Genomic DNA, 109,507 nt, shown 5'->3' with positions numbered 1-109,507 from the left:
GAGGTAGTAACCTCGAAACCGGTCGAAGTGTAATTTAAAAAAATAAGTGGTTTATACAAATTTATAAACAAATAAGTGTTATATTATTAAGACTACAAAGACAGCAAAATAAAATATATAAGTTAGTATATGACCTCCCAACTAAATAAGTCATTGAACAAACTAGACAATTAAATATGATTTAACTGTTTCAACTAGAATCCTAAAAATTTATTCATAAATTAGCCACTGATGTAATTTATTGTAGACAAAGAACTAAAACTTGAAAATATTGTCGTAAACATAGACACTACATCGGAGAATATCAGAACAATATCGAATACAACATTCTAAAACGAGACAAGGACATTCAATACTAATAAACCAGGGACTGAAATTATACAATAAACAACCAGACAAAACTAAAAAAAAAAGACTCAGACAACCTTTCCAAAACATGTTTAAAATATTATCGTTTGCGATAGAATAAAAAAATAAATAGAAAAATTATTTTGTCAAATGAATGCTATCAGTAAGGGTTTATAAATAAATTCCCAAAAAAATAAAATAACATGAAATGAAAAAAAAAAAAAATTTAAATAATGTTTTACAGGACCTGTAAATGCCTAGACTTCCATACCTCATTCTCAAAACTGTTCTCCAACATGTTATAAATATCTATCAACCTAAAAGGTGTCTTGTTCAGAATTCTGTCCCACATAAAAGGTTAAAGTGGATTGCGAGAAAGAGTTTTCTACCAGTCACTTTTAAATCTCTCGAGTTCTTTATTCGTCAACATCAATCGATATAAGACGTTAACATAAACAGTTGTGAACAACCGTTGAATGGAAAAAACAGCAGTTTTTTAACTTTTAAAAATAAACAAACGCGATATTAAGTCAATTAAAATCAAGCTGGCCGTTTTTGATTAGTTTTTGGTGTATGGCGATAATTCTTAGAGTTTCATTTCTTGAAAACAGTTCAGAAAAAAACTACAGCAACTCATAATTAAATTAAGTTGAAACAATTACATAAGTGATGTTATTGAAGACGTAACGTTTACAATAAAATAAACATTCAACAAAATATTTTACGCGTGCATAAAATTGTATAAAATTATGCACACGATGTTTTTAATTTATGCCCAATCCCTGGTGTGATACTTAAAGTGTGATGAAATTTAGTGATTAACACCGTTATTTTTTTAATTTTGTCACATCGGTGGTTATAAATTTATTGAGTGTATAACTTATATTTAAAAAATACAGGATGTCAGGAACTACGTGCAAAGTTAATTTTGAGCCTGTCAAAAGTGTTACCAAGGTGACAAGAGTCAAGAGTAAAAAAAATGATAAGTCAAAACGTTTTCAAGATAAAGAATATGTAAGTAAATCTTTTTTATAATTGAATAAATTTTTATTTTACTGTTTATTTTAAAAATAAAAGCCTTTGGATTAATGTCTTCAACGTGATGGCAAATTTCCGGCAAAAACTCTAAAAATTAAATCGAGTAGTAAATGTACTAAATGCAATAAATAGCATAATAAATAATAAATAAATAAAACTAGCAGTTTTAAAATATTTTCCATATTTACACCGGTGAAATTCAAATATGTGATTGCGCAGCAGGATTATACGTCGCGAAACGTAAATATTTTGACGTTTAATATTAGGTGTTCACGGATGTTGCATTGTGATCGCGAATACGATAAACAACCATGGTGAGAAATAGTTTTCACGTCACTTATTAGCACGTCGATAGTTATTTATGATTCGGCTACTGGGCCGATCTGGGCGGACCGCTCGCCTCCGGCGTCTGCTCCGTTCTCCGCGCACGGATCTTCCGCCAGCGTCTAATCGGCAAATAAGGCTCGGTAGTAGACGGAATCCGCCACGGAATATGAAGTCTGGCTGCTCGATAATATGAAATATGTTTTATTGTCGTTTACGTACTCGTGTTTTTGTATTTTTTCTAACACAACAGTATACAGAGTGTTCTTTAAACCCTGTCGCATCAGAAACCACGATGATCAGTATGAGCAAGAAGACATATTGGCACATTAAAAAAAATTTTTAGAACGAATAAAATTTACAAAAATAAAATATTTAAAAAAACAAATGGTTGCTTACTTCTGCAAAGGAGAAGCGAGGCGAGGGGAGGGGGAGTCTAATACACCGTCAACCACGTGGCCACGCCCCCCTCGCTTCTCCCCTGCAGAAGTAAGCAACCATTTGTTTTTTTAAATATGCTAATATGTCTTCTTGCCCATACTCATCATCGTGTTTTCGGATGTGACAGGGTTTAAAGAACATTCTGTATTATGCTCATTTATTGCGTTATGTACTTGTATTTATTTCATTTTTATATCAATATTTTTAGTGTGTTCTGTGTTACTTTAATCATTTTTTTGTTTACTTTTATTTGCGTAGATTGTTTATAAATTTTATACATACTATAATATAGAATAACATAATGACAGAGGCACTGAGGGGATCCTGAGGGGTGGGGACGACTTCGTTTCTCCACATGATAACTTAGTATACTTTTAAAAGGTTTCTCTAAAATTTTGAAAAATGCACTTACTCTTGATATCGGCCTATAATTTTCTACCGTATTCTTATCTTCAGATTTATACATTGGGTGAGCTGACGACTGTTTAATGTGTGATGAGAAGATTCCGAGGCAAAACTAAGATTGAATATGTATGATAAAGGTTTGGCAATAAAGTGTTTTGATTGTTTAAATTGCTTCTTGCTAGCAGCAAAGAAGACCTGCAACTCTTGGTAACAAAAGTCTACGATGTATGCAAGAAAAGCGATTTGCTTATGAATGTTGCTAAATCAAAAGTGATGGTTTTTGAGAGGGATGAAAATATAACTAAATGTGAGATCAGTGTGAACGGAGATATTCTGAATCAGGTAGATGAATTTGTGTACCTGGGAAGTATGTTTACTAGGGACGGAAAGGCCGAGAAAGATATTGAAAGAAGGGTAAGTGCCGGGAACAGAGTGAACGGTGCACTGAATTCTACTTTGGCAAACAAATGTTTATCGCAGGAGGCTAAACTAGCAGTTCACAACGGAGTTCTAGTGCCAACTCTAATGTATGGGAGCGAAGTATGGAATTGGAAAAATGATGATGAAAATGGGTTTTTTTAGGAAATTTTTAGATTATTATTAGTAAACTATGTCGTTAAATGTTTTTGGTTTAAAAGTAATAATAAACAAAATTTTATTAGATGGTATTTAAAAAAAAAGGAAAATTTTGGTCGCGAAGAGAGCGTTTAATTTGAATTTACAAAAAAGTGCGACACTCTTACCCCAACTGACATTATGTAATAAAATACCTAAATGTTTTGTCGAAATGCGATCCCTCAGGCGAATGTGTTGTAAAACGATGTATGATAGGTGCACAAATGTCGAGATCCGTGAAGTGTGTAAGGCTGAGACATGCATTATCGACAGAATCAAGAAAGGGGTGCTGCGTCGGTTTGGACATGTAGAGCGAATGGACAGCGAAAGAACGGCTAAAAGGATCTACGATGCAAATGTTGATGGATGCAGAAAACGAGGAAGACCGAGAAAGACATGGCACGATCAAGTCCATCAAATACTTGAAGATGGACATGTCAAAAGTAGGAATAATCAGCGTGTGTGCAAGAGAAGATGTATGAATGTAGAGGAAGCGAGGTCTGTATGCCAAGATAGAGTGTTATGGCGTTCTGTCCTCTCTGCCTACCCCTACTAGAAAACGGCGTGATGGTTTGTTTGTTTTGTTTAAATATATTAGTATTAATAATTTCAGGGCCCTTTGAATATGTTTTTTTAGGCTGTCAATAGTTTTGACAACTTCGTCTTCTGACATTTCTTTTACTTAAAATATGGGCATTATATTAGTAAAAGCAATGGTTGCGTCTAACTTTCCCTCACTAATAAGATTTTGATAAAATGGCATTCGAATAATTAGAACCTATCGATGTGAAATAACCATAAACACAATGGGCAATTTTCATTTATTTTTTTAAAAATTTAGCTATGGTCGTTTGTAATTTCTGAATCAACTATGTGAATGGAAGTCAATTCTGTAAGATGAGTTAGTATTAGTACCTATATTCGGAATCAGCGCAACAAGATTAATTGGACGTATATATGCAGAAAAGATCCAACTCACTTTGGATCTTTTTTGAATTTATTATAAAAATCAATAGAGAATATCTCATTTATATTTAAACAAAAAAGATCCATCCGGTTAGACAAACACTTACGTAGTAATTCAATTTTAAAACACTGTCCATAATGCAATACTAGAATTTTACATTTTGCAAAAAGAGTACAATATTATTTGGTCTTAATGTAGTTGAAAAATGTTTTCGTATAAAAGATATGTAAAATAATTTTTTGCATCAGGAATAGCGCAAATGCAAATATTCCGTCTACTTCATATAATTACATAAAACTGATCATCTTACCTTTGTGTAACAAAAGTGAACAAGATTTGCTCATAATTCTAAATTATCTCTGGATACGCTAAGATAGGTGTACCAATGCAGTGCCCTATGCCCAATTAGGTGTGTAAATTGAATGATGATGATGTAAGATGATAAATTACAAATACATTTGTATGTCTGCATAGGCAGACAAATATTTTTTTTGTCTGGATATGGATCCATGGATTTGGATTTCATGGATATAATGACGTGTCTATTATTTAATTATTCATAATAAATCCAATTTCCTAATAAAAATAATGATAATCATGGTTTATTAACAAAAAAATACGATTTCTACATACATACTTAGGTAGTAGATTTTTTTGGATTTTGTCTAGTCGGCCTAACTGGGTACAACCTGTTTTAAGGCAGACATTTTTATGCAAAATAAACAATAACATGACGACCTACTAGTTAATTTACTATAGAGTTATACAATATTGATTTATACTATTTATTATTTTAGAGGGTTTTTGAGTAAATTTTCCAATTTTTCTCTATACAAACCCAGTAGCCAAATTTTACAAAATGTAGTTTGAACTTTTTTTGCATTTATAAATCTTAAAATCTGTTCAAGCAAAAATGATCCAGCTCCATGAATAGGCATATAACTCATAAATGAAATGTTAATTTTGAACAAATGTAACACCATTGGTGAGAAAAATACTATTTCTATCATTAACAATAATTTTTCAAATCAAGTAGTTATCTGTAATTTTATATTAGGGTAATCTTATATTTCCTCAAATATCTCAAAACTGTAATATTGTTGGATCTTTTCTGCATATTTACGTTAAATTTTGTATTTATATTATTTAACTTTTTTCTTTAGCATAACTAGCGTAAGTGCTGTATTTTTAATTACATGTATTATTAAAGCAATAAAATGTATTTGCGTTCCGCCGCGGAAGATCGGCGACGGAATTTCCGCTGAATGCAGCGCTAGCCTTAATCCGTCCCTACACAGACCATAACAGTGTACACAATGATAATAATGATGATACCTAGTATTGAACAGTGCAAAGCCATGTTTCGTCTGTTTTTTCCTTGAATTTTTCCAAGAACTATGTTATTTGTCAAATACTAATAAAAATTATTAAGCAGTAAAATATGTGTTATCCTTGATTTTTTAATGAATGGTTCAAAATTTTAATTTTATATCTATCAAAATCTAGAAGGCCATTGCACAATTAATTGTAATCAAGAAAATGTTATTTTTTAGGCAGAAATCGATTACTAATTAGTTATTTATCCTAATATCGCTGAATATATTATAATTTTTGCCTAAATAATATGTTCTTAATCAAATCTACGCTATTCATAATTTATTTATAATTTAAATTATGTGTTTAGATGACTCCACAATCGAAATGCGAAGTGTCGGAAGGAGAGGCTCTTATCACGCGAAAAAGGTAAAAACAATGATTTGTATATAATAATCGAATATTTATTTTTAAATGTACAAATATTTCAAATTAAACATTCGATTTCATCATACTTCTATTTGTCAGCAGATGTCTACCGGACACGGAGTGTTCATGGACTAGTTTGCATACATCGCACTATGTCCAAATGTCTGCCAAATGCCCCCCCCCCCCCCGAACAATATTGAACAAATATTGCATATTATAAAATGGAAAAGTTTGATCACAAAAAAATATGAACAGAATTGATCAATAAGCAATTTCTACATGATATATTTTAAGATACATGAATTTGAAAGATTATAAAAACATAAACAAAATATCAAATATTTTTTGCCTCCCAATCATTAAAGGATATATAAAAAAAAGTGATTAAGATCTCCAATGGCTTAACATTAGCAGGCATTGGAGTTTAAAATTTTAATTTTAAACATATTGGATGAAATGCAACAGTAGCCAGACCTGATACCGCAAAAAGTTACAATTCTAGACTTGTTAAGTTTACACGCTATTATACCAAGGTTCCGAGGGAATATCAGGTTGGATATTACTATTAAAATACCCCTTTGACAATTTAGAAGAATTTAACTCCATTTTCCAAGAATCAAAATTAAGTTCTCTAACATTCCCTATTATAATAATTAATTATTTATTTTTTAATTAAAAACTTTGTTCCAAAAACGGAAATAATTCTAATGTATGAAGCCCATGTAAAAACTAAAATATGTTATATGCAACAACGATGGGTCTCAGAAAATCAAAATGACATAATCAGACTACAGAGACAACAAAATAAAATATTAAAGTTAGTATACGATCTCCATCTAACAGCAACTAAAGAACTCTTTAAACGAACTTAACAATTAAATGTAACTGAACTGTTTCAACTACAGCCCTTAAAATTTATTTATAAATTAGCCACTGATGAAATTTATTGTAGACAAAGAACTAAAACTTGAAAATATTGTAATAAACATGGACACTATATCGGAGAATATCAGAACAATATCATATACTAAAACTTAAACAAATACAAACTAATACAAACTAATACCACTTTCGGAAAAAATGATTTTGAGTATTATTCAATTAAAATCTATAACCTACTTCCACTATCTATTAAAACTATTAGTAACGAGAAAATGTTTAAAAATGCTATAAAAAATGGATAGTGGAGCTAGGTAGAAGTAAAATGGACTGTCTCATTCGCCCATACCAATATTGAATCAACTGCTCCACAACTGTATAGCTTATGTTAGGTTTTTGTTATTTTCATTGTGTGTTTTGTAATATAAATTAATATAGATGTACATAAATACCTTGTTTTTAAAACTGTCTGAATATTTGCTAATTATGTTTGTTTTTTAAGTCTTCTTTGTTTATTCTCAAATGTTATTTCAAAAAAGTTTATTTTTAAATGTCCTCGGCACGGGAAACCCCAGTGAGGGAGCAAAATTGTAAATTAAACTAGGGGTCAACACTGTTCTGACATCGAGGCAACACTATTATGTTGGCAAGAAGGTGCATATTTTTTTGCCAGAATTGTGGAAAAGCGGGAGTGTTGTCAAATTAAAAAAAGTGTTGACCTCGCTTTTTCATGGCATCGGTCGTAGGGAATCAGAGAGGTTGATGCATGCCGCGGATTGGAGGTTCTTAATGCATGTTGAAAATATAATAGAAAAATAAAGAATAATGAAAAAAGTACAAAAGGCAATCATGAAGTTTCGCATATATTAATTCAATTTTTTTTTTTTTTTTGTATGTATGTATGTGTATGCGCATGGGTATATGTATGTGTATATGTGTATGTGTGTATCAATATGCGTACACTAGTAAGTTTATATTTTATTTCTTTTAACTTGTAAATTATTATTATGTATTAAAATGTAATTGCCTAGCTTAAAACGGGGTATGTACCCTTGTTAGCTGGGCAAAGTTTACAAAAAAGTAGTATATGTAATATGATAAAATGTATAAATATTTTTTTAAAAATAAAACTACCAGACAAAATTAATCAACAACATTTGCAAAAGATGTTAAAGATCATTAACAGTAGAATATGAATTTAAAAAAGAAAAAAAAAGTGGTTGTAATCCGCAAGGCTTTATAAAAAAATAAAAATAAATAAAATGTAATGAAATGAAATAAAACCTTCTCGTTTTTTCCATTTCGAACGGTTTAGGATTTAATTACTTACGTAGGTACCAGAATATCTGCAGATTACGTGATTTGTTGTCTGTGTTATCATTATCTCCAATCCGATAACGGACGTTCTGTGTTTTGTTAGTGGCATAAAAGATTATTTATACGAACACTATCATAATATCGTTTTTTATATTCGATCAGAATTTTATTTGCCATAATTTCACGAACAGTGCATTAGTGATAGTGTGTTTTGCGGATTTCTTGGAGAATATCAAACGATAAGTGATACATGTATAAGTTTCGAAAACAAATAGGTGAGACAAACTTATCCGATACTTTCTTCCTTTTCAATTTTGAAATATGAAAAAAAAACGAATTACGATTTAGCGCTAGGATATTTTTTCAACAATTCATTATTATATTTCCCATCTCGGCACCCGATGGTGCATAGGGCACACCATTGGTATATCGATCATCCGTTACATGAAGGTAATTTGATCAGCCTCACGTATCGGGTACCAGTCCAGAAACATTGAACAGTGCAGTGAAAGTACTTCTTTCACATCCCCGAAACCGTCCGAGTAAACAAAAACTTTTTATTTTACTGTTTTTATTATTTCATTATTACTGTAATATTTTATTTAATTTTTACGTGTGGAATGATGCGGAGTGGCTATTTCAATGTACGCTTTTTTTCTTCTTTTTTTGACATTGTATTTAGTAATGTATGGTAACTATAATTGGCCTACAGTTTTGGTTTATTTGTGAATATTTTTTTTTGTTGTAATGGCTGTTGTTTGTTCAATTCAAAGCAATTTTAAATTTCATATCTCGCGATTTTCATTTTATTTATTTATTTACGGACATTTCCTAATGATACAATTCATAGGAATAAGCATCACAAAGTAAGAATAGTTAAAAACATTAAAAAAGAATCATTGGCAAACATAAAGAACATCAAGACAAGATCTGGACTATTTATTTAGTGCTCGTTTAAATCGTTGTCAACGTAAACCAATAAGCCCAGATCTTGTCTTGAGCTAACAATACGAAAAAGACGGGTCGTGGAGAATAAAGGCCATAGTTTGTTGTATGCTGATCGATGAACAGTACTTCATTGTTTCTTAACCTACGAGTCGGAATATAGAATTTTACCTGTCCCAGTAATGATGGCACATCGATTATACCATTTACTATGCCGAACATATATATAGTGTTAATATTAGTTCTACGTTTTTTTAAACTAGAAATATTTATAACAATTTAATATTTTATAACAATGATATGAAGAGCCTTTGATAATATTGTCATTTATCCTCATGACCATATTGCGTACACTAATGGCAGCAAAACCATTGAGATATAATATATAGAGATGACACTCCATACAAATCCGAGCTAAAATGTCGTCCCTAAAGAAAGGGAATGACCAGCGGAGGGAGCAAGTGTCATCACGTCATATCCCGTTGACTTTAACAAGCAAAACACGAAGTATAGTAAAAAGCATGGACCTTTTACATCGGTCTACTGAAAGCAAAATTCCCGGCAGTTAATTCAGTGTGTTACCTAATTGTTTAATATTATTTTATCGGGGCAATTCTTTAAGCGGTTTATTTCTAAAATTTTAAATTTATTTCATTTTTGACCTTTGCTGCACGTTTGAAGGAATTTAACATTTGTATTTTTATCAAAAACATGATTTGACTCAATTAGGTGGTTTGCAAACGTGGAGTTTTCCTTGTTATTTCTCCAACTTTGGAAGTGTTCGTTAATCCTAGTTTTGAATGACCTTCCCGCTTGGCCCACGCACTCGGCTTAGCATGAACCGCAGCATCATAAACATGAGCCTGAGTTGGTATCCCTTTCCCTTTTATCTTTATTATTAATTAACAATTCACCCATATTTGAATTATTATAGAATGCAATAAAACATTCATCTCTGTTAGCTATTTTACTAATTAAATTACTACAATCTTCGAGATATTTTTGTGACTCTTTATTTCCATAATTACATAAAATCATGATTTACAACCCCTGCTTGCACTTGTATATAACACAGAAATTTGTTTAGTCTCCACCAGTCTGACGATGTCAGTCACGATGAAACCCGGTCACTGGTAAAAATGGAATAAAACTCTACACGTAAAGTTATATAAAAGCTTTATATTCCGGTTGAAAAAAAAACGTAACTCTTGTATCAAATGATATACTCTTGTTCTATAAGGTTGTGATAAAATATTTAAACCGCTCTCATGTAATGTTGAAGAAATCATGACGAAATATTGTAAAAAAAGTACAAGCTGGCGACTCACCATCGTCAACATCAGCAATGAACGTAGTTTACAGAAAGCAGCCAGTCCATAATTTTGAACGAAATAGATATTGGTGTTATCGGGTGCAGTAACATCAATTCTATGTTCTGTTTAAAACAGCTAGGCCACTTTCATATTCATACAAAAAAAACTGTTAAATTCGACTTCTGAAAATAGTGTTGTTCTCAAAAACAACAATTTTCAATTTACAGAATACACGCACAGCACTAGAAAAACCTTAAACGGTAAAGATGCTGATGAAAAGATCAATGGGGGCATTCTAGTTCTAGGGCAATCTAGTTCTCTTAAATAAAATTGCTAAATTCATAATTTAATTTATTTTAAAAATACACTAATTTAAAATACCTGTGCTAAAAAAACATGTTTTACTACAGTATGTCACCTCATACATTTAAAGTTTGAATGAGGCATTAATCAATATTAGATCTGGGCTGGTATTCCAAACGCTCTCGCTGCCGTAGACAAAGCTTTAATAGCGCGTATTTACATACTACTACTTTTTCGGCCTCGTGGAGTTGTGGTCAGCGTGTTTGTCTACTTAACAAGAGGTCTCGAGTTCGATTCTCGATATTGTTGAGATGAAATTTTTATTTAAAAAGGTGTTTTTACACTAGACTATTTTAAAGTCCCTGGACTGGCACCTTTATGTAACAAAAATGATCAAGATTGCTGCAATTGGTGTACCAATACAGTGCCCTCTGCACCATTCGGTGCGGAAAGGGAATGATGATGATGATTTACATACTTAATGCGCGCTATAAAAGTGTTTCCTACGGCCGCGAGGGTGTTCGGAATAGCAGCGTAAAATGCATACTTTAGGTTGTGTGGTCAGCCAAACTTTAAAAAATCACCAAAATTCTTTTAACACATAATTTTATTAAGTTATTATAACAAATTAACTAAGTGATTCTTCAAAATCAAGTACCTTAACATAAATATAAAACACGATGTCGGATGTCGCATGTTGGTTTAATTGGTGTTCTTACAAAGAGACGAGTACGTCTCGAAACCGGTACACATAGAAAAGTCAGTTAATAATTAATATTCAGAAAAACGTTTGGCCACAAAGTTAATGCTTTAAATATTAACAATTTAAAATAACATGTTCGATACATTATGACACAACATATATACATCATAGTTTTACTAGGGCTGGCTGTTTTCTGCAAAATGGACACCTCAGATTGTGTGGTCAGCCAGACTTTAAAAATCATTAAAATTGGTAAAATATATATTTAAATGTTTTTTGTATTTTCAAAAATTATTTATCAATTTTAGTTAAAGTAAAAACAATCCATTTGTTGCGTAGATTTGATTATTCACTCTTATCACAAAAATGCTTTTATCTCAGTTTCACTTTCCTATGGCTGACTGCTTTCTACATTACTACGTTCAAATGTTACATAACTTTTACATAAGTACCAGGGGTGCACTCGCAAAATGTGCAGTGGCGGAAGGTTCTTTTTTCTTTCGTAAAATATTTAGGTTAGGACGGCCAGAATGGATGCGTAATTTACTTATGCCTCTTTCATATTTTAAAATAATATTGTAAGTAATAATGGCTGGAAGTAAAGGTTTAGGAAAAAAGATATATTAATTAAATAGTTTAGCGCCACGAAAAGTTTGATTTAAAAAATATTTTCTTACATGCAGCGTAAAACCACATGCTTCATAAATGTTAATTTAACGTCGACCTTATCGGGAATAAAACCCGGGACCTCAGGCATGTTAGGTTAGCGCACTTAACAGTGGACTTATCTCGAATCGATTTTCTTTTTTATGGTTTTTATCTATGAGTAGCCATTGGGTTCTGATTCTATTCTACATACCTTTTTTTTTTGTCAATTTTTATTGTATTTCATATATATAAACTATGTTTTATTTGAGTAACTTGGTAGTTCAATTATATAATAAAATATCTAGGTAGGTGCATAGGTTCTGGGTACACATTATACATAACTATAATATATTTTATTTATTTATTTTACAGAAACAAAGAGTAGACAATGATATAATAACATACAAAAGATACGGTTTAAGTACAGACTAGCGAAGTTTCTAAATAAAAATCACACATATTAAATTGTGGTACAACAAAAGGGTGTTTTTAAGAGAGTAAATGTATAGGTGTGTTTGTGTATATGTGGGAATAAGTGTTCAAGTGTGTGTAAGTGTGAACATCATTAAATAGTAAGTTGGATCGTATCGCAGCCAGAAAGAATCAGTCTTAATTTATTTTTAAATAAATTAAGGGGCGTGTTAAATATATCAATAGATAAAAATAATCAGAGTGTTGTGCATAGTTAGTGCTACAGACTGGCAAATGGAATATATACTTATTTCTTGTCACGCGAACGGGGACATTAAAATTAATTTTGGAGAGTATGTTAAAAGAGTCTACTTTATTATTTATCATTTATATAAATAGCATAATTCAGATATAGTGCGTCTATTTTCAAGGGTAAAAAATCAATTTTGTTTAGCTGATTGGCTGGAAGTGCAAAGCGTTTTATTGTTTTTATAATCTAGGTATTTAAAAAAAATTCGTTGAACATTTTCAATCCTTTCTATGTTTGTTATGTATTGTGGGCTCCACACAACGCATGCAAACTCCAAGTTACTGCGTACAAAAGTCTTGTATAAAGTTTTATATGTGCTTGGTTTTAAAAGGGTTTTTGAAATTTTTAAAATGAAGCCCAGCATTTGGTTATTAACTAATTTACAAAATTCTTGCAACTCTAAATTTCCAAATGATTTAACTTTACTCAGATGCAATACAGCTGCATCTTTAAATCATTATTGATATGTTGGAAAAAAACTTAATTTTTTTAAACACTAGTTTTCACTCTATTAGAGAGGTAGAAACGTTATAATTAATTATGTATGTACCAACCATTTTGTAATAATAAAATTTTAAAAAATGGATATATAAATACGTGGATAAATAATTATATTAAATCATAAGTACCTATCCCTAATTAAATTAATAATACTAATAATCAGGTTAGAGTAAAATGGGGGAATGGCGGTCACTTCAGAGGAAATCGAAATAGTTATTTACCAAAATGGCCTTCGTATAAAAGTAACTAAATTTTCATAAAGTTCATTTAGATCACTTTATGTCAACAAGGTATACATTGCCAAGATTTTTAGAGTTTGCCATATTTTCACAAAAACTTTTAACCTTTCAATGACTTTCGCACCTTGCAGGAAATGGCGGTCACCAAAGGGGGCAATAACAATCGGTCGAAATCAAAATAAGCTTTGCTTCCAAAATAAACAAATCAATTGAACAATGTTTTGATAGTGTAATTATTATATAAAATAAAATAAATTACCTAAAGTCCGTACATAAACTAATTGAAATCAAGACGTGGTTGCGCGAGTGGTTGGTAGGATTGAGTGCTTTGTGGCTGGATGGACCGCCAGTGGATAAAAGTCCGCCTATCCTACCCATCTTGTGATCTCCCAACTTCCAATGTTAATTTATTATCCTCGTCGCTATGGCCATGGGTAGCTACGGTTGCTATAAGAACAATTTTACATATCCATGGCAACCATCATCAACAATAACTTTTTTCTCTCTTGATAATTTGTATTGTCAACAACCGCATGTTCATAATTTTATCTGCTCGTCCTTTAATCATCTGCCCGCATCTGCACACTTTTACATTTTCTGACCGCCGCGCCGCCACATTCATCTTTATATTTCCCGAATAACTATAATTAAAGTGTTGTGTTCACCGAAAAAGGAAAACACTACCCAGGAGCCAGGACTTGGAGATAGCATCCGGATTCCTGTCCCTGACCCCTTTTCCTAACTTCCCAAAGGTAGATTTTTTGTCTGCTGTAATTTGTTTGGCTGCATACTATTCTTTTCCGCATCTGCCATCAACGCGCAAACGCATCTTTTCTTTCCCCGCAAAAATTAACACAGGTCAACGATTTAGTCAAATAATACCCACGCAAGTTTTTAATCGCCACCCCATAACGCTTTAGCACGGTGAACTTCAAGTAGACTCAGATCATAAAATAATTTGGCTGGAAGTTTTATATTCTCAGCCATTATTTTTTCTTCTTTTGGTGAGAAAAAGAAATAAATGTCTTCCTAGACAAGGTCTGGTACTAGGAATATTCTATTTGATCCGTTCTTGTCAAGTACTACAGGGCATGTTAAATATCTTGGATACTTTGCGTATAGAATCTCCATCACGTACAGCTTGTGTGACGTTCTCCAAGTCTTATTTACTCAATTTTGCCTATGTTGTTGTTCAAAGCCTGTTCCGCGGCACCTTTGTAATAAAATAAAGATAATCATTGGCGACTATTTCAACAAAATTGTGTTATAAATTAAAAATTGACCCATATTTTTATGCAGGGTGATGCCGGTCGGTGACTGTTATTACCCGCTTCGAATGACTTGCATAACCCCAAAACTGCCAAAATGTTTTATTTGGTCTTCACTAAAAACCTAAGTAAGTTTCCGAAAATCAAATGTAAATGAAAAACTGATTTCATTCAGTTTTGCGATAGGGAAATATTTGAAGAAAGGATTGGAACATGGAATGGATACCCATCTTTATTATGATGTGAATGTTATTCAATTTCGGACACTGGATGACAAAATGCACCATAAAATGTAACAATGTTTTCAACGACGCGCGACGAATCCAAGCACTTTTTTTTGCAATTTTATGTGAAGTGAAAAATGTTGTTTTGTTTTTGTTCTAAATCCGAATCTTCTAATTTTGAATTTCTAGGTAGAATTTTGAATTTTTAGGTAGGTACCATAAGGATGGGTCAAGAGAAGGATAGGAAAGAAAGGTAATCGGCCAGGAATAGTATCGATGAATGCTGTTATTTACTTAACAATATCTGATAAACTGACAAATTTGTAATAACTGGTAATTAATCATATTTATACGGATAAATTTTTATAGGCTTATCTTTGATTGAAAATGCAATTTTTTTACAGCGACATAAAATAGTGGCACCTCGTAAATAAGTTATCTCGGATGTATACTAGAAAGCAGCACCTTTATTTGTATTTAAATTTTCCGGGAAGTAAGGTATCTGACACTGACCGGCATTCTCCACCTTACCCTTTTATTCCGTAAAACAAAAATTTACGCAAAAAATTCGTGTGACTAATTTCGATTTGTATCTCCATATTATCTCCTAATTTGTCTGTTTAATAATTTTGTATTTAGATAAAGGATAAGGTTGAAATACCAATGACGTTTACAATAAACAGATAATATAACACATTGGGTACTTGCAAATAAATTTACTATATCTTTTATTACAGATACTAATTTTACGTAATTGTAATGTAACATTTAATTAACATAGTTCACGGAATTTGACATTTGTGCACCTATCATACATCGTTTTATCACACATTTTTTATTTTTTATTTTATAAATTTATTGCATAAAATTAGTATACATATTTAATAACAGGGAATTTATATATAACTAATGAATAGAAAATAAAAACGGAGTGTTCTCTGGTTATGATAGTCTCCATCTTACATGGCTCAGCCTGTTTTAAGGCCTAAGGCCGAGACATGCCGAATTAAGAAAGGGGTGCTGCGCTGATTTGGACATGTAGAGCGAATGGACAGCGAAAGAACGGCTAAACGGATCTACTATGCTGTTGATGGATGCAGAAAAGAGAGAAAGACATAGCAAAATCAAGTCAAATACTTGAAGATGGACATGTCAAGAGCAGGAATAATCGGCGTGCGTGCATGGGATAATGTATGAATGTAGAGAAAACGAGGTTTGTATGCAAAGACAGAGTGATGAGGCGTTCTATCCCATCTGCCTATCCCTACGAGAAAACGTCGTGATGGTTTGTTTGTATTAAAGTGTATATATTATAAATGTAGCTTTAGAACAGGTGTTTTTGTATCTAGTGAAGCTGCTAGGAATATTTTACTAGAATTTTTACGTGTCAAAAACTTATTTTGTATCGCAAGTATGTCCTTCAATTTGTATGCCAATAAACGCCGTATTTCGGCACCGAACGACCGAACTGAACTAAACTAGACTATACTTATAGTTATATGAGGGGGTTACAAGCAAAACCGCCACTGTCCATGATCACTGTTTTTGAGAAGACCAATAACATCAGCAGCAGCATTAACTCAGGCTCTCTCGGGGCATGGATGCATGAGGGAATATCTGCATTGCTTTGGGCTGCGAGACGATAGTTGCTGTCCACGTGATGGCATCACTGAGCAGACTGTAGAACATCTTTTAATATACTATCCAATGTTTGATAGGCCGAGCTGGGAGCTTGAATGCAAAGTAAACACTCTGATTGCTGCGATTAATAACCTAGCTGAGCTTCTGAACTGTAATGATACACGAAGAGAGACTGTTCGATTCATTACAGGGACGATCAAGCAGGCTAAGTTATTTAATGGTGGTATCTAGCTCCTTTTGTTTTTTTTGTGTTCAACTTTTACGACTTTTTATTTTATTTTTTATTATTTGTTAATGTAATATTTCTAGAGTTATTTTGTTTATTCTGATTCTGCTTTTATTTTTATTATTTTTATCTGCGGTGAAAAATGTTAAAGTCAACTGAATATAACCTAAAGATAAATATATTCGATAAAACCTTCCATATAATAAAAGCAAGGTACAAATAATTTGCAACTAAAAAAAAAAAATTAAAAAAAATATCAGCAGCAAACAGATTATTTCGTTTATGTTCAATATTTTATCAATTAAGAACTCTTCGAATGTAACTAATGTAAAAAAAATAAAGTGCACGTATCCCTATTAAATATTTCTTCCTATCGTATATCACAGAAACAAGAGCTTTTTTGTCATATTCGTTTTTCTAAACACAAAATTTGACTCCAAGTGAAGGAAAAATAAAAATTGATAGCCATTGTAATTGACGGAGTAAACACGTAAAAAGAAGCGTGGTCATAGTATAGAAAATATTTAAGAATAGAGTCTTTTTTTTCTTTACATTATGATTTTAAATAAGCAAAAAAATACAAATAGTAACTGTATTATTTTTACCGTGTGATGTCGGGTTACTTTTCTACAATGATTTATAACACGCACTTATTGAGTTACCTGAAAACGAGACGTTTCGCGCCCTATGGTGCAAACTGCACGTATTACGTTACTGCGCCATACTTTAATCGCAATATTTGTTAGAAGCGCACTCGGTGCGCAAAAAAACAAATCATCAAATACAAAACATCAAATCCAAAAAAACTGATATGGGTCCAAATTAAACAGACTAAAACTTCTTGAAACAAACCTCCGTAAAAAAATTTCAATGCTTTTTTAAACAAAAAAAAAAGCTTTTTTAAACAAAATATATATGCATACATATACATACAGGTCAGTAGAGTTAAGTTATAACATCGTAAGTAAAAGCATATAAAAAATAGTTAATACTTACACTTACTAATACTAATAACTAATACTAATACTAATAACTAATACTAATAACTAATACTAACATTACTCTTAGACGAATGTGTGGAAAATCAATGTGTGACAGGGTTACAAATGATGAAATCAGGCGAGAGTGTAAATCTGAGTTAAGTATAATTGATAAGATTAAGAAAGAGTCTCTGAGGTGGTTTGGTCACGTAGAACGAATGGACGACGAAAGAATGGTAAAACAAATATATATGGCGAAAATGAACGGTAACGTGAGACGAGGACGACCAAGGAAGACGTGGCATGATCAGATAAACCAAAATCTTAAGTCTGGTCATGTCATAAGCAGACAGAACCGAAGGGCATGTATGACAAGATGTATGAATGTGGAAGAAGCTAGGAATAAAAAGGTAAACAGTATAAACAAAATCATGGCTTATTTTTTCGTTCACAATCTTAAAGCACCCTTTTAATTAACTTTAACTCCACCCTGATGCTGCAAAAAAAAATAAAAAAAATACAACCTTCGGTCAAAGAGGATTGGCCTACTATTCGGTTAAAGTGTACAATCTACTTCCATTATCTATAAGAACAATTAGTAAGTTCTCACAATATAAAATTGTTATTAAGAAATGGATAGTGGAGGTGGGTTGCGCACGTATCGATGAGTGGATCAAGCCAAATAGGTAAAATGTGTGTACTGTGTATGAAATTTGTTCTATTGGTCTGTATAAATGTTTTTTATGATTATTTTAGTTTTTTATTGTTTATTATGTTAATGATAATTAGGTTAATTGGATTAATTACGTTTTATTTATTGTTATAATTATGTTAACTTTGTGAAATAGCTAATCTTAGGCATGTTTCACATTTTGTAAAATGTTTCCCTCGGCACGGGACACCCCAGTGAGGGAACATTATTCTGTACAAAAAAAAGAATACAAACAATGTTAAAGAATAAATAAATAAATAAATTCCCACCTATTTATAAATCATAAATCCCAACCCTATTTACAAATTTATATACGGTTCATCTACTATTGAAATACACAGCAACAAAGTTTATTTACTTATATATAATTTTATTCATACAAAGATACATATAAAAAATAAATTATAATGTATCCCTAACTCTATGAGGCCAAGCGCCCTGTGCTGAGTTGGAAAATAACAAAATAGAAAGTGAAAGCAGCATGCATATTATTAAAGAATATTACAAATAAAAATTATTACATAAAAATAAATTTCAACAAACATCTGGACAACACGCTTAATAATACTGAATATATATATGCAATGTCTCGCAGCAGTCTCTTACAATGGTCTCTTCCCTTAGACAAAACCTAAAATTGTAAACTTCTCCTGAAAATGGCTTTCGCTTTGGAGAACTTAATATGTTCACTAAGGACATTGAACAATCTTGGGGCCACAAAAGAGAAATTTCTCTGAGCGAAAGTAAACAACGTTTGTAAAAACATATCCTATCTCCTCCCTTTATTATTTTTTTTCTATTAAAAACTAGTATCGGTAATAATTTATTGATGTACATTAGTCCATTTTTTTTTCATTTAAGTATTGACGCTAAAAAAAATAACACCTTTATTTAATTGGAACTACCGTTTGGAAACCCGCCGTGTGCAAATATAATTGTACCAAAAGATAAATAATAAATAAATAAAATTACGATCTGTAATTGAGCAAAAAAAAACAAATATTTGCGTAGTTTATGATCTACCCAACTATTTCATTTTAAGACCATTTTCTGAATGTCCTAAATAACAACAAAGAGCGGTACCACAACCCGGACAGCATACATATTTGTCGGATCTAACCTTATCTAGACCTTCAATAAACCGTCACAACGATAATGAATACTTCACCAAATACAAAGCCCGTCTTATCTATTATCGATTGCATGAGACATATTTCATTTAAGCATCATCAATTGATTAATTCAAGAGTCGTGTTTTGAAGTCTTTCTTTCAACCTGATAATAAATCATTTAAAGTAGGTATTTTGGAAAATACTCGAACGGGTGTCTTGCGCCTTTAATAGGCAAACAGCGCTGCGTTCCGCGAACATTCGTCATTAAAATAATATTTGTCAAGTATAATAATATGCATATTATTCAATTTAGTGCAAGTATCGACAAGTATTCAAAATGGAAGTATGTAGGTACCAACTTAATAAACCGAATGTTATGTATTTTCATTAAGTAGGTACCACCTACCCAGTACCTATATACGTACTTATTCTTATCGAAAAACATCACACGCTGATGTAAGTTCGTGATTCACAAAGTTATATAATATATTCCTATTGTGATAAAAAAAAGATGTATTTGTCATTTAGCGCGTGCTAGTTATGTAAAATTACAGTCATTTTATATTAATCCATTTTTTGTCTAAAATATCATTTTAATACCTCTGCTAATCATTCAACTTGCAAAAAAATGTTTTTTAATTTATCAAAATCATTGGGTATAGAACTCCAAGTATGACAATAATTCATACTTCTTCTTCTTCAGCCTTCTGTCCTTCACTGACGGATATAGGCCTCTTCCATATCCTTCCATTTCTTTCGGTCGGGTGCTGCTTGCAGCCAATTTTTACCCCCCACAGCGGCTATTTCGTCGGGCCATCTTTTTTTAGGTCTTCCGACGCCTCTCTTATTTTCCAAGGTCTCCATCTTAAACATTTAGGGGCCATCTTGTGGGGTCTTGTCTCGCAACATGTTCTGCCCATCGCCACTTCAGTCTTGCTAAGCGATCCATGATATCCGCTATTCTGGTTCTGTTCCCAATTTCCTCATTTCTTACTTAGCCTCTTAGGCTTATACCAAGCATGGAACTTTCCATGGATTGCTGTGAGCATTTGAGCTTTTCTACATTTCTTTTTGTAAGGGCCATGGTCTCTAATGCGTATGTAGTCACTAGCAAAAAAGAAAACATGAATTATGTGTACTGCCAGTGACTACAATAATTCGTACTTGGTAGTTTTTTTCATTTTCTTTTTCAAGTACCTGGGTGCATTTTTTTCAGAAATTAGTCTCAAAATTATCCAAGCACCTATCACATCTTTTTAAGAAGTTTTGAGAGAGCATTTATTTCCCTATTATTGAGATCTATCAAAACTTGATAATATTGGTCGGAAACATAAATTTAATTATCCTTATTCGAAGAATTTTTTGCGAATGAAGAATAGGTAAGTTTTTCCTCAATATTTCCTCAATGGGTTCTTATGATTTACGCAATTTACGAGTCCGCGACACTATCGCGGGATTACAAACCAACTTTTGCTTTTATTTCTGTGTTAATCGGGTATGTTTTATCATACACATAATATTTATATCTTTGTTATACTTGATGCATTATGTTTTTTGTTTTATTTTGTGCCTAGTACATACCTAACTACGTTTTATTGGTTGCAAAACACAAATAAAAAAGTCAGTTCGTTGATTTCGTTTAAAATAGCATTATTGCATTCGACTTTATAATATATAAGTATACGATATGATAATGATAATAAGCAGTATGTATAGTAATAATAATAAAAGTGGTTCAGTTTTTAAATGAATACTTACCAACTAATAATAAATAATTGTTATTTTATAGCTTGCGAAGAATGACAAGCATGATTTCTCACGAAGCGCGAAGGTACCTACATGCTAATATTGGAAAAAATTCGCGATACAAAAAATTGTTTATATAATAACAATGGCTTGAAAACCAATTTTTTCACTGGCTTTGGGTTTAAAAAACATAGATAATAAATTATTGGAAAGATTTATATCTTTACAAGCAGGGAAAAATCTTTCTGAGGTGGTAATATTTAGAAGATAATATGTATTTACAAGGCTTGTGACTTGTAATTTTCTACAAACTGTGCAATAGTTAACATTGATTCTGTCTTAACAATATTTAAGTTTGTCCAAATGTTCGTAGAAAAAAGACTGGATTTCACCCCCTCGGGAGTCATTAAGATTAACAAATTACAACAGGGATGGAGAATACCTTAAATAAAGGAGTATGGAAGTCTAGGCATTTACAGGGCCTATGACCTGTCATTGGCTGGTTTAAGTTGCCACTTTACACAGTGTGTAACATTCACCATTCTGCCCATGTTTAAACATCCACATTTCCTCAACTCTTCTATCTGTTGACTTTCGTGAAGAAAAGGAGCTAAAACCTTTATTATGTGGGTGAGATTTATCCGGCTGAACCAAATCACCTACTAGGCAACGCCTGAAAACCATTTTCCAATTTTTATACTTCTTATTTTACCAGGTAGTTAATTCAACAATGTTTGAGTATGTCCAAATTCTTGCATACTGGCTGGATTTCCTCCCTAGGGAGTTATTTATATTTTAATTTATTTCAACAGAGAGGGAAAATCGACCACCAGGGTTGCATTTGACGAGATTGCATGTACACAAAAAATGCAAAGATGTTGTTTTTTTGTGTCAAAAAAGTTTGTTCTTGAATGTTTCCAAACAACATTCGCTTTTTATGGATCTTAATCATATTCTTTCATTACATTCCTTATAATTTCATCCCATTTATTTCTTTTTACTGGATTTTTGGTAATTCTAAAATAATATTAACCGACATTTAATACATTTTTGAAAATCGCATTCATGAATAAAGTGTACCCCTGTTGGTGAGAAGAGCCGAGTTTGACATTTGCAAAAAGAATTCTATATTTTAAAATTAATTATTTTATGTTTTGGAATTAAACCATAAACAAGTACCTAAGTATCTGTTTATCAATGAAAAGTCTTTTTCGAAGGAAATTGCAGGCAAGCTAACGTCCGGGCAGGACGATTCTGTCGGGTCCGCTAGTCAAGTGTAAATTAAATAAGAAAAAAGTCTTGTTAAATGAATGTTATAATACGTAAAGGTTATAAATTAACATCATCATAATCATTCCCTTTCCGCACCTAATGGTGCATAGGGCACTGCATTGGTACACCAATCACAGCGTTTCTTAGTCATTTTTGTCACATGAAGGTAAGATGATCAGTCTTACGCTTCAGTTACCAGTCCAGGGACTATGAAATATTCTAGTGTGAAAATACCCTTTTTAAATTAATATTTTATTTCAATCATGTCGGGAATCGAACCCGAGACCTCTTGCATGGCAGGCTAACGCCCTGACCATCACACCACGAGGCCGACAAATAAGGGTTATAAATTAAATTCAAACAAAAAAAAGATATATTTATACTTATATACCTACTAGAACCATATATTTTACATTTGTTTTAACAAAATAACTTTATTCTAGTTATCTCGGAGAAGACCTCGTGAGGGGTGAAGATTCAACAAAAATGAATAAGTCATACAAAATTAATAATGGCGACATGGAAACTAAAAAAGATCACAACCCTCTTGACGCGTGAGTACAAAATTTACAATATTTATTAAAATGTTTATTTATTTATGCGCTTAGATAAGATTTAAAACGTACTTTTTTGTCGCAAAGTGTTTGTTATTGTTTTCAATATTCTTAATAATGTGTGATGCATATCGTCGGGTTTCGGGCACAAGTTGGTAACTATATTATTACTAACATCTCTACTACATGATGGTTAAAATGTGATACTTGGTGAAATTAGCACTTACCGGGGCTCTTGAACCCTTCTGGAGATGTGATCAGAATTCGTAAAAAGTTGCAGCTATAATAAAACACGCCCTCTTTAGATAAAATGATAAAAAGTCAGGGTTTCTTTTCAAAATAAAGAAAAATGGGGAAGAAATATTATAGGCATTGGAATATTTGAAAGCAATATTTTTCATGAATAGCTCTTGAGCTCAATAAACCAGTAATGGAAAAAATGTGGATTTTTGTCTTGACTAGTTGACAAAAACTGCAATGTCGATAATATCAAAATGTCAGATGTAAAACTTTTTCATTTAATAGGTCAGTAGTTTTCCCGCCTCTATGAGAGCTGCCTTTTGAGTTTTTACAAACTACCATTAGATGGTATTAATGAGATGTGACCGCTAGTTTTTTTTAGTTTTTTTTAAAATAATAATACTTTTGTAAATGCTTTTTTTCGTAGGACTTTTTCAGTGTACAATACAAAATTTAAAAACATAGATTACACAAACATCACTCTGTCAGATTTAAAATTTACACTAAAAATGCATTATGTAACTTAGTAGACATTATAATAATAAATATGTACATCTCCCTTCCCCTCCTTATCCTCTCTTCAAGCATTCTTGTCCTAATCCCGCCCAATTTAGAGTAACTTAATGTTCTTAAAATAAATATTTTAAAAAACCTTTGATTATTGAGTACATGAAAATAACATTTTTATTTGATATGTAATATATTTTCTTTACTAACTTTGTATACTATGTGGAAATCTGTTATTAGTTCAGAGTTTATACACTATATTTGTTTGTTTACTAAATATGTATGTTGATTTCCCAAATAAAATAATATTTAAAAAAATAAAATACTGCACGAAATATTGTAGAGTCCTCCTTACTAGGGAAACCTATTTTTTTTAAAGAAGGGGAATAACCCGCTAAGCCTCTATTTTAGATGCTTGTCAGCACGAAAGAAAAGATGTGGAAGGATTTTATGAAAAATACACCCCTACACCATTTTTCTTTTTTCAAGTTTTCTGGCAGAGTCCAAAAAATATTTGGAATGCAATTTTTTTTATTTGAACACAATATAAAAATACACTTTCAACAAAAAGTCCTGCTTTTAGTGTTTCCATCACAATGCGTAAATACAATGATAAATAGTAAGAGTTTATAAATTTTATATTTGAAGCACTAACTTTAAGGTTATTCATTATATTAAAATAAATAAAACATTTTTTTTTTCAACCACTAATTTTTTGTTTTCTTCCACCGACCGGTTTCAAAGCATACACGCTTCTTCGTCGAGGTTTACGTAACTAATAAGCTTGTTTACGAAGAAACTTGTTTGCTTTGTCGGTTGGATCGGTGAATAAAAAAAATAAATTTATCATTCCCTTTCCGCACCTAATGGTGTATAGGGCACTGAATTGGTACACCAATCGCAGCAATCTTGATCATTTTTTGTTACACGAAGGTAAGATTATCAGTTGTACGGTTCAGGTGCCGGTCCAGGGACTATGAAATATTCTAGTGTAAAAACACATTTTTAATAAATATTTTATCTCAACCATGTCTGGAATCGAACCCTAGATTTATTGTATGGTAGTCAAACGCGCTGGCCACCACACCACGAGGCTGACTAAAAGTATATAAAATTTATGGTTAAAAACAAAGTTGTTTTATTTATTTTATAGTAATAGTTTACAATTACAGTAAAAAAAAATCTAATTGGTCCTTGAAAAATAAATCATAGACTGTTAAATTCACAGGATGTCAAATGCATAATAATACAGTAAAATTCATAATAATGTGTGATTTGTGATTATTTCTTAAGAAAATTTTTAGTAAAATACTGAGTATACACCTATTTCTATTTTCAAAAATGATAACTATTTAAACATATCTAAGATTTGTATTGAAATGTCAATGTCTGAGAGGAGTTCATAAATAATTCCCCGATTTTCGTTTTCAGAACATTTTTACCTCCTACCAAAAATGACGCCGACGATGAAAGTGAAAAATCATCACAACCACCGCCAGAGGCGAATGACCCTCCTCCTCTTCCGTTTTATAAATTGGTAAGGCCATATCTGTAGGAATAAGTAGTCGAGGGTTGGTTGGAGTTCCTACCCCAGTTAGAGATTGACAGAGAAGACACGAGGTTGTTGTTTGATGCGTATTTATTACATGGCGAATAAATAATGAATTATGTCGGACGAGTGTTACGTCGATGATGAGTTGAAGTAACTGCTCTTGAACTACATGCTGGAACTGAGTGACGTCGTCGAGCTGGTCTGACGTGAACTGAACTTGTTGGGCTGACTAACTGAACGAGCTGAATGATGTTGGCTGCGTCCTATAGTCTCTTTATAGACGACGCTCCTTTGTAGTTCATTTCTTCGTGGTAAAGACGTTGTGAATGTACTGCAGAACGATGTCCTCCGATTTCATGTGCAATACTATTGAGTTGCATTTTACGAATGTATTGGATTCGATTGAAAATGATGACATTGCATCGTCGGTCATTAGTCTATTTTAGGTGAACTAATTTAATACGTTTGTGTAATCGACTATGGACTATGGACCATACATATCTATTATGGTGTATTAAAAAAAAAACAATAATGTAATGTACAATATATATAATGAGGAGCTAACAATTGAATTATAATAGACCAGAAACCGCGAACGCGTTTGATTATCAAAATGAAGCTGACTAAACTACTCACAAAATGAGTAGTTTTACGTTTTGGCCATTAGTTACTCTATAGGCGTTGCTTAGTCCGCAACTGATTTAAATTCAATTACGCCGTTTTGTATTATTTTAAAGCGTCAAAATACTGCTGGGATTAAATAGGAATAGGGCTGGATCACATTTCATGTGAAAAAAGAGAATTCACAAATAATATCATTTAAGAATTCGATTATTTTACCGTCTGTCAGATTGCGAAATAAAACAAGATGGACATTTTGTTAGTATTGCCAGGGTAGTAGAATTTTTTACACGGCTTTCTATCAACAATCATAGTATAATATTAAACGGTACTAATTTACGTAATTACTAAATTATTATTCAATGTTTTTTTTTATGTTTGCCTAAAAAAAGGACCAGTCAGTAAAATATTTTTGTGGTAAAAAATAACTTAACATAACACAAAATTATCTTATGTTTGTGTTATGATAATAAACTGTTCGCGATTTGGCAACATTACGCGGCCACTTCACGCATGCGCGCAGGCGTGATGCGTGATGTCATGTTTGGGAAACTTTTGGACACAGTGCGATGTATGCAAACTTAGTTTCACTCAGGTTTTCGAAAGGCGATTTAGAAAAGGTGATAAGATAGATAAAAATAGGAAAAAAAAATTGGCTTAGTTAAACAAATAAAAAAGAAATAAAAAAAACCACTAAACTTCCTCATTTTCTAAGGTTCTGAATCTATTTCATGCGCAGGTCGGTATTTTTCACCCGTCTTGAGACACCACAGTACTAATACAGCAGACATATTGTCAATGTTAGCAATAACTAAAAATCTAACGAATGAACTGGCAATCAAATAATGAAGAATAATTTATTTGTGATGTACGTTAATAAATTATAAAATAGTAATAATTAGATTCTAATATTTGTTTATCTTTTTCAGTTTAGATTCGCCACAACAAAAGACCGTGTTATGTTGGGATTTGCATTGATGAGTTCTCTAATAACTGGATGTGTGGCTCCACTCAACACCCTGGTGTTCTCAGAATTAGCAGAAGCAATGATATTTTACGAATTGTCACAGATACCAGGGTTTCCAATAGAAGGAATAAAGCCAATCGTTTTTTCGGAAGCAATCACAACATTTGCCCTGAGAAATGTTGGTCTCGGATGCACTCTGCTTATCTTTAGCTACTGCGCTACAATGCTAGCTAATTACACAGCTCACAACCAGGTATGTAATTCTTTTATATTATTAGGTTACAGAGCCCTACACAAACTTTCACAACATCGCAGCGCGAGTGGGATGTTTGCTGCCGCTAGACTTTTACGTTTCTGCGACGCATGTCACTGAGAAAGGCTAAGGAAAAACCCAAATGTCAACAATGTTTAGAGTTTGTCTAAATTTTTGTAGACGAGGACTTGATTCAACCCTCTAGAGAGCTTTGCTATAAACATATTACAACAGAGATGACGAACATTTTAGGGAAGGAAAAAACAGAAGCCTAGGCATCTACAAGGCTTATGACCTGCCATTGGCTGGTTTGAGTGACAACTTTGCACACTGTGTAACATTCAGCATTCTGCCTATACTTGAACATCTGTATTCCTTCAATTCTTCTATCTGTTGAATAATCCTATTTTATTAATAACATGTCTTTAATTTCTCTCAAAAATGAAATTTAGAAAATAAATCCAAGTTATAACATTTGTGTCGTACCGTGTGTAGGCGCAAATTAAGAATACACTATGAATCAGCTATATACGTAATGTACGACCGATATTCAAGTACAGGTAAACGTTGTTTTACGCCGGGGTTCTGTTCCGAGAGACACCGGCGTAAAAAAAATCGGCGTAAAATGAACACAAAAATAATGGAACATATAAGGATAGGTTCCGTGTCAAAACTCTAAGAACAATATAACATATTTATTTTATTTATATCCCATATATATTCAAAATAAATCATAAATGTAATCAATAAATACAGTTTAAATTCGTTTACAAAATGAATAATAATCTCATCATATAAATAATGAATTTTTAATAATTAATACTTACTCACCAGTTCGTCGGTACTAAATTAAGTTCTCACACTTTTTTGAAAAAAGTATCCAATTTCATTTGTTTTGATTGTTGCTTCCTTTCTTGTAGAATAAGGTCGAACGCCAGCTGTGACGCTTCTTTTAACATTTGCGTTTCGATTGAAATCCCCATCTATCTCACAGAGCTCATCTGTTAACCTTTCTATAGAGTTAGATCGACCGTTTTTAAGTTTTTCCCATCATTTTCTTTCTCTTCCTCCACTTCTTCTTCTTCGAGATTTTCTGATTGAGGGCGATCTAATACCTCCATCTACTCTTCTAATTCTTAATTTGAGAGTAGTTGGTTATCCACGTCTAACAGTTCGGTCACATCTTCGGGTGTTACGTCTTCGAATCCACATTCGCATGTAAGCCTGATAATGTCTTCGTTTATGCTAATGTTATCTATTTCTTCTACACTTGCACCTTGTATAAATCCAGGCAGAAGTTTACGCCAAACGCCTTTAAATAATTGGTTGTCACTTCGTCCTAAGCAGACTTCAGATTTTTGATTCCTTTATGTCGTATGACCGCCAATAATCTTAAACGGTCTGATTGGAATTAGTATATATCGCCTTCATCATTGCTTTTAATGTTATGCTCGCGTACAAGGCAATATAATAAAACAACGTGTAAAAGTGTGTATGCTATTAAAATCTCGGCGCCTACTGTCGTCTGGTGTCGGCCGAACCGTGGAATACCACGCCGCCGCGCCGCCGGCACCAACCGGCGTAATTGTAAATCGGCGTAAATGGAACCGGCGCAAAAAGATGTTTACCTGTGTATATTTATTTTTAGTAAAAGTTATATTTACATATGAATAATATTAAAAGTAAATATTAAAATATTAACTTTTACTTAAAAATTAAATTCTCTTTTTTAAATTTATTTATAATATAATATTACATTAAAAAAAACATTTTTTATTACAGGATTCACCAAGCTAATTTATATGGCTTATCGGTGCAAGATCCTTTACATGAAAACATTGTATAATAATTACTACTAACTTAAATATAAGGAGCGAAAAATAAAATATTAAAAAAAATATTTAGAAAAATGTAAAAGAATCAAAACAATTCTTATAATGTTTAAAACCTGTGTATATTAGATTTTTCAATTTCATCACGATTTCATTCCCCGATTCAAAAGTTCAGTATGAATAATTGAAATATATAAATTAAATATGCTTTTATTTATTTAGATATTTACCATACGAAAAAGGTTCATGCAAGCAGCTCTAAATAAAGATGTGGAATACTACGATCTCAATGATTCCGGTGATTTTGCTTCCAGAATGTCAACGTAAGCATATTTTTTTTTATATACCAAATAAATCAATGATTTTACTGCTATGTTAAATAAATAACCTGCACAAAAATCATATTTAGGTATGGCATGAATTTGAAATTCAAGCGTGCAAAAAAGACAATCATACTCATTTTCTTTTGCATTAACAAAAACTTTCATTTTATTTTATTTATTTATTTTTCGTTCATTTGTTATTTACTTTTTATCCTATTAGTTATTTATTTGACATTTATTTATTAATTATTCATTTATCAAAACGTCAATAATTATAACAATAATTAAAATACTAGGCTCTTTGGCGGGCACGTTGCTAAAAACAAAAAGCTAAAAATATTTTCACAAAAATATAACATGGGTTTTGCATGTTCGTTTAATTGGTGTCCTGGCGAAGAGACGGCACATATCGAAACCGGTAGACGTCGGTAAGTGGTTATTTACAAATATTTAATAACATTTATTTTTTAGCTAAAAATATCTTCCAGCCAAGCAAAAAACAGACAGGTCAAAACACACATTGCATGCAGGTAATGAGTTTGGAAGGAGACAGGACGAGGATCCAGCGAATTTAAAAATGGAGGGAAGTTGGGGTTCTAAGGAAAAAAAAATAATGTTTCAGGGATTTCTTAGGAGTTAGGCACCAATTAAATTTATTCTGAAGAGTGGGCACTAGAAATCTCTTTATTATTTTTCAGGGATCTGGTAAAGTTGGAAGATGGCGTCGGCGAGAAAGTAACAACTTGCTTACATTACTGGGTCTCCTGCGCTGGCTGTATTATTCTAGCTTTTACCCGAGGCTGGAAACTTGCACTAGTGTGTTTGGCATCTTTTCCAGTAACACTCATATCTGTCGGTACCGTGGGAGTTGTAAGTGGCTTTGTAACAATCAAGATTCTTTGAATCAAATGTGTATTGTAAATTGGCATAAAAATTCCATTTATGAGGTTTTATCGAACTCAAAATCCATAGTTTTTGTTTATTATCCAAATAGAACGTAAATAAGAAAGTAAGTAAATCAAGAATTACTTTGAGTTCATTGACATAGACATGCCCTGAGCACTCAAAATTGATGACACTCAACTCATGCCCAACGCGTATTAAGTCGTTCTTCGCTTGTAGTATCTTTGCTTTATCTTTGTTTAACTTTGGTCAATGTTTGCCTGAGACGCATTCTCCAATTCTTTGGCCACGTTGACTGGTTGTGGTCGGTGGCGTGGAGGGAAAAAGAGGAAAAGGTAGATCCTCTGCACGGTAGCTCGATCAGGTGAGGACAGCGGCAAGCACCTCAGAGGTTGGAGCACTGCTTGCGGCGCAGTCAAGGGAGAGTTGGAGAAAAATTGACACAAGGGGTCACGACCCTAGGGCAGTCATAAGGCAGTGACGAAAAATCTTTGTTTTTCTTTGTACAATAAAAATAAAAACGTATTTTCTCCGATGACAATATTGCATCGATTCACTTTTGTAAAGCGTCGTTAAGGGCTCTAATTATATAATTAAAATGGAGTTATTTGAGTTATCTTCAATAATAATAATGCAATTACTTTTCCAGGTTTCATCAAGACTAGCCAAACAAGAATCCATCGCCTATGGATTTGCCGGTGCTCTGGCTGAAGAAGTTCTGAGTGGAATCCGAACTGTAATTGCTTTTGGAGGACAAGAAAAAGAATCGCAAAGGTTCCGAGAGAACTTGGTCAAAGCGCAAAACATTAACATAAAAAGAGGTAACTAATCTACTTATACAGCGAGTAACTAAAACTCTTGTCACATTGAAACATTATAATCATATATGTAGGAATTGGGTTGTTGAGTTGGTTAGAGCTCCTACTCCAGTTCGAGATTGACAGAAAGCACGAGGTTGCTGTTTAATATGTATTTATTACATGGCGAATAAGATACAGCACTTGATGGGTTGAAGAAACCGCACTTGAACTACATGCTAGAACTGTGTGATTGATTGAACTAGACTGACTGACAGACTGGCGTTGCCACGCCATGTGGTTCCTTTATAGGCCACGTTCCTTTTTAGTTTATTTCTTCACAGTAGGGATGATGTGAATGTACTGCAGAACGACATATAAAAATATTTATTATAAAACATTAGTATAATAAAATAAAATTCTTTGTTCGATTCCTGGCAGGGTGGATATGAAATATTAGTTTTAAATGTGGTTTTACACTGCAATATTTTATTGTCTCTATCTAGACTGACGCTTTAGTTAAGCGTAAGATTGATGATAAACCACCTTACCTTCCATGTAATAAAACCGATCTAGATATACTGCAATTGGAGTACCAATATAGGGTCCTATGCATCACTGGATGAGGATAGGGAAATGATGATGATGAGTTTAACTTTTAAGGAATAGTTGAAAACTTCCCAACTTACAACATTAAAATTTTAAAAAATAAAAACTTGGCACTGTTAAAAAACATCAGGGTGATTACAAAAACTAAATTAATAATCTTGAAAAATAGAATATTAACACAACATCAAACGTAACAGGCTACTTTATTTAACAGTTCTTATTATTAACAATACATATTATTTGATAAAAATTAAAATAAAAACACTTTATTTTTAACAATTTTTTTTTTATTTTATCACTGACTGGTTTCAAAGCAACACATGCTCCTTTATCGAGGTATGTTTTAGAATTGAATATAAATCTAATTTTATCATTTCAACAGTTCCTTGAGTCTAATACATATGGAGGTAAGAAATAGTATTTTGTGAAGGAAATTGGATTTTTCACAGTTGTTCTAAAATTGGACAGGAGTGGACTATAGGAAATACTGTTTATTTGATCACTCATTTTTTATTTTTTTATTATGTATTGTTTTTTTTATTTCTAAGATTTCTAATCCGGTCGGTAATGAAATAAAAAATAAGAGGTAAAAAAATGATTTTTTTTATTTTAATGAATAACCACAAAGTTAGTACTTCCAACTAATATAAATTGAACATACTTCTTAAATGTATATTATTATCTTATGTTAATGCTATTTTAATTGTTTTTATTCTAGGCTTTTTCACCGGTTTGGGCCTTGGAGTATTATGGTTCTGTATTTATTCCACTTACGCCCTCTCTTTCTGGTATGGAGTTGGACTTATTATTGAAGACAGAGAGACGTACACGCCGGGAGTTATGGTTTCAGTAAGTATTGCATAATATATTCAACTTGTAAAATATAATATTAGAGTAGATTAATGAAGATCAAATGGTCAGTAGGATCAACTCTTATTGTAAGATTTGAATCTATAAAATACTGCATAATGCTCTGTTGCATGACATCAGACACTACTGGAAAGTCCTAGTCGTCAGTATCCACGTCACGAATCCCGGGCAATGTGGCTTTATTTCAGGATAGCGGGTAACGAAAGGGTGGAAGGCGAGCCCCTGGCACCTTTTAACCAGGGTACCGCAGCTAGAGGAAAACATACCTCTACAGAAAATCCACCGGAGAAGGCAACGGGAAAACACCCTGATTAGTCTTTTCCCAGGATATCACTATGGCGAGAAATCAAACAATAACCCCTAGTCTCGGGCAGCCTTTTGATGGGCAGGGAGTGCGAAGAATTGCCTGCCCAAAAAAGTGGAATCGACTTTAAGATCAGTAACATAGAATGTGAGGAGCCTCTATGATGGTAAACTGGATAATGTTATACAAGAAATTAATGGAAAGACCTAGAGTGAATATTCTTGGTATAAGCGAACTGAGATGGACATGAAATGGCATACATTAACATGAGAAAGGAAAACTCAGGAAGCAACCCGCAGAATAGAAACTGTAGAAATGGTACCACTTAGTTCATTTCGTCATTATCGTAGAACAACGACGCGCGTGATTTTCTTTTACTTTACGTGAGAGCGGTTTATTTTTTTTGTTCACATTTAATGTCACAACTTGATAAATATATATAATTTGATACTTGGTTTAGTTTCAAACCTAGAAAACAAAGCTTGCATTGTTTCATGATCGAATATAAATAAAAGTCAATGTCGCATTTTTTGCACATCCGTCGTTGTTCTACGATCCCGACGATTTGATTTTAAAGGGCAAAATTGAGGGCCGCCGAGGGGCCGGAAGAAGACAGATGGCCTTACTGCGAATATGAAAATTTAATTGCAAAATTATATGGTTTTACATACATTCGTTTCACAAAAATCCGTTTAGTTACAAAATAATATTGTACAAATTTTTTTCATTATAATTTGGTATTTTAGGTATTCTTTGGAGTGTTAACAGGCACCATGAACTTTGGTATTTCCACTCCGTTTATTGAGGTGTTTGGAATGGCAAAGGGAGCCGGAACTAAGATATTCCAAGTTATTGATGGTGTTTCCTCCATTGATCCTTTGGCTGATAAAGGAGATAAACCGTCTTCGTGCTCAGGGAACATTACATTCCAAAATATTTTCTTCAACTATCCTTCAAGACCAGAAGTCAATGTAAGTAAACAATTTCAATTCCGGACTTCTTAGATTTTCACAGCCTGATAATGATCGTGTTTTTCTAATATTATTATACTCCACAATTTTAATCAAACATACATAATTTATTATATAAATAAAACACGAGTGATACTTTAATCCACAAAAATTGGGAAATCCACTGACCGGTTTCATCGCTTTCGCGACATCTTCGAGACTGGTATCTTTATTAAAGAGTTAAATGTATTTATACAGAACAGAGGTAAGGATAGATAATTCAAAGTTATATGTAAGTAAATTAAATAAAGTTATTTTTATCTTAAGGATCATTATCAACAAATTTTCTTTGGGTTAACTAATGAATTGATATAATTCTATTTTAATGAGTTTAAGTATTTTATTTTATTTTTGGTGTCCCATCCTTCGTGAGTGTGGTTTTGTAAATAATGAATTCTGAAAAACAAAGGGTAAAAAGTCTTTAGTAAAATTATATTACAATGGGTAAAGTAATGGAGAATGCACATGTGTTATATGTTCATTAAGTAATTCTACGTCGGGTTTATTTTTTAATCTATTAATTTCGAGAATTTCTAATTTGTCAAGTTTATGGCCTTCAGGTGCAATGTGAATTATTTTTACATTGTTTTTTAATTCGAAGGAATGTTTATTTTCTATTAAATGATTGGCAAAATTTGAATTATCTTTATTATCCAAATTTGTGGATTAAAGTATCACTCGTGTTTTATTTATATAATAAATTACAGTGAACTTCCATCAAGAATTTTCACTTACAAACTTAAATGTTTTAAACATACATAAATTTTTAAAATGATTTCAAATTTACTTTTAAAGTAGTAAGTATTTATTATATCAAATTTAGTGTACTAATGCTGTCGCACGTGGAAAATTATTGTTAGAAATGTTTTTTTTTTTAAACACTCATTGTATACAAGTAAGTTACACTTTTTTATATCTGTTTGGCATAGCTAGGCAAATGCCGTAAATGCTGCTGTCACAAAATTATAGCAATTTTAAAAGTGGAACCTATACCGTGAGTATTTTAGTTTAATAAATATAGAGTTCTTACTAACTTGCCACTTCTTCAATAACGTAAAAATATGTAGGTACATTAAAATTTAAAAAATAGACTTCAAATCTAATGAGCTACAATTTTATGTCAAAAGAGGTCTTATTCAATTGGATTTGAAACCTGGCTCCATTTTCTTTTACAATTATGACAAATGTGAATTTTTGCTTGTTTTTTTCATTTATTTGTGCTTAATTAAGTGAGTTCATAACATTTTTAGAAAAAAATAATATAATTGAAAACTTGCTATGAAAACATATATGAATTTTTTTTTTCAAAGGCATTTATTTCACTCAGTTTTTGGAATACCTAAATGTTTTAATAATTCAAAATATATTACAGATATTGCAAGGATTAAATTTGACTATCAACAGAGGCCAAACAGTTGCTGTTGTTGGAAGCTCAGGCTGTGGAAAATCTACCTGTATACAGCTTGTACAGAGATTCTATGATCCCATGGAAGGAAGCGTAAGTTGACCAACATGATTATTATATATGTACATACTCGTATAATATTATCATGAATGTTGTAAATCTGCAAAATGTCAACTTTATAAGTAGGAGAGAGAACAGATAACACCTTTTTTCTAAATATACAATTAGTTTTAACCCTTTCATACGTAAAATTAATTCCTAGAGATATAAAAAATATATTGTATTATGTGTGTATTAAAATAATTATTTGATAATTTTGGATTGAAAAAAATCTTTTGTACCTTAGAATTTATTTAACATTCATATTTAATTAACACTAGTACTTAGACTGATAATAAATCAAAAGAATTCATTCAAATAAGTGTTGTCTTACAATATATTTTTATTCATTCAAATTAGAGAAATGTATTTAAAACATGCCTTAAATATAATTTAGAAAGTTGACAGGAACTCGCCCCAAAACAAACAAACCACCCAGGGCCAGCTGTCAAACTTATAACTCAACTTTTATGTGTAATACCGAGTGCCAACATAGGCAGAAAAAATAGAGACGTACTTAGGGATACCAGTAATTAAAAAATAAACTCACCCCTTTTTAAATTTTGGTAGGTACGATTATTAGCAGTAAATAAATCTTTAATTACGTGAATATTTAAATATACACCCGGAGCTGAAAAGGCAATGGTTTGGATCAATCAGGAAAAATATTTAAGTAAATTGTATAATATTATTAAAATAAATAGCAGATACACACAATCAGTAGATCTTATGTATTCCTTATTTTTAAGAAGGCAGTTTGTTTTAAATGATCAGATTCATGATAACATTATATAATTACGCATACTGCCCTTATAAGCAAAAAGGCAGTTATTTGCATAAGTCATCTTTTGAGATATGACGCTTTTTAGCATTTATCAACTTTATGCAATTAAAAAAAATACCGTAAATAATCATGAATAAAAATACAGTATGCCAATTGTTTCGAAAGCATAAAATCTGTGAGTTATAATATCTGCACTGAGTTTTTAAAAAACTGAAAAAACATTTTATCGTTTTTTGTAATGAAGTATTTTTTCTGCTCATTGCCATATATCAAATGGTTGGAAATTTCTTGTGGACATTACCAAAAATTTAACTCATTTGTATTTTGTGTAAAAAAACTACCATTTTGTTTTTGCAGTCTTTACCGGTGTGCCTATACATCTACTTTATTTTCTCTTTGCTTTGTTCTTTATTTTAAAATCACCTGAGTAGTTTTTAAATTAGTTCATTTCTTTAACATAGATATTGGCTTTCAATTTCAGGTGCTGTTGGATGGAAAAGATATCAGAAGTTTGTCAGTGAATTGGTTGAGAAAGAATATTGGAGTTGTTGGACAGGAGCCGGTTCTCTTTAATACTTCTATCGCTGAGAACATCAGGTTTGGTAGGGACGATGCTACCAAAGATGACATAGAGAGGGCGGCTAGACAAGCCAACGCACACACCTTCATAAAAACTTTGCCAAAGGTGATAATTTTATTTTGATTTCATCATTAATTCAATTGTATTTACTAGACGCATACTACAATATGTTATGAAAGGGTTGCTGTGTATAAGCTGATATATAATGGCCAGAGGAGGGGTGGAAATGATTCAAATTTGCAGATCGGTCTTGGTTCTCCCGTTCTACTAACGAACAAATTAACTAACATATCCTACTACCGTCACTAGATTGATGGCGATAAATATAGACTTTGGTTCACTGACAGTAATACGGGTATTGAAAGCAGTTAATGTAAATTCTACTGAATGCAAATCTTTTAAGAAGATTTTTTTTAAATGTATAATTTTTCATTCATTATAGCTATCAAAGTTGTTTTTGCAATGTGCGGTTGTGAAAAGCGGCCACAAGTCCTCTAAAATGGATTCGGGTAAATGGAGTGGGCTTTCAATGTATTTCAGAGATGGATTAAAGTAAAGAGTTCAACTCTACATGCACTATTTTAATTCATATTAAATTTATTATTCGGAATACATGCAAAAAATAGTTTCGAAAAATACTGAAAAATTAAGTAATCACCTAATTGCGCCAACTTCTACAGCAAGTAAGTGTATTAAAAAAATGCATAGCTTCGAAATGAATGAAATCACTTAAATGCAAATACATCAATAGTCACACTTATAATTCATTCAAATGCAAATAGACCAACGCATCGATTAAATTGGTTAAGTTGCTTAAATTTCACACATAATAAAATTAGTATAATTGATTGAGTACATTTTAATGTAAATTGTAGGCAAATTTTGGGCAGTTTTGCAACTTCATGCCAAATGCAAATAGAGCAATCGGCAAAAGTTAAATGAAGAACTTTAGTGCTGCGGGAAATTGTATTTAAAAATATTTTCTTATGCGTGGTAAAAATTAGAGCATTTAGTTGGACGTCGAAGTTTCTCAAAAATGTATGAAAAATTAATAAAAAATATTTGAAAAATGGACTACTTTGAACGACGTCACTAGTTCTTCCGAATCAACTGATGATAGAGTGTTGTGATGGATTTCCGGTTTACGGGAAGCCAATTCACTAATCGGCAGAACTCCCCAAAGAGAACTTGTGACGTCAAAGGCGGAGTAATTTCAAAATCACAAAACTTGTCAAAACAAAAGCTAATAAAACGATACATAAAAGCATTAAATATTTTTTTTTACTTAGTTCGATCTATTTGAATAAAAAAAACCACTGAACTTCCCCATGGTCAAACTTCGCACGGAGTGAATTCTTTTGATTATTTAAATCATTTTGCTTGTGGGGGATTTATTTACTCGATCGATTCGATTAATCCCAGCATGGTTGTGATTTTAGGGGTATGAAACTTTAGTCGGTGAGAGAGGAACTCAACTTTCTGGGGGACAGAAACAGCGTATTGCTATTGCCAGAGCCCTCGTCAGGAACCCCAAGATACTGTTACTCGATGAAGCCACATCTGCACTGGACAATGCCAGCGAACATAAAGTACAAGTGGCTCTTGACAAGGTAATTCAATTAATTTATTACAAAAAATAAAATAACGGAAAAGTAATTTGTAACTAAAAATACTTTCTCACTGTTTTACATGTATCCCTGTCATAAAACGGAAGGTACTGCTAACTTATGCAAGCAGTTTTATTGTCAACGTTTTATATTGTCTTTTTCTTTTTTCACTTTTAACCCTGCACTGCCCAATTTATTATTATAATTTCAAAAATTTAAATAGTTGACTGTTAACATAAAATAATAATTAATGTAAAGCCTTGTTACATATTAGCATTGAATTATTATTTTCTTAAAAGTTTTGTCAACATTTTCTTTTAAGATCTGCCTTAGGAATCTTATTGAAAGTTCTTTGGCCAAAATTATTTAAAAACCTCTGTACTGACGAGCCTTTACGTTGTGCTAGCCTTGTATTATGTATATGTACATACTCATTGTTATTTAAAAAACCGCCACCTGGGGCGGTATTCTGAATCTTCTCTATCCCCTAGAGCAGCGTACATATGGAAGTTTTAAATATTGTTTTAAACGATTTACCAGTCCTGAATCTACTTAGGCAAAATAATAAAACTTTACCAAGGAATTTTATCGATATTTTTATCAAAATCATACATATTATTGAAATTTATTTTTTATTGATAAGGAATGCAAAATGTATATCTGGAAAAGATTATGAATGTAAATATTGTTATGATTGTTATACTAAATGACTAAAATTCAAATCACTCATTTGACCTGTCGTTGACTGATCACTTTTTAAGTGATCTCTTTTACACATTGTGTAACATACACCATTCTGCCCAAGTTTGAAAATCCATATTTCTTTCATATTCTTTCTTTTGTTGTTTTTTTTAAATGAGCTAAAACTGCTATTGATATTAGTAAAATTCTACTAAATGATTTGGCTTCGAAAATCCTTTTTTTTACACTTCTAAACTTTTAAAAGACTGTGGTAAATAATTTCTTTGCGAACGATGACGTAACATCGTGTTGTCACAAGCAAAAGACGGAATATTCTAAAGTTCAGACATTTGAAAAAAAAACATGGAGAAATACTTTAAAATAATTCATTTTCAATTATTTATTAAAATAAATATATAATTTAGCCCTTTTACAGCAAAATAAATTTAAAAAATTTAATACGTGGGCTATCTTACGTGCGTGCGTGCGTGCATCCCCCATCACTGTCAATAACCAACTAAATGTATTTTTCACAAACACCGTCCACAGAACAGCGTCTCTGTCTGTTATGAGTTATATCTTCGTGCTCTATCTTGTACATATTTATTGCTATATTAGCGTCACATTCATTCTTCGCGTAGCAAGGATAAATATTTTTTGTATTAAAATCCTGCAGCTGTACAAATTTTACTTTCCGAATCCGGTGTGAAAATGTCCATTTGAAGATTACAAAAAATACAACTTCATGATTTCAAAAAAAATAAGAGAGATAAATAAAGTCTTGTAAAATATATAGACTAATGTGACATCATAGCCACGCCACGCAAGAGTTAAACCAGTAATCAACACTTTACTAAATATTATTACATATTTGTATTTAACCACTTACCGACTTTTCTATGTCTACCGGTTTCAAGACGTCCCCGTCTTTTCGTCAGGACACCAATTATTAAACCAACATACAAAACCCACTATACACCTTCACCATAGTTTTTACAAAAAATATAAAACCAACACGACGTGCATTTTAGTAAGCAGTAAATCACCTAATCAATTTTTTATCATGAATTTAATAAAGATACTGGAGTTAAAATCTTAATTATTGTATATATTATTTGAATCTTACCTTTATATGGAAATATTTCACATTAGGAAAAAGTAATGTTACTCTAATCAATAATCAAACAACCTTTCAATATAGCCCGTTATACGATATCTCATTGTATTGGTCACCCTTTACCCCTTTAACTCACGCCCCTCCATTCATCCCCTCTCTCTTTTATCAACTATTTCTCCCACAATATAAAATATTTTCATAATCTAATCAGTGCACGTGCTTATTAAAATGCATGTAGTGTTGGTTTTATATTTTTGTGCAACAACTCTGGTGAAGGTGTATGGTGGGTTTTGCATGTTGGTTTAATCGGTGTCCTGACGAAGAGACGGGTACGTTTCGAAACCGGTAGACACAGAAAAGTTGATAAGTGGTTATACAAATATTTAGCAACATTTCGTAAAATGTTCGACAACAATGTTAATGCTTTAAATATTGCTAATATCAACAATTTATTTTATGTATCCCAAAAAATGTGTAAACAAATACTGGATTCAACTTCATAGAGAACACTCGTAGATATTACAATAGAGATAAAGAACATTTTTAATAATTTCCCTTACAAAATGACACGATCAGCTGAGATTGTAAATATAATAGATAAAAAATTCGAAGGAATAAAAAACTTCCTAAAAGAAGAACTGAGGGAATTTAAGAAGTCACTAAATTTCTTGAGCCAGGAAGTAACTGAGATGAAAAATATTATCACTTTACACAAGGGAAAAATTCCCAAAATGGAGCAGGAGGTCAATAATTTAAAAGATAAATATTTGGAACGCAACTACCAGCGGAGGGAGCAGGAGGGGAGGATTACAAATATCGAAATCGTCGGAGTTCCAGAAAGAAACAAAGAAGACTTACTCTCTACCATATGCAATATCGGTAAATCAGTCAGCGTTGAAATTCAACCTAACGACGTCGATTTTATTCATCGGGATCAGCTGCAGAGTAAAATTAAATTAAACAAAGGACTTACCACAAAGGATATCGACTTTCTCGGAGACGAAAAACGGATTTTTTTCAATAACCACCTTACACAAATTAATTAACTTCTTTATAAAAACCGTAGGCAAACTGCGAAAACTAAAAATTACAAATTCTGTTGGATCCGTGATTGCCGTATTTTTTAAAGAAAAAACGAGACGTCACCGCCAATCTCTATCACTCACGAGCAGGATTTGCACAAAATAATATATTTACGTTTCTCTATTCATTCATTTCTCATTGTGTTATGTCTTTCAGTACTTTGCTTCATTTTTAATTAAAATAAATCACTTTTATCGCCATTACAAAAACTATGTTTCTAGATACAAAATGTTATTGTCACGATGCCATGCTTCTCGCAAATTTAAAACTGCAACAATGTACTCGTACCTATACTTGCCTAGTTCAGTTGATACGACATACGAGTATATTTACGTTCACTCGACTAGTACAGCCAGCGCAACATATTGCTACGTAAATTATTTCTATATTAATAAACATTTTAATTTAGCCGTAATTGAGCACTTAGTTAAACGATCATTATATTACTATGTTATATATATTTTTTAAATGTATATCAGAACACGGTCTTTCTCCTTCAAAATTATCCTGAATTTTACTATGATCAACCCTTTCGATGAAATCATTTCAAAACTAACGATTGTTAGTATTTTGTATGGCATTACAGCCAGCGCATCATATTTCTCTACTGTCCATATTTTAATCAAACTTTTTATATTTTTTTATTTACTTGATGAACTGTTAAAACTGAATATTGTTGACATTGGTGGTACAGTCAGCGCACTATATTTCTCTATTAAAACTGCCCAATTTTTTTCTTTAATTAATCAACTGCTTAAACTAAGGAATATTAGCATTATGTATAACGGTATGGCCAACACATATTATTTTTTTAGGAAATATGTTTTCAACCAAATTACTTCTTTATTTATTGAACTGTCAAAATAAATTATTGTTTATATATTGTACGGAAACGCATATTTTTCGAACCAATTCAACTTTACTTCGCTTGTTATATTGTTGAAATTTATGATAATTATGAAATTACTTATTTGCCATGATATAGTAAACACATTATGTTTAATTACCAAATGTTTTGTCAGCAACTATAACCAAATTTTCAGCATGCATTGTAACTTTTCGAAACGAGTCATTACTAATACTATTAGTTTAAGTACATTCAGAATATCACGTTTCTGTAAGGTTTTGTTTGTTAACACCATATATGTTGTTTTTGAGTTATCCAAATATATATTGACACAATTTGTTATAGGCGTTATATATGAATGTACAGTTGGCACATAATTTTCTCTTATCCGACATTTATTTATGCTGTCTAGTAAATTGCATAAATTAATACATGTAAATGGTGTATCAATTAACCATATGTACGTTTTTTTAATGGGAGCACATTTATTATTTTTAAAGTATTTGTTTTTATCTTATAACTCCAGCCATGCCTAATACACTCAACTTACTGTATCAAAACGTTCGCGGACTCAACCAAAACAGACAAATTTTACCAATCTATTTTGAGTAATGATTATGATGTCATAGCAATTACGGAATCTTGGTTAACGGAAAGCATTTTTGATAGAGAACTTTTTGATCAACGTTACGAAGTTTTTCGACGCGATCGAGGGGGGGGGGGGCGCACGTGGTGGTGGTGTGCTTGTAGCAGTCCGTCGTGAATTTTGTGCAAAGCAAGTACATTGTATTAATACCATCAATGAACTTGTGTGGGTTGTTCTACCTGGAAGAGTATCTGGTAAAAAAACACACATCGTATGTACATATATCCCCGGTGGATCGACTCGCTCCTGTTTGCTTCATTCTTTTTCGAACACAATCAGTGATTTATGTAACAGTTTTGCTACGGATGATTTTATAGTTATGGGCGATTTCAATATACCCAACTTGATTTGGAGTAAACGTATCGGCCTTAATTACCTTTTCCCATCTCACTCGAGTAATGCTGAAATAACTTTATTTATTGACACGATGGCTTTAACAGGCCTAGATCAATACAATCACATTCTCAATGAAAATGGAAAGATCCTTGATCTTATACTATGCAATAGAGATATAAAGATATTGCGTTCAGATTTTTCATTGGCAACGGAGGATAGTCATCACCCCACGATTAATGTTTAACTAGAAAAAATTAGGACTCATCGGTTCATCGATCGATCACATACAGTGTTTTTGTTTCATAAGGCGGATTACTGTGCTATGAAACGGCGTCTTTCTCAAACTCTACTCAATTTTGCTCTACTTTAAACTTGGACGATGCTTTAACTTGCTTTTATAATACACTTTACGAAGTAATTGAAGATTTGGTTCCAAAAACAAAAAGTACCCAACTTGGTACACCCCTTCTTTTATAAATGTAATTAAAGAAAAGAGTAAGATGCACAAAAAATGGAAACAAACTAACTGTATTATGGATTATCAAGAGTTTAAACTTCTTAGGTCTAGACAAAAGAGAATTCAAGGAATTTGCTATCGAAACTTCTTGTTAAAAACAGAGAATGACATAAATAGAGACAGTAAATTTTTTTGGGAATACATTAAAAATATTTAAAAAAATAACGCTATTCCAAAAGTAATGACTTATGCTGGTGAAACTATTGAAAATTGTTCTGACGTATGTGAATCATTCTCTAAATACTTTAATTCTGTTTTCGATAGAGAAACCTATTAATAATTAATAATGATCAGACAGTATAAATCTTCAAGAAGACCTTAATAGATTCAACACATATTGCATTAAAAACAGATTGTCTATTAACATTTAAAAGTGTCAGCAAATTTCTTTTTACCGCATTCGTTCTAAAAAAAATAATTATAATCAACGAGTTAACTATAAATTCTTCTACGGAAGTCCGTGACCTTGGTGTTGTACTTGATAGTAAACTTACATTTAACAAACATATAGAAAATACTGTAGAAAAAGCTTACAAAATGTTAGGGTTTGTCATACTATCAACCAAACCTTTCACAAGAACTGACGCATTAAGAAAACTTTACGTAGTGTCCTCGAGTTTGGTTCGCCGATTTGGAATCCTCAATATAATACTTACAAAAATCGCATTGAACATATTCAAAACTATTTTCTTAGACAATTAGATTTCAAAAATAATGTGTCATTCTCAAGTAAGACTGAGTCCGCTAATTTTCACAAGGTTCAAAATCTCACAACTCGGCGAACCATATTGGATATGAGCTTTCTATACAAAATTGTTAATGACGTAATTGATAGCCTAGAAATTATTAGAGGCATTTCATATCGAGTCCCTGTCCGTAGAACTCGTCAATCTGTACTCTTCGACATTCCTAACTCAACGACTAATTATTTAAAAAATAGCACTCTACGAAGAATACAGATTACCTATTATGACAGTTTTAGTGACATCGACATACTACATTGTAAATACCATATTTTTATCAGATCTGTTAAAGACATTTTAAATTTATCTCCTTCTTGACTTTTAACTTTTAATTTGATTTTTAATTTGATTTTTAATTTTATCTTTCAATTTTATTTTTTTATTTTAATTCTTAATTTTAACTTTTAATTTAAACTTTTAACTTTATTTTAATTTCAACTTTTTATTTTAATTTCAACTTTTACTTTTAATTTTAAACATTTGATTTCAACTCTTAATTTATACTTACTTACATCTACTACCTGCATCTAATAATGTATTGTTGGTTGTGATTTTTTACAATTAAATTTAAATGTTCATAGAAGCAGAGAGAGAAAAGTAGAGTAGCTATACAATGTCTTCTCCTTTTTATGAACTTTTTATGTAATATTTTTATTTTTACTTTTTTAGAATTAAATTATTTTTCCCCTCTCCTCCTGCATTCATAATAAATTAGTGTGAAATCTGTAATTGGTCTTACTTTTTTTAATTGTTCTTTTGTTCCTTGTTTTATATAAAGACTGTATGATTTCGTTAATAAATAAATAAATAAATAAGGTAATATGGAAGACTAGGTATTTACAGTTACAGGGCTTATGAACTATAATTGGCTGGTTTAAGTTATTAGTATCAATCAATCTTCATATCGATTTGGACATACTTAAAATATTGTTGATATAAAGCTCACTTCAATGTTTTTGGTTTTAGGCTCGTGAAGGTCGTACAACGATAATAGTCGCTCACCGCCTATCGACGATTCGAGGAGCGGACCAGATAGTGGTGATCGACGCTGGTCAGATTGTGGAGAAGGGGTCTCACAAGGAGCTGATGGCTGTAAAGGGACATTACTTTAAACTTGTCACTGCTCAACTGTACTCTTCTGATGAACTGCCATCTATTGAAGGTAGGTGCAAATGTACATCCTTAGTTATTTCATTTTGTCTGGCTCAAGCGCTAGTCGCAAACCTGGAAAAATAAACTTAAATTAGATGAAAACAATATTTTTTAAACGTATTTCTGTTAAAAAATATACTTAAAAATTTTATGTAACTTAAATATAATTACTTTTAGACCGGCAGATTACGCCATTTCAAATTTAGACTAAGGTATCTGGAATCTCAATAAAGACTAAATATTAAACTAAAGTTTGTTGTAATAATTTAAAGATAATAAATTGAACATGAAAGTGACCGAAAACGATTAGGGCAGGTCTGAAGCTCATAAAAAAGTCAATATGATATTGTTTTAAATTGAATATTAAAACCAGAACTATCTTCTTTTTTAAAAAAAAGCTAATTTAATTCTATAAAAAAAGCTTTCAACTAAAGTATTTCAATAATTTATTTTTTTATAGTGTTACCGAAGGCATAATTTTAAGTAGAAATAAAGGAAAATGTCACCAATATTTATGTGATTTAAAATGCTTGTATTTCTTTTCGAAATCAAATAATTAAAATTTGGCTTCGGCTATTTTCATGTTCAATTTATTATCTTTAAATTATTACAACAACTTTTACTTTAATACTTAGTATTTATTACGGTCCCAGAATGTATATACTCTACCATGGTTTGAAATCGAAAAGCAATCAAAATTGAACATCTCTTTAATATCAAGAATGAGAATAGGACATTGTCTCGTTGCCTCGCATTTATCGAGAATAGGTGTCTTTACTTCGGCAATGTGTCCTTGTGAAAATGACGATGAGACATTAGATCATCTGTTTTTTGACTGTCCCCTCTACGAAAGAAGCGAATTCCTTCAAAATATATGTGAAGAATATAATACGTTCCCTCTTAACGTAAAATTTTTACTAGCCCAGAATGATTTGGATACTTATTTACTTCTGACTAAATTTTTAAGGACAAATAATAAAAATATTTGAATTTGTTAAATATTATTTGCATAATTTAATTAATAAGTCTAATTGAATGTCCCTCTTTACTTTTGGCCCAAAATGTCATTTTATGTTTACGTTTACTTTATACAGTAATAATATTTTATTGTCACATAACTCTTTCATTCTGATTTTAACTACCTCACATTATATTATATATTTTCGTGGGTATGGGTTTTTTTTTTTTGTCGTTCACTGAAGCGTATATTCTTTTGATTTCTTATTCTTGTTTCTAAGAGCCAAAATCACTCGCAAACGAGTGGAGGCGTATAAAAAAAAAAATAAAAAAAAAAAAAAAAAAAAAAAGGTCCCAGATACCTAAGTTTAGTCTAAATTTGAAATGGCGTAATTTGCCGGTCTAAAAGTAATTATATTGTATTAATATAAAACTTTTATTATATTTTTTAATAGAAATACCTGAAAAAAATATTATTTTTATCTAATTTATATTTTTTTATAGTTGTACGATTAAAAAAAACATTAGTTTTAAAATGGCAAAACCGTATGATTTCCTAATTTTGCGTTAGTTTTGCCAGACTAATGCCTTATGTCTGTACAACTTTTACGGTTTACTTTTAATGTTCTACAGATGCCGACTTCTCACCTCGAAGACCGAGCGTTGCAAGTGTTAAAAGTATCGATGAAGACGTTATTCCTCCCCAAGTGATGGTAAGTCATAAGATATAATTAATCATCATCATTCCATGTGCACTCCTTAGTTGGAGCATATGGTGTCCACAAAGAGTCTCCAGGCATCTCTGTCGGCTGTCAGTTCCTGTGTGTTCTTCCAAGTCAGAGTCGCATCCCGTGGTTCTGACATAAACTGCCGACGAACAGTCAGCAGCGGAAGTCCAGGACGCCGAAAACCTGACTCCTTGTATATTAAGCAAGCATGGTTAATTCTCTCAGTAGCTCAATCACAAATAACTATCGATGTGCATAAAAACATGCTAACATTTGAGCGATCACAATGAACAATAATGAACATGCTTTTAAGTTATCGCAGTCATAAGTCAACGCGTGTGTAATCTCTAAGTCAACACTTGTGTCGGTTTGTTTTTTTTTCCTCGTAAATATATACAGTTCACTGGTGAAAAAACGGCGTTTACTATAAAAAATAATGCAATATATTGCATTTGCAAAATAGTAAGAAGTATCTAATATAAAAAAGTGAAAATTAAATTACAATTACTATGGCGACTGCTTTTCTTAACACTTGGCTTGCCAACCACCGGCTAAATGCAATAAATAGCATGATGAATAATAAAAAAATAAACAAAAATAGCAGTTTTTGAATATTTTCCATATTTACACCGGTGAAATTCAAATATGTAATGTCGCGAAACGTAAATATTTTGACGTTTGATATTAGATGTTCACGGATGTTGCATTGTGATCGCGAATACGATGAACAACCATGGTGAGAAATCGTTATTAGAACGTCGATAGTTATTTGTGATTGAGCTACTGGAGATATCCGCAGTATATAGCCTCGCCAACCGTATCGCCTTCGCTTGATGACAGTTGTTACCGGAGTTTGCTGCGTCCGTTCTCTTATTACTTCATTCCTTAAAAATATGTTTTTTAATACAAAAAAGTAATTATACAGTGTCGGCCTCGTGGTGTAGTGGTCAGCGTGGCGGCCAATCATGCAAGAGGTCTCGGGTTCGATTCCCAACATGGTCGACATGAAATATTTATTCAAAAAGGTGTTTACAAATAAGAACATTTTAAAGTCCCTGGACTTGCTTCTGAAGCGTAAGACTGATCATCTTACCTTCATTTAACTTTTATTTTTATCAAGATACACTGAAATTGGTGTGCCAATGCAATGCCGTATATACCATTAGGTGCGCAATGGGAAATATGGTGTTACATAAAATTATTACAGTCACATAAAGTTGCTTTGACTAAGGTAGGGAAAGACCCCTTAACGTTGTTTAATTAAAAACTCATTAAAAGTTTTAAAAAATGTTCAATCAAATTAACACAAATTAACAATGCTTCTTCAGTGACCAAAACCTATATGATTAAGAAAACTAAAAATTGACATTTTTAAGTAATACATTTTTTTATGAACTTTGGGAAAAACTAGTTTTGCCCGTAGGGGGAGGGCAAAACGGGTACATGAAAACAAAAATCCGAATTTAAACCATTAAAAAAACTTCCCCAAATTATAACACCCTCAGTAAATTTTACACGTTAAAGTTAACATAAACCAAGCATCATTTTAATATTCATTGATGCACAGTAAGTATTACACAAGTCATAATAACACAGCGTATTTATCTTCACTTTGTTTTTATTTTCGGGCTGGAAATTTTGTAGACGCTTCCGTGCACATGTATTATGTGCTCTCCCGGCATGCCGAGGTGGACTTATTTGTCTACGGGGGGAGTAAGCTAACAATCCATGCAAATATACATATAATATATATATATATATATATATATATATATATATATATATATATATATATATATATATATATTTATTTGTTTATTTATTTTTCTTTCTGTTGACGCCCATGGGGCTTTTACATTATACATACTATATAATAAGAAAAAGTTACACATTAAACATGATTAACATTTTTTCTAATATAAAATTTTTAAAGAAATATTTTTAAAATTTAAAAATAAAGTTACATAGTACACATAATACACTATTAAGACATAATACATACATTATATTATGTTTATAATATAAGGCATAGTAGGATTCAAATAAAAAAATATTTTTTATTTTTTTTGGAATATATTTTTTATATATATATAGAAGTACCCGTTTTGCCCACCGTAACCATCTTGCCCGACCATCCCCTAAGTAACACCGCTCTATTATGCCGTGCGTGACACTAACCGCATTCTGTGCCATACATTTTTATCGCATTTTTTTTATTTATTTTTTATTTTTTTATTTTTTTTATTTTAATAGTATAATTACACATTTTTACAATTTAAAAAAATTTCATTTGTTATATTTCTACTAAAACAAAAATCCCACCAAGCCACTTTCTGTAGCGTGTTGGTGAAGATTTTATTTATACTAACTTAATAATATTATTTACATTTATAAAAACAATGAATAACAGATAAAAATTAACAGTCGGAAAGATCAGAATAAACATGTTTATACAAATAATAATATCTAAATTATTTTTTTCAATAAAATAAAATAAAAACATGAAAAATTTTAATATTTACACCTACGCTACTATTCATATATAAACTCTTGATCGAGTAGCCACTCTCTTATTTTGCTCTTGTTACAATGTGAGTTAAATTTAAGTTCTTTTGGTAATAAATTAAAAATTCTAGGTTCTAAATATTTGAGAGTTGTATTTCCATACTTATGAATGTATTACGATTAAATTGTTCCAAAATGATGCAAAGCCACAATAGTCCTCAAACAGGCAGAGTTTTGATTGTTTTGTACAGGAGATCATCATTACTTCTTTGGTCGTAAATCTCTGCAGGTACAATTCGCTTAACTATAGAGTACTGTAGACCCTGGATCATTTTAATATTAGTTTTAATCGAATGTCCCCATGACTTTATACCATATTTTATTATTGATTCTACTAAAGAAAAATAAATAATTTTAAGAGTGATTTTAGGCAAAATAAAAGATAACTTATGAAAAGTACTCGCAAGAGTCCGCAAACGATCACAAAGTTTAAATATATGACGATGCCATTTAAAATTATGGTCAGTAAAAATATCTAAATACTTATACTCCTCCACAAATTCTATGAGTTCACAATTGCATTGACACTGTAATTAATTTAATTTGCATCCTTATCAATAATTGCAACATCTGCCTTTTTTAATCATAGCAATTTTGTCATTTAGGTTGAAAGTGAAGAAGATATTTTGGTTGACATACCGCCAGTCCCACTGTCCTTATACTCCTCCACAAAGTCTATGAGTTCACAATTGCATTGACACTGTAATTAATTTAATTTGCATCCTTATCAATAATTGCAACATCTGCCTTTTTTAATCATAGCAATTTTGTAATTTAGGTTGAAAGTGAAGAAGATATTTTGGTTGACATACCGCCAGTCCCACTGTCCAAGATTCTGATGCTCAATCTACCGGAGTGGCCGTATTTAGTCGTAGCCATAATTTGTTCTGTGGCCATGGGAGCTCCTATGCCCGTTTTCGGAATCCTGTTTGGAGAAATTATCGGCGTAAGAATATACACACGTTGAAACTTATTTAAATTTATGTTCCTTAATAAAAGTGTAATGATAAATTTGTTTTTCAGACATTGTCACTTCCCGACGACGATGAAATTAGATCCCAAACCAACTTCTACTGTATTATTTTTGTGATTGCTGGAGTTATAACTGGAATTGTTACATTTCTTTCAGTAAGTCGTAAAAAAATTTTGTTATATATTTTTTATGTGGGCATAGAATTATTCACTGCGCAAATATCGACCTCTCCTACGTATAATGTTGTAACCCGCAAATGGTCGATTTTTAGTTTTTAATATATATTTCGTACATACAAGGGTAGGCTGAAAAGTAACGCACACGTGCTTGTAGAACACGAAAAAAAACAAATAGCGAGATCGGGCAGAAAGTACAATTCCTAAGCTTCTAAATCATGTGTTTATTTTTCAACACAGTCACCGTCAAGTCTAACACATATTTCTCAACGAGAATCAAGTGTTTCCGTCACTGTAAAATACTTTCGACTTTTCTCGAATCCAGAACTTGATAGCTGCTGCATTCACTTCATTGTCCAAGGTGAAATAATAAGGTGTAATGCGAAAGCGAAGATCAAGGGAGTATGAAGGGTGTGAAATCGGTTGAAACTTCAGGTTTCTCATAGCCTTTTTAGTTGCGAGCGAGGTGTGTCGACGAGCGTTGTCATGTTGTAATATTATTGGATGATTTTACGGTATTCCAATTGTTGAATAGTGAAGCTGACACGTTTCTTGGTTATTCCAATTTGGTTTGCGATATGCTTTTGAGACATTTTTTCTGGTCATTTTAGATCACATCGTCGACAACTTTGCGATGTTTATCGTCGGTGGCAGTGATCGGACGTCCGGTGCATGTTTCATCAATAATTATGGCTTTTTCATTCTTGCGACCACGAAAATTTTACTACCTGTCATTTAACAGTACACTTATCAACAGCCTCGTCACTATAAACAGCCTTTAAATGACGAAATATCTCAGTAGGAGTCACTATTTTAGCAGTAAAAAATTCGATAACAGCACGCTGTTTACCTCGCGTTGACTAGAATACGTCTCCATACTTCCGCTGCTCAAGATACACTTTATGAACACAACGCCTTCAAACCTGCGCATGTGTATAGAGGGGGAATGTTACTTCCACATGCCGCCTGGCGCGCTTCTGAAGGTCATTTTGTTTGCATTCTACAAGCATGTGTGCATTAGTTTTCCGCATACCCTCGTATTATTATATCCTTTAGTTCCAAAGAAGAAAAAAAATATTTTGCAATTAGTTTTTTCAGGACGCATATTGTCGTATCTCATATTTTTTTGAAAGTATACTATTGTATAAACCCTTGCAATAATTTTCGCGGATGAAAGAGATGACCCTAAGCAACGTAAGTACCAGAAAGAACCCACACGAGAGGTAGTATCATACATGATCAATATAGTGCAGGCAATTGGTAAAATAAACCAAAGTAGGGAACAAAATGCCGAACACTCCTCTAGTGGAACGGAAGGCCCGTTGACTACTGCCAACAGGCGCATTTGCGCGCATTACGCGCTTCTCCTGAAGAGTTTTAAGTGGTTTCCTCTCATTAGTATATCCCTCCTGATCCCAATAATTTAGATAAATTTAACAATATTTAATTGCAGAAATATCCACTTTTTGAAATATAAACCTTATATACTATAAGCAAAGTAAATAATAAAGCAACTCCCATATAAAAAAATATATAAAAAAAACGTAAGTACCAGTTAAGATTGTGTTCTCCAGACTAGAAGGACACCCGTCGCGTGCATTGTTTTTTTTATTCTGAAATAGCATTTTTTTTCCAAAATTAGCCCCGCCCCGCTTTTGCGAAAAATAATAGAATTAAGCCAATTAGAGCAAAAAATGTGATTTAGAATCTCCACTACGTACAATTTAAAGGAGTTTGGAGAACAACAGATTCATCATATAAAAACAAAAGCTCATATTTGCATTAAATACAGCAAAATGCTTGATAAAACAAACCAATTAATTCAGCACATAATTTTTTTTAAATTTCAATACTTATATTTTATTTATATTTGTTAATATATACAGAATAACCACGTGTATTATCGACGGTGCTTCTTACGATTATACACATTGTTTGTGAGTAAAGTATCATTATCGTATGTTACACATACATTTTTTTTCAAATATTTCGATGTAACATGTTGTGTGTCTTTCATACAATGTTCAACTTTATGTATTTTGCGAAATATAACATCGTATGTCATTAATACGATATTTTCAATAACGTCTTTTCCGAAATATAATATCGTATGTGCAATATGTGCATTTTTACAAAAAACATTTTTTTAAAGTTTTTTCATGATCCCATATGAAAAAAGATATAAAAAAAACAAATATAACCTTTTTTTCAAAACTCGTTTTATATGTACATTTATACTGGACAAAAATATACTGAGCTGAAGTTTTATATGTATATAAAGTGTTTAAAAAAAAATATTGACGCTTGAATTAGTGCAACAAGCGACGCGATATCCGTTTATCTTATGCTATTTTTTTTTAAATCAAATTTGCGTTAGACGTAAAATAATATTATTCCTTGGTTTACTCCATACAAGTTTATATGAAAATCGGGCCCTGCAAAATCAACAAAATTAATGTTTTGAAGGAAGTTAAAATGCTTGTAAGACTAATTGCACCTACAGCTAAGGCATTTTTTAGTGTTTTCGCCCATGTTTAGGTATGATTATCTGTGTTCACGTATTACACATAGAAAAAAAAGTCTGTTTATAGTAAACTTCACAAAATTTTTTTAGCGTACATATTTTAAACATATTTTAATACTTTACTTAATGCCAGTAGTTACGCCCACCTTGCTTGCCTATTTCGGGTCCTTAAGCTATAAAGTCTAAAATTGTAATCTAAATATGAAAATAATTCGTAATTTTAATAATTGTAATCTAAATATGAAAATAATTCGTAATTTTAATAATTGTAATCTAAATATGAAAATCGTCCTGATATTTGACTGAAATCATTAAAGTTGTTTAATTTTAGTTACCGGAAAAATTTTATATAAATGATTTTTTTTATTAGTTGCGTAGTACATTATTTCATTTATAAAAGGGAAGTTAATATTAACCCAAAAAAAAGGTCGAAAATAAACTAGAATTGTCACTTGAAATTATTAACGCTTTCATCCACAGATATTCATGTACGGTATAGCCGGTGAAAAGATGACGCTAAGATTAAGAGGATTGACATTCGAAGCAATGTTGAAACAAGAAATTGGATGGTTTGATGACAAAGCTAATGCAACTGGTTCTCTGTGTGCTAGGCTGTCAGCGGAAGCTAGTGCTGTGCAAGGGGTAAGTCCCTTATTTAATTGTAATTCATCTTAAATTATTTTACAACATTATTTTTGGTACGTGTATTTTGTACATACACAAATCTGGATTTCTCCCACATCAAGATTTGATATTCGCTAATAAGCGGAATGGGGAATGTTGTAGTACGTAAAGTGGCCACTTAACCCAGCCAATGACAGGTCATAAGCCCTGTAAACGCTCGAATATCCATAATCCTGAATTTGAAAAAATTCTACCTCATCTCTGTAGGGATATTAATAAAAATTAAATTATTTTTATTAGACAATCACCAAATACAGATGAAACAAGAAAAAACTATCTACACATGGTTTTGACGGAATTATATCCTAAAAAAATATTACTCAACATAAGGCTCGGGGTTCGATTCCTTGATTTCTGTACTATTAGTCGATTCGTTTACGTACATAAGCAGCTTACAAAAACAGATAAACATTCACATCCCGATTACAGGTCAAAACTGCCAAACTGCAACTTATTAGCTTTTTAAATAAATCCAAACAAACTACACCTTATCAGCCCTCCCTCTTATACACGTACATATCCATATATTTTTTTAAAGTTACAATAACTTTGTCTATAAATTAGTTAGACAATCAGGGTCAGTGCCCCGTACATGTTTACCGCCAAGTGTTTTTTTAATAGGGAAACATCACATACTACGAATACCGATAAAAACATGTGAAATGGATTTAGAAAAAAAAAATGTATTTTTAAAATCAATATGGATATTGTGGAGAAATGTTTTCATACATAATTTTTAAAATAAAAAGGTCTCCATGTTTGCCGTGACAATTTTGACATCAAGATTTGTGACGATGTTGTATTTAAATTTAAACGGTCACAAAGCTTGACATTTAACCGAATCATGACGCATTTGGGGCATGGCCAATGCAATGAACCATTTTCGCGGGAATTAAAAATTATTTTTTAAATTATGTAAATATATTTTTTATGAAAAAAAAAAAAATTTTCACTCGACAGTTTTTCATAGACCCTTATTAATTTATAATCGTAAAAAAAGTGATATTTCCTTAATCAAAGAAATTTCCCTTAGAACACATAAAATTATGCGGATTTAAACAGAAACAGAAATAATTTTTTGCCACAATTTTTTTCTTCCTTTGATAAATAATAATAATAATACCGGTAAAAATAAACGAAATGGTCAATAGAAAAACGCGACATGTTTGGCATTGGTGACGTCAAGATTCGTGACGATGTTCTATAAATATTTAAACGGTTACAAACAAAGTTCAAAATTAACATGAATCGTGACATATAAGGGGCATGGCCAAAATGATCATTTTTGCGGGAATTCAAAATTACAAATTTAAAAATATTTTTTATTTTTGACAGTATTCATAGACCCTTATTGCTTTTAAAATGTATAATAAAAAAGTGATATTTCCCTATTCCTCCGACTTCCCCGACCAATTTTATTTAATTATGTCTGTGTTGTATTTTTTTTGGTTTAATTAAAAAAAAAATAATTATAGGCAACTGGACAACGTATTGGCACAATTGTACAAGCTATCGCAACACTCCTGATATCCGTTGTGCTGGCCTTGTATTACCAGTGGAAACTCGGTTTGGTGGTTCTCTGTTTCACTCCGTTCACTCTTGTGGCCACCTATTTACACAGAACAGTGGCCATGTCGGAAAGTTTTGGATCTTCTAAAGCCATGGAAAAGAGCACCAAGGTAAGCCAACCAATTTATCAATTTATGGGAGTGTCCGATGTCTTCAGGACAACCGCTGCGCAGATTGAAACTGTGCAACTGTTTAGACCAGTAGTCGGCAAACTCATTAATCAAAAGAGCCAAAGATCAGCATTACGACGATTAAGATTTCTTTTGAGAGCCATTTTTCTTTTCGTTAAACTGTTTCCTCTTCAAAGCCAACGAACCTTACTATGCAGTGAAGATCTCCGTATTTGCTTTCTGTTTTTGGTAAATATTCTTTAAATTAGCGATGTAAAGAAAACGACAATTGTGTTGGCAATCTTGATCACTAAATCCATAACATGAAATATTTCGCCTCTTGATGAATGATGCAATGGTAAAAAGGCATCTCGAGATTAATTTTTGCTTCGAAAATAGAAAAAATAACCGTTCTCTCTTCAGTCATAATTTTAGCTCCATATGTTGAAATTTAAAAAATTTAATATAATGTTTCTCCGTGCATTCGATTACAGTATTTGCAATATCCTCAATAATTCAAAAGGCAATAGTCTTAGAAGTTCTTCTATAGAACCTGTAGACTAAATAATTTGAACAAAAATTATAACTTCCGCTGAGCCGCACTCGAGTGGCTAAAGAGCCGCATGCGGCTCGCGAGCCGTGGTTGGCCGACTACTGGTTTAGACTATACTATATGTTTGTCTCCCTAATCGATAAGTGTGAAAGCACTAAAGCTTATGATATAAATCATGAATATATATAGGTAAACAATTTCGTCACAATGTTTTGTTCTTGAAATTATTTTTGTATATTACATGTTGTTTATTAGTTAAGGTATAACTAGGTATTCAAATTTTATTTGTATAACCATTTTCTTCTCGGAGTACGCTTCTATTATATGGAATCCCTAATATAAGGTTTATATTAATAACCTAGAAAGGACACAGGAGATTTTTTTTTTAAATGAATACAAATTTGATTGTACTTCAAATGCAATTTAAACTCTGGAGTACAGAAGAGTGATTGCAGATCAACTGTTCCTATTTAAACTTCCGAATAATGTCGTAGATTACTCTATACTTATAAGTTCTTTATAATATCTTGTGCTCAACAGGACAAGATTCAAACTAAATTCAATTTGCCGCAGGACAAATTCAAGAATTATTTTTTCTATAGAGCATGTCATTATTACAATTTCGTTCCCTCCGGTCACGCAGACATTTTTCATATCTCCTATACTAAATGTAGAAGATTCCTTATAGGCGTTGATAATACGCCCAATTTATTACATAATATATTATGAGTCATTAAAAAATGATACTCAATTATACATACATATTTTATTCGCAGTTTCTAAATTACTGACGTTTCATAATTTATTTTATTTTATTACTGGGTTATTTTACTATTATTTCATGTGTACACTTGATTAATTAGGTGTGCAAAATGATTATTAACTCATTTTATAATTAAAATTTCAATGTACCCTTAGCTTCTTTATGAATTATATATAAAAAATGTTGTTTTTTTCAAATAAACACATTACATTATGTCAAGGTCCTTTAAATCATCTCAACAACTAAAATAATTAGTGTATCGTCAATAATGTTCGACTGTGGAAGTACATTCCTCCACAAACCCGAAACCGTTTTAAAGACCTAAGGTCTTTCTATCAGTTTCACTCATACAAAGTGCCAAAAACGTGGAATTCCACTGTCTTCCTTAATCTCTCCTCCTTTCCTGAAGTAATGTTTTTTTTTGTCAATAAAGGAGTTACTCTTATAAAATTTTCAATTTTATATATCGTGATTTTAATTTAATTGAACTACTTTTCAACCGTTACTTCACAAAAAATGTATTTTTGTATTTAGAATAATATAAATTTTAAATTTATAGATTTTCAATAAAGAAATATAGGTATTTGTTAAGCTAGCCATAGAATTTTCTACACCGTTTAACATTCACCATTCTGATGTTGTTTTTTTTTTTAAATAAAAAATCATTTTTTATTTACCTAAATATTTAAATTTTCAGACCATTTTTGAATAGTCGTAAATAACTTGTGGCAGAAAAATGAGAATGGTAGAGCGGGATTTGAACCTCGAACCTTTATTCGTGAGTCCACAACACTACAACGGGATCACAACCCGGTTTTTGAACATCAATATTTAAAAATTAAATCAAATTTGAATTTCAGAAACTGAAACGACGGGTATTGGAGAAACACAACTCATTGTTCATTTGTAATAAAAAGTCTGTTTTTTTATAGCTTGCAGTTGAAGTCATTAGCAATATTAGAACAGTGGCATCTTTAGGCCGTGAAAAGCAGTTTTTGAATGAATTTACTCAGGAATTAGAACCAGCGATGAAAGTTGCCAAAAAGAACACACATTACCGAGGTATTGTGTACGGTATTGCTATGAGTCTTATGTTCTTTGCATTCGCTGCATCAATGTACTATGGAGGATACTTGATAGAAAATGAAGGAGTCAAATATGCCAAGGTTTTGAAGTAAGTTTTTTTTTTAATTCTTACCTACCTACTTATAAAACAGCAAACCGTATTGGTAATGCGACTTTTTCGAGTCGACATCGGTAATTTGAGTAAATATAATTAAACACACATGGGAATTGTTTACGAAAGCGGACTGTATATTATAAAACGAATATCATTCAACTTTGCACAAAGTTGGAGTATTTGAATAAAGAAACGGAGCACGGGAATGGACCTACCTTTAATATTTGCTCCGAATCTACAAAAAGGAATATCAGCTGCCACCCGTATTAATTACCTACTAAACAGGGCTTTCTTGCGATGAGGATGTTTTTCAATATTGGCGCACTGGATGATGAAAGTTCAGTATGAATTATGATATTTGATGATTTTTTAAAATAATTTTCACGACGACGCTCATCAATTCCAAGAATTCTTATGCAATGTGATGTAATGTCAAAATTTTGTTTATAATGTCATTATATTTTTATTTTTTACAATGTATTTTTTATTAATGTTGATTATTACGTCTTAACACGGGCACAGCCTAAAAAGCCTTTATAAGTTCATGAATATGTAATCGAATGTAATTTTGAATGAAAAAATAAATAAAGTAATGTTCTAAATCCAAATGCTCTATTTTTAAAAATCTTTTTTTTTAACATTTTTTTTTGCACCACAACAGGCCAGGAGGCCTAATTACAGTAGTGAATTACATCACAGAGCACCCAGGCTTGAGAAAAATCACATTTTATTTTTTGTGTTCTCACCGGGAATCGAACCCGGAACCTTCCGTGCGTGAATCAAGCGTCTTGACCACTACACCACGGAGGCCTTCTATCTTGATGTTAGGTAGGTACCATAAGGATGGGTTTTGACCCAGGAAGAATGGGAAAGAAAGGTAATAATAGGCCAGGAATAATATTGATAATTGTTGTTTTATACCAAAGAGGTATATTATACCTAAAATAGCAGTAATATGCATAATGAGGTATTGGTGCATTTGTGTAAAAGTATAATATCATCAGAAAACATGAATAATTTAGGAACAATAAAAGTAGAGTATTATTGTACTCTGTGTCCGGGCTGAATGGAATGAAAGGGTGAAGAGTGCAGTTTTGTGAGTGAAATTGAATCAGAACCCTGGACGAGTGTTTTACACTCGATGGCTACTGGCTACTGGCAAGCAAATCCGAATAATGAAATCGAACGGAGATAAATCCGCCTTGTTGTGAAGTGGTTGTATTCGCGTTCGCCTGCCATTCTTGAGGTCCTGGGTTCGATTCCTGGCAGAGTGGACGTGAAATATTTATTTTAAATGTTATTTAAATTGAAATGTTTCATTGTTCCTGGACCGGCACCCAAAGATCTAATGATCCTTGTACCAATCTTGTTACAGTTATAGTGAGAAATCGTAAGCATTTGATCTATTTAACCATATATTAACTTCAAAATACCGAATCGAGTCACTAGAAGTACGGAGTTGTTCGCAACTACATATGTAGGTACTAACTATACGCAAAACTCTCCGATTCCGCGTTTACATTTCTTAGCCAACAAATTTACTTGTGATATAGACATTTTTAATACAACAATTATTCATTTTAAAACGTTCTTAAATGCATTGTTTAAAACTAATTATTAAAGTCGTAATATAACTTTCTTTTTCATGAGATTTTTTCTCTGTTTTCGATGTGTATTATTATTATCTTATCTCTTTATGATATTAATTTATCAAATATTTTTGTGTATTGAATATTATTTTACTATCACACATATACTTACTGTATTTTTAATTCTTACATTTATCGTCCAAAGTTTCACTTTTTATTTTTTCAAAAAAAATTGTTTTGATTTCAAATACTTTTTTTTTTGCACCACAACAGGCCAGGAGGCCCAATTACAGTGGTGAATTACACCACAGAACACCCAGGCTTGAGAAAAATCACATTTAATTTTTTTGTGTTCTCACCAGGAATCGAACCCGGAACCTTTCGTGTGTGAGTCAAGCGTCTTGACCACTACACCACGTGTTGTTTATTTTTAAAATTATTACTTACTATGTTTGTACTTACCTGTATATTTTTTTGTGAATATTGGGCGAATTGTAAAATTAAATAAATAAATATCAACTAGGATTTATTATGTAATAATAAGTACCTACTAGTTATCTTCGTGTTTATATTTGCAGAGTATCCCAAGTTTTAATCATGAGTACCATGTCTATTGCTAATGCTCTTGCATTTGCTCCGAATCTACAAAAAGGAATATCAGCTGCCACCCGTATTATTTATCTACTAAACAGGACACCCAAGATTGTCGATCCACCGAACAAAAGTCTTACATATTTCGTAAGTTTGTTTCTATACATAAAAAAGGGGAATAACCCGCTAAGCCTTATTTTTTAGAGGCTTACCAGCTGGTGGGAAGTAGAGGATGTGGAAGGAAGTTATGAAATTACGCTACAATAACCAGACCAATTGATAAAAAAATCCTTCATGGATTTTTGTCTTGCAACTGGCGGGAATCGAACCAGCGACGCCGGTTTCACAGTTGGTCATCTTACCAACTGTGCCATGGCGCCTGGCATTTATCAAACATTTCGCACCCCTCCGCCCAGAGAGCCACAAGTGTGTTGAACTGAGAAAAATGACTGTTACCACAGATCAATATAAAACAATTTACTGGATATAATTATTCTGTGATGTACATTCAATAACAACAATTACTCATTAAAAAATATCTTTAATTGTTAATTTTGACACTCAATAAACATGTTATTACTATCACATTTCATATGATGAAAGTCTTAAAGATTATAGATAAATATCATGTTAGAGTATAATTGTGCGGTCCGCCTGGGGTGTTATAATGAACTTTTCAGCTATGGCAGTTTGGCACAGTGTACTACATTCTAAAAACAAAAAACAAAACAAACCATTACGGCGTTTTGCCGTAGAGGTAGGCAGAGAGGATAGAATGCCATATCACTCTGTCTTTGCATACACTTCTTCTACATTTATACATCATCTCATGCACGCACGCCGATTATTCCTAATTTTGACATGTCCATTTTCAATGTCGTGCCAAATCTTTCTCGGTCTTCCCCGCTTCTGCATCCATCAACATTCGCATCGTAAATCTTTTTAGCCGTTTTTTTGCAGTCCATTCGCTCTACATGTCAAAATCAACGCAACACTCCTTTCTTGCACGCACATTGAAAATTGTATTCAATCTAATATGTACTTGACTCAAAACACAGTTTTTTTATACTTATGGCACCCTTGTTGCGGGGTGCGATTTATGTAGCCTACATTTTGAATTAATGTAAGAAATAGTAAAATGATGGGGACAAAAGTAAGCTTAATGCTCAAAATATGATCTCTCCAGCGAATAAATGGTAAAACTGTGAGATTCACCCAGAAACTGATGCCCCCTGTCCTTTGACCTACTATCGTCTTAATAACAGAGCAGAGTCATACATTTTCTGTATGTAAACATCCAAACATCCAAAAAAACTGATTACCTAGCGCAGACATCAAATTGCTGACAGTCAGGGAAATAAAATATGACCTCAAATTCTCCACTCGGAAGACGAGAAAACAATTAAGACAATTATTTTAAAGCCGTGAAGCCCTTACTACAAGCATTTAGTCAAACAGTCAGTTAATCAGTTGGGAACTGTCACATACATCCTTTCAAGGTAATGCCACTGCATGGCATAACCAATACTATTTTAAATATCATCAACTTTTCTGCTCACTCAAATTTAAAATACACATTTGGTCATAATATTCATAATTACAATACGCGTTATTCAAGGAATCTGTATGTGTCTAAGTTTCGCTCAACAAAGTTTGGCAGTAGGTCCTTGGAAAATATTGGCCATTCCGAATATAATAAACTGCCTGATGAGCTAAGACACGAAAAACTGAATAAAAAATCCAGAAGTGTCGCAATTAAAAAATATTTCTTAAATCTTTTTGATATTGATATTTATTAATGTAGTTTATATAAGATGGTGTTTTATGTTTCTTGTGCAATAATGTTTTCTTTTTAATTCGGATGTATTAATTTGTATGATATTATGTATTGTCAAAAAAATGTTTTCTCTTATGTACGGTCCCAAATGAGTTTTTAATAACTCCTGGGAGTATAATATGTATTTTTTGTGTTATATGTTTTATTAATAATAAAAATAAAAATAAGTTTTACTTGTTATTTGTTACTGTTCCAAAAAATAAATAAATTGTGGAGATCTTATGCAAAGATGCATTTTTTTACTGTGTACTAATTTTATGATATCTTTCTCTCCACAGAAAGCTGAGGGTGATGTCAATTTCAAGGATGTAGATTTTGCTTATCCTACGAGACCACATATCCAAGTCCTGAAATCACTTTGTCTAACAGCCTCCGCTGGAAAAACCATAGCTCTAGTTGGCTCGAGTGGATGCGGTAAATCTACTTGCATACAACTTCTTGAAAGGTTTTATGATCCGCTTGGAGGAAAAGTGGTAAGTACTTAAAATTTAGTAAACACTTTGTAACCCGGAGCCGTGTAAACACGTGATTATATAACCACGCGTTGTGTCCCGGACCCGCGTTTTAACGTGATTTACCAGCTGTTCAAAAAAGTGCATTTTATTGACATCTAGTGACTTTTATTAGTACTTTTTTGCTGCTGGTAAACTACGTAAAAACACGGGACCGGGATACAACGCATGGTTATTACAATCACGTGTTTACACGGCTCCGGGATACAAAGCACAAAAAAGGAGTGAGGCCGTGTTGTATATGTGCGAACATTGCAATGTGGCTCTCCATAAAGGCCAATGTTGGCAAAACTATCATACAAAAATGACTTAATAAATTGTTTCAAATAAATATAAGAAGTTTCAATTGATTTAACCCAGTATTTTCATAATTATATTACGTTTAAGAAACCCTTCACAAAGCATGAAATTTCACAAAAAAGGGCCGGGCACAGGGTAAATTCTATGTGTATTCGGCCGGCACTCAAAGTGTTAATAATTATTATTTTTAATCCCCTTTTAGATTTGAATACTTCAGTTTCATCAAATCTTAAACGAGAAATATTAAAGCGATCTTCATTTAATTTACATGTTAAATAATAGCCTCGGAAAATCCTGAAAAAGGAAATCAAGTGGAGATAAGTCCGCCTAGCAGGTAGTGGTTGGCGAGTTCACCTACCATGCTTGAGGTCCTAGGTTCGACTCCTGGCAGGGTTGACATGAAATATTGATTTCAAATGTGGTTCTACACTGCAATGTTACATAGTCCCTGAACGAGCACCTGAAGCGTAAGACTGGTCACCTTACTTTCTATGTAACAAAAATGATCAAGATACACTGATATTGGAGCATCAATAAGATTGAGAAATATTTTTTTATAACATTCTAAACAATAATTAATAATAAAAATAATGTGACCTCACTGGGGTTACCCGTGCCGAGGACACTTAACAACATACTTTTTTTTAAATGTACAAAGAAGACTTAATATACAGAGAGAAATAACAAAATGTTCAGACAGTTGCAAACACTACGTACTTTTGTTCATATAAGTAAAACCACAATTATTGTGACCCAATTGTGATATCTAAATAAAATATGTATGTATGTAGACTCTCCAGAACAATTCTTATAGAGAAACGCTTAAATTTTGTCTTAAAAAAAAAATTGTGAATGTAATGGAATAACAAATGTGTACCTTTTCAAAACTATCCAAATCTTATCTGGCTTTATCAAAGGTGCATATGGTTGCAGTTTTTGAAAGGGAGAAAATTTGCACTCAAATACTGCATGGATTTTCTAATGAGTGAAAACAAGTCACGAATCACAGGAGGCATGAGTGTTATTCCATATATTATCCGTTTAAAGTAATTTATTATTTTTTGTGAAACTGTATTACATATCTGTATGTTTTTTTAAAAAATGCATTTAAAAATAACATGACTATTTAATACCTTTATGGCTAACGGTTTTTAAAATTCCGCCCTTTGAATTTAATTATCTGATAGCTGCAAATCAAATTTCGCTATGATTGTTATTGATCTAGCTGTGACCGGGTACATTTTGTAGCCTTTGAATATGTGGGTATAATAGCAAAATGTATTTTTCATTTCAGTATTTGGACAAAGAGCCTATTGATGATCTCCTCATGGCTGATTTACGAAGAAACTTGGGAATCGTATCTCAGGAACCAATATTGTTTGATAGAACGATCGGTGAAAATATCGCATACGGTGATAATTCCAGAATACCTTCGCAACAGGATATTATCAAGGCAGCGAGTGATGCAAATATCCACAACTTTATAAGCTCTTTACCACTGGTAAGAAAACATTAGGTGATTTTGTTTTTCAATATGCCACGATATTTTTATTCCATGTTTTGTGTATACAGGTGTTTGTTAAACCCTGTCACATCCGAAACCATGATTATTGGTATGAGCAAGAAAACATATTGGCGTATAAAAAAAATAGTAGCGTTTTAAAACTAAAAAAAAAACAAATGGTTACTTACGGAAAACGGGAAAGTGGAGGGGGTTGTCACCCTATTTTACCACGCTATTTTGGGCAGTAACTTAAAAAAATACAAATAAAACAATATGTCTTTGTATTTTAATTTGAAACTATCCAGTCATTTTATCTAGAATATCTTGTTTCGTTACTTAGTATCGTTGCGTAGTCTAACCAAAATAAGCTAGCTCACTTTTTAATTACGTCTTTGATGCACAGAAAAAATATTTATTTTAGCACTTGTACAATTCAAGTTCACTTTTTAACACGATGCTTTTGCATTAGCCAAATGAAATTTTCAGGGTTACTTCTCCATAAATAAGAGTAGTTTTTAAAATAGGATGTAGAAATTTTTTTACATCTTTAAAAGTTAGTTGAAAAAATAGTTTTGCATATTTTTTGGAAAAGATTATTTTTTATTTGGAATTAAATCAAATAAAGACTCAAAACTGTATTGTTAGATAAAAGACTTACTATTGAACTACTTGCAAAAAAAATTACTATCGTATACTTACTAGTTTAGCTACACTTGGGACATCCAGCCTAAAATCGGATTTTTACTAAAAATTCTTAAAAATTCTTAAAAATCTGAATAACTTGAATATAATAACGACTGAATATCGTTGAACATACATGGGGGTTAAATCGATAGACATTAAGGTCCCCTATCGCTCTGCCACTGATGATCCGCCCCTCCAGTTACCGGCTGTATAATTATAAATTATAAATTAATTTAGCGTTTTTTTCTTTAAAATCCAAATTAAATACTTAGTTTGAATGATTTTAGGGTTACGAAACTCGTTTAGGCAGTAAAGGCGCACAGCTATCTGGTGGACAGAAACAAAGGGTTGCTATTGCGAGAGCCCTACTTAGGAATCCACGGGTACTGTTGCTGGATGAAGCTACATCAGCCCTGGATACTGAAAGTGAAAAGGTAACAATAACATTACAATGTTCAAAGTACTGTGATAATTTATTCATGTCACATTTCCCATTCATTATTAAGAATTTATATTATGTTCATAATATGGAAGTTCAGTGGTTTTTTAACATTTTTTTATTTTTTAATAGACACTATTAAACTAAGCCAAAACTATTATTGTTTTATTTTACGTATCGCATTGTCAACGCTATGATTTTTTAAAGTTTTGTATTTCTGAAATTACTCCGCGTGTGACGACTCGAGTTTTTTTCCCCTTCTTCTCGGGCAGTTCTGCCGATCGGTCCGTTGACCTACCGTAAACCGGAAATCTTTCACAACTTTCCGATCATTTTTAGATTCATATGAACTAGTGACGTCGTTCAAAGTAGTATTTTTTATCATTTTTTTTCATACATTTTCAAGAAACTTTGCTACACAATTTAATGCTCTAATTTTTACCTCGCCTAAGAAAACATTTCTTTATATCCAATTTTCCCATAGGGCTGAACTTCCCCGTTGAGAAAACATAAAACTTTAAAAAAAATAAATTTTTTTTGCCGAATATTTGTTTTGAAAATTCAAGCAGATTAAATCGTTGTGAAAAATAGTATGTTCCATTATGTAGTGATTGCGGGAATGTATGATTAGAAAACAAATAGTCAGGAAGTGATCACACTATAAAATGTTTCCTTGAAACATGTTTACTATGATTTTTTTTTAATTTGCACATTTTAGAGAAGCTTCGCCGTACAATTAAATAAATGCATGGTTATCACGTTGAAGAAGACATTTTAAAATTCGATTCTGTTTATCACTTAACTTTCTGAATATACTTTTTTTATTTTTAATGAATCATTAAATTTAATTTATTTTGTCGTTGAAATAGCAAATGATTTTTTCAAATGTGCTAACATAATTTTATTGTTTTATTTAAAGGTTGTTCAAGAAGCTCTAGACAAAGCCAAGTTAGGACGTACTTGTATCACTATCGCCCACCGGCTTAGCACAATCAAAGATTCTGATCTTATATGTGTGTTTAATGAGGGAGTTGTAGCAGAATCCGGAACACACACACAACTCATGGAGATGAAAGGCATTTATTACCGACTGCAAAACCAAAAAAGCCTCTAAATATCGTTCAGAAGATATTAATTTATCACGACTTACAATTTAAATACCAATTACAAAAATGATTAAGAATTATTCTGCCGTGCAAACCATAGAAAGGGATGTATGTAAGGTAAAAGTGGGATAGTCGCCACACTTTTTAAAAAATACGATTTTTCGACAAATTTATGAATTAAACTGTCTGATACTTTTGTGGTGTTTAGTTTACCTATTAGGTAATATTATACATGTGTAAAAAGTGTAGTATTTATTGTATTTTTTTTCGCAAGAAATTATTTTCGCAACCCCTATGAATGAGAATAGTTACCTACTCTATGGAATAGATGCCTCTATATTATTTTGACTGGTGGGATAGTTGCATTATGAAATCAATTAAAACAATATTTTTTAAATGTTACTTTATTTTGTCACAATTTTTGGCACTTAAAAATAACATTGTAATTAATTCAGTTCACCAATTTTATGCCTAATAACTAATACGAAAGCTTTTTTTTCATTTACAGAAGTTTAGCCCGTCTACGTTGATTACAGATATTTCCGTACAAAGTACAACTCTCGTGAAGCCACTTCCTGCACATAATACATTGTGTGCAATCCACCATAGATTTAGTTTTCCGGAAATTTTCAAAAAAAATTACGAATTCATAATCACTTTCTCGTGACAACTGGAGGGAGATAATTTCCAACGGCATTACAACAGGCTATTATTGACATTGTCTCTCCTTTTTCTCCTGATGTGATTGAGGTGCTAGCCTTTGCGCCTTTCGTAGCTATGACTTTTCCAGGTGAATTGTTTAACTTGGCCACAGTCTCATCGCTATTAAAAATACGATCTGGTTTTCTAGTAAATCATGCTACGTCATTACTTCTAGCAAAATTACTTCTAGTGGTTAAGTCCTTGCGCTCGAGCAATGGACAATCTGGATGGCGTTCTAAAAAAGGTCTTAGCCGATGTAGTCCAACTTTGCGAGTGTCATAGTTGAAATTTGTCTTAATACTAAGTTTATCAGCAAAGTTGAACACCAGACTCTGTAGCATATCTCTTGTCAAAGGAAAACCCGCTTTCTCTTTTTTTGGATATGCACAACGAGTCGTTTTTCGTTTTTCTGAAAAAAAGAGATATTAATCAATTGATAGGTAGTTCATTTGAAAGAAATGATTAATGTTAACAAACGAGCTAGACAAAATGTGGGCAAAGAAAAAGAAATGTATCATCTCGCCCTTTATCTCTGGCCTAAAAGTTGACATAACTCGTTTGTTTACATTTATTATTTCTTTCAAACAAACAGTGTATAGCATAACAAAAGTAAAAACATACAATTAATCATTATAATTACCAACCTAAAGTAAATTTTTCAGTATTTTGTTTCTCAAATCGCCTCTTAAATGTGCTGACTGGTATGCCATACTGACGGGATGTTTCATTTATTCTAAGAGTCTTTTCTTTAAGAGCATCTTCGATCCATATGGCTCTTAGTCTTGCTCTGATTTTGCGTACGTATTTGCATGGCATTGCTAGAAAATAAAAATTGATATGGGATAGATGCCCCTAAGGGCAACTATACTCACGAGGACTGGGGCATCTATCCTTTATGGAGGGGATAGACGCCCTTAAATATGTGAAAAAAGTTTTTAAAAAAATACTAAAACAATAGTACAAACTTTGCATTTAGTGTATACATTGATCGTAGACATAAAAATACTATCACTTACATCATACACTCAAAAGTTCCCAGCGAAATAATAAAGTAGGAAATCGAAATCCAGTAGTCGTTCGTTCGTAATCACCTATTTGACACGTTCCTTACTCATACGAACGTCACAACGCGATGCACTGGGCAGACTGGCGGAGAGCGGGGTAGAGCTTTGTTTTAAAGCAAAAATCGGCAGTGTAATAGTTATGCATATCTCTACATGATAACCGTGGCATCTATCCCCTGCGGCAACTATCCCACTTTTACCCTATACATTTGATACATATGTATTTAATAATTTTATGGTTAAAATAATAATAAATTTAATTTTACATATTTAAAATAAATATTAAGTAGGATGCCATATTCATTTTTAGTGCCTAATTAATATTTTTTATTTAATCTGAACTAATTTCGTTTTCTTATGCGTGCCCATCTTAGAAAGTGAAATTATTTTCAATTAACCCTTTTCTTGGCAATGCATCATATAGGATACATATAATGATCTCATTTTTTCTCATGAACTAAAACACAAGTAAAACTGCATTCAATTAAAACTGCTTTACAATTTTTTTATTCTTAACAGCATTATCAAAATTCATAAAAAAACTTTGATTCCAGAAAAATTATTGTTTAAAAAATAAATAAAATGCATTCTTATAATTTACCCAAATATTTTAATTTGGTGACCTTTTTTGGCGAGTCAAAAATAACTCACTGTTAGAAAATGAAAACCATGTTGGGGTAGAGTGGGGCTCAAACCTCGGACCTCTGATCCGCGAGCCCGCAACACTAGCCACGGGACCACAATCCGATTCAAAATATATTTGTGTTTGCGATGATGAAGCCCTTTCAACCATCACATGTGTACATAAATATTTTTTCGATCTGCCAAGATGAGGGTTGGGCCTTTCATATTGTTTTAATGTTGCAATTCCTTTGAAATATAACTAACGGTTGTAGGTATAAAAAAATCCTCCAGAAAAAAACACTAATCCCCTTATGTGCTAGCACAATTTGGGCAGTGAATGATAAATATTTTAGTATACAATTGTTTTTGGGTATTAGAATAATTTCTGGTGCATATTTCCATTTGGAAACCTTATTTAAGGTTTTAAAATTCCTAGAGCTGTGTATATTATAAATCACATTTATTTTTCAGAGATTCATGTGTGTTTTTAATTAAGTTGGTTTTAAACCACTGAGTAATTATTGATTAAAAATAGTTTTTTTCAATAATTTTATTTTATTTTTCCAACAAGTGGATTGAATAAAATGATCAAATAATGTATCAAAATAAGTGTAAATACTAGTTTATACTGTAATATTTATGAAAAAACTTTATATTTTCAAAATAAAATAGTTTTTATGTGTGTGCTTATTAAAAACATGTATACATACTACTTGTATTAACTTTTTTTATAAATTGTCATAAAAAAAGTGCATTGATTTTTTATTTATTTTGAATTTTCTTTTTCCCATTCCCTCCTAAGCGGAGCATGTGGTCATCACCACACACCTCTAAGAGATCCTATCACCAGCCAGAGCTTTTGCCCCTCCCATGTGAATTCTATCTCTCTTAAGTTCCGCCAAATACAGCGGGACGACTGTCATCGATGGCCTTAAGAATTTAAGGGATTATTTTCAAATAAATTTATTAGATATTTTTTTTGTTTATAAATTTAAAATCGGATTTAAAAGTCATTTCATTTCATTTTAAAATATGTACATATTGCCCGTCATTTTCATTTTGAATTAAAATAAGTAGTTACATTGTACAATTTCTGGAAGGTTTTTCTAGAAAGGTTAAATTAAAACTAAGTAAAGTAATAAATTTACATTGAAAATTTAATGTACAATCAATTTTTTTTTTTTTAAATTAAATAAAAATAATAATTAAGGACAGCAGAAGGTTTAAAGAAGAGGCAACTTGAAAAGACCCTCTTTAGACACCCTAAGTGAAAGCAACCAATCCAGATCCACCGCTGGACAAACAAGACTTGTTGGAAAAGGTTACTCTGGATGGATGAATATCTATGCTGGCGAGCTCATACTAATGAATTAAGCCGCAAAATATTTTTCAGTCTACACTCACTTAGAAGGTTGCGAAAATTCTTACCCTTTAATACTAAATGCACTCTTGTACAAGCATTACTACTACTTTTGCCGCGCACATCGTGATGTCGCCGAGTAATGTTGCACGATGGGAAAAAATATAATTATAACATAAATGTAAGGATAAAAAAAAGCAATCTGTTAATTTCTCTAAAATTTTATTGTGGACGCGAAAATATTGATTGACACAACAGAGTAGATAAGTACAGGGTCATTTAATTAGAGTAATTGAATTAATGAACTTTAAACTTAAAATATAAAACAAATTTTATTTTACATAAAACTGATATTTTTATATCATATTAAATAATATTTGATGTTTTGAAGATAATGTCCGTCAAATGTCCACCACAGAGTTGTTTAATCTGAGATCTAATTTTCATTAGTTCTCTCATTAGATGAGCAAAGTAGGGTAAAAAAAATTACTACTCTGGCAACACTAACGAAATTTCTATTTTGTTTCTTCGACAATCTGTCTGATGGAAAAATAATTAAATTTTTAAGTAATGCATTTGTTACATACACATTCATTTGCTAATGACACATGAAATGTGATTGCATCCTGTTTCTTTAAGATCCTAGCAGTATTTCTACACTTAAAAATAACACAACACGGCATAGTTGAATTCAAATCATGAGTTACGTACTGAGCGACGTCTACAAAGAAACTAATGGGTCAAAACGTAAACCTACTCATTTATGAGTAGTTTAGTCGCTTTCCGTTTGATGTGCGTATGCAATTTCTGCACTATTCTTAATTCTATGCTGCCGACATAGAGATACTACTAACCTAATTAGATAATTTATTAAGTTATCTAATAATTTGACAATCCGTTTCAATGAAAAATTGAAATGTTCCCACTTCTGATTGATTTTTGTTCGCATCTGAGCACCGAGGGCCGGTAAATTCAACAGACAATTACTTTCAAACATATTTTCTCATGTACAATAAATTGTAATAGACTTTTGTGAAATAAATAGGTACTATGTCAGAAACAATTACCACGAAATATTTTATAAATTATAAGTAGTTCACTTTTTCTGGAAATAAATGAAAAATGATGCGTTATTTCAAATAATTTTGAAAATTTTCATTTTCACACAATATCATTATATTTTTTTGTTATTCGATGTTTACTTATAGGATACAAATTACAAATATAAAACATTGGCACGCCATGCGAAATTGGACTAAACCATACATTATTAGAACTTATACATTTTAACCACAGACTACAGATATCTTTTTTAACTATGATTGATTTGGCAGCAGTGCTTCTCTTTGAATCATAAAGAAAAGGTAGAGTTTTATTTGGTAAAGCCTTGTTTACACGAGGACAAAACAATGGATATGACAATATTGTCATGTCCCGGCTCCGTGGACAGCCTTGACCGCGCAGAACTAAAGCCTTGTTTACACGTAGACAATACAATACTGTTTTGTCCCAAGATTCGACCATTGTCCACGTGTAAACAGTAATTTGTAGGACAAGACTTTGTCTCTGGACATCGCCTCCGAGATACACGGGCAGGCCGGGAACAAATTATCCTCCGCGGAACAATCATTACCCCCACCACCGCACGCAGGACTCTACTAATTTCCACGTGTAAACAGCAATTGTAGGACAAAATCATGTCTCGGGACATCGCCACCGAGATAGACAGACTAGCTATTTCGGTGGAACAATTATTACCCCCACCACCGCGCGCGGCCGCCAGCGGGAGTTTTTCGAAAAAAGATAAGAAATATGTGGAATTTCGAGCAACGGAATAATACATTTTCGTTTATCAACGAGGACATTAGCAGGAATTTTAAACACAAAAAACTTAATATCTAGCAGCACTTACTATGCATATAAAATAGGTTAAAGTTTAGTAAATAAGCATATCAGAGTACAATATATGAAAACAAGTAAAACGATTTGTTGTTTTAACCTAAACTAATACCCGTATGCAGAGACAAAACTTAAGGTGAGGAAAGTACATTCTAATTTCAAATGCAGAAAATAACCCGAAGGTGAAGACAATAGAATGTTCTTTCCTCACCTTAAGGTTTGTCTCCGCATACGGGCATTAGTGATATTATGCTCTTATTTTGAATTTTCATTCAGATTGTTTTGTTAATTATTTTATTAATTAATGTTCAATTTTAAATAAACTTAATTTATTTTTTGTTATTACTATTATACTAACTTAAATCAATGTAAATGCAAATTTATAAAATGTCAGTTTTTGTAAGTATTCGAAAGATGATCCTAGCAATATTTTTTTGTTTACTCTTACTTCTACTTTAATTCATAATTCTTCATTTTGTTTTCCTTCAATCCAGTGTATACCCTTTTCGTCTTATTAATATTATGTATACATGCTATTTAATAAGAATGTTTTTTTTTGCTGCCCTGAGTTTCGAAAGTCCTGAATAATAAGTCACTGGGATACATATACAGCAAGATAAATAAAAAAATCTTAATACCTGCATACCTCAAATTGTACTTATCACAAGAAATTATGCCACTACTACTACTACCACCACCATCAAGCCATTTCCTCGTAGGGGTAGGCAGAGAGAATAGACACACACATGACTCTGCGAGGTCGGGGGCCAGTTCAGATGCCATATAAATGTCAAAAATACCGTGGTTTAATAAAATGGATTCATTAATGAATTACGTGCGAGTAAAAAGAAACACAATAAATAATATGGTACGTACATATTTATTATGACATAAAATAAATATGTGTAGGTTACTCAATTCTAGTTGAGGCAAACCAATACATTCAAAGGCTTCCGAAGGATGTGTGTAACACCGTGTTACTAACATGTAGGCCCAATTTGTACGAATCCTCTGAATCCACACGGCACGGTAAAATTAAGGTGGATTGACATTTATTATTTTATTTTGTATTTATTTAAAATTTATTCAGGGACTACTCTTAGGTGAAAATCTAGCAAAAGGAAATCATCGGATTAATCACCTTATTGCATTTGCCTGACATCAAATAAATAAATTTAAATGAAAAAAAAAATTGAAGACTTTTAATGTGCTGTATGGATTTTTACCGCTGTGTAAAATGAGCCGTATTTCCAAGTACGATTTATGGCTGGATTAAAGTATTCCTAACGCAGGTATATAATGATGTTCAAATTTACTATTAAATACATTTTTTTCGTTTTTTTGTTTCATTTACTTAGAGATACAATAAGATAAAAAATATATAATTATGGCGAACGGTTATGCTGCGGTAGCAATTCCTGTGAATTCGGGTAAATGTAGTATAATCTCGGTGCTGATTAACGGTAAATGAAGTATTTTAGTGTACGCATTTAAAATATAATATCGTAAATATAAAACATGGATTAAAAACAAAATAATAAATAAAACAAAATGTTTTTGGCATTATGATGTTTATATAGGTATACATTTATTAATAAATCGGCCGTCTAGCAATCGTCAAGCATCTGTCGGAAAGTTCAACTTATTGTTATCTAGTTCATCTTCCAACAATTCCAAATACAACTTGGTATAAAAGAAATCATATTTTTTGCGAACTCGCAGTAACGCCGTCGTGTATTCACTTTCGTAGCGGTGACGTATGAACTGCGGCCGAATTTTCGTATTGTCCCAGCGTTTATAGCCTTGTTTACACGAGGACAATACAATGGATATGACAATATTGTCATGTCCCAGATCCGTGGACAGCCTCGACCGCGCAGAACCACGTGTAAACAAGGCTTTAACGAAGGTGATTCGTTCGTGTTTGCTAACGCTATCACATTCACCTTGAATATCATTGAACTTTGCACTTGCGTCAAATTTAGGCATTGTAGTTGGTACCAAAGATTATAAAAATATACTAGTTGAAAGTTGGTACTTTGGTAGTTTACTAGTTACGATGTCTCAGTTTATTTTTACTATTGCGTCAAATTACTTATGAATTTACTTTGTCTCTACGCGTCTACGGTACTTTCCGGTAAATGTAAATACATAAATAGTGCTGTGTGAAAATATAATTCGTGACAATGAACAGTTTACCCGCGATAAATTTAATTAGAAGATTGTATTCTACTTCGTTTTCAAAAGCAAAAAAATATGTTTTTGTCAAACATTTTCAAGGGGAGCCCAAGAAAAGTGACTTCAATGTTGTTGAGGAACAACTTCCCGCCCTCCAAAATGGCGGTATGTTTCAAATGTTGACACTCTTCACTCTTAATCCATCGTTGGGTTGTTTTTTTTTTAATCGAAGAAAATAAGTAAACTTTCCGTTAATTAAAAAAAATGTGCTGCATGATAATTCGAAGATAACCTACAAAAATTTACAAAATGTTTGTTTACAAGATCTTTGTTATTGTAAAATAATATTGATTTTATTCATATTACATTATAACTTTTGTGAAATCAATGCACAATTATTACTATTTAGTAAAATTCATTCCATATGCCCATTTTTTAAATTAATATTTTTCGTGCATAATTTAAATTGCAAATTTAAATCTTTTAAAGTACGAATTTTTTGTAAGTACTTTTTGACTGTATATTTTCTTAAGTACATATTTAACAGAGTGGTAGTCCGCCTCACGGTCTGGTAGTTAGCGCACTTGCCTATAATGCATTAGGTTTCGGGTTTATTTCCCAGCAAGGTTGTCATAAAATAATAATTTGAAATGGGTATTATTTCATAGTCCCTGAACTGGCACTTAAAGCCTAAGACTCATCTTGCCTTCGTGTATATTTATTTGTTTATACTTTTACATTGTTTGTATTCTTTTTTTATACAGAATAATGTTTCCTTACTGGGGTGTCCCGTGCGGAAGGAAACATTTTACAAAATGTGAAACATGCCTTAAATTAGCTATTTAACAAAATTAACATAACAATAACAATAAAAAAAACGTAATTAATCCAATTTACCTAATTATCATTAACATAATAAACAATAAACAATAAAAAACTAAAATAATCATAAAAAGCAAAACCAATTTATACAGACCAATAGAAAAAAATTCATAAACAGTACACACATTTTACCTATTTAGCTTGATCCACTCATCGATCCGTGTGCAACCCACCTCCACTATCCATTTCTTAATAGCAATTTTATATTGTGAGAACTTACTAATTGTCCTTATGGGATAATGGAAGTAGATTGTACACTTTAACCGAGTAGTAGGCCAATCCTCTTTGACCGAAGGTTGTGTTTATTTTTTTATTTTTTTGAAGCATCAGGGTGGAGTATCTAGTAACTCTTGTATTTGTAACAGAAGGTAGATAATAATGTTTACGTGCGTATAGTAACAAAGCTTTTACATAAAGTTGTTTTATAGATTTTACATAACCATATTATCAAGATATGTTGCGATTGATGTACCAATACAGTGCCCTATGTACCATTAGGAGCGAACAAAGGGAGGATAATGATTTTAAATTAACTTATTTATTGTTTTCAGTATCTTTATCTCATCGTCACAATTAGGGTTGCTAACTCAATCCACCGAAAATCCTGGAGGTAAAATTAGAAACAACTAAAATGAAATATTAGTTAGTAGATTGGGATTAATGGATAAATACAACATCGTTTTAATCCTTTCTCACATTCATTTTCACCAGAAAAGGCGGATGGAAAATATGTTTCTGTGTGTGAAATAGAACGACAAAGTATACCTTTGTTTTATTATTGTTATTATCACATTGTATAAGATTTATTATTATTATCCTGAATAAGGAAATCGGGTGGAGATAAGCCCGCCTGGTTTTGTAGTAGTTGGTGCATTCACCAACTACTACAAAATTATTTTCGAGGTCGTGGGTTCGATTACTGGCAGGGTGGACTGTTTGAACTGCGGCGTTTCAGTGTAAGACTGATCAACTTACCTTACTTAGATGATTGAAATACGCTGAATTTTTACGCTCAGTTTACAAACGCAGTGCCCCTGTGCACCACGGAGTGCGCGGAAAGGGGAATGATGATGATGACATTCGTGGTAATCATACAGAAATAGATTCCGAGTGATTTTATCTGCATGTCGGGAATTCTGACTCTCCTGAGATTAAAAAAAATATAAGCTTATTCCCGGGAGGATCCCGGCATTCCGGGAGGGTTTGCAACCCTAGTCACAATTGATCTTCACAGGTCGCAGCGACGTCAGGAGCTTGCATAGCACTGACCCCCACCACTAAGAATCTCTATCCCAACCACCTATGGTAGTTAGGTACCTGTTCATCTTTAAAACATTTTTTATGGCTATAGAATTGAACACAAACAAAAGTTGAGCCAGAAAATATTTTAAATGTCCTTGTTTTTTATATACTTTATTATTGTTTCCAGAATTTCTCTGCAAAGCTGAATATTTGAGTGTGGACCCATATATGAGGGCATACATGATAAGATATCCCGAAGGAACTGATATGATTGGCTCTCAAGTGGCGCGGTAAATATAATTTAATTGTCGGAGTACATTAATGACTGAGGATTAATTAATAATTTTCATATTTACGGCTAGAGAGATTAGATATCTTTATAAGATTTCTAACTTTGCAAGTCACCGTAAATACTGAAAAATTAGATATTTACTGGCTTATAATATTAACATTACATTGCATTTTTATTTTATCACATTGAATAGACCTAAAGGCGTATTAATTGTAATGATGGTTTATTATTGAGATCATCGGGAATCAAACCGCAAACTTTTATGCAAGAGACAATTGTATTAGCCTATACATTATGTTTTAAAGTCTAATGATTTTGATAAATATCAATAAAATTCCTTGGTTAAGTTTTAATTATTTTTATTTTGCCCAACTAGGGGTTTCCCCTAAGTAAGCATCTTCAAGACTACAATTTTAATGGTATTTATCAAAATCATTAACTATGGAGTTTTATCAAGAAATACTGTCAATTTTTTATTTTTTTTATAAACTAGTAAAAACTTCTGTTAAACGGGATCACTCTTTAAAAACTAAATGTTTTCTTCCTTATTAAGAAATAAACAAACATAAAAATAATTATGTAAATTTATGCCTAGGGATGTTTTTGGAAAGATATAAAAGAAATACTTAAAGAGGATAATATTTTAATTTATTAACATAAACGGCAAATCTGCCTTTTAAAAACATTAATAATACTAACATATTTGGCTTAATATATGTATATTTTTTAAAACATAAATTTCCTTATTCCCAAGGTTTATAAAAAAAAAAATTAAACCTAAAAATTATACAGCATATTCAGTAGAAAGTTTAAATAATGAAACATTCTACAGTAATACAACAAGAAAATCATAAGTACTGTTTCATACAGCTGGGCTAAGTGAATAAAAAACTGTATATATTATGAAATGCATGAATAAATAAATATAATTACCATTCAACCTCTTTGAAAAAGTTCAAAAGGTACTTTATATTTGTAATTTGAATGGACCTTAATTTCATAAAAAATATATTCATATATTTTGTACCTTTTTATTCTTCATTGTTGTGTTTTAGGGATTACATAAAATCTATTAGTTGCCGTTACAATAAATGAAAATATGATCCAAAGGTTATTAATAATAAATTAATTTTAGGATAGTTGAAAGTAAAAATAAGGATTTTCCTGTTGGTAAACTCGTAGTTGCAAATTACGGATGGAGAGATTTGACTATTGATGGTGGAAAACGATTAGAGAAGGCATCCTTAACAGCCCCCACATACCTCCTACCAGATATTGGAAACCTTCCTGCGTCATTGGGACTCGGAGTTTTAGGAATGCCAGGGTAAGCCGTGTATTTTAGAAAATCAGACTATTTAATGTGTTATTTAGAACAAGTCCACTGCATAGTGGAGTTTTCAGTTAGGGCTACAAACCTTTTTTGTAGCAGTCAAGTTTTACTGTTTTATGACCTATTAATCAATAAAATATAAGCTTATAATGATTGTAAAATTTATCAATAGTTAAATAAATTGATAATATTTTCTCAAAAATAACACACTATGAAGTTAATGTATTCACTTCATTTTAAAAATGACAGAATGAGGGAGCTCAGTGCTATGGGAAATCGAATATAAAAATGTTTTCTTACCCGCGGTAAAAATTGGAGCATTTAATTGTATGGCAATGTTTCTCTTAAATGTATGAAAAAATATACAAAAATGAACAACCATATTTTTCAGACCATAAGACACACTTTTTTACTCTGAAAATTCAACAAAAAATTGGGATATGTCTTATGGTCCAATGCGCCTTATCGTCCGAAACATTTTTTTTATTCTAAAAATTTATAGATAAATTTTAGAGTGTGTCTTATGATCCGATGCTATTATTTATGTTGAAAGCATTAACTTTATGGTCAAACATTTTAAATATTAAAACTACTTAACAAATAAAAAAATACCCTGAACTTCCTCATTGTTTAAGGGCCATGCAATTTCCTTTTTATATATATTCATATGTATTTTTAAAAACATTGAAAAGCAAACATTCAAAGTGACTAATACTTCAACATTCAAAATAATGAACTTAGTTAAGCAATTGTGATATTTTTTGTTCTCACCTAATTTATAGGTAAAATTTACATTTACTGGATTGAGCACCTTGAAATCATTAAGTGAATTTATCCAATTTTTTTTCTGTATCGTCTTTACTCAGAAACACATCCTATTTTGGGCTTTCGGAGATCTGTCAACCCAAGGAAGGAGAAACAGTTGTTATATCAGGTGCAGCTGGAGCAGTTGGTTCTCATGTGGGTCAGATTGCCAAGATTAAAGGTTTGGTCCTATTGTTATTGTATTGTTTGGAGTGGGGGTCGGTGCTTCATAAATTCCTGATGTCACTGTGTAGATCTATTGTGACAGGTCCCCTTAGTTTGAATCTTGCTCTCCAAACCTAGGTCTTGTGAGTGCTTTGACATCTAAAGCTAAAGTATAACCTCCTAACCAGGACCAGTGAAACCAAGGTGCTCTCATATGTCTTTTGCATTATCTCTTAGCTTTAATTTTTTTTACAGGATGCAAGGTCATTGGGTTTGCTGGCTCTGACTCTAAATGCAAATGGCTAACTGAAGAAATGGGCTTTGATCATGCCTTTAATTATAAAACGGTGAATCCTAGAAAAGTTTTGAAAGAAGCTGCCCTAAAAAGAGTTGATTGCTATTTTGACAATGTAAGTTGTTAAACTTATTCATAATATACAGTCATGATGCAAAAACTTGTTTTCGATGTGGTATAATTAAATAGAGATGACACTTTATATACCTAATGTGAATTTTAAATATTGTTCTCAAAATTATAGAACAACATTGCTGTGCGAAATGCGTAGTAAAGTAAAAAGGACTTACTGTTTTTGTCGCTTACTCTGAGTTCAAAGCTATATTTATTTATGCATATTATAACCAGTACCTATGTTGAATGGAATTCAAGTCGGGTGCTGCATTAGTGTATCAATGTTTTTTTTTCCATTTTAAAGGTTGGAGGAGAATTGAGTTCTGTTATAATTAATCAGATGAATCGTTATGGAAGAATCGCAGTATGTGGATCTATTTCCTCATATAACGATGACCCATTTAAATTACCTAAAGGTATATTATTTTTTTACGAACCTTTATTTTAAATATTTATAATTATATTATCATGAATATACCTGTTGATGGGATAAATAAAACTGTTTTATCGTAAATGTATAGTATAAAATTATAGGTTTTTAATGTTTAAGATAATAATATTATTGATTTAATTGCAGTGCCAATCTTGCAACCTACTTTGGTATTTAATGAACTAAAGATGGAAGGATTTCTTGTTAATCGTTGGGTGTCAAGGTGGAATGAGGGAATTCAACAAAACCTCAAATGGATCCAGGAAGGAAAGCTCAAGTACTGCGAAACCGTAACCGATGGTTTTGATAACATGTTTGAGGGTTTTGTTGGCATGCTTCGAGGAGAAAATACCGGAAAAGCAATTATCAAAGCTTAAGTAGACTTTTACAAATACAAGATAATAGTTTTAACACACATATCTATGTCCAAACAAAGAGACAAAAAGACTTGCAACTTCTATATTTACATACTTTACAAATAAAACCAACCATAAAATATCACGTAAAAATAAGTCATACTTTTAATATGTTTTTTTATATGTAATTGTGTTATATGTTTTTATTTATTGCATTTCATATTGTTGTTATAAAACATTAGGGAATCCTTAAAAAGCCAGTATTTACTGTTCTGTAATGTTTTTTTACGTATTCTATATTTCCATTCCTACCCAATTAGAGGCTTTTACTAAAGAGAAGTTGTACCCTGTCAACTTTATAGCTTGTCCATCTCATTGGTTTATAAATAAAATATATTTTCATACCAAATGTTTTATTGAATATATTATATTTTTATCAAAATATTTTTGTTTCAATATCGCTATAAAAATCATATTATTATAAAATATGTTACAATCTTTTCAAAACCATACCAAATATTTTATTTTTTTAAAGTTCCTATAAAAAAATACACCACTAATAAAATTGCTTATTTTCAAAGAGAAAGTGATCATCAAATCTCTTCTCCCGAAGACAAAAGAAAATCCATTTGAAAAAGAGGTAAGAAGGTGTGTTTTTTGTTTCTTTAATTGTAGGAATAGGTAATATTGTATACATGATGACTTAAATGTCGGCAAATTGACTTTTTTATCAGTATAATGTCATACGAAAGATTCAGAATAGAGGCATGTGGACGAGATTGAAATGTGACTGATATACAAAGATACAACATAATATTTCGACGGTGCTGAACATGCTTTTCGTTAAGCAAAGAATAATTTTAAATGCGTTAGTATTAATATTCTCGTTACCTGAATTTGTTCAGTAATATTCAGTGTAATATAGAAAAAAAGGTGTTCATTTAGAAGAAAAAAAGAAAAGTATCATGTACAATAAATAAATAACAAAATTCATTCCTATCTTCGAGGAGAGGTGAATGTTTCAGACTCCCAAAAACAAGTATCGAAGCATCCTAGAACAATCAGTACCTAGAGCCGGACCTACCATTGTTTCAGTTGAGAATAATATGCTCGTATTAATTTAGTAATGTCTATATTCCTGTCGCTTTTCAGTAAGTGACGGGATGCTAGCGCCCCTTAGATCCGGTGCTGTATGTACCAGAAAGGACTCAAGATGTTTAATGAGTTGCCGAAAGAGATAAGGGATGCTGAGTCTATCGCATCATTTTATGAGGTGGGGATTGTTATCATTAAAAACAAACATTCATATATGAAGCTAGTGTCATCTGAAAGAGTCTAAATTAATACTATTTAAAAAATACATATATTGTTTCTAATATGTTCATCCTCATCATCATACCCTTTCTGCACCTAATGGTGCATAGGGCACTGCATTGGTACACCAATCGCAGTGTATCTTGATACCAGTCCAGGGACTATGAAATATTCTAGTGTGAAAAGTGAAAACACCTTTTTAAATAAATATTTAATGTAAACCATGTCGGGAATCAAATTTGAGACCTCTGGCGTGGTAGGCAAATGCGCTGACCACTACACCACGAGGCCGACAATAATGTATATATGCAATATGTTAGTTGGTTTATATTAGTTAAGGAATTTCTAGATATATTTTTTTTATACAACTATCTTAATAAATACAATGCATTACAATAAACATAATAGATTCATTATTTTATAATCAGTTGCCAAGAAAAATGTTTTAAATACTCATTTGACATCGTATCTGCTCCAAATTTAACTTACTCTGTTCCCACAAAAGTCAACAAATGGAAGAGTTGAGGAAATGTGGATGTTTAAACATAGGCAGAATGGTAAATGTTACACGGTGTGTAAAGTGGCTACTTGAAACCAGCCAATGATACATCATAAGCCCCGTAAATGCCTTGACTTCCATATTCCCTTCTCAAAATGTTTTCCTTTTCTTTTGCAACAAATTTAGGCCTTAGTAACTCCCTAGGGAGGAAATCTAGCCGGTCTGCAAACATTTAGACACACTCAAAACATTGTTGTATCATTTGGTTTACTGAATACTTCAAAAAACCTTATTTAGGAGTTTCTGATAAGATATAATTACTAACTTCGTAGCCGCCTATAATATTTACATATCTATGTAAGTAGTAGTAACATCAATATGATAAACAGGTTAGGAGGTTAGTACATCCATACATTCTATTTATACACCGATAAACATACAATGACACATCATTTTGTTAATTGTATTAAATCAACTTTTTTAAAGACACCAAAAATCTAAATAGAAGATTGCAATTAATATGACCGGGGAACATAAAACCTAAGAGAAGAAATCTAAGAGTCGACCATCAATAAATATTTGTAACAAAAAATTCACTACACTGTTGATCATCAAAAATCAAATTGAATTATTATGATCCCACTGGGAATCATACCCATAACCCAGTGCAAGGCGTAGGTGCTTTTTAGCCATTATTCATCATTCATCCTTTCCGCACCTAATGGCGCATATGTCACTGCATTGGTTCACCAATTGCAGCGTATATTGATCATTTTTTGTTATATGAAGGTAAAATGATCAGTCTTACGCTTCAGACGCCAGTCCAGAGACTATGAAATATTCTAGTGTAAAAACACATTTTTAAATAAATATTTCATGTCGACCATGTCGGGAATCAAACATGAGATCTCTTGCATGGTAGGCAAATGCGTTGACCACTACACCACGAGTCATTACAGATCCCTTATCATAGAATCACAATCTAAACCTTTGTTTTCCTTTTTCATGCATAGTCATCTGAGAGTTTTTAGTACAAAAATATCACCAAGTTTTTTTTCTTAAATAATTCAAACAGTCTAGTTTGAGCTGTTGATGCTAATTGTTTCAATCGTGCCCGTCAAGCAAATTACTATACTACAAGGGAGGGGAGGAATGTTTATTGAAATAAATATATAACATTTAACACATTTGTTTTTTTACATAGAATAATTATGTGATTGCACCATGAACGAACACTTTTGACTGTCAATCAGTTTAAATTCAAAGAGCTACCCGGTAGCTGAATCAATCAGTCTCCGGCATTCAAAATGGTCAAAGCTAGAAAATATGTTCTTGTGAAACACTTCCAGGGTGAACCCAAGAAAAGTGACTTCAAAATAGTAGAAGAGGAACTCCCTAGCCTCGAAAATGGCGGTACGTTTCAATTCAAGAAATTCAATGTCATGTTTTTAATTTCTTCTATTGGGTAAATCATATGGTCTCAAAAAACTGGCCAACTCAATCAAATCATCGTGCCATTTTGACGATTTTTTTTAAGGATCTGACCCCGATGACAACTCATACAAGACAATATTGGAACGGGTTATGGTCTCTTACGAGTCTTGACGTAATTTTTTTTATACTTACTAATGATATTTGCATATTATAACTGTCTTCTAATTTAATTTGCCCTATTTAATATTTTTCGTATTGTTCTTGCAATGTTCTTTTAAGACTCAACCACCTTCATTATTTGATGAAAGGAAAAAATCTTCTATATAAATATATTTCAAGTTCATTTGTTAGTAAAACTTATTTGAAAAACAAGTAAGTTAATTTATTTACATGAGAGAATGAAATCAACACCAACTAAGTTCTAGTAGGTATTGATGAAATACTAAATTAGAAGTTCATAAAAAATAACTGGAAAATTTAATAAAATAACTAAATTATTGGATTTCTGAAAACATACAAATTTATCATCATGAGAATAACATTAACAAACTATGTTTTACAAATAATATAACATGTAATTTTATCTTATCGATAAGAAAAAAATAACCTATAAAATGCTTATTTACAAGATGTTTGTTATTTAAAAAAATGTTTTTCACCTCATGTTTTTGAAATCCAATCCACAATCATTTAGTTTAATCTTTGTATTTGTTTTCACAGAAAAACATATTTTATATTACAATTTGTCAATATTTTCAATATTTTTGTATGTAATTTAGATTGCAAATTTAAATAAGTACCAATGCATTTTTTGTATGCAACTGTTTGTTTTATATATTTTTTTTGAGTAGTTATTTAAGAGAGTGGTAGCCGACCACACAGTCTGGTAGTTAGTGTACTTACCTAGCATGCAACAGATCTCGGGTCCAATTCACGGTAAAGTTGAAATGAATTATTTATCAAAAGGGGCATTATTTCATAGTCCTTGAACTGGCATCTTGAGCGTAAGACTGATCATCTCGCCTTTGTGGATATGACAAATTATCAGGATACGTTGCAATTGATGTACCAATACAGTGCCGTATTAGAGCCGAACAAGGGAACAATAATAATTTAAAACTTCCTCATAAATTTATTTTCAGAAACTTTATTCTTAGATAGGTACATACAATAGTTTGTAAGGCTGTTCATCTTTAAAACAATTTCGTGGCTAAAGAATTGAACATAAACAAAAATTGAGTCCTAAAATATTTTAAATGTCTTTTTTAAAATTTTATTATTGTTTCCAGAATTTCTCTGCAAAGCTGAATATTTGAGTGTAGACCCGTATATGAGAATGTACATGAAAATGTATTCTGAAGGAACTGTTATGATTGGCCCACAAGTGGCGCGGTAAATATAATCTAATTGTTGGAGTACATTAATGACAGAGGATTCATATTATTCCTGTTAACTAGCAGGAAACAGTCTGCTATCTCTCTGTTCATGCTATAAAGTTCCGGACCTCATTTAATTGATCCCCCGTGTCTCATTTCATTGGCCCTACGGGCTTCAGTTGATTAGGATCTCAGACACCTGGAAATATGGCCCCTTGAATTGAAATAAGCAATTAAAATATTATAAAGAAGAATCTGTCATCCAAAATAATGCTACCTGAACCACACAACATATTCAGATAGGTGTTTCAAATATCCACAAAAAGTTCAGTTAGTCACCGATCAAAATGTAAATGTAAAGAATATCTCCAATTTGAAATAATGCTACCAGGGCCCCGATTACAATGGGAAGTTAGCATTTATCTTCAATTTTATCTACGAACTAAAATTAAGTTTTCTGTATGGAAAGCAGACAGAGAAGCGGACACGTCATGCATATGCATACATTTTTTTCTTTAAAACAAATTTTACCAGTGAAGATACTTTAAATGTTCATGCAAATATACTCATTTTCATACACAAATATCGATTTGCCTTTATAGACAGTCGAAGATAACTCTGTTAACTTCCCATTGTAATCGGGGCCCAGCACCACACAATATATTCAGACTTATTTTGGGTGTCATAATGTTTACAGCTTTACCACTACTCGCCTGCACTCCGTCAATTTATATACAATCAACTATTAATTTTATTTTATTTCACTGTTTTTATAATGTTCAGAGGTTCATTGTTTGTGACAGGCACTGTGGCGCAGTTGGTTAGACGGCTACCTGTGAAATTGGCGTCGCGGGTTCGATTCCTGCAAGTTGCAAGAAAAAAATTCAAGAAAGATTTTTTCTCAATAGGTCTGGGTGTTGTGGTGTATTTTTCATAACCCCCTTCCATATCCCTTATTTCCCACCTGCTGACAAGCCTCTAAATAGAGACTTAGCGGGTTTATCCTTTAAAAAGAAAAAAAATAGTCCCGACCCTAGGAATTTCCTGTGTTTAGACAGGACCTTTATTATTATATGTGTTTTTTCATTAAATTTAAATAAGTACTTAAGATCAATATATGCATGTAATTTTAAGGGACCTTAGTTTCATAATAAATAAATTCATAAACCTACTGTTTATATTTTTATTCTTTACTGTTTTGTTTTTTTGGGTTACAAAAAAGCCATTAGTTAAAGCTTTTAAAATGAATGAAAATATGATCCAAAGATTTATAATGATAAATTTATTTCAGGATAGTTGAAAGTAAAAACAAGGATTTTCCTGTTGGTAAGCTCGTAGTTTCATATTATGGCTGGAGAGATTTGACTATTGACAGTGGAAAACACTTCGAGAAGCCATCCTTTATAACTCCCACATACCTCCTACCAGATATTGGAAACCTTCCTGCGTCATTAGGACTCGGAGTTTTAGGAACGCCAGGGTAAGCCATATATTTTAGGAAGTTGGACTATTTAATGTATTATTTAGAACTAGTCCACTGAGTAGTGGAGTTTTTAGTTGGGGCCTTTTTAAAGTTTTTTCTCCTAAGTTTTACTGTTTCATGGCCATAATAATGAAAGTAAAATTTATCTATTGTTTTAAAAAATTTTATATTTTGTCAAATATATCATACTAAAAAGTTAATGTACTCGTATTCATTTCAACAATGTTTTGAGTATGTCTAAATATTTGTAGACAGGCTGGGTTTCCTCCCTAAGGAGTTATTTATGACAATTCGTAAGCCCTGTAAATGCCTTATCCATATACCCTATCAAAATGTTTTCCCTCTCTGTTGCAACAAATTTAGTATTCATTTCATTTTAAAAATGAGAAAATTGTTTTGTAAAGGGCCACGCAATTTTGCTATTATGTATATTTTTAGGAACATTGAAAATCAAACATTCAAAATAATAGGCTCATTGAAGGAATGTTGATTTTGAAGTATTTTTTGTAAATAACTTTTATACTGTATTGTGGACCTTGAAATCATTAATGAATTTATCCATTGATTTATTTTTTCTGTTTCGTCTTTACTTAGAAATACATCCTATTTTGGGCTTTTGGAAATCTGTCAACCTAAGGAAGGAGAAACAGTTGTTATATCAGGTGCAGCTGGGGCAGTTGGCTCTCATGTGGGTCAAATTGCCAAGATTAAAGGTTTGGTCCTATTGTTATTGTATGGTTTGGAGTGGGGGTGAGTGCTTCATAAAGCGGCGGCCTCCGTGGTGTAGTGGTCAAGACGCTTGATTCACGCTCGGAAGGTTCCGGGTTCGATTCCCGGTGAGAACACAAAAATTAAAATGTGATTTTTCTCAAGCCTGGGTGCTCTGTGATGTAATTCACCACTGTAATTAGGCCTCCTGGCCTGTCGTGGTGCAAAAAAAATGTAAAATGTAAAATAAATGTAAAAATGTAAAATAAATAAATTTCTGATATCATCGTGACCTGTGTAGATCTATTGTGACAGGTCCCCTTAGTTTAAATCTTACTCTCCAAGCCTAGGTCTTGTGAGTGCTTTGACATCTAAAGCTAAATTTTGACCCAAGACCTAAGACCTTAAAGAACCTGGCGATTAAGTGAGACCAAGGTGCTCTCATATGTCTTTTCTATTTACCTTATACTGAGTATCGTAATTATATTTTTGTATTATATCTTAACTTCAAACATTTATTATTTCATTTTTTACAGGATGCAAGGTCATTGGATTTGCTGGCTCTGACTCTAAATGCAAATGGCTTATTGAAGGAAGCTGCCCCAAAAGGAGTTGATTGCTATTTTGATAATGTAAGTTGGTTGTAACCTCAGAGTAATAATGCGCCAAACTATAAAGGAGCCCAACCGTAGGAAAACCATTCTATGACTATTGGGTATTAAGTTAGCTACAGTTCGTAGCAAAAAAATGGGCCGTACTCAAGTCGAGAATTGTCAAAATTAATTTGCATTGTAAATATTTGTTTATATGTACCTGTGTATTTATTGCAGGGTTATTCCAAATTATTTTTCTAAAATTCGCCTATATTTATTTTATAAAACTAAAAAAAAGGGGTGTGATTATTTTTTTATTTATGTATTCATTTTATTCACAATATACTTATGCTACATTTATTGAGACATAAATCCCAACTCCATGGAACCAAAGTCCTTTGTTGAGTTTGTTTGTTTGTTTGTTTGTCCGTCACATCTCTGAAATGGTGAAACGTAGCGACCTGAAATTAGGACACGTCATTTTAGATGCGATTTGAAGGTTAACATTGCTATTTTCAAGTAAAATTTTAATCGACCTCTACTCAATAAAAAACTCAAACTTTATATGGATGCCTAGTGCGGCCCTGACATATTGCCATAATATTTAAAATACGGTTGAGTCAAAAACAGTGCAGCTTCCTTTCAAAAATACATTTTTGCAAAAAAAAAAACAAAAACTGTGCATATTAAATTACCGTCTCTTTATGTTCTGTCAAATGTGTTGTGAAAATAATTAATGACTTATTCTAAAAATTAATATATATCATATCAGATAGGTATCTCAATGATATTTATATGAATTTTATACTATTATACAATTTGAGAATTTTGGCATTAAAAATTTAGAATGAAAAATGGTATATGGCCACATTGTTTGAGTCATAATGATCTTCAAAAACCTGAAATAAGATAAGATACTATGAACTTTATAAATATAATCATCTTCAATATCTTTGATAATAAAAGATATTTAAAGTCTTATCATTTTATCATTGCGTCAAGCATTTTTTTTATTTTAAAATTTAATGGTTTTTATGTAGTGATTCATTAACTTAGACCGATTTATAAATATTTTTTGTTTTTTAATAAAAATATTTCAAAAAAGATTTTCTTTTTGTTTCTTTTCAAGCTTTTACCCACGGCTTCGTTCGCCTAGTATTAGGAAGAAACTTGTTAATTAATTACTTTTGTCTTTAACAATGAGAATTTTCTCAATAGAATTATATATTTTTTCAGGATAAAAAGTAGCCTGTATCGATTGCCGGTCCTCCAACTATTGCTCTGCAAAAAATACGACGGTCCGTTAGTCTATGACGACGTAGCATCATTATTCTGTTTCAATATTAATTTATTTTTCCAGTAAGAATTTCCCCAAGGGAGTGAAATGTATTTTTCGGGATAAAAAGTAGCCTATGACACTTGTCAGCTCTCCATATATCCCTCTGCAAAAAATCACGTCGATCAGTCGCTCCGTTATGACGTGAAAGAAATATAAACAACAGACAAACACACTTTTGCATATATACATCCTGGTTCTATTCACACTCAGAACTGTATTCTTCATTCCGCCTGGACACGAAATTTCTCATTGTAAACGGAGTAAAAATTAATAATATCAACTTTATGATGAAGTTCAGTGCTACTAGAAATTGGATATAAAAAATGTTTTCTTACATGAGGTAAAAATTAAAGCATTTAATTTTATGGCAATGTTTCTCAAAAACGTACAAAAAAAATAATGAAAATGAACTACTTTGAACTACGCCACAAGTTCTTAAGAATCAACCAATGATAGTTTTGTAATCGATTTTCGGTTTCCGGAAGCCAACTCACCAATCAACAGAACTTACCGACTAGAACTTGTGACATCACAAGCAGAATAATTTTAAAATTACAAAACTTTAAAAAATCATAGCGCTGATAACAATATATAACAACAATTTAAATTAGTTTTAACAAAAAAAAATGGCTTAGTTTGAGTCTATTAACAAATAAAAGTATTTTTAAAAAAACCGCATTCGATAGACTTTCGACGTAACTTATTCAACCATATTTTTTTTAAGTATTTGGTACCAATACAATATTATATTTTAATTGCATAGAATACACCTTATTTTTTCGGACCATAAATAGTGCGCACAAAAAAGTTATGAAAACATGGCGTCATTTAGTTTACTGAATACTTCAAAAAATTTTATTTATGAGTTTTTGATAAGATAAATTTACTAACTTAGTAGCCAGCCGCCTAAAATATTTAGATACATAGGTAAATAAAATATGATAAACAGGTTGGTAAATTTATTACATACAAGGATGAATATAATTTTGGTGATTATTTAAAATGCAACCTTTTTGAAAAGACAAGAAAAATTTCAATAGACGGTTGCAATAAATTTGATTGTGATTGAGGAAAATGAAACGTCTGAGATATCAATCATCAAATTTAATAATATTTTTTAAAAAATAGATAAATTCCTTAAAATACGTATATATTTATTTGTACCTTAAAGGATAAACCACAGGAGTCACATTTAATGAAATGTTCAGGAAACGAGATTTTGTGATTGTGTGATTTCCAAAACATCATAACTTCTGAATCAAATGAGATAATTACGATCTATGAAGAAATTTCAGTGAAAAATATTTATTGTTTTGATAATAATAGTACGGACTACTGATGTTTTTTGCATTAAAACTGTGGACTTCAAATTTTTATTTCGACTTAAAAAAGCATCTTCATGACGAAAGCGGACTTCGGTGTTATATTCACAATATAAATTTCCTTATTGCGATAATTTCTGCCATTTTAACTTAGAAAGAGCAAAAAGTGGACTCTTGTGTCTTATCATCTAAGTACTGTTGATATTTTTTTGAAAAAACACACAGGCTCGAGAAAATCACATTTAATTATTATGATCTCACTGGGAATCAAACCCAGAACTCGTGCAAGGTGTAAATGCTTTTTAGCCATTAAAGGTCCCTTGTCATAGAATCACTATCTAATCCTATGTTTGTCTTTTTTAATAATTTTTAAAAAAATGTTTATTTAAAAACAGCAGTCCATAAATCACACTACCACGAGGGGGAAATTTTTTTTAAAGTAAAATTATAATATACCAGAAGTCGCGTAGAATTAAGTTTGCATACACCGCACTGTGTCATCCCCTGCGCGCATGCGTGAAGTGGCCGCGTAATGTTGCCAAACCGCGAACAATATAATATCAAATATAAGATAATTTTGTGCTATGTTATGTTTTAGCACAAAAAAATATTTTACTTGCAGGACTATAATGAAAAACAGGTACTTTTATTAGACAAACGTAAAAAAAAACATTTAATAATCGTTTGGTAATTAAGTAAAATTAATACAGTTTAATATTGTACTAAGGCTTATTGATAGAAAGCCGGGTAAAAGTTTGACTACTCTTGGAATACTAACAAAATATCCTCCTTGTTTTATTTAACAATCTGACAGACGGTAAAATAATCGAATTCTTAAATAACATTCTTAGCGAATTCGCTACTTACACATGAAATATGATCCAACTTTTAATCCCAGCAGTATTTTGACACTGAAAAACGGCACAACACGGCGTAATTCAATTTAATACGGCAGTTGCGTACTAAGCGACGTCTACAGAGTAACTAATGGCCAAAACGTAAAACTACTAATTTATGAGTAGTTTTGTCGGCTTCTGTTTGATGTGCGTGTACGCGATTTCTAGACCATTATAATTCTTTTTCGTAGAATAATATATTTTGTACAGCCCTGGCTGTGATTGCACCTTGAACAAACACTCGATTGTCATTAAGTATAATTCAAAGAGCTAACCGGTATCTGAATCAATCAGTCTCCGGCATTCAAAATGGTCAAAGCTAGAAAATACGTTCTTGTGAAACACTTTCAGGGTGAACCCAAGAAAAGTGACTTCAAAATTGTAGAAGAGGAACTCCCTAACCTCGAAAATGGCGGTAAGTTTCAATTCAAGAAATGCAATGTCTTGTTTTTAAATTACTTCTATTGGGTAAATCATTTTGCCCCAAAAAAATTGCCAACTCATGAAAATAAAAATGTTTTGTTTTAATTATTATTATCCTGCCATTTCGCCCATTTTTTAAATAACTCTGACAACCCATAAATATAAGATAATATGGAAGCGAGTTATGGTCTCTTACAGCATACAGTTTTTATGCTTATTGATAATATTTGAATAATTATTGTCTTTTAATTCATAAACTCCCTTACTTGACGTATTATTGTTTTTTCATATTCTTACAATATTATTTTAAAAGTTAACCTTCTTTATATTATTCGCTGAAAGTATTTTAAGTACCTACATTTGTTAGAAAAAATAAGAATAAAAGTAATATTTTTGTAAATAGGTACGGTACATAATTTAATTTGTTTACAAGAGCGAATGAAAACATAATTAGAAATTCATAGAAAAAGCTGGAAAATTAATTTTACTGAGAATTTTAAAAAGTAACTAACTTTATGTAGCAATAATTTTAATTTCTGGAAAATCCTTTCCCATTTTATGAATGTAGGAATGTTTTAGAATCTTTTTTCATATTTCTTTTGAATTTTTACACAACAATCGTTGTGAAAGTATGGATTATTGTGTATAAAATAAATAATACATGACACTCCGGAACGTGCATGTGGGCCAGTGGAGTGGCTACATCTGTAAATAAAAAGGAAATTATATTGAATGTACCTATTGTATACACATTTTCTTTTGTAAACTATGTGTTTCTATTATGTATTGGATTAAATATTTATTTATTTTTTTAATTATGAGGAAGTTCAGCGATTTTTTATTATTTGTGAATAGACTATCAAACTAAGCCAAATGTAAAAAAAAATAATTATGTATCATATTATCATCGCTTTGATCAAATTTTTAAATTACTCCGCCCGTGACATCACAAATTGTCATCGGTGAGTTGTGCTGACTTTTAAAAGTAGAGCCTTATTGTGTCAAAATACACTAAGCATTGAAAAAAAATGGCTATCTGGAAACCGGAAATCTATCACAACACATAACAACACTGTAATTGATTAGTAGATTCACAAGAACTTGTTATGTTGTTGAAAGTCGTTTATTTTTATTAATTTTTTCATACGTTTTCAAGAACCTTCGCTGTACAATTAAATGCTCTAATTTTTACCGCGTGTAAGAACAGTTTTTAAAACCAATTTCCCGTCGCACTGAACTTCCTCATTGGATGATTAAATAACTTACTAATTTATCATCACGTGAATGACATAAAAATATATGTATATTAAAAATAATAAAATATGTCATTAAATGTTATCTATACTGAAAATATTATCTGTTTCGGATATCAATATGTGGTATTGATGCAAATCAAACACTATTTTAGTAGATAAAATTTTATTTTTTACAAACTAGAGATAAAATAGATTGCTATCAGATGTTGCCTACTTTAAATTAATTTAATAGGCAAAGGTAAACTTGAGATACGTTTAGTAAATCTGAGTTAATAAATTATAAGCACTGTGTTAATTGGTTTGGTTTATCAAAAGGACTCTATGACGCACAGCTTTTTATTTTCATTAAAAAAAGAATTTCTCTTATTTGTTTCATTATTGAGTTTTTTTTATTTTAAATCATTATTTATTTATCATTATAATTGGAAAACATTTTTCCAGGTGGTATAAATTGACTATCACCATGCCAGTAAGGGAGTAAACAACTCTTAAGTTTGTATCAATTTATTTTTGTTTAAAAATAATATAATGTAGTGAAGATAATGATAAACATGTTTTATATACTCTATTACTTTTTTGTAATGAGGAACTTAAGCCCCACGGGAAATTGGATACAAAAAATGTTTTCTTGCGCGCGGTAAAAATTAGAGCATTAAATTGTGAGGTAAAATTTCTTAAAAATGTACGAAAAAAAAATAAAAATGTTTTAATAAAAACGCACTACTTTGAATGACGTCATTGGTTCATATGAACTATCCAATGATATGAGAGCTTTGAAGAATATCCGGTTTGGTCACCGTAAACAAACCAATCGGAAGAACTGTCATAGAACAACCTCTGACGTCACATGCGGAGTTATTACAGAAATACAAAACTTACAAAAATCATAACGCTGATAATACGATATATAAAAATAATTTTTAAAAAAATTGGCTTATTTTAATATTCTATTAACAAATAAAAAAAGACACTGAACTTCCTCTTTGAAAAAATAAATAATTGCGTTCTTATAATTTACCGAAATATTAAATTTTCAGGGCCATTTTCAACGAGTATTAAATAACTCGCCATTAGAAAATGGGAATCAAGTTGGGGTAGAGTGGAATTCGAACCACAGACCTTTGATTCATGAGTCCGAGACACTTGCCACGGAACCACAACCCGATTTAAAAAAAAGAAATGATATATTTAGATAATTGCATACTGGGTCATCAAATGTACTCGTACTCGTTGTTAACATTGTACTAGATTTCTCCAATTCCTCAGCAACATTGTCTTCTTGTGATTCCATATGTTGAGGGGTATGCAGTCTCACTTTTTTTACAATCAGGATCATCATCACTGCCTTCGACAACTCATTCATCATCTGATGATATTTCATCAAATACTCTTAGTACATGTTCTTCATCTTCAACATTAACTTGGTTTTGGAGACCCATCAGAATTTAAAAAACACATTTAATGTGTGGTACATTTTTTATACCACCGTGCTTCATATTTGTTTTTATTTTATAAATTTATTGGAAAAAATTAGTATACATACATAATAACAGGGAATCAATATAAAACTAATTAATGTAAAATGAAAACGGAGTGTTCTCTGTTTATAATAATCTCCATCTAACATGACTCAGCCTGTTATAAGATGGAGATTTTTATCTTTAGATTAGCATAAGTAGTCCTATACTAATAAAACAATAACATAAAAAAGAAAAACTAAAACTACTTAATTATAAATGCCTAGCCAATCAAATGTAAGAAATTAAAAATAGTTGTTATACAAATATAAAGTATATATATGTGCCAAGAATACATGTTACTTAAACATAAATAAATAGCCATCCCCTCTCCTCTCTTCATAGTATAGTGTTTTTTTTTTTATATATATATTTATTTTTGTTAATCTTTGCTTTTAATTTTTGTATAAAATTGTAAGATTCAATATGTCCATGTATTTATAATTTTCTCAAACTGAACGGTTTGGGTAGGTAGGAAGAAATTGCCTTAAGGCAATATGCCCGCCCTTATATGTATATTTATTGTATATGTATATAAAGTGTCTAATAAATAAATATATAAATAAAATAGTATAATATATAATAAAAAACAAATATAAAGCAAAATAAAAATATTAACAATATGTGTACCAATTATATAAAGTACTACGTTTTTTTATTTACATATATTTTTCAAAAAAAAATCTCGCTACACTATTTATATGTGCAGTTATTTTTATTTTAAAATTTGTTTTACATAGATTTAACACACAACTCATGAGTAAATCTTAAGCATTGTTTCACACATTACACCTTACAAAAATAATATTCCTGACAAAAGCATCTCATTTTTTTTAAAGATGAAAGCTGTGACTTGACTGTTATATTAATCAATTTTATTTTCTATATCTAATGAGGAAATTCAGTGTTCAAGTTGTGAATTTTTTTTCATTTGTTAATAAACTTACAAACCAAACCAATTTTTATTTTTTATGCGTGGTATTATCGCTATGATTATTTAAAGTTTTGTAATTACTCCGCCCGTGACGTCACATGATGTCGTCGATGAGTTGTGCTGGCATTTAAAAGTAGAGCCCTGTAGCGTCAAAATACAGAAAAAAATGGCTACCTGGAAACCAGAAATCTATCACAACACATCAAAATGCTGTAATTAATTAGTTGATTCACAAGAACTTGTGACGTAGTTCAAAGTACTTAATTTTTATTCAATTTTATCTACATTTTTGAGAAACTTCACTGTACAATTAAATGCTCTAATTTTTACCGCGTTTAAGAAAACATTTTTATTTCCAATTTCTCGTAGCACTGAACTTCCACATTATGAATACCAAAAAGTTAAATCATATGATTCATTCACAAATCACAAATACAAAGGAATTTTTACACCTGAGCCAATTGATAAAACAATATCTGTCTATAAAATATAATTGAGAGATAACAGAAAAATAAACTTTGATTTAATCTGCTGGGTTCCGCAAAACTTATGTTTACTTGCAGGTAACAGTCAGTGACAGCCCCCTGTTACATTCTAGAAAATTATATATACACACGCACGCACCTTTGCGCAAGTACGCGTACATACACACTTTGACACACTCTTACACCCTTTTAGTATGAAAAGTAAATACACTGCACTTGAAAATATTTGTGTGTATTAAATAAACCATACAAAATATTGAAAAATATATCCCATATCCACATAAAAAGATAGGTTAAGTGGTATCATAAATAGATTTAATGTACTATTTAACAGAACAGAATTTGATACTCCGATAGATTCTTGACATTGGTGGAAATCTAATAAGAATAAAACTTAATGCTTTATTTAAAAAACGTGTTTTCTGCCAAGCAGGTTTATTCTGAAAGAATTAAAAAGAGTGACTACATTTCAAAAGATAAACATACCTCTTACTTACACCTACTCAATTTTAGTGTAAAGTAGAAATGCAAACAATATTAAATAAGCATTTATTTCAGTACATGTTTTAATACATATTATATCTACGGCCCCTACGTATACTATCGAATCTGCATTCTGCGAGGTTTACAAGAGAGCAAAAGAGCTTGTTAATTTTTTTCAGAAACTATCAAATACTGTAGAATTGCCAAACATGTGTCTATTGTATTTCAATATATGTAAATAACTAACCAATATAAATATTTTTTGAAGCAAAAGTAATAACAATTAAAAACAAGCATTTAGAAACTAAATGGTCATTTGTTTTATTGAATATTTAATGAATCAACAACGCAACACCATTTTGTAAAAACAACCAGCAAAATGTTATGATAATTCCCCAATTCCAAATTTTACTGTCTTATTCTGAATGTAGAAATACTATAATTGAATATTTCTAAATTTTATAGAATACCTTTGCAAAGCTGAATACCTAAGTGTAGATCCATACATGAGACCGTATATGATGAGATATCCCGCAGGAACTGATATGATCGGCTCCCAGGTCGCAAGGTATTTTTTTTGTTTTAAATGTAAAAGTATTTTATTATTTTTGACGCACCAAATTACTAGATAACATAATGATTATTTGTTTGTGTTAGTTAACTGTAACATAAGTTATTACCAGACTCATAATTTATTTGAATTATTAAGGTGGAAATAACGGACTTCAGGGTCAGATTATATTATTTTTTTTAGATACCATGCATATACTTATTCCATTTAGGCATAAGAAAAATATTTTTTAATGTTTTGAATATGTCCAAATGTTTGTAGACAGACTGGATTTCTTCCCTGGGGAGTTATTTAGATTTACAGGGCTTATGACCTGTCATTGGCTGGTTTAAGTGGCCACTTTACACACTGTGTAATATTCACCATTCTGGCTATGTTTAAACAAGTTAACAGATGGAAGAGTTGAGGAAATGTAGATGTTTAAACACAGGCAGAATTGTGACTGTTACACAGCGTGTAAAGTGGCCACTTTAACCAGCCAATGACAGGCCATAAGCCCTGTAAATGCCTAGACTTCCATATTCACTTTTTAAAAATGTTTTCCCTCTCTGTCGCAACAAATGTAGATCTAAATCAATATTTTTTATAACTAAACTCAGATGATAAATAATGTAATGGTGTCTGAAATGTCAGCAAGAAGCAACTTAAATGACCGTTTTAACATCTAAATTGTTGTAAAAATATGTTTTCTTTAAACTTATTATTATTAATATGAATTTTGGAATATGAATTCTAATTTTACGGTCATGATTAAACAGGTTGACTGAATTGGAGAGTGCGAAAAGCATTTTTTTTCCTACGATACTTATCTCCTAGAATCCACTTACTGGACACATTTTTCCATAGGATCTACTAATATCTTTCCTCTTTTAAAAAAAAATTTCCCTTCCAATTGGACCATAATTGATAGTTTGAAGTAAATCTTATTTGACTAACATACTGGAACACTTTTGTTGTTGACAGAATTATAGGGACACAATATCTCCTCCCACCATATACATTATTATTTCAGTTTTACTAATTTTTTGGACTGACGGCTATAGCGGTCATGTCCTAAGTGAGAGACACAATTTCGACGGCTAGAGCCGGAATAGCCATGGACGTGTTAAATTTTTTTTTTTTTATTTATTGGGGATGATATGCTTTTAGTAACATATTTTAATATAGTAACAGAAATAACAACATGCAAACGTAGTGCCAGTGAATAAACATCACCTTACCAGTTGCTCACCATCAGAAATAATTCAACTGAATATTGACGATTAGAAATAAAATACTGTTATAATGCATAAATGCATGATCAGCACCCTGCACACTACCCTCATCACGCACAAATGTTAATATAAAGGTAATTATAAAAAATAAAAACATTAAAAAATAATCTGTATATTTCTAACAGGATTGTGGACAGTAAGAATAAAGATTTTCCTGTTGGAAAACTTGTAGTTTCTAACTACGGGTGGAGGGATTACACTATTGATGGCGGGAACCGAAAACGCATCGGTCTTCAAACTCATCTCGTACCTGATCTTGGAGACATTCCCACATCACTTGCTCTTGGTGCTTTGGGAATGCCCGGGTAAGAATATTTACATAATTTGTAAAGTTAAAAATTAAAATCTGTTAGGTACATGTCACTAGTTTCCCAAATTAATAACAATTGAATCAAGGTCAGTAAAAATATTAATGCAACTTTTAGAAGTTTTGACTTCTCGGAACAAAAGATAATTGCTCCCCTTGGACACTTAAATATCTCATTTACATGCCAGCAACGTGCAAGCATTGATTTTATAGTAACCAAACATATCAGTGTTCAACCTAGGAAAATAACCAGAGATGATAATTTTAACAGAACAAAGCCATGCCCCAAGGTCTTGTACATATCACGTCAGGCTCTCTATAAGCAAATTATATCCTTTTTTATTTGATAGGAAAATATCTAAAAAAAGCTCGGTAACACCCAACACATACAAACCAATTAATCAAAATCAAACTCAACTATCAAATGTTGATCTAGTCATAATTATACAATAGATTATTGTATGATTTCTCTGTGTCCAGGCGGATGAAGAATACAGTTCCGTGTGATAAATAAAACCAGAATCCTAAACAGGTGTTTTTGACTCAATGTAGATAAGTCCGCATCTTTGTGCAGTGGTCGACGCGTTCGTCTACAATCACAGAGGTCCTGTGTTCGATTCCTGACAGGGTGGATGTGAAATATTTATTTTAAAGGTTGTTTGAACTGCAATATTTTATTGTTCCTGGAGCGTGAGACTAATCACCTTACATTCATGTAACAGATGATACAAAATATGCTGCATTTGGTTTACCAATGCAGTGCTCTATGCGCCACTAGGTGCGGAAAGAAGAACAATGATGATGAATGTATTTAAAGTAGTTTAACCCTTAATAGGACACCTAGAACAAAGTGGTTATTTTCTAACATTTCATATTAATAATAAATCGTTTGTCACAAGAGTATCTTAATAGCGTACACTGGTAGATCAGTCTTCCTCTCAGCTTTTTCAAATACAATAGGTTTAGTATCTTAAAATAGAACAGATTTATAAAACGTAAATACGTGTCCTATAAAGAGTTAATATGGCTAGAAGCTGCAATTATGTTAATATATCAATGATTTTGATAAAATATTATTTCCTTTTAGAAACACAGCCTACTTTGGATTGTTGGAGCTGTGTCAACCCAAACAAGGAGAGACTGTTGTAGTTTCCGGAGCTGCGGGGGCAGTTGGTTCTCAAGTCGGACAGATTGCCAAACTTAAAGGTTTGCCAACATTTTAAAATTACAATATACTAAGCATAAATATTTATTTGCATTGCAAAACCATAACACGGATTCAACTTAATAAATTTGTAAAAAATTGGTTACTGGGTTTATGTAGAGAAAAATCAGAAAATTTACTATAACACATTCTTAAATAATAAATAGTATAAATAATTAACTAGTAGGTAGTAATGTTTTTGTTTTTGTTTTTTATTTCGCATAAAAATATCTGCCTTAAAAACAGGTTGTATCTAGTTGGCAGACTACAAATAATCCAGAGAGATCTATTGCCTAAAACTTGTAATAGATAAAGAAATTGTAATTTATTATTCTTCTTCTTATTTTTCCTCTCCCTTATGGAGGTTGGAAATCATCACTTTGTTAGCAGCTGCCCTGAACAAGGACTGAGTGCTGCAATGGAACCAGTCACGCAAGTGCTTTAGCCAAAAGATACGCCTTCTAGCTGCACAGCGCCTTCCTTCAATCATTCCCTGAAGAATGACTTGTAAAATGTTATATTTTACGCCTCTCATCACATGTCCAAAGTACTCAAGTCATCGTTTCGGACTGTCCACCCAGGAGATTTTTAAAATCCTCCTGTAGCACCACATTTCAAAGGCTTCGGTCTTTTTTGAAGTGGCTTGGATGAGTGTCCACGTTTTGACGCCGTAAAAAAGTACTTTAGAAGACATAACATCCTACGATGCGCATTCGAAGGTCTAAATTAAAGTCTCTACTGCAATGGAGGTCTCACATCCTGAAAAAGCAGTCTCGCGCCACCTCTATTCTGAGTTCGATCTCCTGTGAGTGATCCCATTTATTATTCAGCCAGTATCCTAAATAATTATATTAATGGACTTGTTCAATAACGTGCGCTCCAATTTTTAATCATTGGGAAAGTTTGTGGCCTTTTTCAAATAACCATACATTTGGTCTTGAAAATATTCATTTCTAGCTTTTTATTCAAACTACCCGTGTGTACTTTATCCAATAACAGCTGCAGGCTTTCCATACTATCTGCTAGAAGGACAGTATCATTCGCGTATTGGATATTGTTTATAATTTGCCCATTTATGCTGATGCCATCGGTTAGTTCACTCAGTGCATTTCTAAAAATGACTTAAGAGTACATATTAAAAAGGAGAGGAGACATAATGCATCCTTGCTTGACTCCACGACATACATCTATATCCAATATCTTCTTCACAATATTCACGACATATGTCTTTATCTACTTTCACCGCAGCTTTTTGATGCCGGTAGAGGTTACCAATTATTCTTATATCTTTAAAAGTAAATATCCGACATATTATTTTTATTGGCTGTGCTATATAATGCTTTAAATTTATTTCAGGATGCAAAGTAATCGGATTTGCTGGTTCAGATTCAAAATGCAAATGGCTGAAAGAATTAGGCTTCGATTATGCTTTCAATTATAAAACGGTTAATGCCACAAAGGCACTAAAGGAAGCCGCACCAGAAGGTGTAGATTGCTACTTTGACAATGTAAGTTTTCTTTATACGCACTTAAAATAAATATATATTTTCATTATTGCCTACTGGTATCACATAAAAATGTGTGTTTTTTTACGCATCTTCTAGGTTGGAGGTGAATTAAGTTCAGTAATAATAAACCAAATGAACTTGTTTGGAAGAATTTCTGTATGCGGAGCAATTTCTACATATAATGAAGATCTTTCGAAACTACCCACAGGTATGATTAATCTATAAACTCAAATATATGCGGAGCATTTTAGTTTGTAATGTATGTATTATTTTAAATAAATTAATCAAATTGAAATTTTATTTTATTTAATTTAAAACATATGAAAGTTTTATCAAATATTGTGAAATCCGAGTAAAAGCGCAATATGGATTTAAGACAAAACATCACTAAAAAAAAACTTGGGTTCCTAAGTTTTTCTGGTATGAAATGACTCCTTCGTCCCTTCAATTTACATTTAATTATTATTGTTTTGTTTTCTCATTCAAAAATGAGTTGAAAAAAAACACAGCAGCGGATTCTTTTGTGACATTTTTATTTTGTTGATGATTTTCAAAACATTATTTTATCTTCAGAACAAAACTAACTATTAAATGATAGTGGAAATGAATTCTTCGGCCTTGTCCTCTCCACTGCTGGATATCGACCCCTTCCAAACAATTCCACTTCTTTCTGTCCTCGCTTTTTTCATCCATGCTCTACCTTCTGTCGAGGCAATGTCATCTTCTATGTAGCCTTCAACACCTCTTTTGTCTGTCCATGGCCTCCAATCTAGTATTCTGGATGTTCACCTGTCATCATTTTGTCTCGCGAAGTGCCCTGCTCACTGCCATTTAAATTTTGCTTTACGATCCACGACTTCTAGATTCTTCTTTTCTCATTCCATCTCTTAGACATAAACCTGTCTTTCCGTGGATCGCTGTGTGCATTTCAGTTTCTCGCTAAATTTCGAAATGAATTATGATGTAAATTCCAAAGTAAAAGTATTTTGTACTTATCAATCATATTTTTTACACCTTTTTCAATTTTAATATTTTAAATATTTCATTTCTTAAAGACAGTAAAATATTTTTTGTCATTTCAGTTCCAATTCTCCAGCCAACATTCGTATTCAAGGAACTGAGGATGGAAGGCTTTATAGTCCACCGTTGGTTGGACCGCTGGGAAGAAGGAATTCAACAAAACCTCAAGTGGATTAAGGAGGGAAAACTTAAGTACAGGGAAACTATTACCAATGGCTTTGAAAACATGTTCGAAGCTTTTGTTGGCATGCTCCGTGGAGAGAACACCGGAAAAGCCATCATTAAAGCATAAATATAACAAAATTATGACTTAAAATGTGTGTTGTTTCGTTCAAAATTTTAATACGTAAATAAATTATTTAATTACAAAAATACATTGTGTTTTACAATTTTTCATCTTATTTTTTTATATTTTCATTTCATTTTATATTCATATTGCATTTCAACTTAATGGTCATTATAGGAATATAAACAATTAAGATAATCTGTAAAAGGAACACATTTATTTGTTTCCATTTACTATTGCCAACATGGAACATTAAAAAATTATCCACTCAATTTACTCTTTTTTTACTGAGAAATCGTGAAAAAATTTGGCATTTAATTAAGTGTTTAAATATATAAGTTTTACTATGGCAATATTCCTACAGTGCATATATAACCAGACAAATATTAATATTTTACCGAATGAGGAAGTTCAGTGCTACGGGAAATTGGATATAAAAAATGTTTTCTTAAATGCGGTAAAAATTGGAGCATTTAATTGCACGGCAAAGTTTCCCAAAAATGCAAGAATTTTTTTAAAATAAAAATAAATAATTTCATTCTTATGATTTACCCAAATATTTAATTTTGAGGGACATTCTCAACGAGTCGTAAATAATTCACTATTAGAAAATAGTTATCAAGTTGGGGTTGGGGTAGTGGGATTCAAACCATGGACCTTTGGACAGAGACGTTAGCCACGGGACCACAACCTGATTCGTGATTTTAATAAAAATGAATTACTTTGAATGACGTCACAAGTTCTTCTGAATCAACCAATGATAGAGTGTCGTGATAGACTTCCAGTTTCTGGGAAATTCCTCATTTCCCTATTGTCGCAGGAACAATCTTATCACAATTTCTCAGTGCGTATTTTTTTATTTGAAATTGATTAAATTAAAAAATATTGTATTACATAATCTCATGATTGATGGTTTTTTACCATTTTATATGCAATTTGATTTGATTCATATGATTGCCCACAAAAGGCATTGATAGATAACATTACTCATAAATCATAAATAGTCTGGTTATGTTATTTGGAGCCAAGTAGCTGATAATTTTTTAGTCACCATTGATTAGATACTAAAAAAAATACATGAACAATTCGTATCAACATAACTATTATCATAATTATTGTGTTTGATACAATCTGTCGAGATAATTAATCACCGTAGATATTATATTGGGTCACAGGAAAGAAGAAACATTATATCTAGGCTGGAACTATACTGGTCCATGTTACAAAATAAAAAACCCAAGGAAACAGATGAAATACATTTAAATTCAGTGTGCACTGAATCTTTTACATTATTATGTTAGCTTAGTTGTTAACCTAACACTCTGTATTTAAAAAAATTGATATCGAAACAATAAGTACCAAAAAATATATATTTAATAAAAACTTGTTACGTAGACTATAGACTAGACATAAAATGAAAAAAGCATATAAATTCTATAGTGATACTTTTGGGAATAGTCATCATTTTGGTACAGAAATAACATAATATATACCACTTTTGCTCGGATAAATTTTGTTTTTTAAAGTTCAATAATGCTCATAAATCGGTTTCGCCAAAAATGTAGACCATTTTAGTTTCAGGCTAGCCATATGTTAACTTTCTTCTTCTAATTTAAAAAAAATGTAGATCTTTTATTTACACACAATCACAGTAAGAGAATATAATTTATTCTGTAAGAATTTAATGAACAAAATATGTATAGTATGAATATATATACACTTTGAATGAAACCACATTTAACAGTCTTGACTTTATATTTTTTCAGCCATTCTACAATGTACAGTAATAAAAACATAAATATGATTAGCAGCTAAGGAAATTGATTAATTTAATACGAGAATTATTCTTCATGTGGATTGTTTTCAACTCGCAAGGTAATAGTTAAAGAAACAGATTTGTGAAACATTTGTACAAGGTCGTGTCTAGCCGAGTCGGTGATTTGTCTGAGTCTTCCTCCACCAGCTCCGGCTATGAGCTTTTCAATCCTCTCTGATGGGCAGGTAACTGACACCAGGCAAACCAGCCTATCTGAATCAGCCTTCTCCTCCAGAAACTCTAGATCGGTAATTAATTGGTAAGGAATCTCTTGGTGAAGATAGTCGAGAAACTTTGCTCGGACAGTTTCCATTATTAGAGTCTCGCGTGTTTGATCTGTCCAGTCATTTTCATTGAAAGGCCATTTTCCCGGTTTCCCATTTTTTGCTAAATATTTCTAAAAGATAAAAACTATAATGAAAAGACAAAATTCACAAGCAAAAGGAATACACTTTCAAGCATTATGGTTAGAAATCTTTGAATTAGATGATACTTAACTATTTAAAAATACTATAATCCAAAATGTTACATGATAATGGCAAATCACCTTTTTAGGTCAAATTGTGTTCAAAACCACACAGTTAAAGTTTCTATCGTATTAAAAACTTGATGACATACAAATAAGTAAATAGGAATCAGTTTGTTAAATATTTATTGTAAACTAAAAAACGTCTAATACATTGCATAAAATGCCTTAATCGGCATTTTCTCCTCAATATATATAGATTTTTCGGAAGACTTACTAGGGCAGTGCGTAAAGAGCAATTGATAAACATCAGATGTTATAAGGCCAATTCGCTCTTATAAGGCTTACATAAATATCTCCTTATTCTCTTTTCTACGGCTACAACGAATGGTTAAAATTAAATTAAATGTTTCTAGGAATCAATCACTATATTTATGCTCTATGAAATACAGAAATATTTCCACTATTGGCTACAGGTTTAATCGATATTCATATATAAATGAAATTAATGAAGGAGATTGCCGAGTACATTTTTATAACCCCTGACAAAAAAACACAATGAAACCTCACCCTTATCATGTCAACACCATCTCCCTCCAGCGCTGACACCATAAATACATCGGAAAAACCTGAATAACCATTTTTTTTGTTTAATTTTGTTTTTTCAGTTTCAGATTTTTTTACAATAGGGTTACCAGCGATAAATCCATTACTTAGTGTTCGCACAAGATCTAATATTCTGCGTTTAGATTTTAACATATCAATCTGTAAATAAAAAACACATTACGTTCTTAAAATGTGAGATTCTACATTCATTAAATACATTTTCTTTTGGTGAATTATTTACAACTCATTGAAATTAGCCCCCATTCAAATAAAAGATGAATGATACTTAAATCAACAAATTTGGAAAAACTAATGACTGATTTCATTGCTTTCGCAACATCTTCAAGACTAGTATAATATGTACTATAAAATTAAGCTGAGTTTTTTTGTACATTTAGTTTTATTTTAAAGATACCAGACTCGAAGATGTCACAAAAGCGAAGAAACGGGTCACTGGTTAATCCAAATTTGTGGATTTAAATCCTGTTATTAATTAAAGACTTAAGTCTTACTAATCTTTCGAGGTTTATTTAGTTTCAGGTGCATCTGCATCATGTATAAATAGTACATTTTTGCCATCTTTTTCTCAGACACCCTGATCTTTTATTGTTTTAGGAAGTCAAAAATTAAATGGAGCAGCTCTTATTTTTATCAATAATCTAAAATTTAATTTAATCAATCAGTTTAAAAAAATTACAACTTATGTCATTTATATAATAAAATAAAAAATATATTATTATTGTTAAAACAGTAAAACTTATACTACTGTGTATAAGTCGCAGAGCTCCAAAACCCGCCCCAGATGATTTTAAAAAAAAGAGATAAGAGTATTATCAGTAATAATTTAGAAAAATCTTCAAAATCAGATGAGTCACAAATTCTACTCTACTGTGTAGAATTAAAAAAAAGTTGTATTAGTGAGTTGCTTGTTTTTAATAATTTGCTCAAAAGTAGAAAAACCTAGAGAGCTTGTTTTGCTACTATATTATATATTACTCATTATACAGTAGTTACAGCATTTCTAATAAAACTTAACATCCGTATTGAATGATTTAATGATGAAGTTTAGTGGTTTTTCATTATTTATTTATTTATTTATTTATTTATTTATAGACTGTAAAACTAAGCCAATTTTTTTATATTTTTTTTTGCATTATCTACACTATGATTTTTTAAAGTTTTGTCAAGTTTTTGTCAATTCTGCCAATTGGTCCGTTGATGGACCGTAAACTGGAAATCTTTCACAACTGTCTTATCATTGGTTAATTCATATGAACTAGTGAAGTCGTTCAAAGTAGTTTGTTTTTATTAAAATATTTTTTATAAGTTTTTTCATACATTTTCAAGAAACTTTGCTGTACAATTCAATGCTCTAATTTTTACAGTGCGTAAGAAAACATTTTTATATCCAATTTTCCGTGGGGCTAAACTTCTTCATTCTAGAAAAAAAATATCCAAAAAGTTAAATATAGTACTGTAAAAAAAATGTACTGTACTCACTTTATTGAGAACCAAGAAACTAGGAATATAGTCATTTTTTTCCAAAATCTTTACTATAAGTGGGCTCAAACTATCTTTAGTCCATGGATTACCAATGTCATGTATTACACCAACAATATCGGCCTCCTTCACACTAATATTGGGTGCTACAGCCATTGGATGCTTTATCTGGTATCTGAAGATGATAGATTAACAATATTTTTTAAATAGTGTAATGAGAATCATAGCAAGCAAATCCAAAGTTTTAAGCCACACTAACTCGAGTACAAAAAAATTATGTATGGCTAAATTAAAGTTTCACAATTTAAAAAAAATATAATTGTTCAATTTGTATGAGCGGTCCGTTTACATAATTTACTTTTCATTTATTTAAAGAAGAAATCGTAACATTGATCGTAGTCTTAGTCATTTTCTATAAAAAAACAAAAGTCATAAATGTTTGGAAGCCATTTTCCCAAAAACTGTTTAAATGTCGATTAAGTTCCTCTGCCTCTAGGCACCTCATTTTGAAAAAAAAAGACATGGATGACAGGTATTTAAAAAAATAATACATACTCGTATATCGCACATGTATTTCTAAAGTGACAACTCAAAAATCAGTGTTTTCAATTTATCACTATGTAGAAGATTAGGAAATACTCCTCAACGAATCATTAAAGGCGTAGTAACATAGCTTCAAAAATCAACGACAAATGGTGCTAATGTTACTCTTATTGTTTCGACTCCCTTCAACTAACTGTGTGTTGGTAGTGATCAAAACGGTATTATTTTGAGTAATGTCATTTGTGTAGATGAAATTTTAAACGTTTTTGAGTAGCATTTAGAGATAAGATATGATTCATAAAAACAAAGATTTTTATTTTGAGTTGTCAGTTTAGCCAATCAAGGCAAGTAGAAAATTTGTTACGATTTTGAGTTGTCACTTCATAAATTTTCCAAATTAAAAAGGGATATCTGAGGCCCAAGAATGTTAAAAAAATACATTTAATTATTGTTTCTTACTGCCAATTACCTTGGAAAATCCTTTTGGTTTTGTAAATATTTTTTATCCAGCTCGCAAACAGTTTTTCGCTTTTTCTCAAATGACATTTTCTTAATTGTCTTTTTAGAAATACATGTGCGATAAATATACTATTTAAAAATATTTTTTTCATAATTTTATAAAAATAATCATAATTTAGACCTTTTAAAACAAAATATGACTTCATTACAACAAAAAAAGATTAACTAAGTCTTGTATTTTAGGTATACTCATGTGACATTATAGCCACACAAGGATTAACTTTATTTTATTTCATACTGCTGTTTAAAACATTTCAGCTTGACTCTGCCAGGATTCAAACCACGAAAACAGTGGTAGGCAATAGCTCCAATCGCCACACTACAAAGGGGACTTTTCTTCACTTGATTCTCCTTTCTAGAATTTTTACCATGGAGTTGAAAATACTTGCCCGGGGTTTTCGTTCTATTTCACAAACAAAATTGTATCCTGCATTCCGCCTGCACACTGAACTAAAGTTATGTACAAAAACAAACCGAGGGATAGTAAAATAAATCATGTATACCTTAGTTTTTCCTTTGGTGATACTACTCCTGGAGTATCTAAGAAAATTATCTGCGTATTTTCTTCATTACAAATAGCTTTTGCAATGGTTTTTGTTGTGTGAACTTTGTTGGACGCAGGGCATACCTGTAATGCAACGGATACATTAAATACGTTAAATTATAATAAAAGTTTAACCTCTAACGCTACTTAAACCTACACAGCAAAACTAGTAGCTCACCCGTCTTTGAACCAAATTGTTTATCAATGTACTCTTTCCAGAATTGGGAACTCCGAGAATAGCAACCTTAATTACTTTTTCCTCATTTCTGTCATGTTCGGGGTGAGTTGAAAGTGATAATTTTCTTATCCAAATATCTTGAGTTTTAATTCTAGTGCAACATAACAAAAAAGTTCTAGAAACGGAAGATGGCAAAACGTTGCGGTTAACAGCATGTACCACCGAATTAAACATTTTTTACGTTTACAAAATTATTCATATGAATTCAAAGAGTAAATATTCTTTTATTTAAAACTCAGATTGGGCATAATAATGAATAGCAACTGCATTTACAAAACTTTTAGGTTATTCACATTCGGAAAAGTCAAACGCAATCCACAGACAATAATTATGAAATATCAAATAAAGTAGAGTCTGCGGCATAGAATTATATTATAATTCCATGGTCTATA

At 31.6% G+C, this 109,507-nt stretch overlaps 5 protein-coding genes across 7 annotated transcripts; 4 read left to right on the top strand and 1 right to left on the bottom strand.

Moving 5' to 3' along the window:
* Positions 1–1,170: 1,170 nt before the first annotated feature.
* LOC148285202 (ATP-dependent translocase ABCB1-like) lies at positions 1,171–68,126 on the top strand. 2 transcript variants are annotated; one of them, XM_088228566.1, is made up of 25 exons: positions 1,171–1,362; positions 5,823–5,881; positions 23,075–23,185; positions 25,364–25,469; positions 27,035–27,325; positions 29,380–29,480; positions 30,179–30,350; positions 31,033–31,204; positions 32,508–32,638; positions 33,710–33,934; positions 35,346–35,471; positions 36,743–36,946; positions 38,281–38,451; positions 45,385–45,580; positions 47,161–47,240; positions 50,599–50,766; positions 50,844–50,948; positions 53,974–54,135; positions 55,653–55,856; positions 58,105–58,346; positions 60,520–60,679; positions 62,648–62,842; positions 64,476–64,682; positions 65,657–65,803; positions 66,728–68,126. In XM_088228566.1, exons 1-25 carry the CDS (start codon positions 1,249–1,251, stop codon positions 66,920–66,922), a joined length of 4,044 nt encoding a protein of 1,347 aa, XP_088084692.1. In that variant the 5' UTR covers positions 1,171–1,248; the 3' UTR covers positions 66,923–68,126. The 2 variants fall into 2 exon arrangements, with proteins under 2 accessions (XP_088084692.1, XP_088084699.1); XM_088228573.1 differs by lacking the exons at positions 1,171–1,362; positions 5,823–5,881 and adding an exon at positions 8,268–8,352.
* Positions 68,127–74,435: 6,309 nt separating this feature from the next.
* LOC148285201 (prostaglandin reductase 1-like) lies at positions 74,436–86,017 on the top strand. 2 transcript variants are annotated; one of them, XM_088228544.1, is made up of 11 exons: positions 74,436–74,906; positions 77,053–77,155; positions 78,293–78,481; positions 79,354–79,472; positions 79,712–79,866; positions 80,170–80,281; positions 80,443–81,291; positions 81,804–81,924; positions 83,814–83,877; positions 85,188–85,290; positions 85,972–86,017. In XM_088228544.1, exons 1-7 carry the CDS (start codon positions 74,750–74,752, stop codon positions 80,670–80,672), a joined length of 1,065 nt encoding a protein of 354 aa, XP_088084670.1. In that variant the 5' UTR covers positions 74,436–74,749; the 3' UTR covers positions 80,673–81,291; positions 81,804–81,924; positions 83,814–83,877; positions 85,188–85,290; positions 85,972–86,017. The 2 variants fall into 2 exon arrangements, with proteins under 2 accessions (XP_088084670.1, XP_088084664.1); XM_088228538.1 differs by lacking the exons at positions 81,804–81,924; positions 83,814–83,877.
* On the top strand, positions 82,678–89,165 carry LOC148285200 (prostaglandin reductase 1-like). The gene is made up of 5 exons (XM_088228554.1): positions 82,678–83,877; positions 85,188–85,290; positions 86,566–86,754; positions 87,352–87,470; positions 88,002–89,165. The coding sequence occupies exons 1-5, from the start codon at positions 83,772–83,774 to the stop codon at positions 88,079–88,081; spliced, it is 597 nt and encodes a 198-aa protein (XP_088084680.1). The 5' UTR covers positions 82,678–83,771; the 3' UTR covers positions 88,082–89,165.
* Positions 89,166–91,639: 2,474 nt separating this feature from the next.
* Positions 91,640–102,969, top strand: LOC148285199 (prostaglandin reductase 1-like). The gene is made up of 7 exons (XM_088228527.1): positions 91,640–92,030; positions 97,179–97,281; positions 98,684–98,863; positions 99,953–100,071; positions 101,426–101,577; positions 101,674–101,785; positions 102,660–102,969. The coding sequence occupies exons 1-7, from the start codon at positions 91,925–91,927 to the stop codon at positions 102,887–102,889; spliced, it is 1,002 nt and encodes a 333-aa protein (XP_088084653.1). The 5' UTR covers positions 91,640–91,924; the 3' UTR covers positions 102,890–102,969.
* Positions 102,970–104,619: 1,650 nt separating this feature from the next.
* Positions 104,620–109,506, bottom strand: LOC148285198 (GTPase Era, mitochondrial-like). The gene is made up of 5 exons (XM_088228515.1): positions 109,056–109,506; positions 108,837–108,961; positions 107,272–107,446; positions 105,736–105,930; positions 104,620–105,096 (listed from the first exon to the last, which is right to left on the bottom strand). The coding sequence occupies exons 1-5, from the start codon at positions 109,287–109,289 to the stop codon at positions 104,725–104,727; spliced, it is 1,101 nt and encodes a 366-aa protein (XP_088084641.1). The 5' UTR covers positions 109,290–109,506; the 3' UTR covers positions 104,620–104,724.
* Between the last annotated feature and the right edge of the window lies 1 nt (position 109,507).

This window comes from Micrasema longulum, unplaced genomic scaffold, assembly GCF_059751315.1.
Source record: "Micrasema longulum isolate JH-2025_06_02 unplaced genomic scaffold, ASM5975131v1 h1tg000047l, whole genome shotgun sequence".
NCBI classification, from domain to species: Eukaryota; Metazoa; Arthropoda; class Insecta; order Trichoptera; family Brachycentridae; genus Micrasema; species Micrasema longulum.
The sequence above is the reverse complement of the archived record's forward strand: the minus strand, read 5'-3'. Positions and strand labels throughout refer to the sequence as shown.

What these genes read in the sequence shown, in the direction of transcription:
- LOC148285202 (XM_088228566.1), top strand. Translation starts at nt 1,249, where the DNA reads ATGTCAGGAACTACGTGCAAAGTTAATTTTGAGCCTGTCAAAAGTGTT. An exon ending in GCTCTTATCACGCGAAAAAG is followed by an intron (nt 5,882 to 23,074) that starts GTAAAAACAATG and finishes ACTTTATTCTAG; the next exon opens with TTATCTCGGAGAAGACCTCG. An exon ending in GAATTGTTACATTTCTTTCA is followed by an intron (nt 50,949 to 53,973) that starts GTAAGTCGTAAA and finishes TTTCATCCACAG; the next exon opens with ATATTCATGTACGGTATAGC.
- LOC148285201 (XM_088228538.1), top strand. Translation starts at nt 74,750, where the DNA reads ATGAACAGTTTACCCGCGATAAATTTAATTAGAAGATTGTATTCTACT. An exon ending in ATTGGCTCTCAAGTGGCGCG is followed by an intron (nt 77,156 to 78,292) that starts GTAAATATAATT and finishes AATTAATTTTAG; the next exon opens with GATAGTTGAAAGTAAAAATA. An exon ending in GGAGTTTTAGGAATGCCAGG is followed by an intron (nt 78,482 to 79,353) that starts GTAAGCCGTGTA and finishes GTCTTTACTCAG; the next exon opens with AAACACATCCTATTTTGGGC.
- LOC148285200 (XM_088228554.1), top strand. Translation starts at nt 83,772, where the DNA reads ATGGTCAAAGCTAGAAAATATGTTCTTGTGAAACACTTCCAGGGTGAA. An exon ending in ATTGGCCCACAAGTGGCGCG is followed by an intron (nt 85,291 to 86,565) that starts GTAAATATAATC and finishes AATTTATTTCAG; the next exon opens with GATAGTTGAAAGTAAAAACA. An exon ending in GGAGTTTTAGGAACGCCAGG is followed by an intron (nt 86,755 to 87,351) that starts GTAAGCCATATA and finishes GTCTTTACTTAG; the next exon opens with AAATACATCCTATTTTGGGC.
- LOC148285199 (XM_088228527.1), top strand. Translation starts at nt 91,925, where the DNA reads ATGGTCAAAGCTAGAAAATACGTTCTTGTGAAACACTTTCAGGGTGAA. An exon ending in GGTGCTTTGGGAATGCCCGG is followed by an intron (nt 98,864 to 99,952) that starts GTAAGAATATTT and finishes ATTTCCTTTTAG; the next exon opens with AAACACAGCCTACTTTGGAT. An exon ending in TCTTTCGAAACTACCCACAG is followed by an intron (nt 101,786 to 102,659) that starts GTATGATTAATC and finishes TTGTCATTTCAG; the next exon opens with TTCCAATTCTCCAGCCAACA.
- LOC148285198 (XM_088228515.1), bottom strand. Translation starts at nt 109,289, where the DNA reads ATGTTTAATTCGGTGGTACATGCTGTTAACCGCAACGTTTTGCCATCT. An exon ending in ACAATTTGGTTCAAAGACGG is followed by an intron (nt 108,962 to 109,055) that starts GTGAGCTACTAG and finishes GTTGCATTACAG; the next exon opens with GTATGCCCTGCGTCCAACAA. An exon ending in ATGGTGTTGACATGATAAGG is followed by an intron (nt 105,097 to 105,735) that starts GTGAGGTTTCAT and finishes TTTATCTTTTAG; the next exon opens with AAATATTTAGCAAAAAATGG.